Below are 144179 nucleotides of genomic sequence, written 5' to 3' on the forward strand. Positions count from 1 at the left end.
CTTCTCTCATGTCCTTAAGTTACTTTAATGTCTCCTATAATAACTTATCAAGATGACACCATAAGGAGGACAAATGATGACATTTCATTCTACATTCTTCAACAATAATCCACATTTATGTGGTCTACAAATATATGTGTCATGCTCAAGTAGTCTTCCTAATTCTTCAAAGATACACTAGGAAGATGATGAAGATTCAGTGGATGATATATGGTGGGATATGAGAATGACAACAAGGTTAATAGTTGGCTTTTCAATTGTAATGGGAATGTTGTGTCCCAAAAAAAATGAAGTATCCTATTCATTAAAATCATAGATGATATTATTATCTCTCTATTTTAAATATAAAGAGAGCATTTGTATGCTTCAAAATATTGTTAGAATTTTTGGCTCAATGACTTATATATTATAGTATAAGTTTATTCATGATAAAGTATTTAGATTATGAAACACATTTCTAGTATTCATGATGTTAATTAATATTAATATCTCAAATACTCTAAAAAACAATAGAATTTTAAACAATGTTTATTAAAATGATTTGAAGTAAATAAATCTTAATATTTTTATTTTATTATTATTATATTATTTTCTTATAGCTCTAGAATTATGATTCATTGTTCAAATTGATCATCTACTACATTAAAATATACTGAAAAATAAGCATGTGCGACCTATTGAAATACAATGCTATCATCTAAAAACTCTTTTATTTTATTTTAACAAAGTGTACATTTGTGAAAGGTTGCAAAATGAGTGTGACCTAGAAAGGTATAGAAAATAATTGCGTGTCAAGAAAGGAAAGTACATTCAAAAATACTTGCGTGTGAATTTATGCCATCTTAAAAAAAATTAGTGCAATATTTGTTTAGCCAGAAGGAAATCAAACCGTCTAAAAATATTATTGTTTGAAGTTGTAGAAAAATGAGACAAAAATAAAATCACAATAACATGAGAGAATAAAAATTGCAAAGAGAAAACATTTTATTGAGTTGAGCAACTACATTGCCTCTATTTATAGAGGGCATTTACAATTTCTAGAATTTGAACTAATAAGACCAAATTAAATTCTATCCTAACCAACTCTACACATGGATAGTTGCATGAGAAGATGGAGATATGGTCCACCACTTTATTAGTAAATGTGCAGAATTAGTGTGTAACTAAAAGCTATTTTATTGGAGTCAACAACTACTACTCCAATCCAACTACACATGTTGACAACAAAGAATTAATTACACCTACCTAGATGGCTCTAGACAATCTTATTTTTTCCTAACATCCCCCCTTAAGGTTGGCTAGAAGAATACAAAAGAGGAGGAGAACATTATATTACTATCCCCCCTTAATGTTCACCTTGACAATGCTCAACCTATTCCATAAATTCAAAAAATTAGCCTCAAGCATACCCTTAGTATTTATATCAACTATTTGATTGTCACAATACAAAGTAGTAGCAAAACTTTGTGCAAAACCAAGATCAAATAAAATATGTTGAATCCAAGCTACCTCTTTTTCTACTTCTTTTGCTTCTCTATATTTTCCTTCACTTGAATATATGGATACAATTGCTTTTTTTTTTTGTCCTACCCCTTGCCAATTTTGACTTCTTGCAATTGTTTGAACAATAAATCTACCTAAATTCTTAAAAAAATTCCTCCCAAATTTCCTTTAGCTTCCACAACTTCACCCTGCCTACTATTATACCAATACTTAATTAAACAATGGTTGTTATGAAAAAGACATTAGGTAGTAAAGAAAACAATAAACAAAATTAAAGAAAATCTTTAAAAGTAATGCTATACAGAAACCAAATGAAATATTCTTTTTAAATTTTGGTTAAATACATGTATTTATACAAATTTCTTAGGTTAAAAAAGGTAGTTCTCTAATTGATTATGTTGGTGGTGTTTTAAATAAACAATTGATTTCATCAAAGGTGATCAATAGCTTTGTTTTACTGACTAAAACAAGATTGATCATTTTGTTGGTATTTCAAACATTTAAAGGGTCCTCAAAAAGATGATATATATTAAAGGGATGATATATGGTGGGATATGGGAGTGGTAGCAAGCTTTGCAATTGCAAAGGTGGCTCAATAAATTATGTAGTGTCTAATGTAGGAGCACAATGGAGACAAGGGGTCTAGTTAGTGAAATCATCAATTTTGTGGTGTAATAAACTCTAAGGGAAAAAAAATTGGATATGTTGAGCCTAGATACCTTAGTGGTAATATTTGATAGGTTGGTGAACTCATTTGGAGGCCAAAAGATCACTTAGTGTTAGTTTGTATAGGTTGTTCTAGGTTGGTCAACCATAGTCAACATTTGGTCAAAGGTTGACTCAAGGATGGGTTTGATCATTTTGTATCATATTTAGTCCTTAGACATGATTTGGCATCATCTCAGACATAGTTAGAGTAAAATTTCATAATAATGCAAAAATTTGCTAAAAAGTCGCTAAGTTACAACTTTGCAATTTTGGCAATTTCTTGTAAAAGTTGTCAAGAATGCACGAACAAGCAAAAAATTGGTTGGAAAATGAAAAAATGACCTATAGGAGTGTATATATGTTGGATATCACCATATTTTTGGGTTGGAATCAAGTAGATAAGTTTTGGAGCAAATTTTGTGTCTTTTAGAGTGTTGATCCGTATTTTTCAAGCAAGTTTTTTTGGTTTTGTGTGATGGACTGATTGAATCCAGTTCTTGTATAAATCTCTTACAAGTTCAAAATATTTATTTGAATTAGTATAGTAGATTAGATCAACAAATTTCATTCATTTTGTGCATTCTTAGCAACTAGGGTTTTGAAGCTTTTAAATGAATTCCTAGCAATCCATGACCTCTAACTGACTATGACTTCGTGAATGGCTAGGGGTAGGGCTAAATGACTATAAATAAGTGCTCCAACCTATCCTTCTTGGTTGTGATGCCAAAATGGTGAGTTCATGGCTGAACAAGTGTAGTGTTGAGCCATTACAAGTATGAAAAATGCGTATAAGGTAACCATGTGAGTTGTAATACAAGGTTTGGCACCTTAAATGAGAAATAAACACTAGTATTGAATAACTAAGCCTAGTTTGGAAGTTTCATGAAGAGTTTTTGTAAGAATTTTCCTTAAGGAAAAATCACCCAAGATCAAGGAACTCAAGCACAAGCATAGAATGGACCAAAGTATGATCATAATAATTAAAAAAAAAATTTGATCTAATGTCATGTACATACGCACTACAAGTGCCTAAATATAAAAGCATCTAGAATGTCTAGGAGTTAGCACACTGATAAGTCTTACAACAAGGCACATGTCCACCAAGAGTGGATTATCCTCCATTAAGCATAGGAGTAAGTGTGACGATGAGAGGATAAGCCTACAAAGGTGTAGCACATAAAATTATGTTGTAGACACCATGTGCTTAATTAAGAGTGCAAACTACTATGTTGTCTACATGAAAACTTAGTTAATTATGCAAACTCCAATGTTGTGGACACCATGTGCTGAATTAGAGTTTCTTACTCCAGTGTTGTCAACATGACAACCCATAAGAGTACGCAAACTCCTAAGTATCAACTTGATAAATAATAAAATAATGCATTGACCTAAGTAAACTTAAGTAAAGTGTAATAAGTAAATACTTATTTACACCAACACCTCCCCTTAAGTGCAACATAGGGGAATGCACTTAAGCTTATGAAAGTTAGGATGAAAATGCAAGATGGGTTCAGGCTACTAGGCCATGTTAAGTACCCATGGAAAAACGACAATGCAATCTCTCATAAAGTAGAGAAAGAGGGAAAACCTCATGGTAAAACCCCTCCCCTAAAAAGAGAGATGAAAAAAGAAGATGCATGGATGGATGGAGTAATCAAGAAAACCCATCCCCCCCCCATTATGACATACATCAAGTATATACAATAGAGAAGTATGAGAAGAACACAATCCCAATAGAGTAAAAGGTCCCCCCAAAAGAGAGGAGAAGAAGAAGAAAGGAGACAAGGTAGTCCTCCCCTCGCCCCCCAAATGTAGAATGCCAATTAGTGAGAGGTATTCCAATGTAGAAGCTGATCCATGACTGCTGAATAATGTTCCTCCCCTTTGGAAGAAATAATATCATAGGTACAAATGAGATGCTTCCCCAATGTGTAGAAAGAATCCCGATGATGAATGGTGTCTCTAAAACCTGCTCAACTATCCCTGTGTCGAAACTGACTATCACCCCTTCCAATACTACTGAAAAAACAATGTTATATCTAGCAAGGATGGATGTAGAACATATTACAAAGAACCATGAGTCTCCTCAAATGATAAAGAGACCTCCTAAAACTATTGGACATAAGGATCCACAACCATATCAAACTAGAAAGACTGATCATGTAGAGAATGGACAAGAGGGTTAGAGTAAGCCCTCATAACAATTGAAGAAGGATCTTCTTCATCAAAGAGAAGATGTATATCATCAATGATGTCCCCCAAATATGTTAGGTATGACTCCATAAAAAAACTTGAAATATCTGTTATGTATTCATCCCCTGATGTTGAAGTTAGAAGACAATGTGTACCATACTATTTTGATTTGCATGGACCTACCACTATAGCTATGTATGCATGTGGAATGTGTTGATGCTATGACATCATGCTATAACTATCAATAAGATCCTACATATCTGAATCCATTGAATCACTATCACTGCTATCACTATTAGTTTCCACTATGTATGAAGTGTGAAGAGGATTAGAGGATAAGCTGGGTGAAATTTCCTCAAAGTGTACATACCTCTCTACAAAAATCTCATGAGTCTCAGGATCCATAAGTCTATATGCCTTAACACTGTCTTTATATTTGATGAAAGTACAAGGCCTTAGTGGTGGTGCCTTGCATTCCTTGAAAGATATGTTTTCCCATACTAGACAACCAAAGACTTTGAAGTGTTTCACAATGGGTTTTCTGCTACACCATGCCCCAAAAGGAGTCTTTTCATCTAAGACATAATGAGGAGACCTATTAAGTATGTGATTGGCATTGCTTATAGCTTTGACTTCAAGTGTTGAATCAAGAGACTTGGCTTGAATCATGCAATTTTCCATTGACTTAAGAGTTTGAATCCTCATTTCTACAACACTTTTCTTTTGTAAACTAAATGCTACTGGATTTTAAAGATCAATACCCTCAAGTTTAAAAAATTCTCTAAGTCTCTAGTTCACATATATGATTTCATTGTCCATATGAAGAATCTTGATGGTCTTCCTTGATTTCTTTTCAACATGACTCTTGAAGGCTAAAAACTTATCAAACACTTCATTCTTGTGATCAAGAAAGTAGACCCATGTCTAGTGTGAAAAGTCATCAATGAAAGTGAGAATGTAGCAACCCTTGCTAGCTAATGATACTACAAAAGGACCTGCTAGAACCATGTGAACCAACTGAAGAACAACTCATGCTCTTAAAGAATTTCCTTTATCAAACTTCTCCTCTAGATGCATATCCACCGAATGAGTTGAACATTCACCCTTTAAAAAGCTAATTGCAGGCAAACCTTTGACCATATTGTTTGAGAAAAGTTGATGAAGATAGCGGAAGGCAAGATGACCATACTGCTCATGCCATAATGTACTTTGTGATTGTGAAAGTGTCAACAAGACATGTAAAGGAGACTTAGGCACAAAGTGGGAGAAAGAATAAATCCTTCTATGATGATTGACTTTACCCACTGCAACCACTAAATCATCTTTAAGATTATGTACCATTACTAAATCTGTAAGGAACTCAACTTTATTGAAATCTACATAGTGAGTGATTTGGTAGATTGAAAGGAGATTGGTGCTAAGGTTGGGAACATAGAGAACTTCTTTGAACTCCAAATTTTCCATCTCAACTTGTACTTTCCCTTCAACTTCCATTTTTTTATCATCCCCTACAAAGATGTGTGGTACCTTAGACTACTTCAATGAAGAAAAGCCTCCTTTTGAAGAACCCATATGATAGGAGGCACCTGAGTCAAGACTTCATTCTGCTAAAGAAATGGAACTAGCCATAAGTGCTTGACCTTTTCCCTTTGAAGTGAGTGGAGTTGAATCCTTGGAAGCATTTGGCACATTGATTTTGTTCTTCCTTAGTAGGTTTTCCAACTCATCAATTCTCTTAGTATTAAAATGATGCTCATTATGATTTGGTTTCTTGTAGTATGTTCAAAATAGTTTGTCCTTCTTATCATTGTTTCCCTTCTTGTTGGAAGATGAATTGCCTTGGTGTGAGGAGGTAGATTGTTGTGTATCTGATTGTGATTTTTGCTTCCACTGCTTTTTCTTATTGTTGGTAGAACATTTTCCATTTTGATTTGATTGGTTCTCATTAGTAGCCACCAATGCTCTGGTCTTTGATGACTTGAGAACTCCCATATCTATCAACTTGGATTGTTCCAACATCAACATTTCTACAAATGCGTCAAATGTAGACTTAGTGAAGGCACTTCCCATGGTCAACCTATGAGTATTGTAACTCAAAAAAAAAGGTGCATACTTTGAAGGTAGCCTCTTCAAGATGTGATGAATCAATTGATCATCCTTCATGAGATTACTAAAATCTTTAAGTAGTGCTATCAATTCATTGGATTTGTTGATATAGTCTTGAATTGTGTCAAAATTCTTTGGATCCAATAGAAGTAGTTTATCCTCAATTTGGAATCCCTTTTCCTCATCCACCTTACCATATAACCCTTCAAGTTTTTCCCAAGTAGGCTTGGCTTCCTTAAAGCTAGAAATGTGGAAGAAGAGATCTCTATAAACACAACTCCTCATAATTCCTAAAGCTTGTTTGTCTTTAATTTACCAATCAACTAGTGTTGTAGCATCCAGTAGTTTGGTAATTGTACCATCAACATATAGATTCAAACTTTTTTCCATTAATCTACTCCATACAATATCTTTCCATGTAGTATAATTGTGTGAAGTTAGAAGTGGAGTTTTAAGTGAACCCATGATGCAAAAAAATGAAAAAGAGCACAAAAGAGAGACACAAAAATATAAGAGACACCCCCATATTCACTCAATAAAAGAACCCCTAAAAAAAATGCTTTTGGCACTTTATATGCAGTGCATGTACAGTAGGCCACTTGTCAAAATGCATAAAGTGGACTTCTGATTTTGTTGTTTGCAATTGCCTTTTGAGGTTCAAATTTGACACTAAGCACTGCAACTTAGATGTACAACAAATTTAAAGAGTAATAAAAACAATACAATGCAGAAAATGACCTAATTCTAAAAGTGATATTTTTGTCCACACAAGCCTATAATTTGATTGTAGATCTAGAAAGTAGACAAAAAATTACACACTAAAAAAAAGAAACCAAATTTGGAATCTAAATGAGCCCATATGGAGCATTTGAAGCTGCAAAATGTAGGATTAGACAGGTACAATCACCAAAAAATAAAAATTTTGACAAATTCATGAACCAAAACTAGAAAAGAATAGCACCACTAAAAATTTCAAGAAATTCTACTCAAAAAAAAAAGTTGCTCCTAATTTGGAATCTGCATGACTGAGTTATGGCCTCCCAAAGTCAGACTCTCAAATCAAAACTACATCTGAAGAGGGGTCTAGGCAGATAAATACTGGGTTAAATTTGATGGTCAAATAGCTATAGCAGTAGTGTTATTTGGCCTCCAAATGATGGCCAATTGGGCATCAAATTTAGGCTTGTGACTGGCTGATGTTAGTGAAAAAGATAGTCCCTGGTGACATGGTAGATGATGTCAGTGTGATGTCAGCAAGTGTATGACACTGTATGGACGAGTACAGTGATCCGACATGTCACAAGCTAATGTGGAAAGGTTGACATAGCTTGATTGGATGTATGGCACTACAAGGTGGCAATGACATGTGGCGTATAGCTATTGGGTCACCACTATGATGTGGGATCTAGAACCACAAACAGTGATGTGGCCTTGTACTGCGTATGGCAGCATACTTGGCACCTTGTTGGATGTTGAATTGGTGGGTGACTCATCATGAAGCTAGCACTTGCATGGAGGATAGGTAGTCTATAGATGTGAAGCTCTGTGCAAAGTAAATGCTGTGCAGTAGTGATGGAGCTAAGCCATTGACTACGTGAAGTGGCACCAAAAGTGGGTGAATGTTTGCAGTAGGAACCAAAAGTTTTCTGTTAGAAGCTTTGCAGCCAGAAAAGTGTGTTGTCAGTGGGGAGAAATAAAATGCTACAGGGGGGCCATTTTTTTCTTTACTAGGTGTTGGGACAAAAAATTGCATGCTTCATTTTTAGTCACATTTCAAATTTTGAGTCAAACCAAGCCCTATAAATGCTTTTAATGTGCACATATACCCGGTTATACCTTTGAGACCCCTATAGTGTTTAATGTTTCTAACAACCTATATTCAGCTTATCTAAGTGTTCCATGAAGTTAAATCATCATTTTGAGTCATTTGGCGAAGTCTTGCTTTGAGAAATTGTCAATCTGCATTGTTACCATGAGTCAAACAATGACAGGAAGCCCTGTTTGCACCTAAATATCTCACACCTAGAATAGTGTTATAATTTTCCACTTTGGGAGTGTCTAGTGTCCATAGTTGAGAGCCTATGTTTCAGATTCCAAGTCCTTCCAAATCTGTTTAACTAGGTTTTGAATCCCTCAAAGTTGGTCAGTCATTGTTTTCATGCTTTTGTAATTAAATCCAAATTCTAGGAAGCCCTGTTTGACCTGTAATAACTTTTGACCAGTTGATCCGAATGCTAAAATTTCTTTTGCGTTGCATTATAGGCATCAAAGACTTTTCATGTTTCAAGTTTCAACTCTTGACAAATCTGTTTGATCAGTTTTCAAATGTGATTTCAAATGGAATTCCTAAAGTTTTAATGGTGTCAGTATTTGCAGATTGATTGGAACCCCTATTTGTGATGTCATAGCTCCTAATTTGTGATTGGTAAGATTGAATGGTTTATTCCCCTGTATTGTCCAATGAAAATACTACAAGTGTGTCAATTTTTAAGCCTTAACGAATCTGTCTTCACACTTTTCTAGGGTCATTCCATTCATAAAAAAATGATATTTCATTGATGTCCTATGTCCTGCAAATCTAGGTAGTCAACTTTGCGCCCTTGCCAAATTTACCCCATGATTCTTCATGAGCAAAAACTATAGAATCATATTTTCCTCATGGCAAAGTACTAGTGTTCCAGTTTTCAGAACCTAAAGTGCTTATTTGTCTAGTTTTTCGAGCCAATTCCAAGCCCAGCTTGTTGTTTTTTGACATGTTTTCTTGCAGGTAAATCTAAGAAGGCAACTTTGATAGTCAATATATTTTTACTGGGAACCTGTCATGAGATGAGATCTGACAGGGTACAAGTGTGTGGAACAGAGATTTAGAGTGCCAATTTTCAGAAGCCAGTCAGGTGTTTGGATCAAATTTTAAGGCCAGTCAATGGACCTCCTGGCGCTAAATTCACAGTTTTCAAAATAATGGTAAAGTCATTTTTGAATGACTGTTCAAAAGGTCGAATGTGCTTTGAATCAGTGTCAGGTGATGAGTGGGTAAGTTTGTGGATTCAGTTGTCTTCGAACAAAATTTTTTTTTAGCCGGACCACTTTGGGGCCCGACTAATTTCACCATATTAGCAAATGCAGGACTAAAGATTAAATGTATGAAAGAGTTGCCCATTGTTATCTGCAATAAACCAATGTGAGATCCATTCAAAAAGGGACCAGTCCAGCATGGTTCTCTTTGATCATTGTGCACTTATCAAGCTTGCTTAAAAAACACATTTGAGGGAATTTGTTTCAATATGCGAGAAGCTACAATTTGTTCCCAAAGAAGGAAGTGGCACTCATATTGAGAACCATGTTATATGCTGTTATAATGTTAAGTTTCTCAATGATCCTCACCATTTATATTTTGGAAAATGGTATAGTTTATTGGAATACATCTGTTATAATTAAAGATTTTAACAGGCTTTCAATATGGAGTGAATGGAAAATACAAAACCAGATGGAGAAGCTCTTTTCCTATGCCATCAGTATTGGGGCAAGATAGAGATTGCGTTGAAAATGAAAAAGGAGGGAGATCCACACCTGGAGAAGAGGCAGAGCATGCTAAAATAGAGGATCCCAACTAACAAAAGAAAAACTCAAGCCATGAGCAGATTACCAATGCTTCCACACATAAAAAAAAAGTATAAAGCTGCCCATGTAAAGCCATGAAAAGAGTGATTCAATATCTTAGCATAGATCAAAGAAAGGAGAAATGGCAGGGAGTAGGGTGCTGACCATATGCAGAGAAGACATAATTTGTGAGTAAGGGAGAGGCTGCAGTATGCTGAGAAAGGCTGCTAAGAAAGAACTCCCCACGCTAAATAGGGAACTAGCATTTCAAAGAGAGCCAAAGTCATGGCCAATAAGCTACAGTGTTAAATAAGAGGCATCCACAGTTGGAAGAAAGAAGGAAGCCATTTCAAAAAGGAGAACCCCTAGCGAAGTTACTAAAACACTCCATGCACATAAAAGGCAGAATCTACGTGCATAGGCAGGGGTCTCCTCAAAATGCAAAGAGGCAATGAAGATCACGTAGGCACATAGAAAGGAGAAATTCCACAATAAAATAGGCTCAAACTGTAGGAAAATGTTGTAAACCTTTTATCCCACATTGTATAGGGTTAGAGTTTTTAAGTGTTTAAATATTCTTGCACACATAGAATGAAATGAATAAAGGGAAGCGCCTTTTAAAAGTCAAAGCCAATGCTCATATTGTGGGTCCAACCTGGATAGTTGGAGGTAGCCAAGTATTAAATTTTGCTAGGAAACGCTGGCAAAGAGTGACATTAGCAAGATGATGCGCCGAAAAGAGTAGAAAATTCGGCGGGTTGCTAACTCGCCATCGAAAAATGGCAAGGTTTTCCAATAGTGACATAGTGACCTATCGAAAAACCTAAGAATCTGGTGAGATGGAGGTGAGACCAAGCTACAAATTGATGATGAACCAAAAATTTCCAAGTGGCATCACGTGGAAGAATAAAGGAGTTGTTGGAAAAAGAAGTCGAAAAAGACCACAATTCGGTGACTCGCTATCTTGCCACTGGAAAGTGGTGAGAAATTTTGGCTAACGACATAGTGACTAGCCAAAAAATTCAAAAAAATCAGTGAGAGTGAAAATACAACGTTGGTCCCACTTATAGTGCTATCGGTGAATCAAAATGTGACAGGTGGCAGCGAGTTCCAAGGCAGATGGTGATGTGGTGATCAAATTTTTGAGGAGCACTAGATCGTGCCACGTGGCAGATCTAAGGGTACTCGCTAACTTGCCAAGCAGAAGATGCATGAGATTTAGCATAGCAAGTTAGCTAGAAGATGACACATGGTGCTGATGGGGATGTCCAATCAGAATGTGACATGCAGCGCGGATGGTCAAATCAAGTTTGACTCGGATGGAATCTGAAAGGAAAATTTCAAAAGGGTTTTAAAAAAGTTTATTTTTAAAAGTTTTCTCAGAATCACATATAGGCCATTTAAAATAAAGTTTGAAATGCTAATATAGTCCAAACTTTATGAAGATTTAAATATTTGTGAAATAATGCCACGGAACCATGAACAGAGGGTCGATCTTCAAAAGGCCATAACTGGAGTAATTTTTAGGCTAAATGGGCACTCCAATATACCGTTAGAATCGAGAAAACCTAAAATTTCCAAATCAGGAGTTTTTTTTTGTACAAGTGCTTCCTGGTTCAAGTTATAGGCCAATTTGTGAAATCTAGGGTATTGGCAACAAAATGAGCAAATTTGATTATTAAGCATCTGAATCAGTTATAGGGCAGATTTGAGAACCTTTTGAAGCTTGAATGGGGTAAAGATAATCTGGAAAAGATTATTTTGTATTCTTAAGACCATTTTAACTAATTTGTTACTTTTACCGAGTTCATTTTTACACCAAAATTAATTACATTTTCACCATTAGATTTTTGAGATATTTTGATGCCTTTGAGAGGTAGAATGAAGAGGATTTGATATGCAGTTATAGAGAGAAGTTAGAAAGAAGCTTTGATTCTTCTAGGGAAGGATTTCCAAAGGGACAAGTGTCAATTGGAAATTGAATATAGGAATTACCTTCTCCATACATATTCTTTCTTCTTCTCTGAAATAGGTTGTTGGTTGGTTTTCAATTTCTAGTCTTAGGAGCTCTGCTCAGGCTATGGAAACTACACACCCAACACTTCTCTCTTGTATTGAACAACATTTTGAGTTTTTATGCAAATAGTCCTTACTAGTTAGGTGATTTCATGATTCATTTCTATATATCTTTCATGTATTTGCTTTCAAGGAAAATAAATAAAGCACAACAAAGGTTTTAAGTTCAGTCTGAATCTTGTCTCTTGATTATGGATTTGTTATTTCTTCTAATTTGTGATCAAAGAGCATAGATTAGGTTGCATTTCATTTAGGAATGTATGTGATTAAAATGTCTTGCTAGTGGGGCAAAGAACCATGTAATTTCTTGATGTTTGTCACAGGGTTTGCAGATTTCATGATAGGATGTTCTGAGTATGAGATTCATTCTATAGCAGATGTTTGTTCACAAAGTGAAAGATAGATTAGGAATCTTGATGTAGGAATTATGTCACAGATTTCTAGAAGATGTATGGTTATAATTCATGTAATTTCCCAATGGATAAGGCACTGGTCAGAGATAGGATCATTAAGTTTTGCTGCTCATACTTGGGTCTTGTTGTCGTCAACATAATTAAATCAATTTTCCCTTTTATGTTGAAAGCTATTCAATGTTAACCTGCACTTAGCTTGCCAATTTCATGAGTTATGTTCTTAGCTATTTCATGCTTGTGATTCTTGGTTATGTATAGAAGATTTAGGGGTTTTTATTTGCTTCATATTATATTCAGTGTATGCTTTGATAACTGGTACCATATAAAGAATCTATAGGTCCACTCGCCTAGGTTTTGTAGAGCCTGAAGTGTAGAAGGAGTATAGCCTTATAGTTGGCCGAGGTTCTTGGTGAAGTGTGTCCATTATTGGAGATAGCTGCCCATAGATGCATTCTTGCCTTGCATACTTGGTTGTTTAAACACTGTTAAATTAGGAGCCAACACTAGACACCGAAAATGTGGGAAATATCCCACATGCGCTATGGAAGTACTCGATGCGAGTTTAAAACTCAAAGCTTGCACTTGGATAAACAAAAAAGCAAGCCATTGAGTGATGTATGGTTGTTGCTAGTCATGGCTAGAGATTGGAATGTGTTGACTAGAATTTATAAAATGTCACCAATTTAAAAAAGAACATTCCATACAAATATTTCCTGTAGGGGCCAGGGTTTCACCTCTCGACTCCCGCAAATTTTTTTTCTCTACAGGCTTGAAAAGCTAAAATAAATTTCCAAAAATTTGCATGGAAATGGTAGAAAATATCTAACAAATTTTTTAGAGAAAATAATATTGATCTAAAAATAAATTAAACATGTCTAATAAATGATCATACTGAAAATGCAAATTGGGCCTTCAGGTGTCACTTTGCAAAATTTTTTTGCCTCAAATTCAAATATGGCCTAAGGTAGGCAAATTTATAGTCAAATTTCACTAAATTGACATTTTGAAGGCAATGGTGAGGTCCATTTTGGCTCTAGATGCTCCCAATGATTGTGATACTCAAAATTTGGGTCAAGGTCCTCCAAGATGTGAGGCAAGAAAATGGTCTCCAATGGCTATGTGAAGAGGAATTCCCTTAGCTCTAATACCATGTAAGAATTTTCCTTAAGAAAAAATCAACCAAGATCAAGGAACTCAAGCACAAAGACAGAATGGATCAAAGTATGATCAGAATAACAATATCAAAATCAATTGCTGTAATGTCATGTACATACACACTAGGAGTGCCTAAATGTAAAGGCCTTTGGAATGCTTCTAGAATCTCTAGGAGTTAGCACACTGATAAGTCTTACAACAAGGCACATGTCCACCAAGAGTGAATTATCCTCCATTAAGGACAAGAGTAAGTGCAATGATGAGAGGATAAGCCTACAAAGGTGTAGCATGTAAAATTATGTTGTAGACACCATGTGCTTAATTAAGAGTGCAAACTACTATGTTGTCTTTATGAGAACTTAGTTAATTATGCAAACTCCAGTGTTGTAAACACCATGTGCTAAATTAGATTTGCTTACTCCAGTGTTGTCAACATGACAACTCATTAGAGTACACAAACTCCTAATTGTCAACCTAATAAATAATAAAATAATGCATTGACCTAAGTAAACTTAAGTAAAGTATAATAAGTAAATACTTATTTATACCAATAGTTTTTATTGTGAAACAAAATGGATTAAGTTTAAACCCTAGATTTAAGCCTTAAAAGGTGCATTTTGTGATTAGGGTTGTTGGAAATATAAGAGGAGTAACTAAGAGGGGAGGGGTGAATCAATTACTACAAAAATAAATCTCAGATGCCTTATGATGTTAGTACAAAATGCAAACAAATAAATAAATACTACTAAAGCTTGGGAAACACACAGAGTGTTGTAACTAGGTCATAACTAGATTAGCTCGGTAAAAGATTAGCATAAGAACCATTAGATTTTATCTATGATTACCATTACTTTAACTTAGTTTCAAATACATAAATAAAATAACATGAACACATTTGACACTAGGATTTAACATGGAAACCCAATTTGGCAAAAACCACCAATAGCAACTAATTACTAATTTTCACTCTTCTAAAGTGAGTCCTATTAGGAGCCAACCCTATTAAAGATTACAAAACACATTGTTAAGTGTGACCCTGTTAAAGGATTTAATCACCCTATTAGGAGTGGCCTGGTTAGAGGTGTTGAGAATAATTCAATGGAAATGTCACTTTTTTAGAGGATTTACAAATAGCTATTAAGCCAACTCTGTTAAGAGATTTAGATTACTACTACAATGATCAGAGAGTAAAAATGAAATGACCTGATTTGAATGCGCCTTAATTGTCGATTTTAGATCTTTTTTTTGGTTTGTACTTGATCCTTCTTAAGTGAATATGTCTTTTCAACACCACAAGGATATTCTACTTATCCTTCAAATTCACTTTTGCTGGTTACTAATATATCTTCAATGACATCACCATAATTCCCACATTCTCTTGCACTTACTTGTACACTTTCTTGCACACTTTGAAATCACAACTTGAACTTATACTTATACCTTCCATTTGTCAAATCAGCTCAAATAGAACTTCCAATGATCAATATTTATCACCTTAGTTAGCTAGAATTAATAGATAGATCAATTAAACTCAATACAACAAAATAGGAAAATCCTTTGCTAGTGACCCTATTTGGTAGAAACTAATTTTGAAGCAATTTCCTTTGTTAACCAACATATGCTCAATTAATACTACAAAGGTACGAAAATCCCTTGGCAACTGAGTGAGCTTGGTTAGCATTAGTTCCATCCAACTTTCCTTTGTTACCCAAGTGAGCTCGACTAACACTCGCTATCTTGCAACTTTTCCTTCGATACTCGAGTAAACTTAGTAGACACTTCCTTCTAAACTAAGAAAACACAAGAACACTTAGTAGGCACTGAGAACTTTCTTTACTACTTGAGTGAGCTCGACATATACTAATTGATAATGATTATGACAATTGTGTAACATCAAAGAAAACACACAATTAATCAATTATATCCAAAAATCTCCCTCTTTGGCATTGATGGCAACACAACATGTCATAGTACAATGAAATTTTGGATTTGAAAATTCCCTCTGTCAGTATGAGCTCTTCCTGTTTACTAAATTATGTCTACAACAACTATTACCAAGTTCATTCAAAACATTCTCCCTCTTTCAACACACTTCATCTTTTAGAGGAATTCTCCCTCTCTAGTTTCTGACTTTATTCTAGTTCAAAAAATAATTCTTAGAGATATGACAATAAAATTCTCCCTCTTTGACAACACATGCCAAAGACAATAACTCTATAGACTCTAATGTACCTTAAGTACTAATTCATCTGCAATATGCCCTTGCCAATTTTGCACCAACTTATTGATCTTCAATAGGTTTTGGTTGATGCATTCACTAAACTTTATTTAGTGAATTTTAGATAGGGGAATGACCCCTAGCTTACCTCTTAGATATAGAAATGCATCCTTTTGTAATGGCTTGGTGAATATGTCTGTAATTTGTTCCTTTGTTTTCACATATTCCAATCTGACTTCTTTATCTTGCACCAATTCTCTTAAGAAGTTATATTTTATAGTAATATGCTTTGTTTTGGAATGCATTACTGGATTCCTTGATATGTTGATTGTATTGGTGTTATAACAATATATAACAACATGATCTTTGATTTCTACCTTCATTCCTTCCAATAGTTGTTTGAACCAAACAATGTTAGATTAATTGACTACTACTACTACATATTCTACCTCTGCTATGGATTAAGAAATACAATTTTGCTTCTTGCTTGTCCAAGATATTAGTCTTTTACCAAGAAAAAAATGCTCCACTGCTAGTGCTTTTTCTGTCATCAAGACTTCCTGCCCAATTAGCATCCGTAAATACTTTTAAGTCCAAATTGCCTCCAAGTTTATACCATAAACCATAGTCTTTAGTATCTTTAAGATACCTCATGATTCTCTTGATTTCCATAATGTGATTTTCTTTGGAATTTACTAAGAATCTTTCCAGTATTCCAACTACTAGAGAAATATAAGGCCCTGTGTGAACTACATTATGCAATTTTCTAATCATTGATCTATAAGTAGTCTTATCTACTTCTTTGGAATCATCATTTTTGGAAAGCTTATGTCTAGTAGATGTAGGTGTTCTAACTGGTCTTGAATCTTCCATTCCAAATTTCTTTAGTATCTCCTTGATATTCTTAGATTGAGTGATGTAGATACCATTCTTGCTCTGTTGTATTTAAAATCTAACAAATAATTTTATTTCACCAAACATAGACATCTCGAATTCTTTGTTCATTTCTTTTGAGAATGCTTTGATAAAATCATCATTTCCTCTAAATAAAGTATCATCAACAAATATTTTTGCTAACACAATATTCTTATCTGGTCCTTCCTTGATATATAGACTACTGTTATCATTAGTCCTTTGAAAACCAATCTTTACCATGTAATTATGGAGTCTTTCATACCAAGCTCTAGCAGCTTGCTTCAGACAATATAAATATTTGTGTAGTTTGCAAGCCATGTCTCCTTTGCTAGGATCTACAAAAGCTTTTGGTTGCTCAATGTAAACTTCCTCATCAAGAATTCCATTCAAGAATGTAGATTTAACATCCATTTGATATACTTTAAATCCTCTATGTGTTGCATATGTTAGTAAAGTTCTAACACCTTCTAGTCTTGCTACAAGAGAAATAGTTTCACCATAGTCAATACCTTCTTCTTTAGAGTAACCTTTTCATACCAATCTTTCTTTGTTTCTTGTTACCTTTCCCTCTTCATTCAACTTATTTCTAAATACCCATTTTGTACTAATTACATTTTAATCCTTGGGTCTAGAAACAATAGTCCAAGTTTTGTTCTTCTCTATCTGTTCTATCTCTTCATTCATTGCTTCAATCCAACTTTCATTTTCTAGAGCATCTTTAACACTACTAGGTTCAAATTCAACAAGTAAACATGTACCTTTTAATTTTCTTCTTGTCATTGTTCCATATGATTTATCTCCAATAATCGGATCATGTGCATGATGTCTTCTAACATATCTTGCTAATATAAGTTCCTTGGTTCTTTGAATGAGTTCCATCATCTTCTTCTTAAATTATAGTTTCAAGCTCAAGTCCTTTTGTCTATGACTTGGGTCCATCAGGTTCGGTTTGAACTAGCTTGGTAGCCTCTATTTGTGACTTGGGTCCTTGCAGCTTTGGTTGAATTGTCTACAACTCGGTAGCTATTGGAGTGTATGGGGAGGGTATGTGCAAGATCATGGTCAACCAAATTATGCTCTTAAGTGACAATAAAAAATAAAATATCAGGGTTATGTCAACTTGATGTGCAATTGAGAGAAAATAATATCTAGAAAATTGAATCTAGTTTCTAAACTACTAGGGCTTATCTCAAAAAAATAAAAATTGATTGGTCAAAATTTTGTATTTTAATGTAATATTACAAAAATTTCAAAACAAAAATAAGAAGTAGACGTATGTTTGACCACCTTAATCAAAATTAAATGATAATATTTTTTAATAATATTCTAGATATAAGTAGTAGACTCATGCCTGGATGTGACATATATTTTTGGGTATTTTTATTCTAAAAAAATAATTAATAATTAATTTTTGACTTTAGTATTTTTGGAATAAAAAAACTCTCATGTCTGACTACCTAAATTAATTCAAAAATTTGCAAAATTCAAATTTTCATTTTTTTCCTTATAGTAAAAGAAACATAGAATGTGATGCATCTTTTGGATTTAAAAAATGTTGTACCATTTGAAAGTTATAGTTGTTTTTCAAGTAGCGTGTCAGTCAACACTTTATACATAACTCATTAGAAAATAAGTAATAATTACTCACTAAACTCATAATTTGACAAACCTTACATTTATGGAAAGATAAGAAATTTTTTAAGAAACCTTTTTCATTTCATCAAATTTTGGTGAAAAAAAGTCGCTAGCTACATGTTTGAAGTAAAAATCACATAAAAACAGGCCAAAAGCACATTTTAAGGATTTTTTAAAGTTGAACATATAGGTTTGGTATCAAAAGATATAGTAGACCTTATAAAGATATTAATTGTTTTCATTTAGTATCAGGGTGGGTGGGAAAAAAATTGGAATAGATTTTGAAATGGTTTGAGATATTTTAGAACTATAGATTTTTCAGATTGCCACTTTTTGGCACACCATGATCCTACACATACTCGAGACTCGGGAGTTAAAGCATCTTTTCTTTTAGATAGATTAGGAAGGGTATTAGGTTCATAGTAAATGAATCTTCTATAGTCTTTAGGTTCCTTGTTACTTTCTTCTTCACTCTTTTCTACATATTCATCAATTCTGATGTGTGCACTTTCTATAATTTTGTAAGTAGATAAATTGAAACATCTGTATTCTTTTCTTGTGCAAGAGTATCCTAGAAATATGCCTTCATCATATTTTACATCATATGTTCCTTTTCTATATTCTTTCAATATGTAACATTTGTTTCCAAATACCTTCAAGTAACTTACATTAGGTTTGTAGCCATACCATAGCTGATAAGGTGTCTTGTTTGAATCTTACTTCAACTAAACTCTGTTCAAGTTATGAACTACAATGTTGATAGCTTCCTTCTAGTATTTGAAAGAAACATTCTTTTCAATCATCAGGTTTCTTGCACAATCAATGATAGATCTATTTCTTCTTTCTGCTATACCATTCTATTGTGGTGTACCAGGAGTAGATACTTGTCTTTTGATTCCTCTTTCAATGCAGAGATTTTTGAGTTCATGGGAAATGAATTCACCACCTCTGTCTGATCTTAGGCATTTCAACTTCTTTCCAGTTTCTTTTTCTACTCTTGACAGATACCACTTGAATTTTTGAAAGGCTTATAATTTTTTTTTTAGGTACATTACTGCCATCATTCTAGAGTAATCACCAACAAAGAGAATGAAAAAATTTTCTCCACTATAACTCTTTATTCCAATAGGTCCACATAAGTCTATATGAACAATTTCCAAGACTTCTTCTGACTCATAGTCTTTGCTTCTAAAGCTTGTCTTTCCCATCATACCAATTTGGAGATTCTTACATAGACTCATGTTAGGGTTCTTCAAACTAGGAATACCTCTTACTCTTTTATGTTTTCTTATCTTAACCAAATTATCAGAGTTCGCATGACATAGTCTTTTCTTCCATAATTAGCTTTCTTCTACTTGAGCAATAAAACATAAACAATCACTGAAATCAAGATAAAATAGATTACCTATTTTTTTTCTTGCTAGAACCAACCAAATTTCCCTTCCCATCCAATAGTTTAGCCTGTCCATTCATGAATTCTACCTTGAATCCAATGTTACTCAATTGTACCACAGTTAGTAGATTATGTTTTAGTCCTTCAACCCAATAAGAATTATCACACACAAGTTCTTTAGATAACAAGATACATCCTTTTCATTTTATATTACGAAGTTAATTATTTCTAAATCTTACACTACCTCCATCATAATATTTTATATACTCAATTATTTTTTTGTCAGCAGTCATAGGATGTGAGAAGTCACTGTTAATAATCCATATATCATTTTTGCTAGCATGAGAGATAAGTGTCATCTTATCTCCTTTATCATTAGATTAATCTTTCATAGCAATATAAACCATTTCATTTTCACTATTATCAGAATCTTTAGCTATGAACACTATTTCTTACCTTTGTCCTTGAATTTCTTGTAGTTCTTGGAGTCCTTCTTTCCTTTATGCTTGTTTCTTTTCTTTTCATCCTTCATTTTCTTGTTTGGACACCTAGTAGCAATGTGACCAATTTCTTCACAAGAAAAGTAGATCAAAGGAACTTTATCTTTGCACTTCCCTCTCCCTTTGGAATACTTCCTTGCAAGCAAGGCTTCAACAACTTCAAGATCACTGTCTGAACTTTCTTCTGATGATCCATCTTCTTCACTTCCTAATTGATTGGATTTTGACTTTTTACCCTTTTCTTTGAGTGAGAGTTTAGCTTTAAATGCAAATTCAATATTCTTTGAAGCAAGAACATAGTTATCATAATTGGCAAACTCAAAAGCTATTAATCTTCCAACTAGAGCATCCAACCCTATCTTATTAGTTGGATCACATCTCATTTCTTGAATAGTAGATACTCTAATTGCATAAACGGGAAGAAGATTTTTGAGCACTTTACTTACACAATTTTCCTCCCTAATGTCTCCTCAAGATGCTTTTATTGCACTTACACTAGCCTTGATTCCTTCCACATATTTTCCAATGTTTTCATCTTCTCTCATTCTCATTTGATAAAATTATCCTCTAAGGCTTTCTGCTTTGGCTCTTCTTACATTGTCATCTCCTCCATAGATATATTTTAGTTTGTTCTACATTGCAAAAGTAGTTTTGCAATCTTTTACCTCATCAAATTTAGCATAACTGAGAGCATATGCAATATCAATCATCATGATATTATGATTCTTTTTTTCAGCGATATCTTCAACTGATAATGTTCCAATGGGAGTCTTGTATTCAAGATCAAGATACTTGCAACCTAAATCATTGATGGTAGCTAGATGCAATCTCATAAGTCCTTTCCATGCTGCAAAATTGTCTTTGTTTAGCTTGGGAATCTCTCTTTTGTAGGACATCCCGATCTTTAGCTTAGGTCCTTGAAACCTTCTCTACAAGCACCAAAAGCTCTGATAGCAATTGTTGGAAATATAAGAGGAGTAATTGAGAGGGGAGGGGTGAATCAGTTACTACAAAACTAAATCCCATACCCCTTCTAATGTTAGTACAAAATGCAAAAAAATAATTGAATACTATTGAAGCTCGGTAAACACAACAAGTATTGTAACTTCGTTGCAACTATATTAGCTTAGTAAAAGATAAAATAAGAACCATTAGATGTTATTTGTGATTATGATTACTTTAACTTATATGCAAAAACATAAATAAAATAGTGTGAACATTTTTGAAACTAGGATTTAATGTGGAAACCCAATTTGGGAAAAACCACCAATAGCAACTATTTACTGATTTCACTCTTTTGAAGTGAGCCCTATTAGGATCCAACCCTCTTAAAGATTACAAAATATGCTATTAGTTGTGATCTTGTTAATAGATTTAATCACCCTATTAGGAGTGGCTTGGTTAGAGGTCTTGAGAACAATTCAATGGAATTGTCAACTTGTTAGAGGATTTGCAAATAGTTGTTAAGACAACTCTGTTAAGAGATTTAGATCACTGCTACAATGGTTGAAGAGTAAAAATGAAATGACTTGATTTGAATGCAACTTAATTTCTGATTTCAAATCTCTATTATGGATTGTACTTGATCCTTCCTAATTGAATATGACCTTTTTGCACCACAAGGATATTCTGCTTATCCTTTAAATTTGCTTCTGCTGCTTACCAATAGCTCTTCAATTACATCACCATAATTCACACATTCTCTTGCACTTAATTGTACACTTGCTTGCACACTTTGAAATCACAACTTCACCTTATACTTATACATTCCATTTGTCAAGTCAGCTCAAATACAACTTACAATAATCAATATTTATCACCTTAGTTGGCTAGAATTAATAGATAGATCAATTAAACTCAATACAACAAAATAGGAAAATCTTTTGCTAGCCAACCTTGTTCGGTAAAAACTAATTTTGAAGTGATTTCCTTTGTTAACCAATAGATGGTTGGCTAATACTAAAAATTACAAAAATCCCTTGGCAACCAAGTGAGCTCAATTAGCATTGGTTCCATCCAACTTTCTTTCATTACCTGAGTGAGATCGATTAACACTCACTATCTTGCAACTTTTCCTTCAACGCTTGAGTGAACTCAGTAGACACTACCTTCTAAACTAAGCAAACACAGGAATGCCTGGTAGACACTACAAATTGTCTTCATTGCCTAAGTAAGCTCCACATATACTAACTGATAATGATTATGACATTTGTGTAACATCAAAGACAACACACAATTAATCAATTGTATCCAACAAGGGCACCTCTGTACGAAACCTAGATGGGATTCTTTGGAATTTGATAACTCTTCCAAAAGGATATCAAAATAAAAATAAATTTTGGGGCCTTGTTCAAGTCAAATTTAAGGAATTTGCAAAATCCTTGATTAGTAGGGCTAATTCTACTAGGTCTATTTTGGGTAAAGTATATAATTGGTAAACAAGAATTGGGAAAAGAGTGAAACCAAACTTGGAGAATGGAAAAACAACTTCATTGATGTTTGTAGAAGCTATTAGACACCTTGAATTTCAAAGATCCTATAGTAGGGGTGTGGGGGTGTTGGAGAGACACTAGGGTATCTTTGACATCCATATAGACTAGATTGAATTGAGGGTTAATTTGATGAGTTCTTTTCTCTAAGAGAGAAAGGGCCCAAGGAGGGATCTTTGGAAGCTCCTACCCAACCAATCCTTGCAGGATTGAGATAACCCTAACAAATCCATTGTTGGAGTTTTGAAGAACACCCAAAGCCTTACTGCATTAGTGTCCCATGCTTTAAAATCATGAATGCTATTATTATCTCTTAAATATTTGAAATATAAAGAGAACATTCATATTTTGCAAGGGATTATTAGAAATTATAGTTCCAATAACGTTCAATTTTATTATCTTTTTAAGGTTATGGAATTATGATACAATGAAATCAATCATATATGACATTAAAATATAATAAAATATAAGCATGTGTAGCCTATTGAAATACAATATCATCATTTGAATAGTGCTATTTTATTTTAGCAAGGTGCCATTTGAGTCCGTTCAAAAAAAGTATGACAAAGAATGGTGTATCAAGTAAGGAAGGTACACTAAAAAGCTTGCATAGGGATTTATACCATCTAGAAATAATTTAATGTAGTATATTTTTGGCTTGAAGAAATTTGAAATGTGTGCTAATATTGCGGTTTGAAGTCTCGGTACATTTCTTCATTTACAATTGTAAAAAATAATAGGATGTCTATATTTTGATAATAAATATAAAATCTAAAAATAAATAAGTTTTAAATATTAGATAAAAACTTAAAAAAAGTTTAGGGAACACAACACTAAAATGAGTTTGATGGGTTAAAAGAAAACATAATTTCAAACATAAAAGTTGTTTGAATTAAACAGTTAGACATTATATATATAAAAGGAGACAAATTCTCTAATATTTCATTATTAGATTATAGTAGGATTAAAAAGAAATCTTTACAATTATGATCAACAGCTGATTTTTAATCCACATGATTACTCTAGTGTTATTGTTTACTACAAAACAAAAAAAAATACTCCCCTTCATGAAGCACAAAATCCAAGGTGCAAAGATGTCAACGTGAAAAGTTGCGCTCCTTAAAAAGAAGCTTTACACTTAAAGTTGCACTCCTTAAAAAGAAGCTTTACAATTGGCTTGTTTTATAAACAAAAACCAAAAATTATACATGTATTTTCAAAAAAGCCATGCACGCTCAATTTTTTATTAAAGAAAAATATTAAAAAATTGTTGTCTCGATTGCCGAGACCAAGGTCGTATGGTCCTAGGGTAAAATAATTTTGTCTTAGATTTGAAAAACATCCAAATTGGATGCATTTTATATGGAAATTGGAGTTTTTGTGCGCTACAAATCCAATAGCAAGGTCCATTAATTTGTTGAAAATAGATGGATACAAGTATGATGAATATGTTTTAATCATTGTTTTGTCAGTGATGTCAAACCTGCTATTTGTTGTTAAGAGAATTGCTTATATGTTTAAGTACTATTATTTATTTGATTGATGGAGATGATTTTATCAAATCATGTAACAATTAGCACTTAGGGGAAAGGTTGAGTTATGATATGAAAATGAGTACACGAATCAGCTAAGATAGTGATATCAGAGTGCATTGATAATCTACTTAAGGTTGCAAAGGTTGGTTCCACTAAGCAAGGTCAGAAGAAAAACTTAAACAAAGTTTGACTCCCAAGCTTGACCAAGTGTACAATAGGTGCCGAGAAAAGTTAGTACAAGCTGAGCAAAAAATTAGTTGGAGCTGAGTAAAAGTCAATTTTAGTATATGTCGAGTAAAACAATTGATGCTGAGTAAAGTTTAGTTGATGCCAAGCACCAGTAAACTCTAGTTCATGTCGAATGATTCTATAGAGGATACTGAGTAATGTAGTATTTACCAAGCATCAGAAGCAAGTTAATACCAAGTGTTGACATTATTTGAAATATCATAAATTCAATAGATCTAAGCTAACATGTTTTTTTTCTTGGATTATGTGAACCATGTGGAAGATAAAATTGATGAGTTGGTGGCACAGAATCCATGGTAAACCTTTTTGAGGAAAATTCAAAGAGGATTGAAGGAGAAGTTTCTAGAAAGGGATGAAATGAAATAAGGGGTAGATTCATTGAATCTTACCTAATCTATCCTAACCCTAAATTAGATAATAGAGAATGAATGAAAAAAATCTTAATTCTCTATTCATAGGGATGGCTGGTCAGAAGTAAAGGTTTTCATGTGTGAGAACCTAAGGAAGACAAGGAGTCTAGAGGGTATTGCTTCATTCAATGACCTAACTGAAGAGTCTACATTGGCAAGTTAAGCAAGAAGGCTTCAGGGTATGGATGCTTGAAGGGTGAACAAGCTATTAGAGCTGAAGTATGTGAAAGCCAAGTAGAATGGAGGACTCAAATAAAGATCTATAATCTACAAATAGAGTTGTAAGTTGCTATCATATCAATCCTTACTGTTACTTTCTAATTATTGTATTAGTCTAGGGTAAATCCTTTGGATTAAGGTTGACCTAATAGTTATTTGTAAATCCTTTAACTGGTTGACATTCCAAGTGAATGGTCTAAAGTCCTCTAACAAGGCTCACTCCTAATAGGGTGATTGAAATCCTTTAACATGATCACATTTAATAGTGTGCATTGTAACCTTTAACAGAACTAGCTTTTCACAGGGCATCACTTTAGAAGAGTGAGAAAGAGTAGCATGTTACTAGTGGTTTTTCTAAAATTGGCTTTCCATGTAAATCATTGTGTCAAGTGTGTTATTGAATCTATTATGTTTCATGTTTATATTTCTACAAATTGATTTGACAGTAACCTACAAGTTTCAAGTAATTGTATAATCTTATGGATGCATGCATGATGATAAATGTTTTATTGGTTCACTAAACTGTGAAAAGTTTTAATTGTACATCTAAAACTTGGATAACTGATTCACCCCCCTGTTAGTTATTCTAAAGAATTCCAACAATTGAAGTTCAAAGTTCTCCAAAAACTAGCCCCACCTTAGATTCAATTCAGAACACTTATGAAAATAGAGACCCTCTGAAAGAGTAAACACAAATGTAAAAACTAAGCAAAACCTCTCACAAACTAATAATAGAAAATGACTATTCATGTCAAAAGAAATGAAAATCTTATAGGTCTTACGAGTTAGAACTAATTATTTAAAAATTTTCTTATCAAAATAATAATACATTGCATTTTTTAACTTTACAATTTTTACAAAATATTTTTCTAAGATTTGATTGGGTGAATTCATTTATCTCTTACATTGGCCAGATTTGATGGATTGTGAAACAAATATTTTTAAGAGTTGTTTTTATTAAGTTGAATGTGATTCATTAATGTTTAATATTTTTTTTGAATGTAAGTGCATTGGTTTAGATTTTTAGATTATATCTTTTTATGATATAATTTTTATCCTTTAATTAAAAATAATATTACTTATATTATATAATCATTTAAGAAATATTAGTCTTCTCATATTATTATTTATTTATAATATAATAGTATCATATCATATATATACAATAAAACATATACATCAATAATTATATCTATAAATAAAATAAAATAAATATTGTTATAGAAAACTATAATTATATAATATTTTTTATTAACTAAAATATTTTATATACTATAATAAATTTATTAAATTAAAAAAATATTTATATAAAAAGGAAAGGTAAGTACTAAGCCACTATGTGACACTTGTTAAAATTTTAAGTGTGAAACTTACACAATACTAGTGAATATTGCTTTCACATTTAGATGTACTCCTCACCTTATTCGGGTGCAAATGCTGATTATATACTAATTTTCTTTACAATTTGTATGAAATGATTAATTTTCTTCAATGAAAACAAAAAAAAGTCATTTTCTTCTACCGCCCTCTTTGACTAGCCACTCAATTTTCTCCTCATCTTCTTGAGAAAGGGGACTAGTTTTAAAACCCTCTTTCTATGCAACAACCTAACTTTTGCTCTTAATCTTCAATCTTGTGGATGGACTTTGAATGATCTAAAAATCTGTAGACAAAAGAAGACAAGCCTCTGAAATTTTCACAAAGTAAAGAAATTGATTCTATTGTGTCATTCATGGTGAGAATTGTGATATAGTATTTCTTTTCTCTATTTTGGAAGTGAATACAAAATGAGTTTGGGGATTTGTTAGGTACTTTTATTACTGGCCCTACAAAACCAATGCCACATCAGCCATCTCCATAAATTGTGGAAAAATCAACGAGAGTCAAAGTCTTTTGAATATTGACCAGTCAACATTAGTTGGTTAACTATCATTAACTTTAAATAAAATGATACATATACATATATGCCCAAATTTAAAAGAAACTATAAATTCATTACTAGTTTACCAATACCAAATACTAGATACCAGGTGGTCTAACCATGACGACCAAGTTGAAATGGGCTCCAAAACCTGTCTAAGAACACAAGGGAAAGAATTTTGTAGGAGTGCTTTATCATCCTACTATGAAGCTATTAAGCTCCCCCAGAATCTTTCCTAACATGAAAGATACCCATCCTAGCAAGGAGATAGTCTAAATAAGTAAAACTTAGAGGAGTAATTGAATCGTGCTACACATTGTCTACAATTCAACCAGACAAGTACCACAACTTTACAAGACAAGTAACACAACTTTGTATCCAAATGCAAAATGATATATTTCAATCAATTACATAGGAAAAGTAATTAAGCTTAATAATTTTTCTTCTCATACATCCATCAGGAAGCCATATCACATGTTAAGGAAAACTCTTTTAAAAAATTAGGACTTCATCTTATAATAGTAAGATAGTACAATCACTCATAGTGAATCATACTTCAAATAAATGTACTCATGTCACAATAGACCTAAATGATGACCACAGTGTCAGTAAGCTTTACAAGGCTAAAGCTTTGTGTACAATATTCCTAATGATCTTATCCAAAGAAGACAAACTTTGATATGGGTGCAAATAACAAAAGCTATCATTAGACCATTACTTTACAAGAGAAAAGTTAATTTTTTTTTATACTTCTTCTCTTTAAATTCCATATTCTACACAAAAACTTCTCACACAAGGTAAATTAATAAGTAAAGAAGACTCATCTCATAATCCTTCATTTGCAAGAATATGTACTTGTAAGGACTACCAATATTTCCTTAAGAATTCCACCATGTACATAAAGAAATTCTTATATCTATGAAAGAGAATCAACATCTCCTTCTAATAAATCTTATCTAGTTGTTTCCAATAAATACCACTATGAATCATTGCATCATATCCAAGAGTTCAATACCATTCATCTATATAGGAAAGAAAAGCCGTCAACATAGCTTAGCTTATATTACTCTTTCACTCATGGCCAAAAGTAATAAATACATTCAATTTTCATTGTACAACCATTTCCAACAGAGTATATACACAAGAATTAGTCATTGTCATTCAATTCAAAGAGGAGAAAAGAATTAATATTTTATGCATTCTAACCATATTTAGGTTTTAAGAAAAAATATGAAGGGATTCTAGGTAATATATATATTCAATCATACCCACTCATAATCTATATATATTCAATCGTACCCACTCATAATCTAATGCCTTTATTAAAAACAAATCACTCCTATGTTCCAAAATGAGAACTTCATTTCTATGTTGATGACTAGTCTTTTATTGCTATCTAATTTCAAATGTCCAATTCCTAATAATGAGTATGTTCCATGCACTATAGAATTATCTCAAATAAATAGTTTTGACCAATTGTGAAGTGTTTCATTCAAAACATTGAGTGAAACAATCATTCAATCATTATATCTTTGTTAATCAATGAATGTTTCTTCTAAAATAGATTCATAGTCATTTCTACTCCCAAGGTTATGAAATGTATGTTGAAGGGAGTAGATTTCATTTTACATTCAAGACACACAATGCCATATTTCCATAAATAAAGGCATACTACAAACCATGGATTAGATAATAGGTAGAAAGTTTAAGTTTGAACTAAGTTCAAAATACTCATAGCTATTATGTATTGATCAATCGATAATGTTACTATTTTCAAGTACATTGTCTAATTTAGTATAGATTCTCCCTAAATTAATCCTCCTTATTTCTTGTATGGTCCATTACTAACTAAGGAGTGACAAGATTTGTGTCTTGAGGTAGTGATATCTATGAATTGTAATCCATTTAAATCTTGGCAACAAATAGAATAAATTTCCCTCACATTCCTAACCAATGTTTCATACAAGCCAATCAATCTCCTTAGATGGAAGTAAGTGTAGATATAAGAATGCTCCTATGAAAGTATTCTTGTAGACAAATTGTCTAAAGAAAAAGTAGAAAATGAAATGAAGTAATTCAATTCATTATAAAAGAGATGCCTTTGTTAAATCTCATGATTCTTAAGAAGCTCCAATTTTCTTATTGTTCCTAGAGATCTTTCTTCTATGTGTTCCATACTCAAACCATACTATTTTTGAGATGTGTTATGCCTGAATGACTAGGGAAGATAATCAATCAACCAATAATTTCCTTTAAGAAGCTTTAACAAAGAAAAATACCAAATTCAGATTAAACTTGCACCTTAATATTTACATAATTTTCTATCAAAACAAAGACTCATTTTGAAGTTTTCACATGGAAGAGAAAGAAGAACCTAAAAACAATGTTGTTCACAACGTGAACAATTACCTTCCCTTCTCCAACCATTTCTCTTTTGGTCTTCCCAAAGATTTATATTGAATTCTTGAGAAAATTTGTAGAGGGATTTGGATTTTGAGTTCGCTAAGATAGAAAGAGGAAAATTCTTCCAGATGCTTTCTTTTTCATATGTCCTTCCAAAAGATTGTCCTCACTTTGACACGTAATTGAATGGCAGAGTTTTAAAAGTTGTACTTATTCCATAGGGCTTCTCTTAACCATTTCAAAATCTCCCCCCAAAACTCATGTTGGGATAGTAAGAGGAACAACTCATACAAGATGAGGATGATAGCTCCATAATTTCCGCCCATCATCTTGAATAATAACCATTGCAGTCCTAAGATTCTTGAATTATTCATTTGATTAGTTTAATCTATATTGGCCAAAGTAATTTAGTATCTAGTAAAGGAGCCAGGTGGTAGCACAAACATCTCTTTATTCGGGTATGGGAAGAGCAAGTTGTGACATCATGTCTCCCTTAGAAAATAGATCGCATCGATGCAGATAAGTAAGACAATGTAGGCATTTTCAAAGAGATTTAATAAAATATTATTAACAGGCCCAAAAGCTAGCTTTCATTTCTTAGAATAATGTATGTACTATGTTCAATTCTATCAAGAGTCTTGACTTCTATTTTCATTCCAAAAAAAAAAATTTAAATTAAAAAAAAAAATGTATACTAATAAAATGTGTACATGACTTGTTCAAAGATAGTTAAGAGAAGGATAAACTCACACTTAAAGTAAACACATATAATTATTAATCATTCCAAGTTTGTTTCTAAGTGAGTGTGTGAATTCCATTACCATCCTATAGTTTTACAAGGTTAGACTACCTCTCTTTGACAATATTCCCCCTTTCTTATTATGTGTCGTTCCCTCTGTTCATTCATAGGAACAACACCAAATATTAGTCCATCATAACTCATAAATCAAATAAATTATCCAATGAAATAGAAAATCAAATACTTCCTTATTTCAACAATTCTCAAAATTGAGTAACATCTTACCTTAATATCACATGATATCACACACATACCTGTGCTTCTTTATGATATCTTGGCATCACATGGATTTGACCCCACTAGTAGGTACTTCATATCCACATCCTACCATACTTACACACATGCACTCACAATACATTTAGCTCGGTCACAATATTAGTATCTCAAGAAGATCAACTCAAATATTAGGAGTCAAAAAAAAAAAAAAAATTTGTTCAACTTTATGACTTCTTAACTCATCTTTTAATCACATCTTGATCATGAGTAACATAAATAATCAGCCATTCATACCATGTGTACCATATGTACCATACATATCATCTAACATGTGGTTCTCACTAAGTGAGTAATTGTCCACATCAATAGACTAGTGTCCATGAAACATAATCAAGTAATGTAATCCCAGTACATCTAATTCATCATGAAATATAATGATATGCACATATAACATCATCAATGTAATAATTAATAGTTAATCATCATTATGCATCTAAATATTTGCAAAAGTTGACATCTAGATGTATTTACATTATAATGCATCATTTAGCTCAAAATTAATGACATGTATCCAATGATTGTGTAAAGTAAATGAATGATACAAAAGCCACCTAGTCAAATGTATCACACAACATTGAACCAAAGTTCTTCATCATTAGATAATAAACCCAAATCCCAATCAGATATATCAACCAAAGGTGTAAGTCGAAGACATAATTACCAAGTCTATATCTAACAAAATATTGACTAAGAGTCCAAACCATACAACTCAAGATGACTAAATCTTCAATTGTCATTCATCAACCAAGTTGACTAAATAAAATGAGTCAACAACTAGAAGTCACATGCATGGTGAATCATCACATATTCATAACACCAATGTATAATATTATCAAAATATATAAAAGAGGGATCTATACATACCTTTTTGCATTCTCATAGGGAGACCACATATCCATACAATTGCCACATAGGCTAAAAGTCAAATCAGGTTAGTCAGAAATTGACTACACATAGTTTTATTCAACAAGTAGAAGCAATATCTTCTAATTAATAATGCAACTTCACTTTACTTTCCAACTTACATGTCTAATGATAGGTGCAATAAAAATTACATTTCATAACCAATTATTTACCAAATTGTCAAACATAACATATCATCACATGACTATGCCTTAAATGAAAATACTAGAAGAAGTTGACCTACATGTTCAACTTTATTCTATCATATGTAAAGACCATGTCCTACTAAGAAATTGCCACATTATCAATTGCAAGAACACATAAATAAGAAAACAAAACCCTAGTTGAATAGTCAACAAATATTTCAATCACTATAATCAAGGATTAACAAATAATTATCTATTTAAGAATGTAACACATGACATTATCCAAAGATACTAACCTACACATCATCGATTTGTCAAAATGCATGATTTTTAATAGATACATGAAGTACAATTTAAAGCATCATACCTCAATGGGCATCATAAAAAATGTTGACCTACATGTCGGACATGGAATAGTAAGCACATTATACAAGTGCAATGCCATCTACCATATGATCAACAAAATTACATATATCATCTAGGTGTGCTCATCAATCACTTTTAAGATTAGTAAATCCAATTTTTATCAATCTAGTGACCTTAGGCCCTCAAGCCCATCTCGTCACCATAGTGTGCTTAACCAACATATAAGCACATGTTGTGATGTATGACCTTCATGCCATTAAATCATCACATAAAATATGGTTTGAGGCACTTTAACCTCATCTACCACAGAGTGAATGCTTCCCCTGGGATTCTTCCTGACATGAAGAATACCTTGACCTTGGGATACGAAGCCTAGCTTCCTGGAACAAGATGGATCAGATGGATTTGGTGTGGCTGTAAAATACACTTCATTGCAACCATGTGCCTAGTAGCCTAATCACAGAATGTAGCAGGGAATAAAAATAAACTACACATCTACACATATGTAGTAAAACCAAATAAGCATAACCATATACATAAATGCAATATCTGGAAAATAAATGTCTTGGCCAAGCACTTTAAAAACTAGATTTGTATTTAGAAGAAACAAGAAGATGTATCCATTCTATAGAATTGGCAAATACAGAAACTAAAATGAAGTATCCATCTATCTATCCCATAATTGCTACATTACACCCAACCATGAAGGAAGATACACAAAATGTTTTATTACCAGTATTACACTAGTAGGAAGAGTGGAAAAATATGAAAGCAACACTTCTACCCTTCTCTATTTGTCCACATTCAGCACCCACGCTAGAAGGTAAGTTCTCTAGAACAATAAAAATAACATAAATAAATGCAAAAGGAAGAATGTCATGTTCTTCACAATCTACTCCCTTATGCATCCTATCAATGCTCCACAATGAACATCATAGATGACATCACCTCCAAATCATAGGACTAGCATCATCAAAAATACACAAACACCCTAGCCACCTCAAGATCAAAGAAATCATGAAAATAATATTCATAATTCTCAATTGAAAGTTCAAAAAGGAGGTACAAAACCAAAAATAAAAGTGAACAAAATTCATAGTAATTAGATCACAAAATTTGGTGGCTCGATAGTCACAAAGAGCATAACATTTTGAACTAGTCCTTTATCACATATCCAAGTCCATCAAATTGAACATAATAAAATGAAAACCCAATCCACTTAAAGCACAATGACTCTCACTAGTCACCAAGATGGAGTAGATGTTTAACGACACCTTGCATCCAAGGGTCGCTAAGGACATAACCAAACTTCTCATGCATCACATGCAATTTATCTTGATAATCACACATTTTTAAATGCATAATGTAACATACAATACTTTTGTAAATGAAATCCATGTTCTTCCTACTTATCATATTAGGTTAATCAATGAACCTCATGAATGTGACATAAAATAGAAATAAATTCTTGCACCACATGTGCATCACATGTCATTTACATAATAAAAATACATTTTTCATTGCTATCACAAGACAAATCTTCATTTGGTAGGTTCTCATAGCCTAGTGCAAAAGTCAACCATACTTTGATTATCTTAATAGTTCAAATTTAATACTTCAATATGAGTATTATACCATCACATGGTTTAACATAATATAATCATAAACGTTTTTAACTCATAATCATGACATGCTTAAGGAACATCAAATCCTTCTATGTAAAAAGTAATCATAGCTAAGAGGCACATCATGTAACCCATGTCATCAACTCATACAACATCAAATAAACTAGCTAACTTACAATTGTGTGTCTAGCATAGTGAACTCAAGGCCCAAGTGTGAAACCAAGAGCTCTGATACCATAAGTAATGATTGCCCTTGCAAAACCAATGCCACATCAGCCATCTCCATAAATTTTGAAAAAATCAATGAGAGTCAAAGTCTTTTGAATATTGACCAATCAACATTAGTTGATTAACTATGATTAACTTTAAATAAAATGATACATATACATATATGCTCAAATTTAAAAGAAATTGTAAATTCATTACCAAATTATCAATACAAATACCGGATACTAGGTGGTCTAACTATGATGACCAAGTTGAAATAAGCTCCAAAACTGTTAGAAATGGAAAAAGAAATATGTAAATAAGCAATACCAGGAAAGAATCTAAGCGAGTTAATGCATGAAAAGATATTACCATAAGATAGAAAAAAAATAGAGATGTTATAAAAAATAAAAAATAAACTCATAGGTTGAAATAAATTTTTAAATTTTAAAAGAGATATATTCTAAATTCCAAGAAGAGATGAAGATTAGAAAGAATTTAAATTACAATGTAGCTGCTAGATCTAGAGCTCAAAAGGTGAAAAATAGGACAAGCACTAGAATAAAATGGATATATATATTTTTTAAATGAAATATATATATTAAAATAAATTCTCTCAACAATATACTAGATTGTACTAGAATATACTATTAAATTAGGAGTGTGAATCTTTAAATTTATATTTTTTTTATCAACAATATATCAAAACCTACACAAATTAGAGCAAATAGAAGTTAATCAGGTTTGGCGGTAAACCAGCCAAATCCAAAAAAAATTCAATTCTACCAACTTAAGAAGGTTAAAAAAGAAATCAGTGAAATCTCTCTCAAGAGTCTCCTTCAAATCGTACCTTCATGCAAACACTCAAAAAACAAAGATTAAACTACTCTGATACCATGTTAGAAATGGAAAAAAAATATGTAAATAAGCAATACCAGGAAAGAATCTAAGCGAGTTAATGCACGAAAAGATATTACCATAAGATAGGAGAGAGAAAGCTTCAAGATCCAACACCATGAGACAAGATATTTGAAAAGGGGAAAGCAAAGAAAACCCCTTGTGACATTATGAATGAGGCATGAAAAGCTTAAAAAGAGAGAGAGAGAGAAAGAGAGAGAGAGAGAGAGAGAGAGAGAGAGAGAGAGAGAGAGAGAGAGAGAGAGAGAGAGAGAGAGCAATCGCTCATACAATAATTGAGAAGAGGAAGAAAACCTCATTAGAAATGAGAGAGGAGGGTCATCTCTTAAATAGAGATGAGAGAGAGGAGTTATAATGTAACTCCCATGTCTATGAATGCCACCATTCATAAGTGTGTGAGGCCAAGTGTGAGAATCTGCTTAAGGAGGAATAATCTAAATTACAAATTACAATAAATATTTGTCCTCACATATTCCACTAGATGACAAAATAAGATGTAGTGGAAAAAGGACAAAAAAGAAATATATGAGGATACCTTGGCTTATATCCTAATATATTATAACAAAAGAAAGGAGGTCTAACCTTGGTTTATAAACACACCAAGGAAAGATTACAACTTCTAAAAAAAACCTATCTAGGAACACAACAACGAGAATATTGTAGGAGTGCTTTACCGCCCTACCATGAAGTTGTTAAGCTTCCCCAAAATCTTTCCTAACATGAAAGATACCTAGTCTGACAATGAGATAGTCTAAACAAGTAAAACTTAGAGGAGTAATGGAATCATGCTACACATTGTCTACAATTCAACCACACAAGTACCACATCTTTGCAAGACAAGTAACAAAAAATTGTATCCAAATGCAAGATGATATATTTAAATCAATTACATAGGAAAAGTAATTAAGCTTAATAATTTTTCTTCTAATATATCCATTAAGAAGCCATACCACATGTTAAGCAAAACTCTTTAAAAAAATTAGGACTTTATCTTATAATAGTAAGGTAGTACAATCACTCATAGTGAATCATACTTCAAATAAATGTACTCATGTCACAATAGATCTAAATGATGACCACACTATCAATAAGCTTTACAAGGCTAAAGCTTTGTGTACAATATTCCTAGTGATCTTATCCAAAGAAGATGAACTCCGCTATGGGTGCAAACAACAACACCTATCATTTAGAACTATATAAATCATATTCTTATAAATTGGACCATTACTTGTAATGACCCTTATTTAGGTCATTCATTTTTTGCATTTTTTTCTTTTTCTTTTTTCTCTCTGTGAACAAATAATACATGCCATCATTTGTTTAATGCACAAACTCATGTCCCTGAATGCATGATACAATCTACTTCCCAATAAACAAGTGATTGAAACCTTGATAAACCATTATGATATGCAGCTATACGATCCAAATAGTATTCGTGCATATATGCTTCCCAATCTCTCATGACTATTATGTGCTCTCTAAATGATTTGCTGTGACTTCCTGCACACAATTCCTTTTGTCTCCTTCCCTCTGACTGTTGTGTTTTTATTTCATGGTATCTCCCCAATTCGAATATTGCCTTTTCTTTCCTCCTCATTATGTTTTTTTTTTCTTTTTTTGAGACCATTTGGAGCCTACGTATAAATAGGTCATCAAGACCTCTAAAAGTCACACCCTTTAGACAAATATGATTATTATTTATTAGGGTATGATTAGTTGGTTGGAGAAATATTGAATATATTGTAATATTAGTAAGAATGAATGTTTGTCAATATCTATATTGATAATAGTGATATATAATTAACATCTTATATCAATAACATGTATTATTATAATTTAATATTAGAATGGATATATTTATTACACAATAATAATATATGCATTCATATAATATTAATTATATATTATTTTTAATGATTATATATTTGTATTATTTATATTAAATAGTAATATATTATTATACATATTTGAATATGTCAATATATATACATATATCACATATATTTAATATTATTTACTTTATTTATTATAATATTTGTATATTTATATTTTACTATCATTTTTTCATATTGTATTCATTATATTAATTACATGATATGGAGATATAGATCTATATGTGTACTGCAATTTTTCTTATTATATATTTATAATAGACAATAATAAATTATACTATAATTTATTTTATTATTCGCTTAATTACTAAATCTTATAAATGTGGGGACATGATATTATCTTATCTATTTATTAATTGATTATATTAACTATATTATTAGATCATAATGTAGAACATTGCTATATTAAATTGATTAATCAATTCATTACCTTTAGTTATCAATGTGATAATAGTTAGATATATTATCGTCTTATTGATTTACATTCTAATTATAACGTTTATTCCTTATATATATTGATATTATTATTATGAATAATAATTTCATTATATTCATATAAATAATTAAGTAAAATAGATCATAAATATTTATAGTTTATCAATATTATTTCTTTAGGAATGGTATATGAATTATTATTATATTTTATCCCATAACTATAGGGTTCTCTTTAGGAGGGGTCATGACATTACTTTAGAAGAGAAAATTTAAAACAAATTTATACTTCTTCTCTTTAAATTCCATATTCTACACAAAAACTTCTCACACAAGGTAAATTAATGAGTAAAGAAGACTCGTCTCATAATCCTTTGTTTGCACGAATACATACTTGTGACTGTCGATATTTCCTCAAGCAATTCACCATGTACATAAAGATATTCTTATATCTATAAAAGAGAATCAACATCTCCTTCCAAGACTTCTTATCTAGTTGTTTCCAATAAATACACCATGAATCATTGCATCATATCCAAGAGTTCAATACCATTCATCTATATAGGAAAGAAAAGCCTTCAACATAGCTTAGCTTATATTACTCTTTCACTCATGGCTAGAAGTAACAAATACATTCAATTTTCATTGTACAACCACTTCCAACAAAGTATAATGTACACACAAATTAGTCATTGTCATTCAATTCAAAGAAGAGAAAAGAATTAATATTTTAATGCATTCTAACTATATTAGGTTTTAAGCAAAAATATGAAGGGATTCTAGGTAATATATATATTCAATCATACCCACTCATGATCTAATGCCTTTATTAAAAGCAAATCACTCCTATGTTCTAATATGAGAACTTCATTTCTATGTTGACGACCAGTCCTTTATTGCTATCTAATTTCAAATGTTCAATTCCTAATAATGAGTATGTTCCATGCATTGTAGAATTATCTCAAATAAATAGTTTTGACCAATTGTGAAGTGTCTCATTCAAAACATTGAGTGAAACAATCATTCAATCATTATATCTTTGTTAAAATAAATTCGTAGTCATTTCTACTCCCAAGGTTATGAAATGTATGTTGAAGGGAGTAGATTTAATGTTCCATTCAAGACACATAGTGCCATATTGCCATAAATAAAGACATACTACAAACCATGGTTTAGATAATAGGCAGCAAGTTTAAGTTTGAACTAAGTTCAAAATACTCATAGCTATTATTGATTTATCAACCGGCAATGTTACTGTTTTCAACTACATTGTCTAATTCAGTATAGATTCTCCCTAAATTAATCCTCCTTATTTCCTATATGGTCCATTACTGACTAAGGAGTGACAAGATTTGTGTCTTGAGCAGGTGATATCTATGACTCGTAATCCATTTAAATCTTGGCAACAAATAGAATAAATTTCCCTTGCATTCCTATTCGGTGTTTCATACAAGCCAATCAGTCTCTGTAGATGGAAGTAAGTGCAGATATAAGAACACTCCTATCAAAGTATTCTTGCAGACAAAATTGTCTAGAGAAAAAGAAGAAAATGGGATGAAGTAATTCAATTCACTATAAGGGAGACGCCTTTGCTAAATCTCACGATTCTTAAGCAGCTCCAATTTTCTTATTGTGCCTAGAGATCTTTCTTCTGTGTGTTTCATACTCAAACCATACTTATTTCAGGATGTGTTATGCCTGAATGGCTAGGGAAGATAATTAATCAACCAACAATTTCTTTTAAGAAGCTTTAACAAAGAAAAGTACCAAATTCAGATTAAACTTGCACCTTAACATTTACATAATTTTCTGTCAAAGAAAAGACTTATTTTGAAGTTTTCACATGGAAGAGAAAGAAGAAAGTGAAAACAATGTTGTTCACAGCTTGAACAAGCACCTACCCTTCTCCAGCCATTGTTCTTGTAGTCTTCCTAAAGACATATATTGAATTCTTGAGAAAATTTGCAGAGGGATTTGGATTTCGAGTTCTCTAAGATAGAAAGAGGAAAATTCTTCCAGACGCCTGCTTTCTCATCTGTCCTTCCAAAACATTGTCCTCACTTCCACACGTAACTAAATGGTAGAGTTTTAAAAGTTGTACTTATTCCACAGGGCTTCTCTTAACCATTTCAGAATCTCCCCCAAAAACTCCTATTGGGACAGTATGAGGAAGAACTCATACAAGACGAGGATGATAGCTCCGTAACCACCGCCCACCATCTTGATTAATAACCATCACAAATCTAAGATTATTGAATTATTCATTTGATTATTTTAATCTATATTGGCCAAAGTAATTTAGTATCTAGTAAAAGAGCTAGGTGGCAGCACAAACATTGCTTTATTCGGGTATGGGAAGAGCGAATACAAAATGGGTTTGGGGATTTGTTGGGTACTGTTATTACTACTGACACTTCTAATTTCAAGCACGACATTAACTTCACTTATTCTAGAGAATCCCAACTTCCTTTGCTAACCTATCGAATTTACTGTTTGTTAATTTAGCAAATAATAGATTAAATGGAACTTTCTCAATTTTCGTTTTGAACAATTGCTCCCAGCTTTATGCCTTGGATCTCTTAGGCAATTTTTAGCTGGGCAGCTTAGCTTTATGTGACTGTAATGTTGGAGGAAATTTCCCTTCATTCATTTCAATGTAATACTCCATTCGATATTTCGATTTGTCAAACAATTCTCAAATATTATGTCCAATATAGGTCTTTTAGAATTTTTATTTGATGGATCAGTTATAAAATCAATAGATAAATATTTACAAAATCTTCAGTTTCTTTCTTTAGCTAGAAATAATCTTCATGGTTATATTGCAGCTTCTATTCTTAAATTGAAGAAATTGGATATTTTAGATTTGTCAAATAATAAGCTTAATCAAAAACTACCTTAATTTATGAGAAATTGCTCCATATTGTCTGTGTTAAATCTAGAGAAGAATAATTTACAAGGAATGATACCAAATATATTTAAGGGAATGGATTTTCATGAGAGATTGAAACTAGGAGACAATACATTTGAAGGGTGTATTCCATCATCTCTTGGAAAATGTAGAAATTCACAAGTTCTTGATTTGAAAAACAAGCAAGGTAACATCTTCAATTGGTTTGAGCCCTTGGACAATCTCCAAATTTTAAAAAATAATAGTTTTAATTGTCCAATACCATTACAATTAACCAAATTACAAAATCTTTAGATTTTGGATATGTTCAAAAATAAAGTTTTAGGAATCATTCCAGAAGACCTTATGAAGTTAACAACAATGGCAAATGAATCAGAAAATACAAAAATGCTTGAGCATGAAGCTCCTAGTTTTCAAACACTAAGCAATTATATAGATGAAATAATTGTTTACAATCAAGAGAAAATTATGGAGTTTGTAAATTTTTTGAGATTAGTGAAATGTCTTGATATTTCTAGCAACAATTTATCAAGTAACATTCCTTCGGATATTGCATTACTCAAAGTTTTGATAATTCTTAATATTTCAAGAAATCATTTCGGTGGAGAAATTCCTAAGTCTATTGGAGAGATGACACTACTTCAATCACTTGATCTTTCTCAAAATAACTCGTCAAGAGCAATTCTTACTAAGCTACAACTTCTCACATCCTTAAGCTACTAATGTCTTTTACAATAACCTATCAGGGTTGATACCACAAAAAGGATAGATGATGACATTTGATTCTATAAACTTCTCCAATAGTCTAGGTCTATGTGGCTTACAAGTAAATGTATCATGTTCAAGTAACTCTTCTAATTCTCCAAAGGAGTTCGAGCAAGATAAAGATTCAAAGGATAATGTATGGTGGATAATGGGAATGATAACAGGCTTTCCAATTGGCTTCTGAATTACAATGGGAGTGTTGTGGCTCAACAAAACATGGAGTATCCCATGCTTTAAAATCATGGATGACATTATCATTTCTCTATTTGAAATATGAAGAGGACATTTATATATTGTAAAACATTGCTAGAATTTATGATTCAATAGTTGATATGTATTATACTATAAATTTAGTTGTGATAATATATTTCCTTTATGAAACACATTCTCTAGTATTAATAATATTAACGAATACATTTCCTTTATGAATTACACAATAGAATGGACATTTAAGTTGTAACTTTTCTCTATAGGTTTCCTTCCTTTTCCCCAATCTATTTTACTTGTACGCTCATATTCTCTAATCTTATTTTGATATCAGAGAAAAATATGCTCCTTTATTTATTCATGTGAAGAAAATGTGAATATCATGAAAATAGTTTTATGTAAAGATAGAGTGAGTTTCTTATGGGCAATGAAGGAGGAAAGTACAATAGTTTGAATACTAAGAATTAGCTCAACTACAGTTCAAATATGAGATTGTGAATGAATCCACCAAGCCAACTACTAAAAGTACCAGATCTTTAAGCCCATGTTGCTACAAATTATTTTTCTTTGATAATTTCACATAGGTCATTTTAGTTTTCTTCTTTTCCACAATAGTATCTAAAAATAGTATCATCCTTTAGGAAAATAGAATGTCACAAGTTTTGCATGTGGAAGGTAAATATAAAACTGTAATTGATTTGAATTTGAAATCAAAGACATGTTAGAAATGGAAAAGATGTTTCAAATATAAATTCTAATATTCACAACAAAATGTGGGATTACCCATGTAGAGATCAACTACTCTGGAAGGATAGGAAAAAAAGAAAACCAAGGTTTGGAGAGAAGAAAATTGTAATAGTCAAAATATATGTCCATCTAAATAGGGATATTTAGAGAAGCCACATTTAGATGTGTTAAAAGGGAAACTCAACGGAAATGGAAATGTCTCAAAATTTGATGGACATACATTTAAGAATAGATGTTACAATCTAGAATCAAAGATTCACAATGTCAAGCTTTCATATGTAGGTTTTGGAGTAAAAATATTTTGTTTAATGAATTGGTAAGTTTTGATTAAGTAAAACCAAGTTTTGAAAGGACCCAAAACCTTTTGCAAAGGACAAGAAAGATATATCAATAAGGATCTTAATACAACAATGGAAAACCACCCAAAAAAAAGGATGGACACACCAAAGTTCCCAACAAGAGGGAAAACAACCCAAGAAGCCACAGACCATCAAGATTTATATTTTTGTCTAGTTTTTAAGAATGTAAAGACATATCAACTGAAGGTTTAGAAGATTCCTTTTTTTCTTTTAACTGATGTCCAACCATCCTCCACCTTCCTAGTAGCCTTATGCCACTCTGTACTGACCCCCCAAAACCCCTGCAATAGGAGAAGCACTAGTAATAGTATTCTAGATAGAGTCAATAGCGAAAAAAAGGGACATCATCAACATTGTGACCTAAAGCTGTCAAAGGGACAATAGTCGAATCAATAGAGATATCAATAGGTGACAAGTTAGAAACAACATTCTAATTCAAATCCATCATAGGGATAGAATTCTAATTATCTAAAATAGCAACATAATCCTTAGCCAAATTGGGGTCAATATGAGAAGAGCTATTTGAACCATCCCCCTATTAGGATATTTTTTGAACCCTATAGTGATCATCCAAAACCCCCAACCACCAAGAAGGTGATTTCTTTGATCTAACCTTGTTAGAGGAGCATCGTGCAATGCAATGGCTGGTCTTATGACATTTGCTACATCTAAAAGGAATACCCCCATACTCAAGAAGTTGGTTTCAAAAACCATTTGGGGAAGCCAACTTTAACATTGGTGGGTGCCCCTTGGAGATATCCATCTTCACTAGGATGTGAGCATACATTGTCCTATAGACATTGAAAGAAACCAAATCAACCAATATGAAGTCCCCAAGGGCATCCCCTATAGCCTCCAAGATTGAATCCTACCAAAAATGAAGGGGAAGATTTGACAACCTCACCCAAAGAGGAATCTTATTAAAGGTTTCAGTAGTTAGATTAAATGCCAGATATCAAGGTTTTCCCATTAGGGGGAACCTTTCCTCCCAAGAGAAACCATGACACAAGATGACTTTTCTATCATTAGCATTAACAAATTTCACAATAAAAAAAACCCTTTCCATGGGATAAATCTGCACTACACCCAAAATGATTGGTTTTCAATATTTGGAAATCCAAGCATGCAAATTTGAAAGAGAGTATCAAGAACCCCTAAAATGAAACATAGTAGCTATAGAGGAGTAATCGACCACATATGTATTGATCTCATTAACAATATCTTATTCAAGATGAAGCATAAGCAGATTACATACTAAAATAGGCTCATTCGAATGACTGACAACCAAACAGAGCCTCTTCTGCATAGGAGCAAAAATACTTACTTCATAAGCAACCATGTCTGCATAAGAGAGGGAAAATCAATTAGGAGAAATCTCCATAGCATGAACATGAGCACTAGGTGCAGGATCAACAACCCTAGCCACCGTAGCTACAACAAGAGGAAAAATAGATGCCTTAGAAGCATAGTCTAAACTAGCTTGGGAAAGAAGAGCTGTCATAGAATCCATCACAATAGACCCAAAAGCCATTGTAGGAGAAATCACAACAGCAGTAGGAGTTTTCATCGCAAGAGCCAAAATTTATTTAAAATGACAAATATTGCTATTATTTCCTTAAATAATTGGTAAGTTAGGTCAATGAGGAATAAAGATAAATAGAGGAGGAGATGTGAACTATAAGATATTTAAAAATAGAGGTTAGTTTTATATGTGGTCTGGCATCAAATTCACACTTGGTCTCCCAATTTCAATCTTAAAGAGAACTACTATATCAGATTTATTTCCATTCAGGTACAAATTCATTATTTATTTCTAGAATATAAGATACTAAGTCTTTTTTAAGTTTGATTTTAAAAAATAAATTCAACCTCCCTTCTAGATTGTGTTTATTAATGGGTATGTACATAGATTTATCCTCTTCTACTAAATTCATGATGAAAAATGGAAAATGGATTCAAAGCAACTTCTTTTAACACAACAAAACTAGCTGCTCATATACTTAAGGAAATGACGTTGAGTAAAACTTTTGCACATTTTTACGGTGTGTATCTTGAGGTATTTTCTATTGACCTGGATTCAAGAAGATAGGATTTCAACCTTGTCTCTAGTAGAACTTGAACAAGGTAGAAGTTAAGATAAGTCCCAACTCGCATAAGGTTTTATAGATTCAACATCTTCAATTTAAAACATTTTATATTTTCTATAGAGATTAGAGATTTTTCTAAAGAATTCATAAATATTATGAGCTTAAGACTAGTTACTTTCTAATCAATTGTAATAAATGGGAGAATAGTTTGGTTAAAGTCTTGGCTCTTTGAAGTATTGTTATTGATTTGGCAAAAAAAAAGTTAAAAAGTTGCAACTAAATATCTATAATTGAATGGAAATAGTGGTATACAAAATATTCATACATGACAAAAATGTTTGAAAAGAATTCAAAGATGTGAAGTCAAAAGTAGGAGAAGCTCAAATGGACTTGTAAAGTGGAAGGTGTTGGAATTCCTTAGAATAACTAAGGCGGGGGGGGGGGTGGTGAATTAGCTATCCAAGTTCTAGATGTATAAATAAAACTTTTTACATCTTAGTGAACCCATAAAACATATATCATCATGCATGCATCCAAAAGATTATTGCAATCACTTAAAAATTTATAGGTTACTTTCAAATCAATTTACAAAAATGTAAACATGAAACATAAAAGATTCATCAACACATTTGACACAATGATTTACGTGGAAACCCAATTTGGGAAAAACCACTAGTAACATGCTACTCTTTTTCACTCTTCTAAAGTGATGCCCTATAAAAGGCGAACCTTGTTAAAGGTTACAATACACACTGTTAAATGTGACCCTGTTAAAAAGGATTTCAATCACCCTTTTAGGAGTGAGCCTTATTAGAGGACTTTAGACCATGTTGGTAAACAAATTGTTCTTTTGAATAACCCAAAATGTCCAAATTTGAAAGAATAATTAGATGCCAACAGTTGGATAATCTATCATGGGGTTGATAGATTTCCTCTAAATTGAAAGGTATAGCTCCCTTATAGAATGATATACAATGAATTTGTTTATTTCCTAAACTAACTGGGTGTGTTCTTAACCTGAGAACAGAAGAGGAGAAACCAAGTTAATCCTAGGCAGGAATAACTCATGCAGATTTTAGATGTTAAACCTAGCCAACTTTGAGAACTCACACATCCTATGACTTCTCGAGATTAGTAATGCAAGAATGTTGTTAATTATGAAAATGCAGTAACATGAAATTAAACTGAAGATTAAACATTTGAATCCTTGCAATAGGAACAAATGACAGTACTCCGATCTACCACCCATTCACCACTTGACTAAGAATGCAAGTAAGTGCTCAAAACTGGCCATAACAATACTCCGATTGAAAATAATCAGGAAAAATGATGCCCAAATACTATGATTCATAACGAAACCTTCCTTGTTTTAATCACAACAAACATAATACTCTAATTACATCTGCTTACAATCTACAACCAAATCTATTACAAAGAACAAGATATCCATCTCAGATGCATGAATGAAAGTGCATAAAACTAAATGCTCTCCCTTCTACTCCAGCCCTTTGACTGTATGCAGAAAAAGATGAACCCCCTTTTCCCTCAAAAAGATCTACAATAAATAATTTCTCAAGTGATTAATTGATTCTTTCATGACCATTCGATTCCTCTACCTCTTTGGTTTGGTAACCGTTCAATTTGTAACTAATTCTTGGTCTATCCACATGACTTGTCAACATTTCATCTTATTCAATCTTCCCATTACATGTTATCTTTATCTTTTATTATACATGTTTGATTCATATTATAAGAGAAAAAATCTTTTAATAAAACCATCAAACTTCTCCTCAGGTGCATATGCTCGGTTCAATATGCTCGGTTCAATTTAGATAACTAAATCCAAATGTTGAGGAATGCTCTTTTTAATGCAGATGACATCTGTCCAATTCCCTTTTCAGTCTTTTGGCTTTGCCTAGCAATAATTTACCCTGTTATCATATAGCCAATGATTTTGGGTGTATATAAATCTATTCTACCTAATTTCTGAATTATGATCTTCATTATATAGCTGGACACCATGAACTAAATATATATATTTATTCGGCTTCATCATCAACTCAAGTGTCAGTTCATAAATCAGGCTTCTTCAATATGGGTAAAGAAACACTGTAAGGGGATTCACTATCTAACTATCCAAATGAACAAGTGGCCACTAGGTTCTTCATATCCTCTATTTTATATGTATCTTTGCATTATAGTCCCTTCTTTACAAAATCAGTCTTCCAAAACTTCACTATGAGCAGATGTAATAACAAACCAAAGAAACTATGATTTGGTCAAACATTTCGATCATGACCTATCTATCACAACCTCCATGCTCTGTCTTCCATTCCCTAGATAGAACTCGATGTTGATTCATGTATGAATGGTGATCAAAACTATTCTTTTGAGTCTTTAAGATCAACGTTCTATATGTTGAAATCTTCACAACCATCTTTGCTCAAGTTTAGTGTTTGAGACCCTATCCCATCACCAGCTGGAGTCATTGATCATTCTTTGTGGTTTCACAAATTTGCAATGGCACAAATTCGCCAGTAATTAGATCATTATTTTTGGTGAAGACTTTCAATTATTTTTTTGAAACCTAAATAGAACCATAGGTCAAGCTGCATCAATGGCTGAGAATGCATCTAAAGTATCGCCTTATGTTATAATCGAACCCATCTAGCCTTCTTTTATTAGTTCCCCATCTTAGCTATGCCTGGACAATCACTTTATCTCATAAGATGCATCAACACTCAATATTATCCCATGATGACTATGAGCTTAGTGGGATTATGGGAACCATGAGATTTGTTTCCTTGTTAACTTCCTTACAGCTTGCAACTACTTCACATTAAATGACAAGTGGCTTCTCATTATTGGATCCAAGAGTTTTGATTGCATTGTGATTAGATCTCATGACCACCATTTATCTCCATGAGTTAATGTTTGTGATTTAATCTAGAGTTCACCTTTATGCTAAATGGGATCCATGACTCTCATGATCCCGCAAGCTTCCACTGTCGATCAACTTATATCTCTTGGATTATGGGCACTGTTGGATGAATTTGAAGCTCAATTCCTTTGTAGGGTGCTTAGCAAGAACACACTCAAGATCATCATTCAAAGCTAGACCTTGACCACGAAGTTCTTCATCTAATGTTATATTCACAAGTTGCACCACTTACTGCTTGTAAGAATGGCACTGTTCCACAAGATCTACAATTACTTTCTACTTGAGACCCTCTTTTGATTTTGGATCCAAAGCATTTAGCATCTCGATTAGAACATCTATAAGACCATGAACATTTCTAACCTCTATAATGCTTAAGGGTGAAAAGTTGAAATTTGTGGTTGATTGAATTGCCTCGAGCCTAGAATTTGATGATAGGAGCACTTGGTCATCCTCAGGGGTTGGAAATTAAAACTTTTAGTCAGGGTCATTGACGATGACATCTACATCACCAACATGATCCAATGTAAAGTATCAATGTCAACTAGTTTCACTTTAAATATCAGTCATACTACCTTAATTCTTGATTGAATAGGCTATGCTCTTTTAGCATTGTAACGAAACTTGTCAGTGAAAACATGCATGATAGCCCTTATATGCTCATTTGATTCAAAAGGTTTTGCTGATTACAGAGATACTCATCTCGAATTCTCTCAAATGTATCAGTCCTCCTTGTAACCTATTAGCTTTTGTCCATGTAAATGTAAAATAACTGTAACCACCATGTTCAAAAATTCTCTTGCATGTGAGATGACAATTAAAGTTTTTTTTTGACAATTTTAAAAGATATATTTCTAGCCATAAAACTGCATGTAGATCAAGGTGATTAGTGGTTTCATCAAGTAAAAGCAGATCGGGTTCTATGAAAAGGGCTCATGCATTAACCACCATCCCCACTATCACAGTAATATCATCTAGCTTTCTTTCTGCAAGACAAGAAGAGTGTAAATTTCATTCTGAGTAGCTTCTTCCACACTGGAATATCATATCCCTATGTTCTAGCCTCCAAATAGTAAGGTGACTCAAATGTTCTATCCCTTACATGTGTGCTTGCAAGATCTACTAATGCATGTGCTACCTTTTTAACAAATTCTGCATCAGAACCTTGATACCTACTAACCACACTCTCTATTTCATGGTCAAATACATTATAAAAAAGCCCATCTAATACCAAGATAACAATGTCACCCTCCATTATATCAGTGTTGTACACCATTGCATCTTTATATGTCTAGCCAACAATCTCAGAGCTCAACTGGAAAGGGCAATCAAAGTAATGTTCTTGTGGAGATGTAACAAATATTACATGGCCTTTTCAAAAGATCTAGAGTCCACAATCTCCAACATTTGCAATTTTAAGTGTCCCATGTTTTTCCAACATTGCAACAATTATTGTAGCTGAACCAGTCGAGCAGGTTTTTGCATGTGCCTTTTGCAGTAGAGATTGGAGATCACCATTCACCTTGTCATCAAGGCTATATGATATGTTAGCCATTAGTTCCTTAGGAAAGACAATTGGATCTACATTTTTATTAGCCCAACTAGAAACACCATCAACAATGGCAAGAATACCCCCATTATAGCTACTAACAAATAGTGCATCTTCTCCACCTTTATCAACTTGATTAGGATGTGAAATGAGCTACATGCCAACAATAAATGATGACTCCAACATCAACTAGATCAGCTTTAATTACTTTAACGTTGTCTTCAAGATCATTACAGTGCTTCTTAACATTCATGGCTCTTTTTTCGAGCACCATGGCTGCTACCTTCTCCCATCTACTGGAGTGTCCTTATCATATTTAGCTAGAGCATTTTCAAAGCTTTATTTTGTTGCAAATCCCAATCTAATCCTGAAGTGATCAAAGTTGGAAATTTGCATTTTGGATCTCCAAACCAATTCAACCTCATAAGAACATGTTAGAAAAATTTGGAGACACATTAAGGGAATTTATTTTCATGAGAGACAACTTTTGAAGATTAAAAATTGGGGGATTGGAAGTACACCTACAGACCATTCACTTGGAATGTCACCTGATTAAAGGATTTACAAATGACTGTTAGGTCAACCTTAATCTAGAGGATTTACCCTAGACTAATACAATTATTAGAGAGTAACATTAAGGCTTGATTTGATAATAACACACAACTCCATTAATAGATTTTAGATCTCTATTTCAGTCCTCCATTCTGCTTGGCCTTCACACATTTTAGCTCTGATAGCTTATTCACCCTTCAAGCATTCATATTCTTAAGCCTTCTTTCTTAACATGCCAATGTAGAATCTTCTCTTAGGTCACTTGATGAAGAAAAACCCTTGACTCCTTCTCTTTCTTAAGTTCTCACATATGACAACCTTGCTTCATGACCGTCCATTCCTATAAATAGGAAATTAAGATCTTTTTCTGCTCATTCTCCATTATCAAATTTAAGGTTAGGATAGATTAGGTAGGATAAAATGAATATATCCCATATTCCATATCTCTTCTAGAAAATTCTCCTTCAATCCTCTTTGAATTTGCCTCAAAATAGTTTACCTTGAATTTTGTGCCACCAGCTCATCAATCTTATCTTCTACCTAGTTTACATAATCCAAGAAAATAAACTTGTTAGCTCAAATTCATCAAATTCATGATCTTTCAAATAATGTAGTAGCTCACCATTAACTTGCTTCTGATGCTCAGCACATACTGCATTGTTCAACATCCTCTATAAAATCACTTGGCATGAACTAAAGTCTACTAGTGCTTGACATCAACTAAACTTTACTTGGCATCCATTGTTTTGCTCAACATCCACTAGAATTTACTTTTACTCGGCTCCAAATAATTTTTTGCTTGACTTGCACTAACTTTTCTCAGTACCTACTATCCACTCGGTCAAGCTTGGCAGAAAAACTTTGTTTAACTTGTTCTTCTATACTTTCTTAGTGTAGCTAGCATTTGTAAGCTTAAGTAGATTATCAATACATCATGTTATCATTGTCTTAACTGATTCTTGTACTCCTTTGTATATCATAACTCAACCTTTCCTCTAGGTGCTATTGTTACATCTTTTGATCCAATGCTCTTCATTAATTAAATAAATGATAGTACTTAAATTTGTAAGCAATTGTCTTACCAACAACTAGTAGGTTTCACATTAGTGACAAAAAAATGATTAAAACATATATATTAATCATGTCAATTTATTCTCAATAATCTCCATCTTTAACAATCTTCCTCAATCATTCTCAACAGAAGGTATAAAGGAAAAAACCAAAAAGAGAAGGAGACTTTATCTATTTTTTAGAATCATTTTTCTTATAGAAATGGAAGACTTGGTTTGAAAATACATGCTTGAAATATGATCACAAATAGTGGACCAAGTTCTCTTAGAAAATTATGACATAGTGGTACTAGAAGATCAAGTTAATAACATTCAAAACTTATATCTAAAAGATAAATTGAGGGAGAATGAAAAACTTGCTAAATCTTTAGTAGGAAATCAACAACTAGTTTCAAATAATTTATAATTAAAGGCTAATAATATAGGAGCAACATTGCTAGAAAATATAATGTTGGCAAGTAGGGGATTACTAAAACCTCAAAAAGTAGGATTGCACCACATTGACAAATAAAATGGGTAGAGGAAGACCATTAGGGTGTACTAGTGAGAAAATAAATCTAATTTTTGGGCACTTCTATCAACAAATAAAGACATGTGAAAGCATAAACTTAGGAAGGATGAAATAAAACAAATTAATGAAAAAAAAATAGAAAACCTCCAAAACCTTACCTCCATAAACAAAGTTTAAAGGAATTGTAAATTAGGATTTTAGAAAACACATTATGGAGAAATCTATTAAACAATATTTAAAAAGAGGCGCTCTTTGTGAATTCTTAAATACTAACTTAGACTTAATTTGTTTATATTTATCTAGTCAAGAGATGAAGGCTTCTTCTTTATCTAGTAAATAGGACAAGGTTAAGTTATTGTATATTGAAAAACTAGATAGTGAGCTTCAAGGTTTAGGTGGACTCCTCCTTTTGACCTATACCACATGAATACAAGCTATAGTAAGAAAAAGAAAGACATTACTATTGAAGAGTGGAGGTTGAGAGAAGGAAATATTATACTGTAGGGGCTTCATTTTGGGCTAGATAATATTGAAGAGAGGGATTGATTACATTGGGATCTTGAGGTCATATATGACTTACTTGGACTCATTGGAGCTGATAAATTGGAGGGAAAGGAAAGAATAGATAAGATGAAGTCTTTCATAGAATGGGTGTTAGGACTTGATGATTGTAAATTTAGATGAGAAGAAATTAAGATTTTTTAGCAAAGAAAGTAGTTCCTTCTAAATTTGGAAATCATAGTTAGGGTGAGTGCACCAATATGGTGTGCAAAAAGGGGGGTATATGTGGACACCTATTTTTTGAAATTAGGTAAACCTGATCTTGGAAGACCCACTTGAGTGTCATGCACTCAAAATCTAAAAATGTGTAAAACATAAAAATTGTAGTACTTAGAATCTAATTTCTAAACTACCAAGGTTTTAAAAAAATTAATAAGAGTAAAAGGATCAAACCTCACACGTATGAAAAATTGTTCCTATTTTTTTCTGAAAAACATAACATAATTGTTTCTAGGTGCTCAACAAAACATATGGTTATATTTAGTATTTTGAAAAATATTGTAGTAGGATGATAGATAAGGGTGAGATCTAGAAGTTGTGCATTTTTTCATAATTTTCTAATGAGTATTTTTTTTTCTATGATATTTTGAAGTGACCCCATCTTGAAATTCTAGTACCTATTCGTGCGTTGAGAATAACTTGCATCAAAATAATCTACAATCAACACTTTTTGAAAAAGTGTATAGAATCAAGTGTAGAATAATAATATATAATTTATTTTTCTATTTGATTAAGTAGATCTAAGTTTATCAAACAAATGGTAGACATATGTCTAATAGGACTATGAAGACAGTGATATGGAAAATTAACTTCACAATGCTAGTTGATGAAGGGTGCTCCCCTTAATACCACAAACACATAACATAAAGAAAAGAAACAACAATAATATGTAAGAACAAAATATGGGCTTTCTATTATCACTACAAATGCGAAATTATAGAATTTATGATTACAATATGCCAACCCACATGGGCATCTTCATTACAAAAGTTTTTAAGATAAAGCTACGAACTAACACCCAAAGCTATCCTGGATTGTCCTAAACAACCCTACAAGCCTTTCTTAAATAGGTGATTTTATGTTTCCTAGGAAGGTTCTAGAAATTAACCATTGAGGCTGACAAACCCCAAATTACATAAATTACATTTATTACATTAGAGTTAGCTCAAAAGAATAACAAACTTAATTTTTATGACCATGAGTAAGGTAACCAGACTTCTGAAAACCATAAGTCACAAATTGTAGCTTTGATTGACTATTATAACTATTTTTCAGAAAGGGAAAATCTTGAGCTATAATGATTAAGATGTGAAGTGCCACTTAGTTGATGTCTGACCCTATTTTGGGGCCTCTAAAGCTTTAAAATATGAGCTCAAAGATATTTCTGCATAATTTTCCATTGAAAATCTATAATAACTTCTTTGATATGGAAGCTAGAGCCATGAGCTTTTTATGGTAGGCTTATAATTCTTAAACAAATCTTCTTGACAAAAATCAAGAAATTCTAAGCTTGTATGAAAAACTTACTAAAATAGCAAATTCCCAAACACAGTAACCCCCTGTGCAATAGACCAGATTAAAATAGAAAAGCTTGAAACTAAAAAGATACAAGATGAAATTAAAATATTTTTGGGTGATGCAAGATTACCCTCACACCCAGGATGCTCATGCATTACTAATGTTGTCCAATTTTTTTTTAATTTATAAATATGGTTAGAAAGGTACAAATATGCATGAGATTATGGTGGTAATTTTAGAGATGCCCAGTTCACCATTTCCAAACCTAATGACATCAAAGACATGAATTGATCTTACAAGATGGAAAAATTTCTAAAGAAACAAAAATAGAGGGAAAAAATCAACCCAAGCCTTTGGGTGGGTTAAGAGGCCTATTACCAAGCCTAAATACAATTGTGCTTTAATGTTTAAATAATGCTAGTGCGTTATGAAAAGTAAAAATTAATTCTCATACTATCAATAACGCAGTCACACTATATGTGTACAAAACTTAAGTCAATTTCCACTTCCCATTAACATTATATATATATAGGGGGAGAGAGAGAGAGAGAGAGAGCAATACAAGCCCACAAAACCTAAAGAACACCTATATGTAAGAACCTATCATAGAGATCCAAAGACAAAGAGAAGGCAAGGGTTTGGCTCTAAACATATGAAAAAATTATATTTCCAGAATAACAAAATGAATTGAAATTTACAATTGATCAATTCTTGTAGGAGGAGATCATAAAACCTAAAAGGGAAACCCTAAGACATAAATGACATTTAATAATTAGTTTTAATTATTAAATGGGAATGCATACGCATGATGGATGATCTTAAGAAGGGAGTAAAGATAATTTAATAAAATGAAATTAAATTAAGCCTTTACTCTAACACCCCCCTTAAGATGTGAAAAAATGCAACTATAAACAATGCATGAAAAAGAAAGGAAAGTTCAATGTTGAAAGAAAACTTGGGTCCCGGAAACAAGGCCTGATGAGGTACCCAATCACAAAAAAATCTCTATGAAATGGAGAATTAGAGAAAACCCAATGGTAATAAATCCCACTCCAAAAAGAGATAGAAAGAAAAGGTATAAATGATATGTCTCAAGAGGCTGTCTCAAAACCATAAGTACAATGAAAACCCCCATGATAGAGGCTTGAGACTCCATAGCCCCCCCAGAATTGTAGAAATCCTATGTTGATGAATAGACTAATGTGACTCCAATCTGAAAGAAACAAAGGCACTAGACAAGGAGAATGAAACCCATGAATGTAAGGTGAAGTTGGAAGTCCTAGCTGATGCTTAAAGGAGAATGCATGAGAATGCAAAAATAGAATCTCCAATGGAGGAGGGATAATAGGTGTGATGAATTTGTCATCTGAGAGGAGATGTATGTCCTCTAATATATCCTCAACAACTACACTTGGTGACTCAATGAATAAAGCAACAATGTTAGGAAATGTTGGAGAGTAATCATGTGCAATAGATAGAATCTAAACATGATTCTTCTTCTCTAATGCCTGCTACATGATTTTTATTTGTTCAAGGCTCATGGTTGCATAATCAAATTTTGGTATCTCTATGTTTCATCTAATGTAGGGTTTCCATAGTGGAGTACCCTTTCAACCTTAGTAGAGCTTGAGCTTGGTGTAGAAATTTTCAATGGCATTGCATTAATGCTCAGCTTTTGAAGGACTTTTGTAGGAGTGTTGGTAGTTGGTAGATTTACTAATGTTTGTATGGCAGCCTACTCCTCCTCCTTTGGAGTGTCCTTTTCTTCATTTGATCACCCTAAATAAATTATAATTATTTGAGGTGTACCTTCTATTTGTATTGTAGGATTAGATATAGCAATCTGTCTTGTTTTCCTTGTTGATGTGTCCTTATCTTCTTTGAAGTCGTTCTCGAAAACATGGTATCAACTGTTCTAGATGTGTCAACTTTGGCTAGTAAAATTGGTGATGTAGGCACTGGAAGTTGAACTCTAGTAGCTATAGAGATGATAGAAGGTGGTTCTTGTGGATTCACATTATCTCTAGATGAGTCAGCTATTGCTTTCTGCAACTCATCCACTCTAACCAATATTGGATTAGTACATAACTTTTCTTGTTGACTGGATTGTTCAAGGATCCTTTTGAGATCCTTTGCAATCAATGGATTGATGTTCTGACAATATTTTTCAACAACATCCTTAATAGTTATGGTATCTACAAATGTTGAGATGACATGTGGAGAGCCATGAGGTGGTAATTGTTTGTCTTGCACACTCTAATATTTTTTCTTCTCTTCAGCTATTGCTATTTTATCTTCTTTTTCTATTTCGTCCTCCATTGTTTTATCTTCATTCTCTTTCTTATTGGCCTTAGCCTTATTGGCATCTTCATCCTCTTCATTTTTTTGTCCCTCAAAGGGATCTTCTTCTCCATCCTTGACAATAGTCAAGCCATATAGCACCTTCCACAATGTTGTTGATTTATTGACAGCTTCTTCAATTTAATTTTGCAAGATGTTGAAGGCTCTATATTTTGGTGAAAACTTGCCCCCATGTTTCTTATTTTCCTTTACTATTTGACCTTTAGTCAATTCTGGCATTACTTGTGCCAAAGTGGATTCTCTATTTTTTTTTTCCATTTTTAAACAATAATGCCACTTATTTTCAACAATTTCATATAATTCCTTGGGCTTTATATTGTCTAATTCAAGAGGAGTGTTCTTGAATTTTTCCATCATGGCATATACAAATTCATCAAGCTTATTCTAATCTTCTCTAATCAATTTATTAAAATCAATATTTTTCAATTCAGAAAAATATGCATTCTTCCTAACATTATCACAAATTTTATCAATACCTTACTTAGGAGCATGGCTTACCACTCTAAATTGGCTGATATCTTTAGATTCTATTCTTTCATCACCATCAGACTCTAGTTGTGCAAAATATCTTCTCCTTGGTTTCTTTTGCACAAGACCAATTAGCTCGTAGCTTTCTTCTTCTCTTTGTTTTGCTCCTTGGCCTTTTGAGTTGAAGCTCTTGTGGTGGCTCTTGTCACTAGTATAGTTGGCTTGGCTTGGGTAGGCTTTTCAACCTTCTTTTCTTTAGGTTGGGTTGTAGGTTGAGCTTTGGCTTTTCTCTTCTTGGACTCGGATGGAGCTGGTTCTATCTTAGCTTCTTCTTCCTCAACATCGTCTTCTTTTTCTTCATCATCACCTAAGTCATGTGTGATTTGCAATGGGACTTTCCCTTGTTCATCTTCATCATCATCATCATTAGCATCTTCTTCATCTTCATCTTTTTCTACCCCTTCAATTCCTTCACCAAATCTTTTTTCAATTTCTTCACAAATTTATCTTTCCTCTTTATCCTAGAGGTTGTCTTTAACTCCATTTTAACTTTGGATTTCACAACATCGTATGTTCCAAAAATTTTGGTACTCTTATCAATTTATTTTATAGCAATGCTATGATTGCTTCTAATGCTTCATCAATGTTTAGCTCATATCCTAATGGTCTTAGCCACCTAGTCCTTGGAACTGCTTCTTAGATATAAGTATGATCAAAATCAACTAAGAAACAAATATCATTGATGTGCTATTCCACTAGGGAAACTGGCATCCTTAGTCTTTGCTTCATGGATTTCTTGAAATCCTCAAATTAACTAGTCATTAGAGATTCAAAGTTGTCTCACATCTACTCAATGTACTCATTAATTTGAGCAATGGCTGACTTATTTGATTTCAATTTAGTTTTCCAAAAGAGGGAAATTCTTCTAGAACATAGAAAAATATACAGACCAGAACTGATCCAAACTTACACTAAGCACCTTATGATCTTCTTATTGCTCCCAGATTCTCCATGATCTACTATAATAACAATTTTGCTAAATCATATGTATGATCATTATTGACAATTTTGTAGGCTACATCCATAGAAATGTACAAAACACTATTCAATCTACTTGATTGATACACTTGTGAGACATAACTCTTACTACAAAGTCGAGAAGGGGATCTGTGATTGTATCAATATTCATGTCCCTTTTGTTCCATTTTTCCCTAGTGTTCCTTTCAATAGTTTCATAGGGTCTTGTACTAATATAGGGTTGGAAAATCTGTAACCCTATGCGCGATTCTCTTTGTTATCTTGATAGGTCCTCCTTCTAACCATAAATAACCATCACATATTCTACTTCGAACAATTCGTATCCATTTAGTTTTGAAAACTGTGGTTAAAAATAGGGCATGGGTTAAGCCCTTTCTTTCAACTATTTGAAATTCTTCCTTTAACACTCCATTGTCACATAGTTTATCATATGCTTGGTGAATCTCCATGTCTCCTATTGCTCCTACCTTTCAATTGTAACATTTCCTAACATCTTGCACCATCATGAATTTGGGAAAAATAATGGATAGTGCACCGGTAGGGTCATTCTTATATGAAACTTCTAGAATTGGCCTAAAATTTGGTTGTTTAACCTCATTGATAACTAATTAAACCTCGAAACCTTCCTTTTCCTTGGGGGTTTTGGAACTAGAGGCCATATTGCAAATCTAGGGTTTCAAAAGATATTAAAATTTATAACTGCACAACTCACTACTTGAGGAATACCTTAGATCGATCAAAATGGTGCTTGATCTTTTTCAAAATTTATACAAAAGCTTCAATTGTTGTTCATCAATCACTTTGATGCTCTTCTTGTTCTTTCTTTGCATTTGAATGACAAGAAATGATTGAAAAATTGACCTTATATTCTTCAAAACATAGCATTAAATGCTTAGTGCATATACAACTGTACACTCAATTTTTTAAAGATTTCATCATAGCTTGGCTTCCATTGGCTTTCTATCACTCGACTCCAACTAGATTTCATCTTCATTTAGCTTCCATTGCCAACTCATTTGTGACCAATCACTCAGCTCCTACTAGCACCTCAACATACACTAACATTCACTCATCATCTAAGGACAACTTAGCGATATTGGCAAAAACTTTAAGTTTTAAGTTTGCATATTTACTCATGTTATTTTCTTCTCTGTTGTACCTGTTTGTCTTGGGACTGATGTATGATATAGCTTTGTATATTAGTCCCATAAACCTATCCATGCTTAGTTGGATGAGGTGTGACCACTTGACCTCTTGGGTGAAGTGATCCCTCCATTGGATGTGCTGCCTCCGTCTCTGCTCTGATGTGTTCAACATCAACCTTTACTTTTTCTTTGTTGACTTCTGACTTGGGTGCCTTTGACCTTGTTGGGAAATTCTTGCTAATATGAGCAGTCTTCAAGCAACTAAAACATGTGGTTTGACTTAATCATTTGTTGTTGTTCCCCATAAAATGTGTTCTTATGCAATTTTTAGGAACAAGTCTGTATTCTTGACAATAATGACAGCTCTGCCTAGTATTGTTGTCCCAATTGTAATGGTGTCCATGACCTTTAATCTTTTCTGGTTGGTTTGGTGTCCACATAGGCTTTTTTGACCTACACTCAAAAGCTCTATGTCCATACTTATTGCAATTGTAGCAATGACCATCAAATCTTGGTGTCCTCATGGTTTTGGTCCTACAATCTTGTGTCTAGTATCCCTGCTTATTGTATTTGGGGTAGTGACCCTTTTTCTTGGGTTTTTCTTGCTGATTGACCTTCTTTGATCCAGTGGATAATTTTAGTGAAAATTGAAGTCTCTTCAAATCTCCAAATTTTTGCACCATCAAAAAGATCTCAATGTTCTGATTCCAACACAACTTGAATGAAGCAAAAAGGAGTCTGTTCGTGCAAGTTATGCTCGGTCAAAGTTCTAGTCAACAAGTAGACTAGAGGGCTAAATAAGGGGAAAAATAAAACCATCTCAAAAGTGGTCAACAATGGATTTCAAAATGAAGAGCCTGATGAGAGCTTTCCAACAGTGTTCGTTTCATCAAAAACGGACTTCATATGTGAAAGTTATGGCCGTTTGAATTTTGGAGGCAAAATGTAACAGTGATGACATCATCATGATATCAGTAGCTCAAGTGATGACACATGTCAAAAATATGAGCAAATAAAATAGTGCCACATGGCACGTCAAGCTCAAATTTGGTGGTTTAAAAGTTCATCGAGGAGGTTTGAACCCTCAACCTCTCATTCCCTACTTTCCCTCCTTGCTACTAGACCACATGGAGCATTTAGCAACTTTGTAACAAATTTTCTATTTAAACTATGAATGCTGCCAAAGCTATTTGAAAAGATGCATAGGTGGGAGTTGAACCCTCGACCTGGCCACCCCTAAAATAGCTACATGCCAATACACCACTGATGTGGCCTGTTAAGTGCATGGCAAATGTGTTATTTAACCTGTATCAAACAACGAAGCCCTCTTAAAATAGATTTATTTGTTATTTTTAACAACATTAACCCCTAAAATTGTATAAATTCCAAAATGTAAAAATGGCAAAGGAGATTTTCGAGGGGGGTTGTTTTGTTTTATTCCCTATTATCAAATTAATTGGTTTTGAGCCAATTTAAGAAAATCATTTTGTATAAAAAGGTGGGGTAGGATGTCATTTGGGGGCAATGGAAATTAAGGGAGACTTGAGAGAAATTGCTCTTGTTGAAGTTTTTTTTAAAGGAATAGGGAGACTTTTCTAGGAGATTTTTTTTGGAGCCATTTTCGTACTTCAGAGTATTGTTATGCTATCAAAGTGCTAGAAGAAATGGTCTTCTTTGGTGCATATTTGTAATTGATTTTTGGAGATTAATCAGATCGGTCGTACTCTATTAGCACCAACCCGAAGATGTAGTCATGTTTGTGGCGAACTCCGAAATTAAACTTTGTTTGCACTTTCTATCTTCTTCTCTCTCAATTCTATTTATTTCACCTCAAGCTTTTGAGTTTGTGATGCTTAATTTCATTTATTTAAAATGTATTAAGACTTCTACTAATTTGATTTTATTTAAGTATTCAATACTACAATTAGTCTAGATCCGTCCATCAGATCAAGTGGTATCAGAGCTCAGTTGACTATTATTGCAGTTGTTTTCTTGAATGCTAACAAGATCCAAGATTCAAAAGGGAAAAGGCAAGCTTGAAGAATTTAATCCTGAGATTGAGAAGCATAGAACATTTCCAAAGATGTATATTTATGGAATGGAGGTTCCTGATGAGATTAGTGAGCAAGAATTTCGAAGAGCGTTTCTTGAGATGAAGGCTAAGGTGGGCATTCTTCTCCAAGAGAGACACGAACGACAATTGAGAAAGGAAAGTAAGGCTAAGAAGGAGGAAGAAAAATCCTCATTAAAGGATGGCAAAGCCAAAGGAGTAGGAGGTGGTAGTGACCCTCTTGAACCTCCATCCCTGTCTTCATCATCTTCTTCATCTTCTCCTTCTTCTCCATCTTCTCCTCATTCTACTTCTTTTAATCCTTTCAATGATGGGTATAAGACTAAGATCAAACTGGATGTAAAATTTGACTTGCCTAAGTATTGTGGTGAAGTTAATGTTGAAAAATTGGATGATTGGATTCAACAAGTAGAAGTCTACTGTAGAGTCAAAAACCTATTAGATGATGTTGATAGGATTCAATTAGCTATTCTTTGATTAGGAGGTACAACTTTAACCTGGTGGGAGAGTAAGACTAAGGCAGAAGTTTCACAACATGGTAGAGTCAGTTTAACTTGGGAAGAGTTTGTTAATGCTCTTAAGAAGAAATTTTATCCCCTAGGACATATGCAACAGTTAATGATGAACTAGCAAATTTTTAGGCAAGGGAAAGGTCAAACTGTCCAGGAGTACACCCATGAATTTAGGAAAAGGGCTATTGCTTTGAATGTTCCTTTGTACACCCAGGATACTTTGTTGAAGTACATAGGACGTCTTCATTCCTACCTTAGACATTCTATTTTGGTATTGAACCCTTGTAATTTGGATGAAGTGTTTGTTCAAGCTATACACTTAGAGTCAAGGGGTAAGGGATCTTTTATTGATAACTTTGATAATGATGTAAAGAAATCTTCTAAGAATGCAAAGACAGAGAAAGGAAAGAAGACAACTACAGTCAAGAAGGATGAGAAACTTTCTTGCACTCATTGTGACAGGAAGGGTCATGATGAAGAACATTGTTGGAAGTTGCATCTTGAATTGAAGCATAAGTGGGCTTAGAAATCCAATCAGAAACAGAAAGGTAAGGAGAAAGCAGAAAATGTTGTTTTGGATCTTGGTTCAGATTCATATGATCAGACTAAGATAACAGCTATGGGTTTGAAAGGTAAAGCTCCTATTTCTAGTGTTTCTGTTGCTAGTTATGCTTCTACTTCTACAGTAAATGATTTGTCTGAAGATAAGAAAAGGAATGAGCTTTTTCATTTAAGGGTTGTTTCTAAGAACACTAAAATTGATGCACTCATAGATAGTGGTTCTCAAGTGAACTTGATTTCTGAAAGTATTGTAAGAAACTTGGGATTGAAAACTACATTACATAAGAAACCTTACCCACTAGGCTGGATTTCTGAAAATGATAAGTTGCCAGTAACGAGACAATCCACCTTAAGATTCACAATCACTAGTAAGTTTGTGGATAAAGTACAGTTTGATGTGGTTCCACTGGATATCTATGGAATAGTGCTTGGCAGCCCTTATCTTTATGATAGAAAAGCAATTTTCTATAGGGAGAAGAATCATTATCACTTGTTTAAAGATGGCATTCAGTATGTTGTACATTCTCATAGGATTAAGACTGATCATTCTTTTGCAAACATAGGGTAGTTAAAGAGGGTAATTAATGCAAGTAAAGAGTTAACTCTTATGTCTGTTAGTACAGGTGGCTCTACACTTGAACTTGGAATAGCTAACTAGGGTTAGATGTTGCAGGATGTACCTATAGTACAGCATGAGAGAATGATGATTGAAAGCATTGATGGTTCCTTGGGTAAAATTGTTCCTATTGTGAAGGATCGATATGTTGTTGATTTATTCTCTTTCATTTCTGCATTATTGTTCAGCTTGATGCTAGTCAATGTTTGTTGGTTAGTGGCTATGATAATTGATGTAGATGCTTATGGAAGTAATAGAATAATGTTTATGTTCAACAATATTTTTGCATTCTTCATTGTTCTTGTGAGCTAGGTATTCAGATGTACAGATGATATAGGACAAGTGGGGAGGCCAAGTCCTCACTTTATGTCAGAGTAAATGTCACTTTTGGAGGTCGAAAAGGTCTTCAGTGGGGAGGCCTGATCCGGTGGATAATTTTAGTTAAAATTGAAGTGTCTTCAAATCTCCAAATTTTTACACCATCAAAAAGATCTCAGCGTCCTAATTCCAACGCAACTTGAATGGAGCAAAAAGGAGTCCGTTTGTGCAAGTTATACTCGGTCAAAGTTTTGGTCAATAGGTAGACCAGAGGGCTAGATAAGGGGCAAAATCAAACCATCTAAAAAGTGGTCAATAATGGATTTCAAAATGAAGAGCCTGATGAGAGCTTTCCAAAAGTGTTCGTTTCATCAAAAACATACTTCATATGTGAAAGTTATGGCTGTTTGAATTTTGGAGGCAAAATGTAACAGTGATGACATCTTCATGATATTAGCAGCTCAAGTGATGACACATGTCAAAAATATGAGCAAATAAACTAGTGCCACATGGCACCTCAAGCTCAAATTTGGTGGTTTAAAATTCGTTGAGGAGGTTTGAACCCTCAACCTCTCATTCCCTACTTTCCCTCCTTGCCACTAGACCACGTGGAGCATTTAGCAACTTTGTAACAGATTTTCTATTTAAACTATGAATTCTGCCAAAGCCATTTGAAAAGATGCATAGGTGGGAGTTGAACCCTCGACCTAGCCACCCCTAAAATAGCTACGTGCTAATACACCACTGATGTGGCTTGTTAAGTGCATGGCAGATGTGTTATTTAACCTGTATCAAACAACGAAGCCCCCTTAAAATAGATTTATTTGTTATTTTTAACAACATTAACCCCTAAAATTGTATAAATGCCAAAATATAAAAATGGCAAAGGAGATTTTCGAGGGGGGTTGTTTTGTTTTATTCCCTATTATTAAATTAATTGGTTTTGAGCCAATTTAAGAAAATTATTTTGTATAAAAAGGGGGGGTAGGATGTCATTTGGGGGCAATGGAAATTAAGGGAGACTTGAGAGAAATTGCTCTTGATGAAGTTTTTTTTTAAAGGAACCAGGAGATTTTTTTTTGGAGCCATTTTCGTACTTCAGAGTATTGTTATGCTATCAAAGTGTTAGAAGAAATGGTCTTCTTTGGTGCATATTTGTAATTGATTTTTGGAGATTAATTGGATCGGTCGTACTCTATTGGAGCCGACTTGGAGATGTAGTCACGTTTGTGGCGAACTGCAAAATCAAACTTTGTTTGCACTTTCTATCTTCTTCTCTCTCAATTCTATTTATTTCACCTCAAGCTTTTGAGTTTGTGATGCTTAATTTCATTTATGTTAAATGTATTAAGACTTCCGCTAATTTGATTTTATTTAACCATTCAATACTACAATTAGTCTAGATCCATCCATCAGATCATTCTTACTCCTACATACATTAGAAATATGTCCCTTTTTACCACAAAAATGACAAGTAGGTTTAGTGTTCTTACCTTTGTCACTTCTTTCCTCTGCACTCTTTGATGACTCTCCTTCTTCAGTACTAGTGAAACCTAATCCTAAAGTGTCATTGTTGGATCTTGGTGATTTTAGCAGTTGTTCAAAGTTCTTGATGGTCTCACTTGATTTGTTGAAGCTCTCTATTATTTCCTTCTCTCCTCTCAAATCATTTTGCAATTGTTCATTTTGCATTTTCAAGGTGGAGATCTCAATGTCCTTGACATTTAGCTCATGATGAGCATTCATCATTTGGCTAAGGGTATCTAGCTACATGTTGGAGACTCTTGCTAGCTCTATTGATTTTTCCTCTTGTCTATTGGCAAGGTTTCTTTTATCATCTTCAATCATAGCCCCGTCTTCAATGGATCTTTTCTTCTGTTCGGTTATCTCACACAACATCATGGCTTGTGATTCTTGCTCAATTTTGAGAGATGTTATCTCTTCTACTCGAGATCTATTCCTTTCCATCAATTTTGCTATTGCTGCATCAAACTCTTTGGAATCTACATTTGAAAATAGATTTGAGGTGTCAATTTCCTTGTATTACATATCATTCTTAGCTATGGCAATCTCTCTTCTTCTTTTTAATGATTTTCTCAGTTACTCTCTAGCTTTCTCTAGTGCATGTAAAGAAAGTTGTATGTCAATTGCCTGATTCTCTATGATCTTCCCAAGTTTGTAGACTTCCATTTCTAAATCTTTTCTCCAAGCTATAAGACTCCTTCTTGTGAGAACTTGGCTCTAATACCAATTGTTGGAATTAACGAGTAGGAAGATTTACTTTTGAAGGCGGGGGGGGGGGGGGGCGGGGGTGTGAATTAGAAGTAACTAACATTATCCTTTTCAAATCATTTTAACTGAAACCATTCACATGCATCTAATTCATCTAATAAACATGAAAGCAAAGACATGCATGAAAATAGATAACACACAAATTTGTTAACCCAGGAACCCTCCAAAAATGAGAAGGTAAAACTAGGGTGGGGATTACACCCAAAAAATATCACTGCAGTAATGTGTAATTTTTCAAGGTTACAATGTTTGACCACTTCCAATGGTCTGCCCTATGAAAGGCTTTTCCTATTAAAGAATTTACACCCTATTAAAAGTGACCTTGTTGATTTGTCCACCTTTTTAGAAGTGGGCTTGGTTAGAGGACTTTAGAACATTCACTTGGAATGCCACACTATTAAAGGATTCACATATGGCTGCCAAGCCAACCTAAGTCCATATGATTTCCATTATCTAATACAATTTCTAGAGAATATTAGAAAGTCTTTGACCTAATAGCTTTGCAATCTTCAATTGTTGATTCTAAATTCTTGTTCAATTCTATCTGTTCTAATCCTTGCATGATCTGATATGTCACTCTTTGAATTTCTGATACTCTATTCTTTATCAACTGAATGCTTCAATGGTGCTTTGTTCTTCTAAGTCTTTTCACACTTCCCTCTAAATTCTACTATAGTTCACTCATATACTTCATTCATCTATGCATACATTAGAGTTTTGTCCTCCTTTTAAAGATTTCAATGCCTTAGGGTTAGGTATGAATCCATGAACTTATTTTTCTTGCTCGAATCCTTGGATTTATCCTATTAGTTGCATGCAATCTCCATTTTTCTTATTGGCTGGATGTTGATTACATAGGTAAGAAAAAAGATTCGATCTTATCTTTTATTCATTCGTGATTCATCCTAAAATGGTTTACATTTGAGTTTGTGAACACAAAAACTCAAATGCTGATTTTGTGTTACTTGGGACATACTGGATTACTGATGCTTGACATATATAGGATTCTAGCTTACTCTACTCCTATAGCAACTCTATCTTGCTCAAGATCCATTTAGTGCTTGGCACCTATAGTGACTCGATGCATATGGTTCTGTCATGTCCCCTTTTCAAATAATTAAAAAATAATAATCTTTGGTAAGGCAGGCAGGCCCAAGAAAGTGAAGTTTCGGAAAAAGGGAGTTAATCTTTGGAAACCGTTGGACTAATAAATGAAAATTATTATTAAAATATGTTTCATTAACCTCTCTTGAATGTGAGTTACAGTTATGCCCTCTTTTAAGGAGTTTGGAGGCATTTTGGGCACATTCCAGAACTTGATTTTTGCTCATTCTTTGTTATTCTTCAGAGGCTGCCAAACCTGTGGAGAAGGAGACCCAAGAACGGGAGTTTGCAGGTTTCTAGGGAGACCCAAGAATGAGATTTTGTAGGTTTCTAGGAAGGCTAAGGATGGGAGTTTGAAGCCATTCCATGTGCATGCTCATACAGAGTTTGCCTTTGTGCTGAACAATGCAGATTTGTGAGTTTCCGGGTGTGTTTTTGTATGAGTTTGGTGTTTACAGTTGAGTATTCCATATCAGTTTGGGTTGCTACTGTATATCAAACTTTTAAATGTTAAAATAGAGCTGAATATATATATTGGGACATGATTAAACTTCTGAGATAGATTATTAGTGTTTTTGTGGTGTTTCTGGGCATATTTTGTGCTATTTCGGGAGCCCGATGAGCATAGTTTTGGTCCTAAATTTTCGAGCTGTTGTGTAAAGTCTATACAGATCTGGAAATTTAAATTTGTAGGCTGTTATGCTGCTGAAAGTTCTGTAAAAATTTCCATTTTCAGATTTATTAATAATAGGTGAAGTTGTGAAGCTTTTAGCACTATTTTCAGCATACCCGATTTGGGGTTTCTTGAGGAATTTGGTGGATCTTTGGGATATTAGCTATTTGATTTTAAAGATCTGATTAGAGGTTGGAAATATCATAAAAAAATCAAAAAAGGGGACATTTCAGTGGTATCAGAGCCATGATCTTGCCAGCCTGAGGGTTTGTAGAAGTTTGCAGGTCAATTTTGACAACTACCCAGATCTTGCATTTCAGTTTTGAGAACTACCCAAATCTTGCATGTCATAATTTATGATTGCATGTTGCTTCTAATCAGCTGCATGTCAAAATTTATGGTTTCATGCTACTTCTAATCATTTTTATGTTAGTTCTTGGTGAATTTGGTGGTTGTAGAAGTTTGCATTTCAGTTTTGACAAGTACCCAGATCTTGCATGTCAGTTTTGACAACTACCCAGATCTTGAATGTCATAATTTGGTGGTTGCATATTGCTTCTAATAAGTTGCATGTCCAAATATATGGTTTCATGCTACTTCTAATCATTTGCATGTTAGTTCTTGGTGAATTTGGTGGTTGTAGAAGTTTGCATGTCAGTTTTGACAACTACCCAGATCTTGCATGTTAGTTTTGACAACTACCCAGATCTTGCATGTCATAATTTGGTGGTTGCATGTTGCTTCTAATTAGTTGCATGTCCAAATCTATGGTTTCATGCTACTTCTAATCATTTTCATGTTAGTTCTTGGTGTTTGAAAAAGTTATATCCTATTGGGGTTACACTCTACTTTATCCAGAATGGACAGGTATAGTACAGAGTCTCAGAGGGAACGATCTTGGACAATTGATAGCCAGAGTCAAAATAGTAGAAAGGATGGTTATTTAGACATTTGAGATAAACTTATGAAAATAAGCCATGACATGTCTAAACAATTGGTTGAGCACCAGCGTATAATGAATGACATGTTATCTGACCCAGCTAAGGTGGATAAGTTGACTGGATTTCTATTTGGCAGATTTTCTCACAGGACAAATGACACAATTCCCAAGAACTTGCATGAGGAGTTTGAGAAACTAGCTGATAGCCAGGTAGAGGTCTCAGATTCTACTCTGCCACAGGAGGTGGTGGGAAAGGATATTACACAGATTGATAGTAACGGTCAACTTGATACTCAAATTGAGACAATTGTTTATAGGTTGTCAAAGGGTGATGCCACAGGTATTCAGGATGGTATAGTTACAACAGGTAGTGACTACAGTGTAGTGGGTTCAGATGATGATTATGAAGATGTTGTTGTGCAGGATGGTGAGATACCTGGTAGAGATGAGCAAACATTGAGCATTCATGACTTTGCTGAGAAAGAGTACCAGGCACAGTTAGATGCTTCATCACATGAGGTTGAGGCAGGTAGTACTTCACACGATTTATCCCGCCAGCTGAAGGTGAGTGAAGATAGTATTTTGACTTCATTATCTCATCATGATAGGTATGTGTAGTTAGTTGGTATTGGTCATATTACTCAAGTGAGGATTTTTCTTGAGTTACCAGCTGATTCTAGTTTATAGATATGGACTCAAGATTGTTATATTGGCATTTGGGATTCAGTTGACAGGAGATCTTTAACACTTTTTGGTAGCATTGTTTGTTTGGGTGCTATCATGGATTTGATTAGCAGATTGCACGGTGTTGTCTTTTCTTGTGCTAGCAGCTTGTCCAATGTTGGTATTAGTTTTTATACATCGATGTTGGGCTTTATTCATATATCCAGTCGACCATACTTTCTAGAATGTGTTGATGATATTTCATATTTGGCAGTGTGTATAGATGAGTCCCAAGATCATATTGGCGTTGATGACATCTAGGAGGATGCAGTGGGCAATTTTGAAGACTTAGTTTCCTTGGGTATAGAGGAGTTGGACAACAATGCTAATGTTTTTGATACTCCGTATATTGATATGAGTTTTAGATTTGATTCACAGGATATGGATGGTAATACTCTAGAGACTAGTAACTTTGAGGATACTCCTTTAGACAGTGCATCATAGGAGGTTTGTAGGAGACAGTCAACCCAGTGCCATCATGTGTCTAATCAGTTGAGAGTTAGTGACCAAGACATTGCTAGCACTTGCCAGCATTTCGATGCTGCTCGTCAGTTGTTAGTAGTTTATGGATGGGGTTCTCATACTAGTGATGAGCAGGGAGGCAGTTATCTTTCCTTGACAGAGTTCCACTCTTTATGGGAGGCTATCCAGATTTTGAGATAGGATTATATGCAGTTGGTAGCTGACAGAGATTATCTTATGAAGTGGGGTAGTACAACATATGATGCATTGTTGGCCAAGGAAGATGAGGTGAGTGAGCTTACTGAGCAGCTTGTGGTGACTTCTGAGATTCTTGAGAGTACACAGTTGGCTTTCAAGGAGTCACAGTTTCATTTGGCTAAGGTGACCATGGAGTTAGAGCGACTACAGTCTTCACCTGATTCTATACAGTCACAAGCAGTGGTGTTTGGTGATCCGAGGATGTCCATGGCCGAGATTGTTAGAGACAGTGGAGATGGGGATGCATCCATTCTTGATACTAACATTGGAATATCAGGTTCATTCCCACTAGAGTTAGGTTCAGTTGAGTTGGGTGTTGTAGCAAATTGTTGTATGCCTGACATGGTGGTGGTCTCTAGTATTGATGGCACAGAGACTAGAGATTTATCAAAGATCATGTGTGATGTTGGTGAGTCGGGAGTTGGCATGGTTCCTACTAGTAACACTACTCCCTTGGTGATATATTCAGAGGTAGTAGTTAGTTCCAACATGGTTAATGATCAATTGCAGTTAGTTTCATCTAGATTATAGTCTGAGCCACTGACTGAGATTGGTGCATTCTATCGGCATTACACTGTGAGGTATGCTCATCAATTTACCTTTGATGACCATGTTGATATAATGATACAGAGATGTACTTTGGTTCCTAGTGCTTATCATCAGTTATGGGACAATTTGATGCCTCAAGATGAAAGTTGTGATGGGCATGACATGGTGATAGGTTCTACAGTTGACAGCTTGATAATACATGACTTAGAGCAGGAGTTTCAGAGTGATGCTTCAGCGGGTGTTGTTATTGATTCTACTCCTTTGGCTATGACATCTCCTGACTTAGCTGGTGATCAGTCACAGTGGGTTGTATCACTTTTTCATGGTGAGTTGTTGACTAAGTTTGGTTTTTTTTATCAACATTATATTGCAAGGTATGTACATCAGTTAGCATTTGATCCTTGTGTTGAGGAGTTGATGGCAGGAAGATTTGGTTTGGTTTCCAATTCTTGCTATTTATCTTGTGATGGCTTTTCACCATTAGGGGTGCATGGTAGTTATGGTTATGAGATAGTGGCCAGTGATTTGCAAAGTTGTGTTGACTGCAGGAGTTGTACAGTGTGTGGATTCTCCATACTTGGTATAGTTTCATTCGAGAGCATTCACCATTGTTGCAGAGTTGGATTGTGCATTCCGTATAGGCCAGTGGGATGCGTTGATGGTATTTACTGTGTTGGTAGTTTGATTTGTCCACTTTGCTTGGGTTCTGATGTTCTAAGAGTTTGTGCCTCATGGTTTTTTGATTGTGGTAGTGGTGATTTCAGAGTTTGGTTGAGCTATAATTTTTAGTTTGATTATGGATTCCTCTTGGTCATATTGCAGAGGATATTGCAGGAGCCTGTGTTAATTGGTAGTAGTATAGTTCATGACTACATTTGGGATCCAGGTGGATTGATTGGTTTATTGTTCAACCATTGCTTGAGGACAAGCAATGTTTGGGAGGGGAAGACTTGTCATGTCCCCTTTTCAAATAATTAAAAAATAATAATCTTTGGTAAGGCAGGCAGGCCCAAGAAAGTGAAGTTTCGAAAAAAGGGAGTTAATCTTTGGAAACCGTTGGACTAATAAATGAAAATTATTATTAAAATATGTTTCATTAACCTCTCTTGGATGTGAGTTACAGTTATGCCCTCTTTTAAGGAGTTTGGAGGCATTTTGGTCACATTCCAGAACTTGATTTTTGCTAATTCTTTGTTATTCTTCAGAGGCTGCCAAACCTGTGGAGAAGGAGACCCAAGAACAGGAGTTTGTAGGTTTCCAGGGAGACCCAAGAATGAGAGTTTGCAGGTTTCCAGAAAGGCTAAGGATGGGAGTTTGAAGCCATTCCATGTGCATGCTCATACAGAGTTTGCCTTTGTGCTGAACAGTGCAGATTTGTGAGTTTCCGGGTGTGTTTTTGTATGAGTTTTGTGTTTACAGTTGAGTATTTCATATCAGTTTGGGTTGCTTCTGTATATTAGACTTTTAAATGTTAAAATAGAGATGAATATATATATTGGTATGTGATTAAACTTTTGAGATAGATTATTAGTGTTTTTGTGGTGTTTCCGGGCATATTTTGTGCTATTTCGGGAGCCCGATGAGCATAGTTTTGGTCCTAAATTTTCGAGCTGTTGTGTAAAGTCTATACGGATCTGGAAATGTCAATTTTTAGGCTGTTATGCTGCTGAAATTTCTGCAAAAATTTCCATTTTCAGATTTATTAATAATAGGTGAAGTTGTGAAGCTTTTAGCACTATTTTCAGCATACCCGATTTGGGGTTTCTTGAGGAATTTGGTGGATCTTTGGGATATTAGCTGTTTGATTTTAAAGATCTGATTAGAGGTTTGAAATATCATACAAAAATCAGAAAAGGGACATTTCAGGTTCACTCAGCACCTAAAGTCTACTAAGCTTCTATATGAAAATTGGTTAAGTGTGTTGACACTCAGCTATCAAAACCAATCTAAGGCCAACATAAATATCTTCTTCTTGGACTTAGGACTTGAATGACTCAGTTCACCATGCTCAAAATGATCTTCTAAATCATTATCAAGTGTCACTATCTATGACTTAGGTCCTTCAAATTGTGACTCAGTTTCCACTTGCTTAAATGGGGGTCCTTCTAATAGAGACTCGAGTCCTTCTAACAGAGTCTCAAGTCTTTCTAATAGATACTTAAGTCCTATTGATTGTAACCTAGTTTGCGCTGGATGCAACTCAAGTTGAAATGGTTATTTTGAGGGCTCGTGTGGTGAGGACTACTGATTCCCAATTGTATTATCTTGAACTTTACGTAAAGTATTAGGTTCATGGTAAACAAAATTTATAGTCTTTAGGTTGTTTGTTGTTTTTCTGCAGAGTCGCCAATCTTTGCATGGCACTTTCACTTTATGAGTGGTTAGATTCAAGCAATAGTATGCTTTGCTTTTGTTGGAGTATCCTAGAAATATTCCTTCATCACTTTTTACATAAAATATTCCTTTCCTTGTCTCTTTTAAGATATAACATTTTATTCCAAATTTTTTTTTTTTTGATGTAGGGTCCAAACATGTGTGGCAACCCAGGGAGGCATGAAACCTATAAGCTACCAACTAGTGAAGGCCACCTCATAGAATTTTATAAGAGACATTAGGTTTATATCCATACCATAATTCATAAGTTGTTTTCTTTGAATCTTTCTTCAATTAAACTCAGTTCAAGGTGGGTGATCCCACAATAATGGGTTCCACTTTTTGACCAATTTTGACACTAAAATCAATATTTTTGAAACAAATGTCACGTTCAAATGACTATATCTCCAAAACTATAAATAATTTCGAGATGACATAAACTAGTGATTTTGAGTACTTTGTTCCTACTTTGTAACCATATTTTTTAATCTAAAAAAATAAATTATTTATGTCAGTTTTTTTTATCTCCTCCGAAAAGTGGTACATAATAAAATTCAATATTTTAAAAAGTGACAATTCGTTTGACACACATAACTTTTTTTCTAGAAATGATAATGAAGTAATTCTTTTGACGTTAGATTTGTAACATCAATATCTAGAGGATGCATTTGGTTTGATTTATTTTGGTTGAATATTATATAGTTTACAAAGTTTTGAAGTGACATGAACTGTAATTTAGACATACGTTTTGTTTGACACAGATAATTTGAAGTCAATTTATCATAAACCATTTTTTTTTTTTTTGAATAGAAAGGTATCTCAATAAGCCAGTTCCTCTATATTTTTCAAAAAAATTTTGACCTAGTTTACTAATTTTCTCGAGGTGTCAAAGTCGGTTGATGTTCAATTGGTAATGAACTTATAATGAGTTAAACTCATATTTGAAAGTCTTAATGATTAAATTATGTATTAAAATTATAGTCATTGGAAAGTTTTCTCTGAGCAGCACATTTTGACATTTTTTATTTTACAATAGGAGATCATTCTCCTGCAATTATGGAAGTCAAAAGAGAAAAAAAAAAATTGAAAAATAGGTGAAATTTTTTGTAATTTTGTATGTGGCATTCACGCGAACATGTTTACCATGTTCGCGCGAATGTATGTTCACGCAAACATGCGCCATAAAATTTTGCGGCTGCCAGAAAAGTTTGGACACATGTTCACCCAAACATGTGTAATTCAATGTGTTCGTGAGAACACCCAAAAAAATCAAAAAAGTTTCCATTTGTCTTTTTATTTGCCATTTTTATAACTATTTGCCATTAACCTGATGACATGCATTGTTTTTATTTTCCATGAATTTCATTCGCAAAATTTGAAAGCATCAATTTGGTAAAAATATTATACATTTAAATTATTTCTTTATTTCTTTTATTAGTGAAGTTGTTTGACAGATGCATTGAAGTTAAATTAAAAATTAGTAATATATTAATGGTGTTAAAAAATGTATATTCTTATTGTGTTACTAATGGTCTCCTTGTAGCATGTGGCAATCGTGGAATAAAGACATGATCGTAACAAACAACTAATGCTTGTTTTGCAGGACGTTGTCGAAGACCATTGTGTGTTTGTCAAAACCATGTGTGTGGATTTATTAGATTAAATAACACTTCGTTTGGTTCTTAAAATGAACTTTTTATTTTCTTTCTAGTGTGTCTACAGTGTTTAAATCCCTAAGAGTTGCATTGGATGTATCCTCTCCCCTCGCCATTCATGGATCTTGGGTGTAAGAGAGATCCATGTAACTTTTATAGGAGGCTTGCCTTGGACCAAGATACTCAATATTGGGTATGCCAAGGGATGACCTCAGAGCGGTAATGGGCCAAAAGCTAGGTCAACATTCTAGCCACTATATAAAACTCGATTATGGTGAAAGTCGTGTCAGCAGTATTGTTGAGTGATAGCTCTCCTCCATTACCTTTATGGTGCATCAAACCTTGGTTCTCGGAGCTGGGAGCTTCTGAGAAATTTTATCTCTCACTTGCTTAACGGAATTCCCTTACTAAAAACCATGTTTTAGTGGCCAAAATCCTTTCTATCCACTGGCTCAAGGTGTCACCCATGCTCATGAAGACATCCTACATTCTCACGGTCCTTAGTAGAGACAACAGTCCCTTGGGAAGTCATGCCCCTTGAGACATAGATCTTGGTAGCCCTGAGAAGTGAGTGCACTGTAAGGGGGAGCCTGTGGTACCAAGGTCCTAAGTTGTCCACTCTAGATAAGCGTGGTTGAACTTTGGTTCAAGTAGGAATTCAGTGGATACAGTCCTAAAGCCTAGGTTGTGGTGTGATTGTTCACTTTTAACAATAGCTATTCTTGTCTTAATGTCTCTTGCATGTGTGTAAAACATAATCAAGATAAAAGCTAACATTAAAATTTACTCCTTTGAAACTTGCAAAACCTTGTCAAAACATTAAACATTGTCAAAACCTTGTCAAGATTTCACCTAAGTTTAAAAAACCTTATGTGTACCTCTATCATTAGCATAATCATACTCCTAAATGTCATTTTTGACTTACCCTAGTGGTATATCCCCCTCATATTTCATTGTGCAAATCCTAGCATCATTTTCACTATCAAACCCTATCAAATTGTCCATCAACCAACTTGTCTTCTTGATCACCTATCCTCATTTTACATTTCCTAAACGTCGTTATCAACCCTAGGAAACCATCCCTTGCATAGTCCACTTTGTGTACACCTAACTTTACCATATTTACCAAGTCCAAAACATAACTCTAACTTTCATTTTGCATATCATATTCTTCATCTTGCATACCTTCAAAATGACACCTTGCATTTGCACTTGCATAACATCCCTAAGACATTTGCACTTTGCATATCAAAACCCTATGTCATTTAACATTTCCTCACATTGCATAACATCTCTAAACATTTAAAAATCTCAAAAACACTCATATCTTGCATACCCACATCTTAATTATCAAGTTTTGACCTCTTTTACCAACTGCAACCCTAGTTTACCAACTGTACACTTCATGGGTGAAGTTGGTAGTTTCAAGGCATAGTTCATAGTTTTAGGGAACACTTGGTAATTAGGTGTTTCATTCTAAGTTCAAGAACCCTAATCTACACTTCCACACCTTGCATTGCATCCCAAGACCTTAGGAAACACTCTAAATTATTCAAAACACTCAAAATTTGCATTTTAGGCACCCTGCAACTCTATTTTACTAACTGCAACCTTTTTTTATTAACTCCACACTTCAAGTGTGCAGTTGGTAGTCTAGGTATGCACTTGAGAGGCATAAAGTTCATTTAAGTTTCCCTCTACTGCATCTACATTCTAAGGTATCATGCCAACACTCACTAGGACACAACCTTTGGAGTTATCAAATGCAATAATGACACCTATAAGGTCTCATCAAGAATCAACCATCGAAATCATCTAAGGTACATTTGAACATATCAATGTTAATTCCTTGTTTGACAAAATACCACCAATTCTTAAATATCCCAAAAGGACGTTAAGACTTGATTTTAGGACTCACATCATTTGGAGCTACATCATTTGGAGAAGAAAGAAGGACATGAGAGCTAGAAACGAAAGAGAGGATTTCTAACATTATGTTTGCTTCTTTTGATAGTCGATGCCATTGTCTTTTATGCAGCAATTTATTCTTGAAGAATATTTATTATAATGTTTATTCTTGAAGAATGTTTGTGACTCATAGATTTTAGTCATATTATAATGAATAATATTTATGCTTTGTTGTAGATGACTGCATTCTATTGATTTCTGTCAAACAATTTAAAATTACCAACAGCGATAGACAAATCTATACAGTGGTTTTTTTATCTGGTTATTGCGCAAAATTTATCTTGAGGCAAGGGATAAATTATTATTATTATTTATTTTATAATGAGAAACAAGAAAGGAAGGCAAAACAAATATGGAAGAAAAAGATCTGATGAAGCAGAACAAAGAAATATTCAGAAGACTGTGGCACATTATCATCGAATTAAACAAGGTGAAAGAAATGTTGAAGAAGGCTCAATAGAAGTAGAAGTAGTGCGTATGGGAGAGAGGTTAGGAACACTCCCTATAGAATCTCAAACAATGAATGTTGAAGAAGGTTCAAGATCAGTCCCTACAGAGGTTCAAATAACAGAAGTCGGAGAAGGGTTAGAATCTTTCCCTATTGAATCTCAAACAATGGATGTTGGAGAAGGCTCAAGATCGGTCCCTGTAGAAATTCTAGTAACAAAAATCAGAGAAGGGTCGAGACCAGGTGTAGGAACTGGTATGGATGAACTCTTAAATATTGTCCAATCTATAAAGTATGGTATTTCTCATAAGAATTTAGATCATTTACTTAAAATGGATGAAGATAAATTGAGAAAACTTGTAGCTAGTGTTCAACCATTAAGTTTGTCTAAGAGAAGGTCAATGAAGAAGAAGATAAGAGAAATTATGACTCAATTTGATAATACTGAAACACTTGAACAAGCTCAATTGATTTCACTTTTGCTTACACAAAAAAAGTTGCAAGAGGCATTGAAATTGTTAGGTGTAAACACAACATCAAAGAAGAGAAGATTTTCTAGCATGCAAACTGATTTGATTGAAAATGTTAAACAAGGTTTGAGAAACATAGAAAAACACTCTCGAACTAAAGATAAGTCTCTGGCAAGAAAAGTGATGTTGATGTCTGTTGTAAGTAAAAATATGTCTCAAAATTGACAAATATCTTCAATTTCATCTGAAATGGGTTTTAGTAGGAAAACAATGAGACAATATGTTAAGGGAAGATTAATTGTGGATGATAGTACTATGGAGGGTAACTGGGAAATCATGTGTAGAGCACCTCATTCTGATAGAATTGAAGAGTTATTAAAAAATTTAGTCATATCATTTTGGATTGATAATACTCATCCTTCATCAAATAGTAGAGATGTTATCAGGCATAATATTGCACCTGGTCAATATGAATATCATACAAAACATTGGTTGGACACAACACAACATGAGTTATATGTGTCATTTTGTAATGAACATCCTAATGTAAAAGTTGGGCAAAAATTGTTTGAAAAATTGAAGCCATACTTTTTGAGGTCAAACAAAGTGTTTGAAACTTATTGTTGTCGTCATCATATTGAGTTTGATCTTCACTATCATGTATTTTGAAAGTTTATAGAAGACACATATGGTTTTCATGCTGGTCCTCCTAGTAGGAGAAGTGAGTTTATATCATCCATTTTGTGTGACAACATAGATGATCCAAATGGTAAAATAAATTGTATAAAAGGATTATGTGAAACATGTGGTGAATTGGCTCTATTTCCTTTGAAAATTGAAAATATTGATGTAACAAAAATATTGAATTGCAAAAGTTACAAGTATGTCAAAAATGAAAAAAAGTTGGGGAAAGAAACAAAAAGGTTGGAATATGTTGAAGAGGAGTTGTCTGTTCTAACATTTATGGACAGATTTAAGAAATTGATTCAATCTTATATTTTTCATGCATTTTTTGCAAAGGGGCAAGCACAATAGTTTCAAACTCTAAGAGATAATTTTCCACTTGGAACAATTGTATTAGTTGTTGATTTTGTAGAGAACTATTCATTTGTTCATTAGAAAGCAATTCAATCAGATTATTACTTTAATAAGCAGGTCACTATTATGGTACATGTTTTTTATAGACATGCACAGTTAGATTTGGATGGTGTTCAGAGTATAGTTCAAGCACGAGTAATTATAAAGGAATATCATTTTTATATAAGTGTTGATAAAGAACATGACATTAACTATGTAGAACATTGCTTCAATACATTCTTTTCTTATTTGAAAGAAAGAAACATAAATATTGATAAACATTATGTTTGGTCTGATGGATGTACCACGCAGTTTAAATCATCTAGATCATTTTATGCATTGTGTAGATATCATCGTAATGAGAATATAAAACACATGGAATTTCTTTGAGAGTGGCCATGGAAAAGGTGAACATGATGGTGCTGGAGCTAGCATCAAATGTGCTTTGCGAAAGTATTAAATGAATTATCAGGGAGTTCGTGTAAATGATGCACATGATGTTGTTGAATGGTGTAAGACTCATTTTGCATTAGATGAGGTCGGGACATCATCAACAATGAGTCGACAGACACCATATAGAGTCTTCTGGGAGATAATAGGTATGAATGTGTACGTCTGTTTAACTTTTATGCACAATTAAATTATAAAATTTTATTGTTAAGTTTTATTTTTGAATTCGTTGAAGTTTAAATTTAATTTTTCTATATTTTCAATTTAACGAACTTTCAGGTGTCAATAGAAAAAACATGCATGGTTGCAAGAGGATAGAAAAGACACGTTCCTTACATTCAGTCATGAGTACAGATAATTGCAATTGGACATTGAAGACAAGAGAATATTCATGTTTTTGTGACAGTTGCATTGATGAAAACTATGAAGAATGCATCAATCAAACACATGGATATACAGGTGCATGGATTTCAGTACCACTTGATGTTACTGATACATTTGATAAAGAAGATGAAAATTTTGATGATATTCCATTGATTTCTGATGATTATAATCATATCTCTAGATTGTTAAAAGTGGGTGAGTATCATAAAAATTAATCTCAACTTTTTGTTTAATTATCGATTTCAACTGTCTTATATATATTGTACACATGCATTCATATATACTTGTTATGTAGGAGATGTCTTTGCAGTGATTGCTGAGCCTGGAAATCATGAATGTGTTAGTTATTATTTATTGCGATGTACTACAAAGAGGACAAAGTTATATGACCCTGAAGAAAGTGATGGAATGTTGTTCCCCATAGGTAAATTATACATATACATGTACATGCACATATATATTTAAATAAATAAATATATCTAGGTAACTTCATATCTGTCAAATTTTTAAAAACTTAAATTTGTGGTACAGGTTCTGTTGCGATAGAGGGAACATATTTGAAGCAAGAGAAAATAGTCCAACATGGAATATACTTTGTTTATTATCAACCTGAGAACAGGGCATGTGTAGGATCATGGTGTACCAAACCATGGCCTTAAGTGGCAGTGAAAAATTAGCAAATCAGGGTTATGTCAACTTGACACATAATTTTGAAGTGGTTATGGACTTTATATCAAAAAGTTGTAAGAAAATAATCTGTAGGAAATTGAATGTAGTTTCTAAACTACTAGGCCTTATTAGGAGAAAAAAAAATTGATTGGTCAAAAGTTTGAATTTTAATACAGTACTACGAAAATTTTAGGGCAAAAATAAAAAGTAGGTGTATGTCTGACCACCTTAATCAAAATCAAATGATAATATTTTTTAATATAATTATAGATATGAAAATTAGACTCATGCTCGGATGTGACACATATTTTTCAATATTTTTATTCCAAATAAATAATTAAATATGAATTTTCTACCAAAAAAATTTTAGAAAAAAAAAGTCCCATGTCTGACCACCTTAACTAATAGAAAATTTTACCAAATTTAATTTTTAAAAAAAAATTCTTATACTAGGCAAAGCATAGAATGTGACACAACTTTTAGATTTAAAAAATGTTATACCGTTTGAAAGTTATAGCTATTTTTCAATTAGTATGTCAATCAGTACTTTACAATAATCTTCATTGATAATTAACTAATAAATACTTATCGAATTTAGAATTTGACAGAAATTATATTGATGGATTCTCAAGAGCGATATTAAAAAACCCTTTTTGTTTCATTCAATTTCGATCAAAATAACATTGTCAGACGACTACCCAAAGTCTGAGTATCACTAAAAATCTCTTCAAACACATCTTTTGGGTTGACCAGGTAGGCTTGGTTAATACCAAGCCTAATTGGATATCAGATTTCAAAATTAGATATCGAATATGAAATCGGATATCAGATTTCAAATCGGATATCCGATTTGAAATCCGATATCCGATATGGCCCAGTGAATTTTGGTGGAAAATTTGAAATCCCAACCCATTTTGGAGGGAAAACCAAAATTAAGAGTTATAGCTTATGATTTATAAATTATTTTTGTTATAGTACTTTGTAAATATGTATTATAATATATTATATATATATAATAATGTAATGTAAAACTATAACATATAATATATTAATATATAATAATATATTATGTTATTCTCATTATAATCTATAAATATAATTTATATTATTATTACTTTTACTAAATATAATAACATAATATATATATATATATATATATTAAAACGTAATATTTTTATTAAATATAATAACCTTATATATATATATATATATATATATATATATATGTTATTAATATATTTAATAACGTAATATATATTATAACATAATATTTTATAGCTTATGATTTATAAATTATTTTTGTTATATTACTATGTAAATATGTATTATAATATATATTATATATAATAACGTAATGTAAAGATATAACATATAATATATTAATATATAATAATATATTATGTTATTTTCATTATAATCTATAAATATAATTTATATTATTATTATTATTACTAAATATAATAACGTTATATATATATATAAGTATGTTATTAATATATATATATATAATAATGTAATATTTTTATTAAACATAATAGCCATATATGTATGTATGTATGTATGTATGCTATTAATATATACATGTATATTATTAATATACATGAATCAAAGGGGGTCATAGGTTGACCTATGACCCCATTTGATCCATTACATGATGACATATGTCCCTAGGGGTCCTAGGACCCTTAGTGACATATTAGAATCGTTCTTATGGGTCGAAGGGGGTCATAGGTCCATTCAACTCATTAAATGATGACATATGTCCCTAGGGGTCTAGGACCCCTAGGGACATATTAGAATTGTTCTTATGGGTCAAAGCGGGTCATAGGTCAACCTATGACCCCCTTCGACTCATTAAATGATGACATATGTCCCTAGGGGTCCTAGGATCTCTAGGGACATATTAGAATCGTTCATACGGGTCAAAAGGTGTCATAGGTTGACCTATGACCCCCTTCGACTCATTACATGATGACATATGTCCCTAAGGGTCCTAGCACCCCTAGGAACATATTAGAATCATTCATATAGGTTGAAGGGGGTCATAGGTTGACTTATGATCCCCTTCGACCCATTACATAATCACATATGTCACTAGAGGTCCTAGGACCCCTAGGAACATATTAGAATCATTCTTATGGGTCGAAGGGGGTCATAGGCTGACCTATGACCCCCTTCGACACATTACATGACAACATATGTCCCTAGGGCTCCTAGGACCCCTAGGGACATATTAGAATCATTCATATGGGTCAAAGGGGGTCATAGGTCCCTTCGACCCATAACATGAAGACATTTGTCCCTAGGGGTCCTAGGACCCCTAGGGACATATTAGAATCGTTCATATGGGTCAAAGGGGGTCATGCGGTGACCTAGGACCCCTTTCGACCCATTAAATGATGACATATGTCCTTAGAAGTCCTAGGACCTGTAGAGACATATTATAATTGTTCATATGGGTCAAAGGAGATACTAGGTTGACCTATGACCCCTTTCAACCCATTAAATGATGAGATATGTCCCTAGGGGTCCTCAGACCCCTAGGAACATATTAGAATTGTTCATATAGATCAAAGGGGGTTATAGGTTGACCTATGACCCCGTTCAACACATTAAATGATGACATATGTCCCTAGGGGTCTTAGGACACCTAGGGACATATTAGAATTGTTCATATGGGTTAAAAGGGGTCATAGGTTGACCTATGACCCTCTTTGACGCATTACATGATGACATATGTCCCGAGGACCCCTAAAGACATATGAGAATCATTCTTATGGGTCAAAGAGGGTCATAGGTTGACCTATGACCCCTTTTGACACATTACATGACAACATATGTCCCTAGGGGTCCTAGGTCCCCTAGGAACATATTAGAATCATTCATATGGGTCAAAAGGGGTCATAGGTTGACCTATGATCCCCTTTGACCCATTAAATGATGACATATTTCCCTAGGGGTCCTACGACCCCTAGGGACATATTAGAATTGTTCATATGTGTCAAAGGGGATTATAGGTTGACCTATGACTCCCTTTGACCCATTACATGATGACATATGTCCCTATGACCCGGAAGAACATATGAGAATCGTTCTTATGGGTCAAAAGGGGTCATAGGTTGACCTATGATCCCTTTCAATGCATTACATGATGACATATGACCCTAGGGGTCCTAAGAAAATATTAGAATTGTTCTTATGGCTCAAAGGTGGTCATAGGTTGAGGACCCCTAGAAAAATATTAGAATCATTTTTATGGGTCAAAGATGGTCATAGGTTGACCTATGACCCCATTCAACACATTACATGATGACATATGTCCCTAGGGGTCCTAGAACCCCTAAGAAAATATTAGAATCATCCTTATGGGTCAAAGGTGGTCATAGGTTGACCTATGACCCACTTCGACACATTACATGATGAAATATGTCCCTAGGGGTCCTTGAAACCTTAGGGACATATTAGAATCATTCTTATGAGTCTAAGGGGGTCATAGGTTGATCTCTGACCCCCTTTGACACATTACATGATGACATATGTCCCTAAGGGTCCTAAGACCCCTAGGGACATATTAGAATTCTTCTTATGGGTCAACCTATGACCCCCTTCGACAAATTTCATTTTGACATATGTCCAAAGGGGTCTTAGAAACCTTAGGGACATATTAGAATCATTCTTATGGGTCAAATGGGGTCATAGGTTGACCTATGACTCCCTTTGACCCTTTACATGATGACATATGTCCCTAGGGGTCTTAGGACCCCTAGGGACATATTCTAATCGTTCTTATGGGTCAAAGGGGGTCATAAGGTGACATATGACACATTTCAACCCATTACATGACGACATATGTACCTAGGGGTTCTAGGACCCCTAGGGACATATTATAATCATTCTTATGGGTCAAATGGGGTCATAGGTCAACCTATAACTCCCTTTGACCCATTACATGATGACATATGTTGCTACAGGTCATAGGACACCTAGGGACATATTAAAATTGTTCATATGGATCAAATGGAGTCATAGGTTGACATATGACCCCATTCAACCCATTAAATGATGACATATGTTCTTAAGGATCCTAGGACCCCTAGGGACATATTAGAATTGTTCATATGGGTCAAAGTAGGTCATAGGTTGACCTATGACCCCCTTCGACCATTAAATGATGACATATGTCCTAGGGGTCCTAGGACCCCTAGGGACATATTAGAATTATTCATATGGGTCAAAAGAGTCATAGGTTGACCTATGAACCCCTTTTACCCATTACATGATGACATATGTCCCTAGGACCCTTAGGGACATATGAGAATCATTTTTATGGTCAAAGGGTGTCATAGGTTGATCTATGACCCCCTTCGACACATTATATGATGACATATGTCCCTATGGGTCCTAAGACACCTAAAGACATATTAGAATCATTCATATAATTTGAAAGGGATCATATGTTGACCTATGATCCCCTTTGACCCATTAAATAAAAAAAATTGTCCCTCAGAGGTCATAGGTTCACCTATGGCCCCCTTTGACCTGTTACATGATGACATATGTCTTTAGGACCCCTAGGGACATATGAGAATCATTCTTTTGGGTCAAAAGGAACCTATGACCCCCTTCGACGCATTACATGATGACATATGTCTCTAAGGGTCCTCGAAACTCTAGGGACATATTAGAATCATTCTTATGGGTCTAAGGGAGCCATAGCTTGACCTATGACCCCCTTTGACCCATTACATGGTGACATATATCGCTAGGAGTCTTACGACCCCTTAGGGACATATTAGAATGCTTGTTATGGTTCACAGAGGGTGATAGGTTGATCTATGACCCCCTTCGACGCATTACATGACGACATATGTTCAAAGGGTTCCTAAGACCCCTAGAGACATATTAGAATCGTTCTTATGGGTCAAAGGAGGTAATATGTTGACCTATGAACCCCTTTGACCCTTTACATGATAACATATTTCCCTAGGGGTCCTACGACCCCTAGGGACATATTAGAATTGTTCTTATGAGTCAAAGGAGGTCATAGGGTGACCTATGACACCCTTCGACCGATTACATGATGGCATATGTCCCTAGGAGTTCTATGACCCCTAGGGACATATTAGAATCATTCTTACAGGTCAAAAGAGGTCATAGGTCATCCTATGATTCCCTTCGACCTATTACATGATGACATATGTCCCTAAGGGTCATTAGACACCTAGGGACATATTAGAATTGTTCTTATGAGACAAAGGGGGTCATAGGTTGTTCTATGACCCCTTTGGACCCATTACATAATGACATATGTTCCTAGGGGTCCTAGGACCCCTAGAAAAATTATAGAATCATTTTAATAGGTCAAAGGGGCTCATAGGGTGACCTATGACCCCCTTCAACCCATTATATGATGCCATATGTCCCTAGGGGTCCTAAGACCCCTAGAGACATATTAGAATCATTCTTATGGGTAAAAGGGGTCATAGGTTGATAATTGACCCTCTTTGACACATTACATGATGACATATGTCCCTAGGGGTCCTAAGACCCCTAGGGACATATAAGAATGCATTATATGGATCAAAGGGTGTCATAGGTTTACTTATGAGCTGTTGGGTGATGCGATGTGCTCCCCTGCCCACAGGTGGTTAATTATGTGGTGTTCCATGTTCACTAATAGTCATGGCTTTTGGTGCAATGGCAAATGGGCCCTACAATTGGTATCAGAGTCTGATTTTGGCTTGGTCATGGGTTCAAATCTCCTCGGTGCCTTCCCGACTCGCGTAAGCACCTGGTATGCGCGTCGAGGGGGAGATTGTTGGGTGATGCGACACGCTCCCCTGCTCACAGGTGGTTAATTATGTGGTGTTCCATGTTCACTAACAGTCATGGCTTTTGGTGCAACGAAAAATGGGCCCCACATGAGCCTCATCGACCCATTAAATGATGACATATGTACCTAGGGGTCCAAGGACACGTAGGGACATATTGCAATCATTTTTATAGATCAAAGGGGGTCATAGGTTGACCTATGATCCCCTTCAACCCATAAGAATGATTGCAATATGTATCTAGGTTTACCTATGAGCCCCATCGACCCATTAAATGATGACATATGTCCCTAGGGGTCTTAGGACCCCTACGGACATATTAGAATCATTCTTATGGGTCAAAGGGGGTCATAGGTCACCTTCGACCAATTACATAATCACATATGTCCCTAAGGGTCCTAGGGACATATTAGAATCCTTCTTTTCGGTCAAAGGGGGTTATAGGGTGACCTATGACCCCATTTGATCTATTGAATGATGATATATGTCCCTAGCGGTCCTAGGACCCCTAAGAACATATTAGAATCATTCTTATGGGTCAAAGGGGGTCATAGGTTGGCCTATGACAACTTTCAACCCGTTAAATGATGACATATATTCCTACGGGTCCTACGACCCCTAGGGACATATTAGAATCGTTCATATGGGTCAAAGGGGGTCATAGGTCATGTAATGGGTAGAAGGGTGTCATAGCTCAACTTATGATCCCCTTTGACCCATATCAATGATTTTAATATATTCTTAGGCATCCTAGGACCCTTGGAGACATATGTCATCATGTAATGAGTCAAACGACATCATAGGTCAACCTATGACCTCCTTTGACCCATATGAACAATTCTAATATGTCCCTAAGGATCCTAGGACCTCTAGGGACATATGTCATCATGTAATGGGTCAAAGGGGGTCATAGGTAAACGTATGACCTCTTTTGACCCATAAGAACGATTCTAATATGTCCTTAGGAGTCCTAGGACCCCTAGGGACATATGTCATCGTGTAATGGCTCAAAAGGGGGTCATAGGTCAACCTATGACCCCCTTTGATCTATTAGAATGATTCTAATATGTCACTAGGGGTCCTAAGACCCCTAGAGTCATATGTCATCATGTAATGGATCGAAGGGGGTCATAGGTCAACCTATAACCCCCTTTGACCCATAAGAACAATTTTAATATGTCCCTAGGGTTCCTAGAACCCCTAGGGACATATGTCATCATGTAAAGGGTCAAGGGGGTCATATGTCAACCTATGTCCCCCTTTGACCCATAAGAATGACTCTAATATGTTCTTAGGGGTCTTAGGACCCCTAGGGACATATGTCGTCATGTAATAGGTTGAACGGGGTCATAGGTCAAATTATGACCCCCTTAGACCCATAAGAATGAATCTAATATGTTCCTAGGGGTCCTAGGACCCCTAAGGACATATGTCGTCATGTAATATGTCAAAGGAGGTCATAGGTTAACCTATGACCCCCTTTCAGTGATAAGAATGATTCTAATATGTCCTTGGGGTCCTAGGACCCTAAGGAGATATGTCATCATTTAATGGGTCGAAGAAGGTCATAGATCAACCTGTGACCCCCTTTGACCCATATGAAGCATTTTAATATGTCCCTTGGACCCCTGTGAACATATGTCATTCCGTAATGGGTCAAAAGGGGTCATAGGTCACCCTATGGCCCCCTTTGAGCCATTAGAAGGATTTTAGTATGTCCCTAGGGGTCTTAGGACCCCTAGGGACATATGTCATCATGTAATGGGTCAAAGGGGATCATAGTTCAAGCTATGAGCCTCTTTGACCCATAAGAATGATTCTAATATGTCCCTAGGGGTTATAAGACCCGTAGGGACATATGTCATCATTTAATGGATGAAATTTGCTCATACGTCACCCTATAACACCCTTTGACCCATAAGAAAGATTCTAATATGTCCCTAGGGGTCTTAAAACTCCTAAGGACATATGTCATCATGTAATATGTCAAAAAGAGTCATAGGTCAACCTATGACCCCCTTTGATCCATAAGAATGATTCTAATATGTCCCTAGGGGTCCTAGGACTCCTAGAGATATATATCATCATTTAATGGGTCAAAAGGGGTCATAGGTCAACCTATGACCCCCTTTGATCCATAAGAATGATTCTAATATGTCCCTAGGGGTCCTAGGACCCATATGAAGTATTTTAATATGTCTCTAGGTGTCCTAGGACCCCTAGGGACATATGTCATCATTTTATGGGTTGAAGGGGGTCATAGGGTGACCTATGACCCTCTTTGACCCATAAAAACAATTCTAATATCTTTTTAAGGTTTCTAAAATCTTTAGGACATATGTCATCATGTAATTGGTCGAAGGGGGTCATAGGTCAACCTATAACCCCCTTTGACCCATAAGAATGATTCTAATATGTCCCTAAGGGTCCTAGGACCCTTAGGGATATATGTCATCAGTTAATGGGTCGAGGGGGTCATAGGTCAACCTATCATCCGCTTTGACCCATATGAAGCATTCTAATATGTCTATAGGGGTGCTAGGATCCCTAAGGTCATATGTTATCATGTAATGGTTCGAAGGGAGTCATAGGTCACCCTATGACCCCCTTTGACCCATATGAACGATTCTAATATGTCCCTAGGTGTCCTATGACCCTTAGGGACATATGTTTTCATTTAATGGGTAAAAGGGGGTCATAGGCCATCCTATGACTTTGTTTGACCCATATGAAGCATTATAATATGTCTCTAGGGGTCCTAGAACTCCTAGTGACATATGTCATTATGTAATGTGTTGAAGGTGGTCATAGGTCAGCCTATGCCTTCTTTTGACACATACGAACAATTCTAATATGTCCCTAGGGGTCCTAAGACTCCTAATAACATATGTCATCATTTAATGGGTTGAAGGAGGTCATATGTCAACCTATGACCCCCTTTGATCCATTTGAATGATTCTAATATGTCCCTATGGGTCTTGGGACCCCTAGGGACATATTTCATCATGTATTGGGTCAAAGGGGGTCATAGGTCAACCTATGACCCCCTTTGACCCATATGAAAGATTCTAATATGTCCCTAGGGGTCCTAGGACCCCTACGGACATATGTGATCATTTAATGGGTCATGAACGATTCTAAGATGTCCCTAGGGGTCCTAGGACGCCTTGGGACATATGTCATCATGTAATGGGTCAAAAGGGGTCATAGGTCAACCTATGATCCCCTTTGACTCATAAGAATGATTCTAATATGTCCCTAGGGGTCCCCTTTGACCCATATGAACAAATCTAATATGTTTCTAGGGGTTCTAAGAGCCATAGGAACATATGTCATCATGTAATATGTCGAAGGGGGTCATAGGTTAACCTGTGACCGCTTTTGAGCCATTAAAATTATTCTAATATGTCCCTAGGGGTCCTAGGGCCCCTAGGGAGATATGTCATCATTTAATGGGTTGAAGGGGGTCATATGTCAACCTATGACCCCCTTTGACCCATATGAAGCATTCTAATATGTCCCTAGGGGTCGTAGGACCCCTGTGTGGACATATGTCATTAGGTAATGGGTCTAAGGGGGTCATAATTCACCCTATGACCCCCTTTGACCTATTAGAAAGATTCTAATATGTCCCTAGGGGTCCTAGGGTCATATGTCATCATGTAATGGGTCGAAGGGGGTCATAGGTCAACCTATGACCCCTTTTAACATATAAGAATGATTCTAATATGTTCATAGGGGTCCTAGCACCCCTAGGGACAAATGTCATCATTTAATGGGTTGAAGGGGGCATAGGTCAACCTATAACTCCCATTGATCCATAAGAATGATTCTAATATGTCCCTAGGGGTCCTAGGACCTGTAGGGACATATGTCATCATTTAATGGGTCAAAGGGGGTCATTGGTAAACCTATGACCCCCTTTGACCCATATGAACGATTCTAATATGTCCCTAGGGATCCTAGGACCTCTGGGGACATATGTTATCATGTAATGGGTCAAACAGGGTCATAGGTCAATCTATGACCCCCTTTAATCCATATGAATGATTCTAATATGTCTCTAAGGATCCTAGGACCTTTGGGGACATATGTCGTCATGTAATGGGTCAAAGATTCTAATATGTCCCTAGGGGTCCTAGGACCCCTAGGGATCATTTAATGGGTCGAAGGGGGTCATAGGTCAACCTATGACCCCCTTTGACCCATATGAAGCATTCTAATATGTCGCTAGGGGTCTTAGGACCCCTAGGGACATGTGTCATCATGTAATGGGTCAAAGAGGGTTATAAGTCAACCTGTGACCCCCTTTGATCCATAAAAATGATTGTAATATGTCCCTAGGGGTCCTAAGACCCCTAGCTATATATGTCGTCATTTAATGGGTTGAAAGGGGTCATAGGTCAACCTATGACACCCTTTGACCCATACAAAGCATTCTAATATGTCCCTAAGTGTCTTAGGACCCCTAGGGACATATGTCATCATGTAATGTGTCGAAGTGTGTCATAAGTCAACCTATGACCCCCTTTGACCCATAAAAATGATTCTAATATGTCCCTAGGGGTCTTAGGACCTCTAAGGAAATATGTCATCATGTAATGGGTCGAAGGGGGTCATACGTTACTGTATGAGCCCTTTTGACCTATAGGAATGATTCTAATATGTCCCTAGGGGTCCTAGGACCCCTAGAGACATATGTCATTTAATCGGTCAAAGGGAGTCATAGGTCAACCTATGACCTCCTTTGACCCATATGAAGCATTCTAATATGTCCCTAGGGGTCCTAGGACCCCTAGGGACATATGTCGTCATGTAATCTGTCAAAGGGGGTCATAGTTCACCCTATTACCCCTTTCAAACCATATGAAAGATTCTAATATGTCCCTAGGGGTCTTCGGACCCGTAGGGACATATGTCATCATGGAATGTGTCGAAGGGGGTCATATGTCACCCTATGATCCCCTTCGACCCATATGAATGATTCTAATATGTCCCTAGGGGTCTTAGGACCCCTAAGGGTATATGTCATTGTGGAATGTGTCAAAGGTGGTCATAGCTCACCCTATCACCCCTTTCGACCCATATGAATGATTCTAATATGTCTCTAAGGGTCTTAGGACCCCTAGGGACAAATGTCATCTTGTAATATGTCGAAAGGGTTCATAGGTGATCTTGTGACCCGCTTCAACCCATATAAACTATTCTAATATGTCCTTAGGGGTCCTAGGATCCCTTAGGGGCATATGTCATCATGGAATGTATCGAAAGGGGTCATAGGTCATCCTGTGAGCCCTTTTGACCCATATAAATGACTCCACTAGAAATAATATAGTAAAAATAATAATAATATAGTATAACAATCATATATATATACATACATACATACATATATATATATATATATATATATATATATAAAATTTATAGATAATAATAATAATAACACAATATATTATTATATATTAATAATATAAGCCATAATATTAATAATATATTATAGATTATAATTTACATATGATAATAATAATATATTATTATAGATTATAATTTATATATGATAACGATAATATTTATGAATAACATATATATAATATATTACGTTATTATATTTAATAAAAATATAGTAAAAATAATAATAATATATTATAATAATATATATTATATTTATAGATAATAATAATAATAACATAATATATTATTATTTATTAATAGATTATATAATATATCTTTACGTTACGTTATTATATATATATATATAATATTATATAATATAATATTATTATATAATATATAGATTATATATTATTTTATATATAATAGTTATGTTATTATATTATATATTTATAGATTATATATTATATCTTTACATATTTCATAACTCAAATTAGTTATATCACTTACAAATTTGTTTTTCCCTCTAATTTTTGTGCATTTTCCCTCCAATTTTTATGCCGCCAATATCGGATATCAGATCTCATATCGGATATCCGATATGAGATCCGATATCCGATATGAGATCCAATATCCGATCTCATATCAGATATCCGATCTCAAATCGGATATCCGATAAGGCTTGGGCCTTACTTTTTAGGTTTGGTACCTGGATAGGTGAAAAAAAGTCAAAGCGGATTTTGAAACACTTTTAGACGTGTTCAAGCTCTATTTTTTTCACATTGTCACTTTTTGGCACACCATGATCCTTCACATACCCAACAAAGTTTTACAATACAGCCACTTGGTCATTGCTACAAGGCTTTGTTTGCATCCAATCAAACTTAAGCGTGTACGTCGCAAGTGGAGACTAGACAGTGAAGATCATGAAAAAATATTGCATGTTATAAGTGTACATCATGGTTGATTAGACCTTTGAGATTTATATTATAATAATCTGAATATCAACTTTGGTGAAATGTGTTTTCAATTGTACTGTGGTGAAATTGTGAATATCGACTTTGGTGAAATTGTGTTTTTAATCTGAATATCTGAGTTTCAGTTATCATTAGTTTATTTAAAAACTATAATATTAATTGTACTATGGATGAATTTAAACTATTGAATTATCTATGTTACAATTCTTAAATATCAACTTCTTTTCAAACTATTGAATTTCATCTTGAATTAAATGTGTTTAGATTAATTGTACGATCATAAGTTCTTAATTTTCATTAATTTATTAAAAAATTATATAATTTAATTATTTAAATTAATTGTACCATGGATGAATTTAATAATACTCCACCTTAAAAAGTTCCAAGGAAATTCAAGTAGTTGCAAACAATAAATATGGTGATTTTGTATCATTGTAAAACAAAATGCATACTTTCTAAGCCCATGGAGGTCCTCCAAAAGTTATAATTAAAAATCGTCCGTTAAAGAAGATCAGAAATATTATTATTACGATAAGCTTCCATGAAAAATCACTTTAGAGTCAGTTCAAAGAAATTCGTTGGACGACTGAAAATTGAACTCTTGTTAAAAAAAGAAGTATTTTCTGATTGTAGACCTTTATAAAATTAATTTGAAAATGAAAAAAAATTAGTATTCTTAGTTAGGGTATGTAATCTTTTGATTTGACAATTTAAAATCAGTACAGAACATTCTGTTCTGGTTAAAATCCTTTTCCATTTTTCAAGTAGTCTATTAACATTGAGTTATTTACAAAAAAAATGAGCCTACACATTGATCAGGAAAAATTATTAGCTGAGGCTTTTGAGTGCATTATTTCTCTCACTTCTATCATAATGCGAGGAAACTCATAATTTAAAACTAATACAACACAACTTAAATGTATTCCAAATCGATGAAGAGCAATTTCTGCTCCACTAATACCAGAAAAAAGAGAAAGTACTTTGACGCCATCAGGATATAATGCTTTCAAGACTGATAAATGACATGCAACTATATCTATTTGGAATGAATTACCCAAACAACACAAGCAGTTAGTCGGACAAGAAGTTCCACGAGTGTGATCTCTATCAAATTTTAATATAAGCTCTATCTCATGGAGCTCTAGAGGGATGAGGTCACCTGGCCCCACCCATACCAAATTTCACTCTTCACACTTTTGAAGTATATATTTTTACGCACTATCTTGCAGTTGCCCTCGTGCATTATGAATCATAACTCTCAATTGATCAATAAGGACAGTGCCACATCGTCTTGAGTCTATGGAATTTTTTTTTGTCGTCTGATCCCATGAAGGCCAATACTTTTTTATTTGCGAAAGTGCTTCCTAAATGGTCATGGGGGGAAAGGTTCTACTTGAAAACCCTCTTCTATTGCAAGGTTATGCACATACCCTCTTGCTCTTCTAGAAGCTGAAAAGAACATTGAGTCCACCAACTCTAGTTCAACACTATTAAATTGTTCGGATATTGTCTTCCAAATATCCTTCAATGCAAAAGCATCATTCTCATAGTAGAAGAAATGTGGCCCTTGCATGAACACATTGATTTCCTTTGAATGCTAGCCAATAGGTTTCCCAGGAACTCCAAAACCAATTAGTTCCTTGGGACACAAATTAGGGATTGCATCACATACTTCAAACATTGCTTGCTTGTCTTGCATACCCTCTATGTATTTTTCATACTTCAACACTTTCATTATCTATGTTACAATTTTGAACTTACACAATTTCTTTATCTATGTTACAATTCTTAAATATCAACTTTTTTTCAAACTATTGAATTTCATCTTGAATTAAATGTGTTTTTAATTGTACGATCATAAGTTCTTAATTATCAAATTTAGTTTATTAAAAAATTATATAATTTAATAATTTAAATTCATTTATTAACTTGTTTTCAAACTAGATTGAATTTCATAAGTGAAAATTAAAGTATGTGTTTTCAAAATTGTAAGATTATAAGTTTATAGTTATCATTTAAGTCACTTTATTAAAAAACTATATATTTTAATGTTACTTTATTACATCTACGGTCATGTACTCTTAAAGTTTAAATTAGTTTAAATTAATATTTTTTTTTAATATTATATTTTGTAAAATTTCTCTAAAATAATGTATTGGCTTACCTAATTAACATATTTTTATCCACATAAAACTAATATTTATCTTTAGCAGGTTAGTATTTGATTATCAAATTTAGTTTATTAAAAAATTATATAATTTAATAATTTAAATTAAATGTACCATGGATGAATTTAATAATTTAAATTCATTTATCAACTTGTTTTCAAACTAGATTGAATTTCATCAGTGAAAATTAAAGTATGTGTTTTTAAAATTGTAAGATTATAAGTTCATAGTTATCATTTAGGTCAGTTTATTAAAAAATTATATATTTTAATGTTACTTTATTAAATCTATGGTCATGTACTCTTAAAGTTTAAATTAGTTTAAATTAATATTTTTTTTAATATTATATTTTGTAAAATTTCTCTAAAATAATGTATTGGCTTACCTAATTAACATATTTTTATCCACATAAAACTAATATTTATCTTTAGCAGGTTAGTAATTGATAATTTAAGAAATATGTATCTTTCTAACTTCTTACTAATTGATAATTGAGATACATGTACACATGTGTCTCAAAATTTTGTTCTATAGCTATAACACAAAAAAATACACATATGTACACATATACACGTCTCAAGAATAAACATCTACAGATCTAATATATCTCTATGTATTTGAAATGCAAACTATAAATCTCGAATAAATATACGTATGTAGCAAAATATAAAAATTCATATATACGTACATGTGATGGTATCTAACACTGAAATAATCAATAATCAAATAAATAGTGAAAGTACATGCATGTCATCAAGGAACTGAAATACACGTGTACATGTAAACTGGACCTCCAATATATTTGCATCAAAAAATATATAAATCTAATCTACTACTAGAAGGACCCCTCAAGACACATACAAATAGAATGACCCTCTGATCGAGTCTCCTGTACTTCCTCTCGTCGAGGCGCATTAACCAAGCCATGCAAATATATAGACATATATACATACATGTGTTATAGTTCTATCTCTAAAACATATATATACATATGTGTATCATGTACATATACATTCAAATTAAATACAAATTTGCATATATATAGATATATATCTAGTTTTCAAAATATTTAAATAACTTTAAACAAACTATTTAAAACTCAAGTACCTAAGCACTACCAGGTGCCTCAATAGAATCATCGCTCTCATGTATATGATGCCCTGAACCAACCGTATGTGTAACCATGTGCTCAGTGGCTTGTGCCTACATGATTTATTACAAGTTAAAGATTAAATTAAATATCTACATATATATATCTGAACTAAATTTTTCAATAAATGAACATATTTTTTAATTTCATATATATTTAAAATTAAAAATAAATTATATATGTACCTAGGTCTCCTAAGGTGGAGGATGATCAACAGACTCCATCATATCATCTACTGATGCACCTGAGCCTGAAACTCCATGTCCAACTGCTAGTAAATCTGAGTGAAGTGGATTGTGTAACTGGTTGGGTACATTTGGTGTAGAATCAGTGCTACTAGGTCCGAATAACAGGTCCATGTATGATGAAATACCTAGGGTCGAACTAGTATCAATCTCAGATAGGCCTCGCAACTGCTCACCAAAACCATCAAGGCCCTCAACTATGATATGGACATCTCCAACTCATATGCTTGAGTCATCTATAGAGTGTCGTGAGTTTGGTGCCGAATGCTGTGAGCTATGCACAGGTGTATCATCTGTCATTGGTGTGGGGCCTATGTCTATGGAATTATGTTGGGGGTTTGATGCTATCTAACAACATCCATCACCGTGTGTAATGGAATCCTCTGTGTATCAGAAATATAGCTAATAAATTGCAACATATCCTCCAAAAAATACAGTGCCATATCCATATGTGTCTATTGTCCTGAAAGACCACGAATATCGCCTGGTAGTGGTAGCCCAGCAGCTTTATATGCATCATCAGAGGAGGCACCTAAAGTGCTACTAGATGCTTGTGAAGATGGTCAACGAAGTGGATGAGGATGTCGACTATGAAGATAATGACCAATAGAATCTGATGTGATACTAGTTGCCGTAGATGCAATGTGCCCAATAGTGTCAATTGCTTCCCTCTGGGAAGCAATGACGACTCTATCTGCAATAGGCGCATGTGTAGGAATCATAGGAGGCATCCTCGGTCCAACAAACTGTATAAGATCTACAAATCGCAGATGATCTACACTGCGGTACTGGTCACGATCTGTGATCCGACCATGCCCCTGTCTACAATAATCAAGAATATCCAAGTAGTTGTTGTTGAGCCCTATATGGAACTCAGCGTACAATTGCTGTGCAAAATAAAGGGGTATTTGGTTGTTATTAGGATAATGACCATATGTAGCTAAAAATTGTGGATAGATCATGCTAGCAATAATAGGGTCTCTGCATTGTGTGACTCTATAGCCTCTCACCCTACCCTGTGTCCCCTCATAAGCTGGAAATACCTCTCTCTGGATGACATCTTTGGGGGCTACCCTCTTGACGTCATCGAATGATGCATCTCCTGGAACCTTAGCCCTAAGCTCCCTAGATATGGAAGCTAATATGGCAAGATTAAATGAATGGTGACCTCTAAACCTAGCTGTCAAATCCTGTAAACTCCTACATATTCTACATATTGTAGTACATATGTCTCTATAAAGACCATCATCAGAGGTCAATATAGATTGCTGCAGTCTAGCAACCTCATGCTTTGAAAATGAAAATAATGCATCGATATCAATGCGTGGAGGTGGTGCAGTAGGACCTCCAGCAGGAGCTGTAGGTGCAGCCTGACCTAGAACATGAGCCGCACTAGGAGCTAGAACACATGAGCTACATGATGAGCCCTACGTCGAGGTACATGAGGAGCATCACCAGAAGCTGCAGCATGAGCCCCACCACGAGCTGCACAAGGAGCCATATCAAGAACTGCATCAAGTGCTGCAATAGGAACTGCATCAACCTGTGCCACAGTAGGAGCCGTAGTAGGAACTACATCAAGTGTCGCACTAGAAGCCGCATAAAGCATATTGTGTGAAGCCATATCTGTAGAAATGTATGAAGAGCTAAATTTCCTGTTGTACATAATTTTTTATTTTTAACATTAAAAATTATACACATGTAATTAAACATACATCACACATCATGGACCTAGATAATTTGTAACACATCCAGACTTAGATTAATTTGCATATAAGTATAAGATGACTTTAAAGTTGAGAGTTTGGTTATGGTTAGAGTTAATTTGTTGTTCTAAGATTTTATTATACTTTGGGGCGTATTATTAGAGAATTCAATTAAAAGGTACCTAATAAATTATTTATATTACTCGTAAATGATAATGTTTTGAAGTTTAGGTTTCAAGTTGGGTTACATATATATCATTTAAAACAAGGTTCATACTTCATGTATGTACATGTGTTTGAATGTATGTGCATGTATCTCAAATGTAATTTTTAACAATTTAGGATTAGGGTCAACTTGTTTTAATTTTATGTAAGTTAGGCTTCAATTAGGTTTTCAAATAGGGTTTTAGTGTAATTAGGCTCAATTTTAGGGTAAGATTTAAGACCTTATGACACTGTTAGGGTTTACATGAACTTAAATAATTTCTAGCATTAAATTTAGGGGTTAATATTAAAGTCCATGGTTAAGAATTTAGGATAAAGGAACTTAGCATATTAAGTTTATGATTTGGTTCAAGATTATGATTTAGGGTATTTATTATCATTTATAATATTGCGTTTAGAAATTAAATTTTAAGATCAAGGTTAGGGTTAGGGTTTGGATGTACATGTATGTTATATTCATACCTAGATATGCAAATTAATCTACATTCTTATATATGTATAATTTAGGATCTCCCCTTAAGACATGTCATTGAATTATATAGTGAATTATATACTTCTAATTATTAAGACATTAAAAATAATAACATCTGTACATTTAAACATGAATATTGAAAACATATGTATGTACATCTATATCTACCACATGAACATATTTACATGTACATTTATGAAATAAAATATACATTTTAATCTACATTCTTATGTATAATTTAGGATCTCCCCTTAAGACGTGTTATTAAATATAGTTAATTACAGTTAGTTATAAGATAAATTAAGATCAATAGTTAACATATACACAAATTATACATATAAAAATGTGAATTTATTAAAAATATGTACATACATCTACTTTTAACCATGAACAAATATACATGTACATCTATGTTCAAAATAAAAAATTATACATTTTAATCTATATTTTTACATGTACAATTTAGGATCTAGACCCTTAAGATATGTCATTTAATTAAACTTCTAAGAATAAGACATTAAAGTGAATTTGACATATATACATTTAACATTAACACACACACACACACACACACACACACACACACATTTTAATGTTTTTTTAAATTTGTTTTCTAAAATTTTGTAATGTTTTTCTAATTTTTTTAAATGTTTTTCTAAATTTATTTTCTAAATTTTATATTACTATAAATTTTCTAATATTTTTCTAATATGTTTTTAAATTTTTTTTCTAAAAATGTTTTTCTAATGTTTTTTCTAAATTTGTTTTTTAAAATTTATATTAAATTATAAATTTTCTAATGTTTTTGCAATTTTTTTAAAAAAAATGTTTTCTAAGTTTTATATTAAATTATAAATTTTCTAATTTTTTTTCTAATTGTTTTAAAATTTATTTTTAAATATTTTTTTAATATTTATTTAAAAATTTATATTAAATTATAAATTCTGTAATATTTTTGTAATGTTTTTTTCTAAATTTTTTTTCTAAATTTTGTAATGTTTTTGCAATATTTTTTTCTAAATTTTCTAATTTTAAAAATGTTTTTTCCAAATTTTCGAATTTATTTTAATATGTTTTTAAAATTTTCTAATTTTTAAAACTATTTTTTATAAATTTGTTTTTTAAATTTTATATTAAATTATAAATTTTCTAATGTTTTTGTAATGTTTTTTATAATTTTTTTCTAAATTTTATATTAAATTATAAATTCTCTAATGTTTTCATAATGGTTTTTCTAAATTTTTTTTCTAATGTTTTTCCTAAATTTTATATTATATGTTTTTTACTATTTTTTCTAATGTTTTCTATATAATATTTTTCTATTTTCTAAATTAATATAAATAAACAATAAAAATATTAAATTAACATTTAGATATGTTTTCAAAACTATTAAAAGCGTAAATAACATTCAAATATGTTTTCAAAACTATTAAAAACGTAAATAACATTCAAATATGTTTTAAAAAAAATGCATTCAAAACATTAAAATATACTTTGATAATATAAATAAATACTTTAAAAATATTAAATTAATATTATTTTGACATACTCGATAATGAAGAGGAGAACGAAAACAAGAAGATGACGTTGACGAAAGTTGCTCAAGCCACACATTCGCCCGAATGCTCAATCAATAGTACTTGCCGTAAAAATGAGGTTGGAAAAGTGGAAAAAATATTTTTAAGCACCGAAAATCGGCTCACTATACGTTCACGTGAACATGTACCTAGCACATGTTTGTGTGAACATACCTTGACATGTTCGCGCGAACATGTGCTAGGTACATGTTCACGTGAACGTGTGTAATGTGTTCGTGCAAACGTGTGGCGAATAGAGATGCAAAAATTTGTCTACTTTTTCAAGTTTATTCGTCCCATTAAAGTGGAACTCATTATTGTGGGTTCATCCAGGTATGAACTATAGAACTAATTGCTTCCTTTCAATATTTGATAGCAAAATTTTTCTCTATCATTAGGGTTCTTGCATAATCCATGGTAGATCTTTTCTTCTTTCTACTATTCCATTCTATTGAGGTGTACCAGGTGTTGATAGCTATATTTTCATTGCTTTTTCATTGTAGAATTTATTGAATTCATTAGAGATGAATTCTCCTCCTTCCATTTGATCTTAAATGCTTCATTTTATTTCCCATTTCTTTCTCTACTCTAGCCAAATACCACTTGAATTTTTGAAATGCTTATAATTTATCCTTCGAGTACATTAATTTCATCATCCTAGAGTAATCATCAATAAATAAAATAAAATACTTATCTCCACAGTAGCTTTCTATGCCAATAGGTCTACAAAGGTATGTATAAACTAGCACTAGAACTTATTCAGAATGATAGTTCTTCCTCTTGAAGCTTGTTTTTCCCATCTTACCAAATTGACAATTCTTGCACATGCCCATGTCAATTTTGTTGAGACTTGAAATGCCTCTCACTCTTTTTTTCTTGCTTATGTTGACCATGTTATCAAAATTCACATGACACAACCTCTTATACCATAACAAAATTTCTTCTGCTTAAGCTGGGAAACATGAACTTTCAGTTAGATCAAGATAGAACAGATTACCTTTTTTTGATTTCTAGTCCCAACCATATTTTCTTTCCCATCCAGCACCTTGGCCTTACCATTCATGAATTCTACCTTGAATCTAATATTGTTCAACTATGCCACACTAAGTAAATTATATTTATGTTCTTCAACCCAATAAGCATTATCACATATGAGTTCATTGATCAATGCAATGCATTATTTTCCTTTTACATAATATGGTTCAACATTGCCAAATCTAACACTTCCGCCACCATAGTATACCAAGTTCTAAAATTTTGATTTATCACCAGTCATGTGGTGATAACAACCACTACCTATGATCCATGTGCCATTCTTGCTAACATGAGAAATGAGGGCCATCTTATCATTTTCATTATTTGATTTATCTGTAATAGCAATATAAACCATTTCATCTTCATCACTATTGTCAGAAGCTTTAGCCATGTAACATGATTTCTTACCTTTATCCTTCTCATCTTTGTACCTTTTTAAATCTTTCTTTCCTTTTTACTTGTACTTCTTTTCTTATTTTCTTTCTTTGTTTCGACACCTTACAACAATGTGACCAACTTCTTCACAAGAAAAATAGATTAGAGGTATTCTGCCTTTGTACTTTACTTTTCTTTAGGGAATCTTCTTGCAAGTAATGCTTCAATGGTTTCAAGATCATGATCAGAATATTGTTCATCTTCACTATTAGACTTCTTCCCTTTAGAATTTCTACCTTTCTTTTTGAGTGATAGCTTAGCTTGAAATGCAAACTCAATGTTACTAGAGTTAGGAACATAGTTATTCTAGTTATCTAACTCAAAGGCTTTCAACCTTCCTACTAGTGCTTCCAAAGTTATATCATCTTTGAGATTGCATCTCATCTCTTGAATTTCTAAAACTCTAATTGCATAAATAGGAAGAAGAGTTTTGAGCACCTTTCTTACCATGTTGAAATTTTCAAAATGGGAAGTGCACTTCTGAGAGGTTTTGGGGGGGTATGAATCATAAGTAACTAGCTTTTATCCTTATAAACTCTCTTTAACACATAATTGAAAGTAGAGTGCATGCATGTAAATAAAAAAACATGAAATAAAGACATGCATCAACACATGACACAAGAGATTTAGTAACCCAAAAACCATCCAAGAATAAGAAGGTAAAACTGGGGGTGACACCCAAAAAATCACTGCAGCAATATGTTCAACCAATTCTGATGGTTTGCCCTATAAAAGGCCTACCTTGTTAAAGGCTTTACATTGTGTCAATAGTGACCTGGTTAAAGGATTTACAAACACTTTACAAGAAGTGTCACCCTATTAAGGGATTTACAATAGGTTGTTAAACCCACCTAATTCAATAGGATTTTCATCACCTTTTCCAAAGGTTCTCCCACCTAGCTATTAAGCTAACCTATCACCATAGGATTTCAACATCTAATACAATGGTAAGAAAGTATTAGAACAATAGACCTGATAGAATGCAATCTTCAATTGATAGGTTCAGGTACTAGATCTGCTCTTCCTGTTCTGATCCTTGCTTGATCTAATCTCTAAGTATAACCCTTGTTTTGTTCTGATCAACTAGATGTAAAGATGCTACTCTTTACACTAAGTCCTTGACACCCCTGTTGATTTCTATGTTTTGCAACAATCTCTTGGCAACTTGATAACTCCAACAACTTTTTCAACAACTTTTAATATGGTGTTGTAGTCTCCTTATAAAGAAATTGTGGACTTAGGGTTTACAATGTAATCACGAACTTAAAATTCTCACTCAAATCCTTGGATTTCACCTATTGGTTGCATGCTATCTCAATTTTTTTGATTGGATGCATACTGATATCATAGGTAAATGCAAAGGCTTGATCTTATATTCTTATCTTTTTGTGACTCATGCAAAAATGGTTTTGTATCTTAGTTTGTGAAGGCACAAACTATTATGCTAATTCTGTAAGGAAACTCAGGTGCGGAAACAACTTCCTACACTAATCTCATAAGGAAAGTATGATGCAAATCCTATTAAAATCTTAAGTTCAACATCAACAACAGAAGACTCCAGTAGCTACTCGCAGTACCAACAAAACACCTTTTTCGCATCACTTCTTTTTGCAACCCTAAAAATGTTTATAACATGCGCTTCACTTTAGGGCCACTCCCAAAAGGTAAACTATATTAGGGTTTTACCATTCTTCGAGAAAATAGGAACCCCAAAAAAAATTTCAGGACGATGCCTCAAAACCCACTATTGGGGTAGAGTGTACAGTACTCAAATATCTTAGTTGCCACATGTCTTCACCTATCATTGAATCTTCCTAACATAGCTCTTAAGTGTCATAGGAATCCGTCATAACCGTTTTAGTCATGATCTCCTTATACACAATTCAAGATGTCGACACATCAACATTATTTGCAAGAAATACATTTTACAAAAAAATAATAAGAATAGGAATTATACAAGGTCGAGACACCTTATTCCTAACAAATTCTGTGTTGCTTAGCACATATTGCATTACCGGTGCTCGGCACATGTAAGTTCTTGTATTGCTGGGCACCTATTACACTCTTTGTTACTTGGCACATGAATATTCCCGAATCACTCAGCACATACTATGTTCTATTTCTCTCAGCCTGAATTATGACTTGGCACCTGTATACTACTCGACATTCATTACTCACTTGGCACCTAAAGTCACTTGACACTTGTTAAGATTTTGACTCGACACATACTGTGACTCAACGTACATGGTGTACTCGACATATATGGTAGAATTGGTTGAGTGTGTTGACACTCAAATTGCACTCACACATGCTTTGATTCTTTCACTATACTATGCAATATTTTCATTTTCTCTAACTAGTAGGTGCCACATACTTGGTGTTAAGATTTTTCAAGGCTGAGTCTCCAATAGTTGCCAAATGTAGATTCATGATTGCCTATCATGCTTGGAAGTTATCTTTTTTCAACTTGGGAATTTCCCTTCTATAATACATCTTGATCTTTACATTAGGTCCTTGAAACCTTATTTACAAGCACCAAATTCTTTGATATCAATTGTTGGAAATTTAAGAGGAGTAATTGGGGGTGAGGGGTGAATTAATTACCAAAAAAAAAAAATTATGTCCCTTAAGATGTCAATATAATAAAAAACAAAACTCTACTGATTATATTTTTGTAACTCAGTTAGCACCGAATCACTTGGTTAACACAATAACTCAGTTTACAATGAGAATGACTATTACTTGGTAAACACTCAGTTAATATTGAATATATACACTATTACTTTGTTAACACTGAAAATGTAGATCTTAATATATTAAGTATGATTATCCTTATTTAATTTATTTGTAGAAACATAAAGAAAATAACATGAACACATGAGATACTAAGATTTAATGTCAAAACCCAATTTGGGAAAATCACCAATTGCAACTAGTTATTATTTTTCAATATTCTGAAGTGAGCTTTGTTAGGAGACAATGCTATTAAAGGTTACAACCCTGTTAAATGGTTTAGACCACCCTATTAGGAGTGGCCTTGTTAGAGGTCTTTAGACACTTCAATCTAGAAATGTTACCTTGTTAGAGGATTTTGCAAATAGCTATTAAGATAACTCTATTAAGAGATTTGATTCATTGCTACAATTATAAGAGAGTAACAATGACTTGACCTGATTGCTGATGCAACTTACTTGTTGATTCCAGATCTTAGTTTTGGCTTGATTACTTGATCCTCTTTGATTAGAGTATTCTTTGCAGCTTGATTAACAAGGATACTCTGATATCCTTCTAATTCACTTAATTTATTCATCTTCTTCTTTTCCACATATTCTAATTTCAATCCTCAAATTTTCTTTATACTTATATGAATTAACTTATCAAGTCATCTTGAACATACTTAAAATAAATTAATAATCAACCCTTGAGTTAGCTAGAACAAACAAATTAATCCAACATACCCAATATGATGATATAGAAAAATTCTTCATTATCTAACCCAACTCAGTCAACACTAACTCAGAAAAGATTTTTCTTTGTTAACCAAGTGAACTCAATTAATACTACATCCTGAACTAAATTCCCTTTGGTAACTGAGTGAGCTTGGTTAACACTACTTCCATGCCAACTTTCCTTTGTTAACCAAGTAAGCCTTGTTAACACTGAACTAATGACAACTTCTCTTTTGTGCTCGAGTGAACTTGGTAGCTACTAACTTTGAAATTGGTTATCTCTAGAATGCTCAACATACATTGGGAATTATATTCATCACCTAAGTGAGCTCAGTAGACGCTTAATTTCTTTGTAAAGCTTGATATTTTATGTAATATCAAAGACAATATACAATTGAACAATTGATTTCAATAATGGAGCGGGGTCAATAATCCAAATAGAATGCCTTATTTCTTAAGATTGAGTTTGCTAAAGCATATGACCAGATTCAATGAACTTTCATTATGGCCATGCTTCAAGCCCTATGGTTTGATCCAATTTTCCTACACAGTTAGTTCAAATACTTTAAATTGATGGTGCTTCTACTTGTATTACCATCAATGGTTGTCAATATGAAGCCTTCAAGAATTAATGATCTGTTCGACAAGGTTTTCCTTTGGTTCATTCTCTTTATGTCTTGGTTGCTAAAGGGTTTGGCAATTTTCTTGCCAATGCCATCTCTTTGAGTCTTGTGCATGGCATATCCCTCCCTAATTCCACTACACATCTTGTGAATGTCCATTTTATAGAAGATCCTTTTCTAACCCTTCTTGAAGATGAAGGAAATATTGCCAATGCCTTGTAATGCTTGGATACTATCTACCTTACTTTAGGGTCTGCTAATCAATGAAATAAGACCCTTTGTTATAAACAATCTTTCTTGCCAAGGGTCTAGCAAGAAAGATTTTCTATCCAAGAAGTTGTATTATTGGATCACCAAACCCCTTTCCCTTTTCATCAAAATTTAGATCTGCTCCAAAGTATTGGTTGCTATGCATGTTTATTATTCTTCCTATTTGGCCCTATCAAAATCTTCTTACCTCAAGCTTGAGCACCTCTTGAGGAACTTCCTCTAGGCTTCTAATGCATTAAATCATGACTTTCATAGAGTGGTCTAGTACTTCTTTTGTCTTCCCAAAGACTATAGTGGTCTTGGACTACTTTCTACTCAAAATCAAGGTATTCACCTTTATGCAAAATGGGTTATTCGAGATTTCACTAGCAATGAGGCTTGGAAATTTTTGTTGTGTTACTCCATTTCTTGAGGTTTTCTAGTTAACCAACCACCCTAGAAGGGGATTGGATTTCAAACCCTTCTTGTGACCAATGAACCAATACAAATTTAGGAAAATTTTGTTGCTAAAAGCATTTGGAAAGCCTAGGAAGCCATTAAGCCTTGGGTTTGCTAGGCTAGAAATGGGTTAAGAGATGGTCTCTTCATGCACTGTTAAAACTTGTTATGGTCACCTTTGTTTGATGTCCAAGGTGTGATCCTTGCCAAGATTCAAGAAGCTAGTGCTTTGTGCCTATTTAGAAGGGGAATCAAAATAACCAAAGATCTCTTATCTATGTTAATATGAGTCTTCACTCATGGGAGGACCTGCAAGTGTAGTTTTAGCTCACTCATCTAGATTGTCAAACAGTTGATCTTCTAGTTTCTATGGTGCCTCCCCATATGTTGCACAAGCTTGGTACTCACTCATCTCACCCATGGTGGAAGGAATGGAAATGGTATTCTACCACAACTTTGACCAGTTATAAACCCAAGATGGGTTATTAGTGGCTAGTTCTCTGCCTTCTTATCATTGAGACTCTCAACCAATGCTAAGAATCGATGTCTCTCATAAGACTCAAAGTATTAGATTTTTCACAATTAGGAAAGCTATCACAGAGCCCGAGATAGCTCACTTTTCCTATTATATTCTCTTCCAAGGGTTACCATTGGGCCGTTAGCTTCAGCATTTCGATGTTGCAGACCCTACATGTCCCTTTTGTGGTTAGCCAGGAAGCTTCTTGCATTTTTTTGGTTCTACAGGTGGTCCAAAAATTACTAGCTCCGGATTCATGATTTCTTCAAACCCTTTCGACTAGAGGCTATTTCCTAGCATATGGTTATGTCAAGAGATTCAACTAGAGTCCCTTTTAAGTAGTCCTAGATCTAGCATGTTTTCAAAATGGAGATTTTGTTTACTATCTAGAAAGAGTGCAATGTAGTTTTATTCTCTCACAACTTTCTTGATATAAATTTTTCTATTTACGCTAAAGTGTGTATTTGTACTATGTCATAATGGAGATTCAAGTACAAATTGACAAGGTGGCACTAGAGATTGCCCATCTATAGGAGCTTTTAGCTCACTAGGGTAATGCCCTTGCATGGTCAGAAAGGTACCACCTAAGAATTTATCTGGTAATTATACTCCTACTTGTGGTTGTTAGAGAGGCCATAGTATCTCTACTCACTTCTCGTATACTCCCAGGTCACAACCTTCACACCACTCTCCTAGTAGTAGTTTTGGTGGTTGTTGTCACTCGGCCTCACCTCCTTAGAGGTCATGATTGGGATAGTCTTCAATGGATCCTCCTACTTCCCGTAATGCAGGATGGCCCTTTGTCTAGAGGGACCCTAAATGGGATTTCCCCTAGCTCGATTTAGCTATCTCTCCTCCAAGGGTGGAGGGAGAAAAAGATAACAATGATGATTTTTCTACCACTGCTGATGGATGGGCTCCCCCTAATCCATCCACCAAGCCCACTAATTTATGGGGTTCTAAAGACAAATATCCTCCCTCTGGTAGCACTACTCTTGCAGCTTGAGAGTTTTGCTCTTGTTTTCTGTTTTGTTACATCATTTTAAGCCTTTGGGATTATATATTTTTAGCGAATAGTTAATTTTCCTAGCCATGTGTTATGGGAACTTGGGCGATGATCTTGAAACCCCCAACTCCTTTGTGAATATATATCTTTAATATTTAATTAATAGAAAATGAACTATTCATCAACAAAAAAGTTGGTACAGGTCTTCCTTATCCTCTAATTGTCCTCCTCACTTTCATTATTAACTTGTAAAATAAGAGAAAACCATCTGTTAAGTTGATAAAGTGGAAAATATAACAAAGATTAAGATATTATAATGACTAAACATATTTCATTAGTAATTTGATTTTGATTTAGCATTAAAGTAATACTTGGATTGAAGGATTTTTCTTCTTTTTAATTCATTGTTTCAAATTTCTTAAGTGTCAATTCTAAATTTCCTTTTATGATTTTACCATTGCAAACTTGATTGTAAACCACTCTTGATAAAAATATTCAAAGGTTCCAAGTTTTTCATAATTCACTAGTTTTTTCCTGTGATGGGGCAGGAAGGAGATCCTCGCTTTCAATCATTGATTTCTCCATCACTAGTGAATTGAATTGACAAGGTTCTCCTCAATGTTATATTTATTAACCCTTCTCTAACTTTTATATATAGCAGATCTTTTTTTGCTTGTGAATTATATTCTTTGAATTGAAATTGAATTTGAAATAAAGATCTTGATCTTCTCTAGATAAAATAAATGACTCAATGTAGTGTCTACTAGGAAAAGGTTGACCTTATTTCATTAAATTATATTGTGAATCACTTAACTCCTTGATGTCCAATCTCTCCCTTGTGATTTGAAATAAGTATAATTAATGTTTCAAAATTTCTCACTTCAAAGTGTAGAAATGATCAAAATTATGAATAGTCTTGGAATTTTGGCCAAAGCAATGCCATGTACTTATTGAAGGATACAAATCATTTTTAATTTCACCTAACTAGAATAATACATGTCATTACAAATTTTCACTTCTTCATCTAGATTTTCTTTTCTTACAAATTAGAATCTCCTTCCAATCTTCAAATCAAAATCTTTCCAAAGAAACCTCAAAGCAACACATGGTTCTCAGATAGAAATTGGTAGAGGTACATGAGTGGTAAATATATCTCCTAGTAAATTTAGATGACTATAAGTATGTACTCAACAAGTCATGTGGTCAAAATCCTAGCATAATATATATTATGAAACTCTTTATTTCTTTAAAATAATGGTATTAAAATATTATATTTAAAAGATAAAATCTAGATGTCTAAAATGCACTAATGTGGATTTACTATATCCCGTTAACATAATTCTTCTAAACCATTTTTCAGTAATTTTTTTTTTTTTTTGTGAAACTAATTATCTTTTAATAATTATATAAATTTAATTTAATTTAATTTAATTATACTATTGCTCCTAACTTATGATACTTATGAATCATTCTTAATAAAACAAGAGCTCTTCATAAGCTAGAGTCGCTGACTTTTTGTGAAATAGAATATAGATTTGTTGTTCACCAAAGTCTCCATAGTTATACTTGTGATTACATAGATAAATAGTTCGTAAATATAATATTTATATTATTATATTATTATCACAAAATTACTACTACTATATATATATTAAAAAAAATATCTAAAGAAATGTCAAAGATATCTATAATAAAATGAATAAAAATTTAACTACATCAAAAAATATAATATTTTTTGTATTTTTGATTATTTATTTTGCACTCATTTAAAAATTATATTTTAATTTCTAAAAACTGATATTTATATCTCCAAAGTCTATAACTTTAGCAAATATTTTATATAGTTTTTATTAAATTATTTTTAAAAATACACTTTGTTTATAATAAATATTATACTTTTGAGATTTAAATGATTGTCAAATTCAACCTATAAAAATAAATGTCAACATTGGTACATCCTCACCATGTTATTGTCATTTAAATTGTAAGAACACAATAAATTTTTTAAAAAAACCATTTTCAGGAACAAAAATATTTAATTTAACATGAGAACATAATATTTATATATATTTAATAAAATTAAAAATAAAAACTAAAATTTTACTAAGTGTAAAATAATAATGCCAAACAAAAGATCGTTTTTATACTTACAAATATTAAAGATATATAAATTATGATATGATAGTTTAATATTCTAATAAAATTAATAATTTACTTATCAAATGTACATTTAAAAAAAAAAAATCATTGAAAAATATTATAAATCATTGTTCAATAAAAGTTGTAAATTTATAATTTAGTATTGTTGTAATCTATGGGTAAGTTGGAATTTCATTCAAAACTACTCTTAAGTATCAAAACATAAATAATATGTTTGAATAATTTCACTATTAGATGCACATATTCCTAGTCAAGAATTTGGTTTCATCCTAATTAAACAATTGATCTTTCCAATAGATGTTACTAGAGTTAGGAATATGGTTATCATAGTTATATCATCTTTTAGATTGCACCTCATCTCTTGAATTGCTGAAACTCTAATTGCATAAATAGGAAGAAGAGTTTTGAGTACCTTGCTTACCATTGCAACATCATCTATCTTTTCTTCCGAGGCTCTAATTACACTCACACGTGCTTTGATTCTTTCATTGTATTGTGCAATATGTCATCTTCTCTAATCTTGATTTGATCAAATTGACCTCTAAGACATTTTGTCTTAGCTCTCCTTACATTGTCATCTCCTCCATCGATAGCTTTTAGCTTCATCCACATGTCATGAGTAGTATTGCTCTCTTTGACTTCATCAAATTTAACATAATTGAGAGAAGATGCAATGTCAATCATCGTTATGTTATGATTCTTCTTTTCTATAATTTATTCAATAGTCATAGTTCTAGTAGGTGCCACATACTTGGTGTTTAGATATTTTAAGGTTGAGCCTCTAATAGTTGCCAAATGCAACTTCATGAGTTCCTGTCATGCTTGGAAGTTATCTATGTTCAAATTAGGAATTACCCTTCTATAATACATCTTGATATTTAGATTAGGTCCTTGAAACCTTATCTAAAAGAACCAAATGCTCTGTTACCAATTGTTGGAAATGCAAGAGGAGTAACTGAGAGGGGAGGGGTGAATCAGTTACCACAAAGAAAAAACCCAAGTCCTTTAACATGTCAATATAATACAAAACAAAACTTTGATGATTATACTATTGTAATTAAATTAGCACTAAATCACTTAGTTAACACAATAACTTGGTTTACAATAAGAATGATAGTTACTTGGTAAACACATAGTTAATATTGAATATATACACTGTTACTTTGTTAACATTGAAAATCTAGATCTTAAGATATTAAGTGTGATTATCCTTAATTAATTTAGTTGTAGAAACATAAAGAAAATAACATGAACACATGAGACAATGGGATTTAACATGGAAACCCAATTTGAGAAAACCACCAATTGCAACTAGTTATTTTTTTTCACTTTAGACCACCCTATTAGGAGTGGCCTTGTTAGAGGTCTTCAAACACTTCAATCTAGAAATGCCACCTTGTTAGAGGATTTTGCAAATAGCTACTAAGCTAACTCTATTAAGAGATTTTATTTAATGCTACAATTATTAGAGAGTAACAATGACTTGTCTTGATTGTTGATGCAACTGACTTGCTAATTTTAGATTTCAGTTTTTGCATGATTACTTGATCCTCTTTGATCAAAATATTCTTTGCAGCTCAATTAACAAGGATACTTTGCTATCCTTCTAATTCAATTCCTTTATTAATCTTCTTCTATTCCACATATTCTCATTTCAATCCTTAAATTTTCCTTATACTTATTTGAATTACCTTGTCAAGTCATCTTGAACATACTTAAAATAAATCAATAATCAACCCTTGAGTAAGCTAGAAGAAAAGAATTAATCCAATAGACCCAATACACTGATATAGAAAAATCCTTCATTAGCTGACCCAACTCAGTCAACACTAACTCAGAAAAGACTTTTCTTTGTTAACCAAAAGAACTCGGTTAACACTACATCCTAAACTGAATTCGCTTTGGTAATCGAGTGAGCTTATTTAACACTAGTTCCATGTCAAATTTCCTTTGTAAACCGAGTAAGCTTAGTTAACACTAAACTTATGCAAACTTCTCTTTGGTGCCTGAGTGAACTTGATATACACTAACTCTAAACTTGGTTATCTCTTGAGTGCTAGGCATGCATTGGAATTTTTCTTCATTGCCTGAGTGAGCTTGGTAGGCACTGAATTTCTTGGTAAGGCTTGACATTTTATGTAACATCAAAGAAAATATACAATTGAACAATTTTTTTCAATAATGGAGTGGGGTCAACAATCCAAAACATGGGCCTTATTTCTTAGGATTGAGTTTGCTAAAGCATATGACCAGATTTAATGAACTTTCATTTTGGCCATGCTTCAAGCCTTGGGGTTTGGTTCAATTTTCCTATAGTTAGTTTAGATACTTTTTGAGGATTCTTTTTCTTTTATTACCATCAATGGTCATTAATCTAAAGACTCCAAGCTTTAAAGATCTATTCGACAAGGTTGTCCTTTGGTTCATTCTCTTTATGTCTTGGCTATTGAAGGGTTTGGCTATCTTCTTGTCAATGCCATCTCTTGGGGTCTCATGCATGGAATATCCCTCCCTAATTCCACTGCATGTCTTGTGAATGGTTATTTACCATTTGATTCTTTTCTCACCCTTTTTGAAAATGAAGACAATATTTCCAATGGCTTGCAATGCTTGGGTACTTCTTGCCTTACTTTAGGGTCTGCTATTCAATGACATAAGACCCTTTTTTATAGCTAATATTTCTTTCTAGACCCTCAGTGGCTTCAACACTATGGGTGGAAATAGATGTAGCATGGAAAAATTTTTCTCTTTTTGGGCATCCACTTTTCCTTTTAAGCTTCCTTTTCTCCTGGCTCAAATACAAATAAAATTGGATTAGTGGATCACCAAACCCCTTTTCCTTATAAGAAAATTTTAGATCTGCTCCAAAGTGTTGGTTGCTATGCATGTTTATTATTCTTCCTATTGGGCCCTAGAAAAAACTTCTTACCTCAAGCTTGAGCGCCTCTTGAAGAACTTCCTCTAGGCCTCTAATGCATTAGATCAAAACTTTCATAGAGTGGTTTGGGGCTTTTTTTTTCTTCCCAAATACTCTAGCGGCCTTGGACTGCTTTCTACTCAAAAGCAAGGTATTCCCCTTTATGAAAAAATGGATCATTCAGGCTCTCACCAGTAATGAGGCCAAAATTTTTTTATTGTGTCATTCCACTTCTTCAAGTTTTCTAGTTAACTGGCCAACCTAGAAGGTGATTGGCTTTCAAAACCTTCTTGTGACCACCGAACCAGTGCAAATTTAGGGAACTTTTGTTGCTAAAAACATTTGGAAAGCCTAGGAAGCCATTAAGCCTTGGATTTTTTGGGCTAGAAATGGGTTAAGAGATGATCTCTCCATGAACCATAAAAATTTGTGTTGGTCACCTTTGTTTTATGTCCAAGGTGTGCCCCTTGCCAAGATTCAAGGACCTAATGCTCTTTGCTTATTTAGAAGGGGAATCAAAACACCCAAAGATCTATTTTAAAGTTACTTTGAGTCTTTTCTTATGGGAGGACCTATAGGTATAGTTTTATCTCACCCATCCAGATTGTTAGATAGTTGATCTTCTAGTTTCTATGGTGCCTCCCCATATGTTGCACAAGCTTGGTATTCACTCATCTCACCCATGGTGGAAGGATTAGAAATGGTATCCTACCACTTCTTTGACTAGTTATAAACCCAAGCTGAGTTATCAGTGGCTAGTTACCCACCTTCCTATGGTTGAGACCCTCAACCAACACTAGCATTTCTTGTCCTCTTAAAAGACTTGGAGTCCTATATTTTCCATGTTTTGGAAAGCTCTCATGGATCCAAAGATACCTCACTTTTCCTGGTATATTCTCTTCCAGGGGTTGCCGTGGGGCCCTTGGCTCCAGCATTTGGGTGTCCTAGACCCTAGATGTCCCTTTTATGGTCAACATGAAGCTTCCTACATATTTTCTAGTTTTGCAAGTGGCCCCAAAATTATTGGCTCTGGATTCATGACTACTTCAAACCCTTTCAACTAGAGGCATTTTCCTAGCATATGGTTGTGCTGGGAGATTCAAATAGAGTCCATTTTAAGTATTCCCAAATCTGGCATGCTTTTAGAATGGATATTTTGTTTACTATCTAGAAAGAGTGCAATGTAGTTTTATTGTCTCACAACTTTCTTGATATAAATGTTGCAATGTACACTAAAGTTCATATTTGTAATAATGTCATGATGTAGATTCAAGTACAAATTAACAAGGTGGCATTAGAGTTTTTCCATCTGTAGGATCTTTTAGCTCTCATGGTCACAAAGGTACTACCTAAAAGTTTATTTGGTGATTTTACTCCTCCTTGTGATCATCAGAGAGACCATAGTAGCTCTACTCACCACTTGCATACTCCCAGGGCACAACTTTCACACCACTTTCCTAGTAGCGATTTTGGTGGTTGTCACCACTCAGCCTCAATGGTTCCTCCTGCTACCCCTAATGTAGGATGGTATTTTATCTAGAGGGACCCTAAATGGGCTTTCCCCAAAATAGATTTAGCCATCTCTCCTCCCAAGGCTAGTGAGAAAAAAGATAAAAGTGATGTCATTTTTGCCAGTGCTAATGGATGGGCTCCCCTTGAGCCATCCACTAATCCCACTGATTAATGGGGTTTTGATGACAAAGATCCTTTCTCAGCTGGCACTACTCTTGCAGCTTGAGGGTTTTTCTCTTGTTTTCTATTTTGTTACTTCATTTTCAACCTTTGGGATTATATATTTTTGGTGAATAGTTAATTTTCCCAGCCACATGTTGTGTGAACTTGTGAGGTGATCTTGTGTCCCCTGAACCCTTTTTGTGAATATATATCTTTAATATTTAATTAACATGAAATGGACTATTCATAAAAAAAATTTGGTATAGGTCTTCCTTATCCTCTAATTGTCCTCCTCAATTTCATTATTAGCTTGTAAAATTGTGAGAATTATTTAGAGTAACTGAGGGGGGGAGGGGTGAATCAGTTACTCAAGGTCCAATAAAACTTTTCACTTATCCTAGTGAACCCATTAAACATTCATGCATCGAAGCTTACCAATCTAAACTTGTAGGTTACTAATAAATCAACATGCAACAATAAAACATGAAAGATCGACACATAACATAGTGATTTACATAGAAACCCAATTTGGGAAAAACCACTAGTAACATGCTACCTTGTTTCTCACTCTTCTGAAGTGATTCCTTGTAAAAGGTCTACCCTATTAAAGGCTACAACACACACTATTAAATGTGACTCGGTTAAGGGATTTCAACCACCCTATTAGGAGTGAGCCTAGTTAAAGGACTTTAGAACATTTGCTTGGAATGTCAACTTGTTAAAGGATTTTTAAATAGCTATTAAACCAACCTTTGTCTAAAGGATTTTCCCTAACTGATACAATTTCTAGAGAGTATTCAATAAGAGCTTTTGACCTAAAAAGACTTACAACTTAGCTTGTTGATATCAGATCACTATTTTGTTCACAAATCTTCTTGGCTTTCAGTCTCTGCAGTTTTGATAGCTTGTTCCTTCTTCAAGCTTCTATCTCCTTAAGCTTCTTGCTTGTTGTACCAATGCAATCACTCTGGTGGTCCTTTGACTAAGCAAAGCATCTATACTCTATTCTCTTAGGTATTTTCTTAACCTTATCAATGACTTTTCCTTGGCACCACTCTCTAATCTACTTGACCACTTCCTCTCTATCTTCATCTTCTGACCTTGAATTCCTTAAATATGAATTTTCAATTCTTTTCCCACTCTAATTTCCCTCGTCTAAATTAGGGTTTGAATGGACTAGGTAGGATACAATGTATATTTCCCTTATCTTTTTTCCTTCTAGAAACTTCTTGTGCAATCCACTTGTATTTGACTAAAAATAGTTAGCTTGGAATTCTGTACCACTAGCTCAACATCCTTATCTTCCATCTCATTCACAAAATTCAAGATAACAAACTTATTGGCTCAGATCTAGTGAATCTTTAACTTTTCAAATAATGTAGTAGCTTGACATTATTGACTTTCTGATGCTCATCACATACTGTGTTACTCAACACCTACTACATTTTCACTTAGCATCAACTATGTTTTTTTGATGCTTGGCACCTATTACATTTTGCTTGGGAGTAACTAGGTTACTCAACACACACTAGATTTTCCATTTACTCGGCACATACTGGTAATCTAGATTTTCCATTTACTTGGCACATACTGGTAATCTTCTCAACATGAACTAACTTTACTCAACACCTACTATAGACTTTGTTCAGGCTTTGTAGATATTCTTTGTTATAACGTGTTCTTCTAAAGTTATTAAGTGTAGCCAACCTTTGCATCTTCAAGTATATTACCAATACATTATTTCACCATTGTCTTAACTGATCCTTGCACTTCATTACATAATCATAACTCAACCTTTCCTCTAGGTACCGTTGTTACATCTTATTGATTAAATCCTCTTCATCAATCAACTAAGTGATAGTGCTTGGATCTTATAAGCAATTATCTTACCAGTAAATATCAGGTTTGACATTAGTGACAAAATAATGATTGAAACACACTTCAACAATCTCACTAATTCATCAATGATCTTTTCAATCAGTTGCCAACAAAAACAAGAGAAAACCTTATGTCAAGTTGATAAAGTGGTAAATATAACAAAGATAAAGATATTCTAATGATTCAACATCTTTCATTGGTAATTTGATTTAGATTTAGCATTAAAGTAATATTTGGATTGAAGGATCTTTCCTCGTTTTTATTCATGGTTTCAAATTTCTTGAATTTCAATTCTAAATTTCCTTTTATGATTTTACCATTGCAAACTTGATTATAAATCACTCTTGATTGAAATATTCAAAGGTTTCAAGTTTTTCATAATTCATTCGTTTTAGCCTATGATGGAGCAGGAAGGACATCCTCCCTTTTAATCAATGATTTCTCCATCACCAATGAATTAAATTGACAAGGTTCTCATGAATTTTCTATATTTTATGCCTTCCCTAACTTTTATACATAAAAGATCTTTTTTTGCTTGTGAAGAAATTGAATTTGAAATAAAGATCTTGATCTTCTCTAGATAAAATAAATGAACTCAATGTAGCATCTATTGGGGAAAGGCTGACCTTATTTGATTAAATTAAATTGTGAATCACTTAACTCCTTGATGACCAATCTCTCCCTTGTAATTTGAAATAAAGTGTAATTAAAGTTTCAAAAATATTATGACTTCAAAGTCTAAAATAGATCATATTTATGAATAGTCTTGGAATTTTGGCCAAACAAATGCAATGTACTTATTGAAAGATACAAATCATTTTTAATTTCACCTGACTAAAATCATACATCTCATTTCAATTTTCCACTTCTTCATCTACATTTTCTTTTCTTACAAATTAGAATTTTCTTCCAATCTTCAAATCAAAATCTTCCCGAGGAATCTCAAAGGGTTGGTAGAGGCACATGAGTGGTAAATATATCTCCTAGTAAAGTTAGATGACTATAAGTACTGAACAAATCATGTGGTCAAAATCGTAACATAACACATATTATGAAACTCTTTATTTCTTTAAAATAATGGTATTAAAATATTATATTAAAAAGAAAAAAACTAGATATCTAAAATCCACTCATGTGCATTTACTATATCCCGTCAACATAATTCTTCTAAATCATTTTTCGTTAAATAATTTATAATTATCTTCCAAAAAATAGATAATTTTTATTTTATTTAATTATACTATTGCTCTTCACTTATGACACTTATGAATCATCTTAAGAAAACAAGAGCTCTTCATAAGCTAGGGTCCTTGACTTTTTGTGAAATAGAATATAGATTTTTTTTTCCACCAAAGTCTCTATAGATATAATTTTGACTATGTAGATAAGTAGTTGGTAAATATAATATTTATAAAATTATATTATTATTAATACAAAATTAATACTAGTATAGATATATTTAAAAATATATCTAAAGAAATGTCAAAAATATCTATATTAAAATGATTAAAAATTTAACTACATCTAAAAATATTATATTTTTGTGTATTTCCATTTATTTATTTTGTACTCATTTAAATTTTTTATTTTAATTTCTAAAAAATAATATTTATATCTACAAAGTCTATAATTTTAGCAAATATTTTATATAGTTTTTATTAAATTATTTTTTAAAATACGCTTTGTTTATAATAAATATTATGCTTTTGAGATGTAAATGGTTAAATTCAACCTAAGAAAAAAAATTAACATTAATACATTTACACCATGTTATTGTCATTTAAATTATAAGAATGTATTAGTTTGAAAAAAATAAATTATCATTTTTATAGACAGATATTTAATTTAACATGAGATCACTATATATATATATATATATATATAAAATTTAACATGAGATCACTATATATATATATATATATATATATATATATATATATATTAACATGAGATCACTATATATATATATATATATATATATATATATATATATATATATATATTTATATTTAAATAAAAAATAAAAACTTCAAATTTTGCTAAGCATAAAATAATAATGCTAAACAAAAGATTTTTTTTGTAAGATATATAAATTATGATATGATAGTTTAGTATTCTAATAAAAATAATAATTCACTAATCAAATGTACATTTAAAAAAATCATTGAAAAATATTATAAATCGGTGTTCAATAAAATTTGTAAATTTATAATTTAGTATTGTTGTAATCTGTGGGTAAGTTGTAATGTCATTCAAAAATACTCTTAAGCATCAAAACATAGATAATATATTTGAATAATTTCAGTGGTGGATGCACATATTCCTGGTCAAGAGTTCGGTTTCATCCTAACTAAATAGTTGATCTTACCAATCATCGATGAAATGAAAGGTGAGCAAAGGATAGATAGTGTGGAGCCTGACATATAAAAATGTGATTCATTTATTATTAGTCTCTATCTTATAGCTTTCACTGCACTCTTTTACATTAATAGATTCTTGAAAGAAGTGCTCAATAATTAATATTTCTGCACATATCAAAATTCTTCATAATCTAGTATTTTCACAGGAATATAAATTTCAACTAGTATTTTTCTCATTGGATGAAAGCTATTTTTGCAAGAGTCTTTTCATTTCACTAAATTAAAACTTTTGAAAAATGATTGTGCTAGAAAAAACTCTTCTCCCAATGGAACCATGAAAGTTTGAAACCAACAAACAAAAACTTAATGTAGCCATTCAACTACTGTAAATTGAGGTCAACTTAAAACATCAGCAATGGCATAGACTTCTCAGATAGGCAAAGTTTGATACTATATTTGTACTGTTAATCCATCTTTTTATGAGCTCTTGCATGGACTCTTCCAAGTGAATTTTTTCTTCATAGATCCAGCTTGTTGGATAGCCAATAACTGTTACTCTAAACCTATTTATTAGAGAAATGTTTTTTTTTATATTTTTAAAGTTTCATGTTTAGTCATTTATTTATGTTATTTTTTTGTGACTATATGCTATATATGCAGATGTAAAGATTCTTCTTTAAATTAGATCATTAATATCATTTTTCTAGACCATCTCTAATTTTCTTCTTTATTTTTCTATTTTTTATTTTTCAGATTACTACATTGATGGCATAATTTATGTTCTATACAGATATATTATAATTTCAAATAATCATAGCTCCTATCACAATCTATTACAAATTTGTCCATATTGAAATAAAAGTATAGGAAATAGGAGAGAAAACAATAATAATATAATAACAAAGACAAATTATATGGTTGAGGCTAATGTTGAACAATTTAAGGACTGTTTATTTCCATTACTCTTATAAAAAATAAGAAATAAAAAAATTATGACAAAAATAAATTATATAGTTGGGGCTAGTGCAGAACAACTATAATTTCCTGTTGGAACTTACTTTCTAAGAGAAGAATACATCTAACATTATATAATTTTTTGCTGGAACTTACTTTCTAAGAGAAGAATACATCTAATATTATAGTATAATATATATGAATCTCAGAAATTTCCTCTTCTAAAATGAATTTCCAGCATTCCTAGTGTCTAATTTCCTAATTTTCAAAATTGGCAATAGATGTTTATCTTTCCTTTTCAATTTTCAAGTAGAGGGCCGGTTAGTGTGACTAAAATTTGCCTGGAAAGATACAAATGGCAAATTTTTTTTTTCTAGTGATACTAGACACAAGAGATTCAAACATTGTGCTTAGGTCATTATTTCTTATTGATTTTCTACTTCATAGGCCATCCTTCTTCTCAACTATATTCCCTCCATTAGTCGATTGTTCACTGATTGGCATTACTATACAACACAGATAATTTATTAAAACTTTTAATGTTTTAGAGCATGGTAGATGGTTTTCCTTCCTAGTCTAGTATCTAAGGGTCAGCCTAAATAGATTTTATATTTAATTCTTATCACCGAACCTATCTTGCATTCAACTTTCATAGGTATATTAGGTATATTATTTGATTTTTAATTGGCATTGAATGTTACAAAGCTTATGAAGAACACTGATAAAAAAATTATTCTCCAATGAAGCATGCATCTTAAGATTAACATTTTTAAATGATATTTTTGATGTGGACACATCAATTGGTCAAAAACAATATAATTTAATCATTGACAATGTAATATTACCTTTGGCTGCAAGTCTTACAAGAATTATGATAGTCTCTTCTACAGGAGGTCTTCCACATTCTAGATTAGAACATATTGAGTTGGTACCACCTAATATTAATGATTAAATCTAGGGGATGTCTTCTATTTGCACTTTTATTAGTGGACGACTTTGGTCTTATGCAAATAAACTTATCTTACAGGTAATTTTTGCTCATTTCTGCTCTCATGTCAATGCCACAGAATAGATGGTGAGATATCAAGCTTCTCGTGGGCTCTTTCTTTCATAGCCTCTGATACAAATTCTCTAGCTCTTATAGGTTCACTTGAATAATTATCAGTTGTATGCCATAGTAACAAGACAATTCTAGTATCAGTTTTAAATCGTTGGACCAGTCTACCTGTTGATGCCATTATTTATTTAAGTACATATAAATAGAAAAGTGACAACCATAAATAGGGATAAGATGCAATTGTTATACACCTCTCGATGCTGTTGTAAATTATCTAGAATAGTTTGAAAAAAAAATTCCACAAGAATTTTCAGTGATTCCTTTATCATTTCAAGCTTTTCTTGTAAATTTCAGATTAGAAAACGAAGGCTTTCTATGGATTTTCATGCTATATTTATTGGCCACAATGACGCGTCAGAGGATGTTTCTAAAATGTCATAAAGTTTTAGTTCTTTTGGAATATGCAATCCACAACTACATTTAGGGCAAACTATCAAGTTTCTTGTAATCTATTGGCTAAATAATCAAGTGATGAAATTCAAGTAACAATGATGAATTGCCCATGCTTTTATTATTGATTAAATTTTCTAAAAGTTTGTGTCATATATAAATTTCTTTTAGTTTTAGTCTTCCAATTATTCATATACAATTTTCAATTGTTGCATATGATTTTGAGATTATTTACCATTTTTAGCATAGATTTATATTATTTTAGAATATATTTTTTAATACTTTTAGATTACTTAGAATCTTTTTTTAATATTTTATCTTCAATCCAACCTACAAATTGATATTTTATTTTATGTTTCACACTTTAAAGAAGTTGGATTTTAAATTTAAAAGTTATAAAGATGAATAAGTTATAAAGAATTTAGATAGTATAATTTTTTAATAAATATTTCTAATTTTAATAAAAATCTAAATTTTACTAAATTAATTATAAAGCATATCTAAAATCAATTACAATTGAGTATTACATTTTTCTATTTCTATTTTTGTATTGTTTCTATAGTATAATTGATAGTTGTTAATACATATTTATTTATAAACTTAGATTTAGAAAGTGAAATCAAAGTTTAATGTAAAATTAATAGAAAATAAAACTAGTTTTTGAAGTAAAAAGAAGAAAGAAAATAAATTTAATTTGATATTGATTTTCATATTTTGTCCATTTAAATTTATATTTGGTTATGTTTTCTTAATCAAATTAATGTAATTTTTAAAAAGCTAACTTATCATCTAGTAGATTTTTCTGGCTCTCTAAAGTAGATTCTAAAGTTGTCTTTAATAGATTTTAAAGTATCATTTGTGTTACATTTTAACTGTAATGATGCATTTCTTGATTGTAAAAGAGAGAGATGCACATTGTAATTTAAATAGAAATATAGTTAATACATCTAATAATCAAAGATAATTATAATGCCTGATGTATATATCACATTAAGATACATTATGCATGTTGCATCATAGTATCTATAGGTGTGTTATGTATTTTCTAAAGTTAGACAAATGTAACATATCTATAAGATTATAAATTTTAGATTTTCTTCTATCTAGAGCATCATATCATATTTTCTTAGAAAATCAAACTACCTATGCACTCAATGTTGCACACACAAAAGAACGCTACACTAGTTTTATCAATATTTTACAATTATATGTTGTTTACTTCTTTTAATGGACATTGAATACTTTTCGGCCTTTGATCTAGAGGGTTGTACAGTCAATTTTATGAGTCAACTACTTGGGAAGTTGCTTATTCATACCTGATTGTAGTATAAAGTGGATCAAATATTATAAGTTTTAATATAACCCAACAATGAAATATATAGTTTTAGCCCATTCATCAATCTAATAAGTTATGTTAATGCTTTCTCTTTCAATTACAACTATGTGGTCCATGTGGTCTTGATTTTCATATCTCAATCAATTAGTATCAATATCATTTTAGCAAGTATGAGTTTTGACAAATTTAAAGATTAAGGTGGAATCCATTTAACTAGTGGCTAAATTCATCAGTTTGGGAGTTGAGTAAAATGATTTAAAAATTTTAGTTTTAATTTCTTTGTCTATGTATGATGTAATACCCATTTTTACAATTGTTGTACATGTATTATGTAAAACCTCACTTTAAATTTTTTTTTTTATAGCTGCTTTAAAATTATTCTGATAATTTTAGCGATGGCTATGCTTCCAATCTTCTTTTTGAGCCGCCAAGGCCTCGTCCTTGGCTGGGGCTCGTTCTCCTCTTGCAGTCTCTTCCATAGTACCACCAGCAACAAGGCATTCTCGTAGTCCTCCTGGACGTGCGGAGATATCAGGGGTCAAATGGTAGGCTGTAAGTCCAGAGGATTTCCCGTCCGACTTTCACCTGGTTTCTACCTTTTTGCAGAATAGTTACTCCTCTCTAGAGGACAAGGATGATATGGAAGAGTTCTCATGAACTTCCTCTCTTAGAATGTTTGAGGTCTTACAGACCTCCCCAGAAAATTCTATGTTCGGGATACCCGTCATAGACTTGGGAATTCAAATTTTCTTTGCCTGCAAGAAGTTAAGATTTTTGGTTTCATGCTTTCTGCTGCATGCTGTGTCATTTGGTAGGATAGCGTCCTGTTTTCTTCTTAGCATGAAGCTAGCCAAGGTGGTGTAGTTACTCTCCTATCACCTCGCCTTCATTTTGCTATTATTTCGCACGGTTCTGACCCCACACACCATATTATTTGGCTTTTGCTTTCCATTAACAATCATTCTTTTGGAGTCATTAATGTTTATGCCTCCAATGATGCTATGGGAAGGGCACAAATGTGGGCTTGGCTTGCTGACAACCTGCCACCAACTACTTGGGTCCTGTGTGGGGACTTTAATATGGTTGAAGTGGCCTCTGAAAAAGATGGCATTTTTCCTTCCCGTTGGACATCTGGGGAAAGAGAAGCCTGGTTTTACATGCATCATAAATTGGGCCTTTTTGATCCCAATACTAGCCGCCATCATGATAATGGGGCTTGGCACACTTGGTCCAATTTTTGAGCCAGTCCTAACTACATATTGAAACGTCTTGATCGTGCTATGATCTCGATGCAATCTTTGTTTTACTTTTCTGAAGATCGTGATCTACCTGTCATTCCCCTGACAGATCTGACATTGTCAGATCACTATCCCATTTATTTTGGCATTTCTTGGCAAATAGTTGTCCCCAAAGTGGCCAAGTCTCAATTCTTCCTCAACACGTCTGTGCTATTGCATGCCTCCACCATCTCCCACATACAACGTGTTTGGAATTTGGAACCACGTCCACATTCCCATCGAGGATGGATTCAATAGTGAAATGACGCCATTACCAGAACGACTCATTTTTTGCGCATCTACGGGCATCAGCTAGCAATTTTTAGAAAACAGTCTTATGAAGCCAACACCCTTGCCCTCAAAAAAGCCTCTAAAGCGCTCACCTTCAACCCCTTTGATGTGGATCTTCAACTTCAGCTTGCCAAGCTTCACCATGAAAAGCAAATTGTTGATAACTATGCTGCCCGAGGAGCTCAAATCAAAGCTCATCTCCACTGGTTGGAGGTTGGCGACAAACCCTCGAAGGAGTTCTTCCAAGCTCTCCGAGCCCATCATACCAATGTTGGGATTAAAAAGATAAAATAGGGAACTGATGTTCTTTCCAGTTTGCTAGACATCTTGCAAGCTTTTGTTCTTCACTATGAGAACATTTTTGCTTCGTAGGGCCATTCGGTTGCTTAGGAGGAGGCTCTCAGAAAGTGTATTACTATTACTCCAAATCACCTTGCGGTTGAGCAACGCGCTTTCTGTGAGCAACTTCTTTCCCTCTAAAACCTTAAAGAGGCAGTTTACTCCATGGCAGATGACAAATCCCCTGGGTGTGATGGATTTCCCTTTGAATTTTACAAACATCTTTGGGAGCAAATTGGTCATGATATGCACAAAGTCTATCTTGAAGCATAGCATTCTAAAAGCTTAAGAGCGATCATAAATAAAGGCAATATTAAATTCATACCTAAAGCTGGTGATCCTGAGAACATCTGCAACTGGAGGCCCATCACCCTCTTGAATGTGTCTTATAAGATCATTGCTAAGGTGCTCTCTCTCAAAATCCGCCATATGCTTCCTCTAATTGTGCGGCCTGAACAAACTGGCTTCATCAAATCCAGGTATATTCTTGACAACACCATTGCTATCTAAGAAGGTATGGAATGAGCCTGTAAGTCCAAGTAGCAGGCTATCTTTTTAAAGATAGATTTTTCTAAAGCCTATGATAGCATTGAATGGCCTTTCATTTTGGCTATGCTTCAGGCTCTGGGTTTTGGTCCCAATTTCCTTCAGTCCGTGGAGATGCTCTTTGGTGATGCTAATGCTTGCATCACCATCAATAATTTGCAATCTAAAGCTTTTGGACGTTTTCGTTCCATCAGACAAGGTTTTTCGTTAGCTCTAGTGCTTTATGTCCTTGCTACTAAAGGTTTTGGTTATTTACTTGCTTACTCTGTGTCTTCAGGACTGGTTCATGGCATTTCCTTGCCTGATTCTTCCTCCCAGTTAGTCAATGGTCATTTTGCTGATGATTCTTTTCTTACTCTTCTTGAAGATGAAGAAAACATCAAAAATGCTTTAAATTGTCTTGATACTTTTTGTCAAGCCTCTAGCTCTGCCATTCAATGGCATAAAACGCTCTGCTACCGACAGTCTTTTTTGCCAGCTCCACCTTGGCTCAGCCAATTCCAATGGAAATGGGTTACTCATGGAGAAATGTTTTTCTTTCTTGGCATTCCCTTTGCTTTCCAGGCTTCCCCTGTGGAACTTTGGAATGCTAAGCTTGCAAAGATTAGCAAAAAGCTTGATTATTGGATCACTAAGCTACTTTCTCTTGCTGGTAAATTCCAGATTTGTTCTAAGATTTTGGCTGCCACCCATGTGTATTATTCTTCTTGTTGGGCTCCCTCCAAAGCTTCTTATCTCAAATTAGAATGTTTTCTTAGAGATTTTCTTATGGCCTCTTGTTTTGACCATCATGGTTTTTACAGAGTTGCTTGGGATTTCTGTTATCTTCCAAGGGAATCTGGGGGTCTCGGCCTGCTTTCCACTCAGAAGAAGGGCCTTGCCCTCTGTGCTAACTGAATTATTAGAGCTATTTCTGGAGATGAAGCCTAGAAAATTCTTGTTAGGCATTGCATCTCTTCAGGCTTCCCTACTAACAGACCAGCGTGGAAGGGGATTGGTTTTCAGACCCTTCTCACTATGCGTGAACTAGTGGTCATACATGGATCTTTTGTTATAAAGAGCATCTGGAAAGCCTGGGAAGCTGTTAAAACTTGACTTCGTTGGGCTGGTGATGAGTTTTGCAATGGGCTATCCTTAAATCAACAGAACATTTGGTGGTCTGCCCTGTTTTCCTTCTAGGGTACTCCTCTTGCAGGGACTCAAGGTGCTAGTGCTCTGCATTTCTTTAAACATGGCATCCACACTACCAAGGATATTTTTTCAAGAATCACCATGAATTTTAGGTCATGGGAGGATATGCAAGTTCAATATCGCCTTGTTCATGCCAATCACCAGACTTATGACCTTCTGTTGTCTTCCATCCCTATGCACTTACTTCATAAAGTGGGGATTCAGTCTCTTCGTCCTTGGTGGTATGATTAGAAGTGGTTTCTTGCCACTCCATTTACCAATTATAAGCCCAATATGGGTTACAGATGGCTTTTGCCCCACCTTTCGATGGTGGACACAATCAATGGTGGCATTTGCATTCTTTGCTTTCTCAATGGAGAAAACAGTTCGACACCATTTGGAGTGCCATTATAGAACCTAAGATTGCACACTTTCCTTGGTGCCTTGCCTTCCAAGGTCTTCCCTTGGGGCCTCGGCTCAAGCACATTGGGGTTCTTGATCCTAGATGCCCCTTCTGTGGCCAACCTGAGTCCTTTTTGCATATTTTTTGGTTTTGCAAGCGTGCTTAGAATTATTGGCACTGGATTCATGATTTTTTCAAGCCTTTCAGGCCCGAACCTTTTTCATGGCACATGATCCTGCTAGGTGATTCCCCCAGAATTCCTCGAAAGTTTTTCCAGATTTGGCATACCGTCAGGATGGAAATTTTGTTTTCTCTATGGAAAGATAGGAATGCAGTTTTATTCACTCATAGTTTTTTGGATGTTAACATTGCAATGTACACTAAGGCATGCATTTGTAACAATGTCATTATGCAGATACAGGTGCAAGCTAATAAAGTTTCCCTGGAGGTTGCACACTTAAAAGAATTGTTAAATCATTGGGGCAATGCTCCTTGCACCATTTCCAGACTGCCTTTGGATGCCTCGATCGATGCCTCCTTGTCTCGCAGTTGCCGTTCTTGATGCCAGTCCTCTCGCCACCATTCTCACATGCTGCACTCCCAGGTTCCCCGCCACTGCTCTCCCATTAGTGGTCATGGAAGTTGGAGGTGCCGCTCTGCTTCCCCTCTGTGTGGTGGTTCTGTCTGGTCCCTAGCTCCCCCCCTGGGTAGGCTTCTGGACGATCTCTAGCTCCTCCCCCTGGACAAGCGCACTCTGGCAAGTTTCCTCAACTGGCCTTGGAAATTTCTCCTCCCTGGCCAGACAAGAAGGATGCAAAGACTACGACTACCCCAGATCCTGCTGATGCTACTGACTGTTTGACTGTTCCTAGTTTGCCTCACAATCCCACTGATGCATGGGGATTTCCTGATAAAGATGATCCTCCTCCCTCTGCTGGTACTGTCTTGGCAGCCTAAGGTTGTTAAAAGTGTTTTTTTTTAATGAATAGTTTATAGTTTCTAGCTGAGGCCATGTTCTTTATTTCAGCTTCGACCATTTGAACTCATTCGCGGGGTGATCCTGTATCCCCCGACCCCTTTTTTGTGAATTGTAATCTTAGTAAATTTTATTAATTGAAAAGGACTATTCATAAAAAGAAGAAGACTTGTTCAGAAAGAAGATAAGTAGCTGAAATAGAAGATGCCATGATGCAATCAAACTTTTGAAAGTAGAAGAAGAACCCATCGCACAACATTTTCTACGAGACTTTCTTAAGAAAAACCACATTTTTATACCCACAAGATCCCTGATCATCATCTTAATCCAAGCCTACCTTTAAAATAAATGTATCAAAATTGAGTTATGAGATGGGATTGGTAAAGTTTGATTTTAATATATTTAATTTAACGTGGCAATGCAACCTAAAGCTTCAACCGCATCATTGAGAATTGATAGTAAAAGCAAGTCAATGTATAAAGAATGACTTAGAATGAATCATCCAACTACACTTTACTACCATGACTCATGTAAAAACAAAAAGTCATTAACTATTTGGTGGAGGCGTGCTTTTGTCTCTGACAATCAAATCTCGCATTGAAATTCAAAACATTCACAACACAAACTAGAAGCCAAGATTAGCCAACAACCCCAACAAAAGTAGAAGTTCCAAAATACAAATTGCAAAAGAAAGAATGAAGAAATTTCCCCATAGCTCAAGAAGAACAACAATAAATGTTCAAAATACTGCAAAACTCATTTTCCTAGGGCTATGTTAAATGCCACCTTTGCAAATGAGCGTGAAAGGGGCCAACCATGAAAATATCGGTTTCTCCAAACAATAGGAAATTGAAATCAAATTTCAAAGAATTAAGAATTAGGAAATGATATAAAAGATGAGGGAAGAGGAATTAATGAATTCAATGTCTTAATTTTGTCTTTTCTTTTTATAAATCTTATGGAAAAATCTTCAAATCATTCTTAAGCGTTTGCATCAATTTATTTGATAAGTCTCTTTATAACTATAGTTTCTAGGTCATATAATTAAATATAACATACATTTATCTAAGGTGTGTCTTAAAAGATTGCAAAACAATGAAATCTATACTTTTTCATTAGTTGGACCAAGTTCTAGTTTTGAAGAATAGGGTGGCCCCATTAACATGTTAGGAAAGCAACAATGCTGAAACACTTTCCGAATACCAAATTAACAAGGAACTATGCAAGAATAAAATTACAGTGGTAAATAAAATACTAGACATCTCAAATATGAGACACAGAGAAAACACCAAATTTAATGTGGGAAACCCTTTCGGGAAAAAACCCACCACTCAAAACCCCAAGCAAGCTTTTGTATTATAGTAAACAATTCACATGCTCCAAATTTTCATAGGCTCTGATTGCCTTTACAATCAATCTGATTTCCAACATCTATCTTCTTTATGAATCTTGTATCCATTAATACAACCTACAAATTCATTACAAAATTGTCTACCATCTACCAGTCACAATAGACGCCTTCATTGATGTAGACATTTTGGTCACGTAGATGCTTCAGTCACTTCGAACTCCTTTAGTGACACTTGGTCATGCAGATGCTTCGGTCATTGGCTGAGAGCATCACTATACAACAAACACTACTCCATGTGCAAGTTTAATAGAGTTACCATACTTGTCACACACACCGTACACACACCATACCCACACCGTACTCCATATTCACCATAATTTTTGTATGGTCAAAACACATTCCACCGGTGTCACCGTACTAACTGCACAGTTCACCCCTCACTCTACTTGTGGAACTTGCCTCTACCATATGGTGGTCTTGTTTTATGGTGAGGCTCATTCATTGCATCGTACGATGCACTCCATACTTCACCATTTTCTAACAATCTTCCACTTGATGAAGTACAAAGTTACTCATCATGACTAACAAAAGTTAGAAGGATTTAAGCCCCATTGATCTTGTGCACCATTTGAACTTAGCTCTATTCACTAACTTTGTTAATGCATCTACAACACTCTTGAGTGCCAACCTTTTCTAAATTTACCATCCCATCTTCAACAATGTCACACATAAAATGATAATGTATGTCAATGTGCTTTGTTGTGTCATGGAAAGTAGGATTCTTTGCCAAACATATTACACTTTGACTATCAAAAATAATTTTAATTCATCCAACATCAAAGCCAACATCCAAACATAAATGCTAAAGCCAAACTACTTCTTGATCCACATGAGTAGATGCCATGTACTCTGCCTGAAGTTGTTGACACCACAACTACAATTTTTTATTTTCTCATCCAACTGATAGCACCACCATTCACCATGAATACATATCCACTAGTGGATCTTCTTTCAATATCCCCAGCCCAATTGACATCCACATAACCTTGAATCCTAAATGATCTATTAGATCCAACTGAGTTACCTTGATAACATAACACATACTATGATGCACCCTTCAAATATCACATAACTCTTTCCACAACATCCTAATGTAACTTTCCCAAATTCACCATAAATCAACTCAATACTCCCACTGACCATTGCATATATGAGAATTCCAACAACACTAGCATAAGGTACCTACTTCATGTCTCCAATCTCATATGGAGATTTTGAACACTCAATAACAAATAACTTTGTTACATGCAGCACTAGAACTACTTGTTTCTTGAACTTAGTCATATTAAATCACTCCAGAACATTGGTAATATATTTTCTCTGGCTAAGCCAAAGCTTTCTGCTAGCTTTGTCCCTTTTGATTTCCATCCCCAAAATAAGCTTTTTCGACCCTAAATATTTCATTTCAAACTTTAGGGACAACTAAGATTTTAATTCTGAAATCATTCCTTACTATTTCTTATAAACAACATATTGTCTAGATATAGAGCAATAATAAGTATCCAATCACCTTCAACTTTGTAATATGCATAGTGATCTGATTTAGATCTCATAAAACCCAAAGAAAAAATGTATGTATCATATTTTTTGTACCACATTCTGGGTGATTTTTTGAAACCATACAAAGACTTTTTCAGTTAACATACTAGATTCTCTTTACAGTCTTTTTTCTGCAAAGTACTCCGGTTAGGACATGCATATCTCTTCTTTAAGATCACCATGAAGAAACATTGTCATCACATCCATCTACTCAATTTAAAATTCATGCACAACTATAAGTGAGAACAAATATTTGATAGATGTTAGCTTAGCTATAGGAGAAAATATTTCTCCATAATCAATCCCTTCTTTTTGAGAATACCCCTTTGCAACCAATCTTGCCTTGTACTTGTCAATTTTGCCATCTGGACTACACTTCTTCTTAAACACTGATTTATATCCCATGTTATTTCTTTCATTAGGCAAGGGTACTAAATCCTAGGTTTCATTCTTCTCCAAAGGTTTCATTTCATCCTTCACGGTTGACAACTAGGAATCTGAATCTGGCATACTAATTTCTTCTTTAACAGTCCTAGGCTCATCAACATCCATAAGCAAAGCATAGGCACAATTAACATTCAACATAGAATAAGTAAACCTCTCTAGTGAATAACTGTACCTATCAGGTTGTTGCCTTTCCTGAGTAGATCTCCTCTCTTTATGTGGTGAAGCTTCCCGAGGTTTAACATGAGGTTCAAAATCATGATCTTCTTCACTTGTGTGACTAATTGAGTTGTCTCCATCCTCATTCTTGGGCTCATTTGGGGTTTGAAATACCTCTCATCTAGAAGCTAAAGGGATTTGAATTGCTTCCTTTCTCTTTTCAGTCTTCCCTAGCCACCCTAGTGAGATAAGCTTCATCTCACAAAAGATAACATTCCTACTATACAACACCTTTTCAGTGAGAGGGTTCCAAAATTTGTATCCCTTCACACCAATAATGTACCTAATGAAGATACACTTCAATCATTTTTTATCCAACTTTGACCTACTCACTTCAGGTACAAGAGTGTATGCTTCACAACTGAAGACAAATAAATGTCTTAATGAGGGCTTCGTACCAGACCATGCTTCCATAGATGTCTTGCCAATTAGCATTTTTGTAGGAGAATGGTTCAAAAAGTAACATGCTGTTGCCATTACTTGGGCACAAAACTTATGTTCTAGACCAAAACCTGCCAATATGCTTCTTGCTCTCTCAATCAATGATGGATTCATCCTTTCTTCTACTCCAATCTGTTGCAGAGTATAAGGTGTCATCTTATGCCTCTCAATGCCATGATCTACAAAAAAATTGTCAAATCTGCATTGCAAAACTTACCACTATTATCCATCCTTAAGCATTTAATTTTTCCCCCTATTTGATTTTCAATAAGGCTTTTAAATTCCTTAAATCAAATGAATAATTATAATTTATTCTTCAAAAAAATAAACAAATGTTCTTGAATAATCATCAATCAATGATACGTAATATCTTGAATTATATAAAGAAGGAACATCCACAAGACCAAATGCATTAGAGTGAATATAATCCAACAAATGAGAAGATTTTTGAGAACTGGAATAAAACCAAACACAATTTTTCTTTCCATAGATGTAATTTTTGTAGGAATCAACTTCGAGGTTACAATCAACCAATCCCTCAACCAAGTTTTTTTTCTTTAAGGTTTTAAAACCTTTCTCATGAATATGGCCAAATCTATAGTGCCAAAGAACTATTTTCTTGGTAAGAAGTTTAACTTCCATCGCATTTAAACCATGTTTTCCCACATTGATTTTATCAAACTTAACATAAACACTATTACAATATACAAGTTTGGCATCTAAATTATATAGCATTGCAATGCCTTCACCCTTAACTAAAATAATAGATCCTATAGTCATCTTGCAATTACCATAGACAAATTTTACTTGGACTCTAACATCGTTCAACTTACTAATAGGAAGTAGGTTTTGATCCAACTTGGGTATTTGAAGTACTCGATCAATTCCCTTTACTCTGTAATCAAGAAACTAAATTTTGAATCTTCCGCTACCAAAAATTTATAGTGTTGAATCACTCACTAAGAACACCTTTCCACCATTATACAATTCATATTTTGAGAAGCACTCTTTGTGAGATGTCATGTGGAATGATGCTCCCGAATCCACCAACCGTACATCATCAGATGAAAGCACTACCAATTCTTCTATGAAGGCATCAACATCACTTTGAGAAGATTTAGTGTTAGAAGTATATTTCTTCTTATTTTTCTCCACCTTTCAATCCCTTTGAATATGGCATTTCTACCCATAGTTCCAACACTTCATGTTGGACTTCTTTCTAAGAGTGGAAGATTGCTCCTAAGACTTTGACTTCATTTCCTTCTTCTTACTTTTGTCTTTAGATTTGTGTCATACACTCAAATTTTTTTTGGCTGCCTCAAAGGACTTCTTTCTAATCTCCTCTGACAAAAGTGCAACAACTACTTTGTCCATTTTCAAGTTGGTAGTCATACTTCCGATAACCATTACCAAATGATCCTACGAGTCAGAAAATGAGCATAACAATAACATGCACCAATCTTCTTCATGAACTAACACACCAACAAATGTTAACTATAGAATCACCATATTAAATCATGATTTTAAGTGATCTTCCACATTTTTTCCCCCATCCCACCTCAAGGAATACAATTTCTTCCTTAGGAAAATATTGTTTACCAAGGATTTTCCTTGATAAATGTCTCCTAATTTCTTCCACAAGGAATGCACGATTTTCTCTTCATGGACATTCAATAAGACCAAGTCTGTAAGACTTAGTCTTTTTAGTCTTCTGTTCTTCCAATCTGTTAGTTCCCAATCTTCCTGTTCCATGCCTAAAGGATTAATGCCAAACACGATAGTCCATAAATCTCAATCAATTAGTAGATCTTCTACTTTAAGTTTCCACAAATCAAAGTTGGTGCTATTGAAATTTTCAAGATCCCCACATCCTAATGTACTGTCCATGCCAATTTATAGATTTTTTTTAGTAAACTCCCACTAAAACCAAATTGGCACAAATAACCAAACCCTACCTAACAAGGATAGCACAACTGGCCAAGCTCTAATACCACTTGTTTGGAAAACAACAATCTAGAAACACTTTCCAAATGCCAAATTAATAGGGAAATATGCAAAAAAAAAGTTGTAAAGATATGCACATAAACAAAATATTAGACATATCAGACATGAGACATAGAGAAAACACCAAATTTAATGTGGGAACCCCTTTTAAGAAAAAACCCACTACTCAAATCCCCAAGAAAACTTTTGTATTACAATAAATAATTTACATAAAAAAACTTTGGATTTCCACAAGCTCAGATTACCTTTACAATCAACCTAATTTCCAACATCTATCTTCTTTACGAATCTTGCAGACATAAATACACCCTGTTGTAATCACCTAAAAATGGTCATCTAGACTATTAGGCCCATTCTTAGCATTTTGGCTAAATTAATTTAATCATTTACCTCGACCAAATTGCTAATAATCCATTTATTTGATTACAACCTATAGTTTTAGTATGCTATCCTAAGTTCATTATTTGATTAAAAAGAACATGTCCCCTTTTAATTAAATAAAAGACACCATTCTTCTAACCCACTTAAAGTGCACACATAAAGTTCTTTTTCTACTTTGCAATTAAAAGAAAAGGCTTTGTGACTTTTTTCTTATATGACAAGTCAACTTATATTCTATTGGTCGACTTGTGTGTGCACATGGATCACTCCTCTTTTCAAATTCCACCGTTGAGCATCCACCATCTTCATCTTGATCTCCACCATCCATATGGCTTTAAAAGAGAGAGCTCTCTCCTTCCCAAATCCATCCATCTTTTGAATATTGTTATGTTGCATGCTTTCTAACACATTTCTTTGGAGCTTTGTGGAGAAATTCTCTTTCTTATATGCATTCTGTCATCCATGGCATTTTAGCTTATCTTAGCTTTCATTTTTACATGTAGCTTAAATCATATAGTCTAATAGTTGGATTGTAACACTCTCATCCATGCTTAGAATAGCTGCACTTTTCATATTCATTCTAGCTTAATCTTCATTTGCATTGCATCCTTGAGGAACTCCTTAGGACATTTGCATTCTTGCATCTTGTCTTTGGAACCTCCCATTGCATGGTTTATTATCATGAAGAGTATTCCTAAGGCTCAACTGAGAGCCCTTGAACTTGAAATACACTCTCTTGCACTCCGTGGATAGGGAGCTCTAAGCTGGCATCCAAGCATTTCAAACTCATGGAATCATTTGGATAGAAGGATTTAGAGTGGGACACTTTTGAGTGTACACTTGCAAATTTGTTAAAGAACTCGGTAAAGAAATGGTTACATTATAGAACCATCTACCATCTGTTAGTCACAATGAATTCCTTTAGTAATGTAGACCTTTTGGTCACATGGATGCTTCAGTCACTCTAGACTCCTTCAGTGACACTCATTCACATGGATGCTTCAGTCACTCTAGACTCCTTCGGTGACAGTTGGTTACATAGATGCTTTAGTCACTGGCTAAGAGGAGCACTACATGATGGACATGTAATACCTTAAAATTGGCACATTGCCATGCTAAACCAATTCTAGTCTATTTAATCAGTCCCAAGTCCTATTTTTCTAGGCAATTCTAAATTCTGATTATTGCTACTTGACCTAAGTGTCAAATGCAAAAAATCCCTAATCTGCATTAATTACATCTCTATTTAATTCCTAAGTCTAATTAAATTACAAAAGGTAAATCTATTAATCAATTTAACTTAATTATGAGTCCTAGCACTTTTATTAAAATTAAATTTACCCCTTTTGCTAAAAGACACATTAAGGAATTAAATGTATTTAATTTAATTAAATATATCCTCATTTTAATTATTGAGTTTAATGATTCAATTAATTAAGATTATTCATCTATGAAGTCATATGCAATTTTAGTTAAATTAAATATACTCTCCAAATCCTCGCTTCAATGCAAAAATGGAAACATTGAGCAAACTGAAATCAGAAAAGGAATTAAATCAGTTAACTCCTTCTTGCACTAAAAATAAATCAATTAACTTCATTTTCATAAGGAAACTTTCTTTTCTGACTGAATCTTTTTTAGATCTTGACTGTTAATTCAAATTGATCTCAATCATTGATCAATTCTTAGATTCTATTTATGAAGCTCTCAATTCCTCATTATAGAGGTTGAAATGAATTACATCAAATTTATGCTAAAATAATTACTCATAGTTCTTGCATTCTTAGCTTAATACTCTCATATTTGAAATATCATATAGATTAATCAGTTCTTTATGTTCTTAGATTAATCTACATCTCATGTAGCTTAATCTTGCACATCATATAGCTATTAAAATCCCTCATTCTAAATGTCTAGTTGCTAGCTTCTCAGTTTGAGAGAAACTATCAAAATCATTCTAGTTAGGAGGCAATAGATTGACCTATTGGTTATTTCGGATGAACCATCCCATGTTCATTCCGATATGATTCCTCTGATAATGATCATGTTGAAGTGTGTGAATCACAAAGGCCCACATTTCCCACTCACATTTCTACCGCCCACCGTAGGGCCAAGAAATCAAGTTTCTGATCTTTTATTCTGTAATTTTTTAATTTTTTATTGTTTTCATCTATATAATCCCTTGGCTTCTTGTGCAAAAAATCTCATTCTCATGCAAAGAAACTAAGATTTTTCTCCCTATTCTGCACTTCCTTGTGCAAAAAGATGGATAATTATGCGGTTTCTCACATGGTACACACCATTTTCTCATGTGAGCTTGTCCAAAAATTCACACAAAATTTGGCATTAATAATGCAAAATTTAGTTTTCCATATTCTATTTTTATCTTGATGATTTAACTAATGTTTGTTTCTAAAGCATTTTGTTCCCATTTTTTATTTTCAATAGCTTAACAGTAGTTTTCAGATTGTTTTTCAAAGACACCTATTAAAAACTCTTAAACAATACTAATTGTTTGAATGCAGGATTCCTACTTAAAGATATGCATGTCAAAGAATCAATTCAAACCCACTACAACTTTGTGTCTTTTTAACTGCTTTCTTACACATAGTTTAACAGGGCTTGTGAACTTTGTAGGGCTCTAGATAATGGAATAGGGGAGTATGCTCTTTTCTAATTGGAAGTGATGCCCAAGAGTAAATTAGAAACCTAGACGCCTTTGGAAGATGGTACCCAAGGGAGGAAAGAAAGTTAGTGGTTCTCCCAAGAAAATATTTTTATTAAGAGATGATGATTTCCTTTTAGGGAATCAAAGTCTTGGAAAGAGACAAGTTGGGATTGATAAGCTAACTTGGTGATGAACAAGTTCTATGATGAGCCTGTAAAAGGCCATTATATTGAGAACCTTTTATCTTGTTTTTAAAAAATTATCTTGCAATAAATATTTTATGACTCTATGGTTTAAGCAAATGAACTTATGTTTCATGAATATACTATCTATATGTTAAGACTTCCCCTTGTCATATTTCTCTTCGAGATGCTTGCTTGGTTCACAACCTGGACATACACCATCTAAATACTTGACTTGAGGTAGACCAATGACCATATCCTTGTTGTTGAGTTGCTGAAGGTAGTGATAATTAAGATGTCCAAATCACTTGTGCCATATTTTACTTTGTGTCTTTGAATGAGTTAACAAGGAAAGAGAAGTGGACTTAGGCACAAAATGTGAGAAAGAATAAAGTCTTGTCTCATGATTAACCTTACCAACTTCCACCATAGAATCATCTTTTAGATTTTTCACCACAACTATATCAAGGAGGAACTCTACTTTCTTGCCACATCCATAGTGAGTTATTTGGTAGATGGAGATAAGGTTGGTGTTAAGGTTAGGAACATGTAGAACATCCTTGAAGACACCATTGTCCAACTCAACATTTCCTTTCCCTTCAACTTCCACTTGAGTATCATTGCCCACATAGATGTAAGGTATATTTGATGGTTTCAAAGAGAAAAAATGCTCCTTTGAAGCACCCATATGATGTGTTGCTCCTGAATCAAGAACCCATTCCTCAAAATTATATGTTCTTGCAGCCAAAGCTTGTCCCTTACCTATTGAAGTGGTTGAAGATCCCTTATCCTTATATGAATTTGGTACATTAATTTTGTGTTTCCTCATTAGGTTGACCAACTCATCAATCTGCTTATCCTTGCACTCATTTTCATCATGACCATTCTTCTTACAATATGAACAAGTTTTCTTCACCTTTTTGTTGGAATTATTCTCCTTTTGATTATTTTTGGAAGAAGACTTCCCTTTTTGTGATTCACTATTGAGTGGAAGAAGATTGATGTGAGGAAGAGTGTTGTTTTGAGGAGGATTATTGCATGTTATCTCGTGGCTTAGCCTTCTACTGCTTCTGTTACTTGTTGGAGTTTTTACCACTCGAATTCCCTTCATTTGCTAATAAGGCTTTGGTCTTGGAAGACTTGAGAATTCCCATACTCACTAAATTATCATGTTCTAAGACCAACATGTTTGAAAATTTCTCAAATGAAGGCTTAATGTAGGCACTACACATCGTTAGTTTGTGAGTATTACAATTGTAAACAAAAGGATCATATTTAGGTGGAAGATGAGTCATGATATGTTTGATCATCTTTCCTTCCTTGATGGATTAACCACAATCCTTAAGTTGTGCCCTATAATTGTCTACTTGGGTAAGATAGTCTTTGATGGTGTCAAAATTCCTAGGATCCAACTTGAGAAGTTTATCCTCAATAGTGTAAGCCATGTTTTCATCTACTATCCCATACAAAGCTTCAAGTTTAGCCAAAACCTTTGTTGGATTGGTAAGCTCCCTAATGTGATACTTGATGGGATCTGAGATATGTTTCAACAAGGTTCCTAGGGCCATCTCTTGTTTGGATTCCCTGTCTTTTTTCTGAGCTTCATTAGCATCAATGGGAGGTTTCTTTGCTGCACTAGTTACATAACATAGTAAACCTTTTTCTACATTGGTTCCTTAATGTTTTCTTTCCAAATAGCATAATTACTTGGAGTTAACTTTGAAAAAGAACACATAATGCAAGAGCACAATATGAAGGAGACACAGTACATAGTACCCCCCCCCCCCCCCCCCCACACCCCTTTTTACTCAATCAAAAAATCCACCCCCCCCCCCCCCTCCCAAATGACTAATTTTGGCACTTTATAAGTAGCGCGTTTACAATAGGCCACTTGTCAAAATGGACAAAGTGGGCTTCTGAGAAAGCTGATTAGAACCACTTATGATTTGGAACTTTACAATGTAGCTCAAAGATACAACAATTGTGAAGCAATACAATGCAAAACAAGATCTAGTTTTGAAAGTGGTATTTTTTTCCATACAAGCCTATAATATGATAGAAAATTTGGAAAGTAGACAAATTTAAAAACAAATAGAACCTAAAAAAGAGTCCAAATGAGCCTGTATGGTGCATTTGAAGTTACAAAATGTAGGATTGGATGGGTATAGTCACCAAAAAATACTATTTTTGAAAAATCCATGCACCAAAATTAGAAAAGAGATGCACCACTGAAAATTTTAGGAAATTCTACTCAAAATTTTAAAAAAATGCACTTGATTTGGAGTTCAGATGTCTGAGATATGGCCTCTCAAAGTTAGGTTGCCAAATTAAAATTGCATCTAAAGAGTGGTATAGAGAGGAAAAAATGATGTTAAATTTGACGATCAAATGGTCATCACAACGATTCAAAATTGCTTCTAAATAATGGTCAAACAACCATCAAATTTAAGACAATAGTTTTCTGATGTCAACAAACATGCAGTCCCTTGTTGACATGGCGATGATGTCTCCTGTAAGATTGATGATGTTAGCTATATAGACTTGTACAAAATAGTATTAATTTTTTTTACATAGAGAGCTGATGTGGATGCATGGATGTGTAGTTGGCTTTGTTGTACTACTTATGTGTTAGTCAAGTTGGCAGTCCACATGTACAAAAAATGACACGTCAATCTAACTGACTAGACTATACTTGCAAGAACAATTCCTGCAGGCCAAGATACCACTGGTACCATGTGACCTTTGGGCAGAGGGTCTTGGCTAGCACAGGGTGTCATGGGCATTGTGAGCTATCATGTAGAGGGGCTTTAAAAAGTGTTGCATGGCATTGCTGGTGATCCTCCACGTGGTGCCATCTTGTAGTGCGCTAGGCTAGTGGAGTGGATTGGTGCCAACAATAGAAATAAAAACTTTAGAGGGCTAGATTTGAAAAATGATAGGGTGGTGGACTAAACTTAGTCCCACATTGCCAAAATATGTGAAGTGAGGGTGGTTTAAATAGTAGCAAGTTGAAGTTGTAAATAAAAAGGTCGCTAGTGGTTATAAGGCTCTCACTTGTGTGGTGAGTGCCAAAATTACATGTTATGGATTGTGCATTGAATCTACTAGAAATGTGATGATTCCCACCAAATAATATAAAACCACTGATGGAATATTCTACAAAATATTCTGTGCAAGGCCGGGGTGTGATTGCCTTGTATCTGTGCAAAAACAATTTCTCTACCTGCCAAACTGGGCTAAAAAAATTCGACAAAAAATTTCAAAAAAGCATAGAGAAATAATAGATTTGAAAATGAATTAAATAGATTGAATAATGACCATACTAGATTTTCAAATTGGGCCTTCCGATTCTAGTTTGCAAAAAAAAATTGCTTTAAAATTGACTATGGCCTAAAATAGGCAAATTTATAGCTGATTTTCATCGAATTGTTGCTTTAGATGTAATGGCGAGGTTTGCTTTAGCTCTAGATGCTCCCAATTGCTTCAAATACTCTAGATCTAAATCAGGTACCTTTGAGAGATGAAGAAACAAGGTGTTCAATGGCTATGTGACAAGAATCTCCCTCAGCTCTAATACCATGTAAGAATTTTCCTTAGGGCAATATTCTCCCAAGATCAACAGGCTCAAATGCAAGAACATAAATAGACCATAGTATGTTCAATATAATAATTAGAATGATCTCTAATGTACAATACACGTGATGGGTGTGTAAATATGCTTTGTTTTTGTACATTCTTAATACATTTTTCCTTGTCTTAAGCCTATTCTAACCCCTATTATGCCATTAATCACTAAAAAATATAATGCATTTAATAAAGTCTTAAGGTTTGAAATATTTCTTGAAGAGTGGATGGTTAATGCAAAAATATTGAAACATCTTGACTCATTCTGCTATAGGAACTAAGGATGCGAGAGTATGGAGCTAGCCATTTAGTTGGAGGAGCAGTTTGAAAGATGTAATTTTGCTATGTTATTTTGGGCAAGTGGTTCTGAATGTTTAAACAGATTAGTTTTTGGGTCGTATGTTATCTTGGCCAAGTTGTTTTGTATTCTATTATGTGTGGCCAGTGGCCAAAAAAATCATTATCTATATTTAGGGAGTAGGCCATCAGCCATTCTAGCTTAGTTATTAATATGGTTAAACATTTTAAGCCTATATAAGAAAATGTTAATTGAAAGACAATATAGACATGATATATGAAAAACTCTCTTTATACTATCTTTGAAGCTTGTGATATTAAGAGCGTGGTGTTTCTATAGCTACTAGTTTTAGAACATTTCTAACCTTACGAACTAGAGGAGGGCCCCCTCTTAGGAAATTTGGTGAGATTACTTTAGTTTTTTTTGTGAGTATTTTAGTATTGATTGATTTTGTGTGTTCTTTACATATTGAATTGACTGTGTACATTTATAAGAAATTTATTGCATATATGTTTGTTAATTAAGTCTATACAATGCTTGTTGTTGTTAATCAAGGATTTAATTGTCTGATCAAGTAATTGGTTGCAACATTATTATCTATTCAAACTTGCTATATATCATTATTCCACTACTGCATAAATCTATTACAGAATGTTGTTCGTTGCATTCTTCCTACTGCATCCATCTATTTATTTCTTGTCGTTGTTTATAATACTCTCTGATTCCATTTATCATAATTCTTGTTGCACTCTGCAAAAAGAGAAAAACTATTATAAACAACTTCCTGCAACCATTAAATCTCCTGTTGCAATCAAAGTAGATTTCAATTCCTAATTGGGAAAAAAATTGTAATAGCATTCATAAAAAACATTTTGCTTAAGATGTTTTGATGGGGACACAATCCAAGCACAGAATGGACACAACAGAAAAGGGGAAATTATAATAGTACAGAGAAAATAAACTTCAAAATATGCCCTAAGGGCTTACAATAACATAAATTTGGAGATAATTTCTCCTTTTAATACCTCCTCTCAAACTCCACTCCGAATTGCCTTTTACAATGCCAGAAATCTCCTTAAATAGACCCCAGAGGGTGAAGGACTAGGAGTACATTCTAGAAAGTGCTAGTAGGCATCCACTGACCAAATAGAAGCCTCCAAAAGCTGTGTTAGAAGTCGGCACAAATCTAGAAGAATCCAGAAATGGTAACCAAACTTTCGGGAGGCATAACTTTTGAACCATAGCTCCAATTGATGAACCGTTTACATTTCCAAAAAGCTCTCGAAGCGCTCTATAGCCCTATGGACCAGCTTTGCTCACCCCCCATTTTTGGAACCTTTTTTTGGGAATTTAATGCCCCTAATATGACTTTGAAGCATTCTTAGGAGGTCTCCAAAACCCAAAAAACTGCAATAACTTTCAAACCGTGGGGCCTTTTGACCTGATTCTTTTTCTAGAATGCTCTAAATTACAATTACATTCATCTAGCCAATTTACACCTTCTATTTTATCAAAATGATGGCCCAATTACATACTCCTATTTTTTTAGGATTTACTAGCACAGTGATAGTGGAACTGTGAGAGTTGGAACCTTTATTTGACCCAAATGGATATCCAAAAATGAAAACACATGAAATAGAAACTAAGTCTAAGTATATTTTTTTGGGTGACATAGGATTGCCCTTATACCTCTGGATGCTCCTGCATCAAACACCCAGGGTAGATTGAAAAGTGACCCTATCACTTTATGAATGGTAGAGGAAATCCCAAATGGGAAACCTCAGCTGCTGAAATCCAAATTGAGTCCTCGATCGACCATCCTTTCCACTTCACCAAATACTCTTCATACTACTTATTTCTGGTACTCCTACCCACACGATGATCTAGAATGTCTTCTATCTCCTCCTTCTTAGAAGTAGGAATCAGATATGGTTCTATCACTAGCTCCTCATCTGCACCATCATCATGATACTCTGTTAAATCTGCAATGTTGAAAATGGGAGAAATGTGAATACCATCTAGTAGCTCCACCTCATATGCATTTCTTGAGTCATGTTTCTTCAAAATTTTGCAGGGGCCAAATTTCTTCATTTTCAGCTTGTTGTAAGTACCGGCTGAAAATCTTTCTTTTCGTAAGTGCACCATGACTAAATCTCCTACTTGGAATTCCTTATGTCTTCTCCTTTGATCAGCCCTAGCTTTATACTCTTGATTCATCTTGGTAATGTGTGCTTGAACCTCCTCATGTAGATGCTTGATAGGTTCAAAAAATTCCTCAGCTTCAGCACTAGTCCTCTCCCCTTGTTCTATCTTCCTCAGCTCTGGTGCAGTCCTTGGGCTACTCCCATATACAATTTGGAATGGTGATTTTCTAGTACTCCTATTTACAGAGTTATTATAAGCAAACTCTGCCTGTGGTAGAATCAAAACCCATCCCTTGGGCTTATCCCAACTAAACATCTCAGCAAATTACCTAGACTTCTGTTTACCACTTTTGTTTGGCCATCAGTCTGTGGGTGATGTGTGGAACTGAATTTTAGGTCTGTTCTCAACTTCTTTCACAATGTCCTCCAGAAATACCCCACAAATTTACTATCTCTATCAGAAACTATACTCCTTGGGAGACCATGTAGTCTCACCACCTTCTGAAGAACAAGTCTGCAATATGGACAACATCATGAGTTTTGTGGCATGGAATGAAATGTGTCATTTTGGAGAACCTATCAACCACCACAAATATTGAGTCATTACCCCTTTGTTTCCTCAACAATCCAAGAACAAAATCCATACTTATGTCCTCCCATGGCTTTGATGGAACATGCAATGGCTGATATAGTCTAGTATTGTGGCTAAATCCCTTAGCAACTTGACAAACTTGACAACTCTGTACAAAAATTTTCACATCTTGTGACATTTGAGGCCAAAAATAATGTTCTCTCAGAATGGAAATGGTCTTATCTCGACCAAAATGTCCTGCCATCCCTCCACTGTGTTTCTCTTTAATCAGGTTTTCCCTCATGGAACTCCTTGGAATGCATAATTGACTACCTTTGAACAACATGCCATCCTGAATCAAATAGTCTAACCACTTGGTTCTATCTACAACAATAGGCTCTTTACAAGCTTTCCATGCTTCAGCAAAATCAAGATCCTCAGGGTACAAATTCTTGAGTTCATCAAACCCAACTACTTCAACCTGCATTACTATAAGCAACAACTGTCTCCTACTTAGTGCATCTGCAACCCTGTTAGATTTTCCACTTCTATGCTTCAACACAAATGTATAACTCTGTAAGAACTCTACCCACTTCATATGCCTCTAATTCAATTTACCTTGGCTATTTAGGTACTATAATGCCTAATGATCAGTATACAAAACAAATTCCTTTCGCAATAAATAATGCCTCCATTTCTTTAAGGCCTGAACTATTGCATAGAACTCTTGATCATAAACATAATACTTCTTCTTTGCATCATTCAATTTTTCACTAAAATATGCAATAGGCTTACCTTCTTGGCTTAATACAGCCCCAATAGCATTGCCACTAGCATGACAATCCACTTGGAACACTTTTCTAAAATTTGGAAGTGCCAACACAGGCTGTTCTGTCACCTTCTTCTTTAGCAATTCAAAACTTCTCATAGCTACTGCAGTCCATTTGAACTCTTTTCTATGCCCTCTTATTATATCAGTTAGGGCTGCACATATGCCACTGAAATTCTTAATAAACTTCTTGTAAAAACTAACCAGACCATGGAATGATCTTACCTCAGTAGCAGACCTTGGAGTAGGCCATTCCAAGATGGCTTTTACCTTCTTTGGATCAATTTTGAGACCTTCAGGTGATATAACAAACCCCAAATAGAATAATTCCCTTTTTGCAAAGATACACTTCTTTAGATTAATTAATAGTTTATCTTCCCTTAGCCTTTCAAGGACACTACGAATATGCAATAAATGTTCTTCCAAAGTCTTGCTAAAAATTAAAATATCATCCAAATAAACAATAACAAATTTTCCCAAGAACTTCTTAAGTACCTCATTCATGAGCCGCATGAAGGTGCTTCGGGCGTTCATCAATCCAAAGGGCATGACTAACCACTCGTAAAGACCCTCCTTGGTCTTGAAGGCTATTTTCCACTCATCTCCTTCTCAAATTCGTATCTGGTGATAACCACTCTTCAGATCTATCTTCATGAAGTACTGAGCTCCACTCAAGCATTCCATAAGATCATCCATCCTTGGCAAAAGAAATCGGTACTTGATGGTTATCCTATTTATAGCTCGAGAATCTGTACACATCCTCCACTCTCCATCCTTCTTTAGTGTGAGTACTGCAGGTACTGTACATGGACTTAGGCTCTCCTGAATCAAGCCCTTCCTCAACAGCTCCTGAACCTGTCTGTTTAGCTCCTCTATTTCAGTAGGAGTCATCCTGTGAGAAGCCTTGTTAGGAAAACTAGCTCTTGGGATTAAATCTATCTGATGACTAATTTTCCTTACTGGTGGCAATCCATTTGGAACATTATCAGAGATAATATCTCCAAACTCACCTAGTAAATCTGAAACTTCAAGTGGTATTTCACTACTACCTTCTTTATCTTTCCTAGGAATCAAAGCATAGCACATATGTTGATGTTTCATGCCATCTAAAAACTTCCTTCCATCAAAAAGACAAATCCTAGCACTGCTACATACCTTTTTGCCTTCCTTTTTCATGGGCTTCAATTTGTGGTGAACTCCATCCTTTGTTAGAGAGGATGTGTTTGCATGACCATCATGTATTGCATGCCTATCAAACTTCCATGGTCTATCCAACAATAGATGGCAAACATCCATCAGAATAACATCACAGAGAACTTCATCATGGTAACTCCCAATTTTGAATTTTACTAAACATTGTTCACTTACTAGGACCTTATGATCATCTTTTACCCAAGCAATCTGATAAGGTTGGGGATGTTTCTCCCTCTTGAGCTTCAGCTTAGAGACCATCTCTTCTGATACCAAGTTATCAGTGCTACCACCATCAATGATCACATCACAACATTTATCCTCACACTTGCATCTGGTATGGAAAAAACTCCTCCGTTGTC

General features: G+C 33.8%; 3 pseudogenes; 2 read left to right on the plus strand and 1 right to left on the minus strand.

The window, feature by feature from the left end:
* LOC149564432 (uncharacterized) overlaps positions 1-381 on the plus strand; it is a 2221-nt pseudogene extending 1840 nt beyond the window's left edge.
* Positions 382-9471: 9090 nt separating this feature from the next.
* LOC149564433 (receptor-like protein 32) lies at positions 9472-41191 on the plus strand (annotated as a pseudogene).
* A 6961-nt stretch (positions 41192-48152) lies between these two features.
* Positions 48153-95954, minus strand: LOC149564434 (putative protein phosphatase 2C 26 pseudogene; annotated as a pseudogene).
* Positions 95955-144179: the final 48225 nt, after the last annotated feature.

Source organism: Cupressus sempervirens, chromosome 3 (assembly GCF_028749045.1).
Source record: "Cupressus sempervirens isolate cs-2001-9-10 chromosome 3, ASM2874904v1, whole genome shotgun sequence".
NCBI classification, from domain to species: domain Eukaryota; kingdom Viridiplantae; phylum Streptophyta; class Pinopsida; order Cupressales; family Cupressaceae; genus Cupressus; species Cupressus sempervirens.